Source organism: Oryctolagus cuniculus, unplaced genomic scaffold (genome assembly GCF_964237555.1).
Source record: "Oryctolagus cuniculus unplaced genomic scaffold, mOryCun1.1 SCAFFOLD_116, whole genome shotgun sequence".
NCBI classification, from domain to species: Eukaryota; Metazoa; Chordata; class Mammalia; order Lagomorpha; family Leporidae; genus Oryctolagus; species Oryctolagus cuniculus.
In genome coordinates this window covers 11587-147939 of record NW_027208395.1, presented here as the reverse complement: position 1 = coordinate 147939, position 136353 = coordinate 11587, and the positions used below count along the sequence as shown (strand labels likewise).

General features: G+C 37.8%; 1 protein-coding gene and 2 pseudogenes across 5 annotated transcripts; all 3 read left to right on the top strand.

Moving 5' to 3' along the window:
- Positions 1 to 16649: 16649 nt before the first annotated feature.
- LOC103352162 (disintegrin and metalloproteinase domain-containing protein 32) lies at positions 16650 to 134634 on the top strand. 5 transcript variants are annotated; one of them, XM_070067894.1, is made up of 14 exons: positions 16830 to 17036; positions 29242 to 29312; positions 45156 to 45217; positions 60711 to 60786; positions 62695 to 62771; positions 63947 to 64124; positions 81170 to 81238; positions 84811 to 84882; positions 85406 to 85572; positions 97795 to 97876; positions 109675 to 109811; positions 115240 to 115417; positions 128597 to 128689; positions 134374 to 134634. In XM_070067894.1, the coding sequence occupies exons 1-14, from the start codon at positions 16979 to 16981 to the stop codon at positions 134617 to 134619; spliced, it is 1566 nt and encodes a 521-aa protein (XP_069923995.1). In that variant the 5' UTR covers positions 16830 to 16978; the 3' UTR covers positions 134620 to 134634. The 5 variants fall into 5 exon arrangements, with proteins under 5 accessions (XP_069923992.1, XP_069923993.1, XP_069923995.1 ...); XM_070067893.1 differs by having other exon boundaries at positions 29242 to 29321; XM_070067891.1 differs by lacking the exon at positions 29242 to 29312 and having other exon boundaries at positions 16650 to 17036.
- Positions 27511 to 28506, top strand: LOC138848417 (nucleophosmin pseudogene; annotated as a pseudogene).
- LOC100359246 (exocyst complex component 5 pseudogene) lies at positions 129981 to 133563 on the top strand (annotated as a pseudogene).
- Positions 134635 to 136353: the final 1719 nt, after the last annotated feature.

The window sequence follows — 136353 nt, the reverse complement described above, 5'->3', positions numbered from 1 at the left end:
AGAGTGTGTGCCGCGGGACACCGAAGACAGGCACGTATCAACGCCAAAAAATAAAAAGAAAGGGGGATCTGTGGGGAGCAACTCGGACTAGACTAAGTTACTGGAATTAAGACTTATTCTATGCATCTGCTCTCCCACAATATGGCGCTGGGAGAGAAGAAAACAGCTTCTACACAGCTGCCTCCAGTTCAGCCAATAAACTGTAGAACTTGCTCCTGATTGGAGGAGAGCAGCGTACTCGGCGTGTGGGCAGCCGAGTTGGGATTGGCGGAGGAGGGCTATAAAGGAGGAGAGAGACGGCATGCACCAGGAACATCTAAGGGGAACATCTAAGGGGAACACCTGTGCAGCCCCCGAGAGAGCCGGCCGGCGGTGTGCCGCTCCCCCGCGGAAGTGGGGAATGTGGCAGGGGGAACCGCCCTTCCACGGAGGTGGAAGGGTCGGTAGCCAACCCGGGAAGAACCCGCAGCAAACCCAGGGAGGGCCGAGCAGACGAAAGAACAGCACAGGGTCCTGTGTCGTTCCTCCACGAAGAGGGGGAGCGACACAATAGTGTCGATTAAATCTGCTGTTTCCTTGTTGATCTTCTGTCCAGATGATCTGTCTATTTCTGAGAGTGGAGTATTGAAGTCCCCCAGTACTATTGTATTGGAATCTAAATCTCCCTTTAAGTCCCTTAACATATCTTTTAAATAGACCGGTGCCCTGTAATTAGGTGCATATACATTTATAATAGTTACATCTTCCTGTTGAATTGAACCCTTAATCAATTTATGGTGTCCCTCTTTGTCTCTCTTAACAGTTTTTGTATTAAAGCTTATTTTGTCTGATATTAATATGGCTACACCTGCTTTTTTTTTTTGGTTTTTGTTGGCATGGAATATCTTTTTCCAACCTTTCACTTTCAGTCTGCATGCCTCTTTGTTAGAGAGATGTGTTTCTTGTAGGCAACAAATAGTTGGGTTGTGTTCTTTGAGCCAGTCAGCCAAACGGTGTCTTTTAACTGAAGAATTCAGACCATTAATGTTCAATGTGACTATTGATACGTAGTGATTTTGCCTTGCCATTTTCCCGGAAATATTTTCTAGTATATGCTTAGAGCTTCCCATGCTCTTTTACTGGTAGGTGTTCTTCCTTTCCCTTCTTTCATATTGATGGCCGTGTTTCTGTGTTTCTGAGTGTAGCACATCTTTAAGTATCTTTTGCAGGGCCGGATGAGTGGCCACAAAGTCTTTCAATTTCTGTTTGCTATGAAAGGTCTTTATTTCACCTTCATTCACAAATGAGAGCTTGGCAGGATATAATATTCTGGGCTGGCAATTTTTCTCTCTTAGCACCTGTGCTATGTCTCGCCATTCCCTCCTAGCTTGTAGGGTTTCTGATGAGAAGTCAGCTGTGAGTCTGATTGGAGATCCTCTGAGAGTAATCTGACGTTTCTCTCTTGCACATTTTAGGATCTTTTCTTTATGTTTCACTGTGGTAAGTTTAATTACCACGTGTCGTGGTGAGGATCTCTTTTGGTCATGTTTATTGGGGGTTCTATGAGCTTCCTGTACTAGGATATCTCTGTCCTTCTCCAAACCTGGAAAGTTCTCTGCTAGTATCTCACTAAAAAGGCCTTCCAATCCTTTCTCTCTCTCCATGCCTTCAGGAACTCCTAGAACTCGAATGTTGGTTTTTTTAATAGTATCCTGTAGATTCCCAACAATATTTTTAAGGTTTCTAATTTCCTCTTCTTTTCTTTGGTTTGACTGTATGTTTTCCTGTGCTCTATCTTCTAAGTCCGATATTCTCTCTTCTGCTTCACCCATTCTGTTTTTAAGGCTTTCTAATGTGTTTGTCATTTGATCTATTGAGCTCTTCATTTCATTTTGATTTCTCTTCACTATTACACTTTCCTGTTCTACTAGTTTCTGAGTTTCATTTTGACTCTTCCTTAAAATTTCATTTTCACGAGAGAGATTTTCAATCTTGTCCATTAAGGATTTCTGTAGTTCAAGGATTTGCTTTTGAGAACTTCTAAATGTTCTTATCATAAATTTTTTGAAATCCGTATCTTGCATTTCTTCTGTCTCATCATCTTCATAATCTTGGTTTGGGGTGTTTTGTTTATTTGGAGGCATCATAGTGTCATCGTTGATCTTGTTCCCTCGATTTCTGTGTTTGTTACTTGGCATAGTTAATTCTTCTTGTGTCACTGTGCGTTTTTTTTTTTTAATTTTATACTATGTCCATGTTAAGTGGACTGCCTGCTGTTGGAGGAGCCTTGGAGGCTTGAGATGTGTGCGGCCTGAGAGCTCTGCTTGGTTCTTCCTGGTTAAGGGTGTGCAAAGGTGACACCCTCAGGTTATGCGTGGTAAATCTCTCTCTTTTTATTTATTTATTTAGTTTATTTATTCAGGGGGTAAGTAACACCGCACGGCATGGCTGTGCAGAATTGATGGTATTTAGCTTCCAGTCTCTGGCTTCTCTACCCACAGAGTCCGTTTAGGCTCCTCTGGACTCCCACTGGGTTGCCTAGGCTACTGAATTGTAGTGACTCAGTTCCTTAGCTCTCCCCCATTGATATGTAAATCCAGAGAGGGGGCCTGCTCTTTGTCTCTTGGGAATTCTTCAAGCCTTGCAGCCTTGCAACCTTTGCAAGGTTAGGGGGAAGAGAAACCCCGAAGCTTTTTTTTCCCTTCTTTCCAGTAGTGAGTTTGCTGCACTTTCCGGCCCCCCTCTAGATTCTGACCCCCGTTTCCCCACCAATGTCTCGGGTTATTGAGCTCACCTCCCCTTCCAGCACCGATGTGTGGACTCGGAGCCCTGGACGTCCCAAGTCTCCCCGCTGTTGTCTGTGTGGCATGCACTCCCCTTCGAGCACTGGCACGCAGACCCTGCGGCTTCCGCGGCTCGGTCCTGCAGCTCGGCTTCCGCGCGGTGGGCGACCTTGTTCTCCCAGCAGGTCCTCCGATTCACAGCCACTCGATCCAGAAGAGTTTCCTCTGCAATATTTTCCTGGTTCTTTTTTCTGAGGCTACTGTAACTCCCCTTTTATTAAACTAAATTTTCCCGGACTATCGGTGCACGCCCTCACTATTCCGCCATCTTGGCTCCGCCCCGTACAATGGCATAATTTCAATTTACTTCATAATCACCAGTTAGCCCTCCACTAAATGAAGAATTCCCCAAGTAGTAAATAGAAAAACCACTGTTCCTCAAGAGTATAGACAAGGGGTGTGAACAATAATTACATCTCAAAATGTCAATTTTTCTCCTAAGCATTACATTTTTTGTACTCCATATATTAGTTATCACAAATAAGGGAAAATATTTATTTGCATTTTGGGGACTGGCTTATGTGAAAACAGTATCTCTAAGTTGTGCATGACTTATAATATTGTTCATGCAATCTTTAATTTTTTTTTTATTTCTGAATGACTTTTCCCAGTGAAAGTCATATTTGTCCAGATGTTTTTCAAGGGCCTCAGGATAGGTCTCAAGGTATAACTGGCCAGCCTGGTATATTCTTTCTAGGGATTCTGGTGGATCTTTTTGAGATTTTTAAAAAATTCCTGTGTTTTTTTTAAGCTTTTTTCTTATATGTTCCCTTTCTTAAACCTGAATATAACTCCTATAATGTAACAACTGGGCCATTCCTTAATAGGAATGTTGGAATTTGCTTCTGGTACAGTGTGCATGTCCATTTAGTGAAGATAGTAAGCCTAATCCTTAGCTGTATCAATAACCATTTTTCTTCATCTCCAGTGAGCATCATATTCATGAGAGTATGTATACTGGTCCAGGAATGAAGACAGTTTGAAAAATAAAAAGTAAAGAACTCCATCATACAAAGGGGAGTCCTCTTGACATAGAGGACATAGCAAATCGGATTTAAAATTGATATATGCACCCAGAGAAATCCAGTTGGCTGGCTGACTTTGGGCATCTAGGTATCTTACTGGAAATATTGGCACAACCGATAGTGACTGGAAGAGGCCCCTGCCCTGTATTGAGTGGCATGTTGTGTCTTTCATGGAGAGGCCACACTTGGCTTCTGATTCCACAGTATTATGTTAGGTGGAAGATCGGTACTTTTACCCAGAATGGGGACAGTTTGGATCCTGCTATGTAAAAACAGGGCAGCCAGTGGGGACCACAAACGAGGTTGTCTGTGAGCTGTAAGTGAGGTTGCTGCAGAATGGCAACTGGTGAATTAGGCAAAGGACTTAGCATGGAAATTCCAGAGTGAGTAATACAGGGCCAAGTGGCAGGCTTATTGCCTGGGTTCTTGGGTCTGATACAAGAAAAGAATTTGAGGATGAGATGCAAATGAAGGTTGGTGGAGGAATAAAATTTATTTTTAGCAAAGCACAAGTGCACACTTGGGAAGGGAGTGTGAGTACACTAGAGTGAGCTATACCCATTGAGATTTTGGAGCTAACTTTTTTATATAATCTTGAGGTAATATGGGATATTCAGTAGTGTTGGTAACTTGGGTGGAGTTTTCCAGGAAAGGGTGGTGGTTACTAGGGATCTGGTGACTGCCTACTTTCTGGTGATTCTGAGAGTTTTAGGCATGTTAGGTCATCTAGTGCATGATGGGAGAGGGAGTGACAATTTTATTATAATGGGCTGTAGGTCATTGTGAGGTCATGACTAGCAACCACGTTGTCCATTTCCATGTGCTCTGGACCTGGAGTTGTGGTTTCTTTTGAAACACCAATTTTGGGTTACCTTGGCCACAGCACAGAGGTGGATGTGGTGTTGAATAGAGTTGGTAGAGATGTCAGTAGGTGCTTTTCCTTTTAGCTGTCTCTGACTAACTCAGTATCATATCATCCTTTCTTTCTTATGGCTTTTCCTTCTGGATAGCTAGCTACTTTTCTGTACCCCTATGATCATTGTACCATGTGTTGATACACGTCCTGCTTTTTATTTATGCTAATTCAAAAAAATGAATGCCTAGACATAGGAAATTTCATCAGTTTTCTTTCACAAAATAACTGTAATTGTAGGACGCTGTAATAGTTTAAGTAACTATTTATGGGCCATAATATTCTTGATTTCAAAATATGTGGAGGCAGTCTGTGGTACAATAAAATAATATTTCAGTTTTGGTCATGTTCTTGTAGCCATACTATAAGCATTTACCTGAGATGTACTTAAACAGGCTCTACTTAGGGTATAGGGCTTATTTCACATCCTGTTTTCTATTTGAGACAGAAAATGAATGAGCAGGAGAGACTGAGGTATAGACAAGCCAGAAACCAGACAAAAGTTACCATACAAAGAGTTTAGTTGCAAAAATCACAAAAGATTCACCTATGAAATGGAAACAACTATAAAAAAATTTCAGTATAAGTCTTTTTTTAAAGATTTATTTTATTTGAGAGTTAGAGTTATAGACAGTGAGAGGGAGAGGCAGAGAGAGAGAGAGAGGTCTTCCTTCTGCTGGTTCACTCCCCAAATGGCTGCAACAGCCGGAGCTGCACTGATCTGAAGCCAGGAGCCAGGAGCTTCTTCTGAGTCTCCCACGTGGGTGCAGGGGTCCAAGGACTTGGGCCATCTTCCACTGCTTTCCTAGGCCATAGCAGCGAGCTGTATGGGAAGAGGAGCAGCTGGGACTAGTACCAGCGTCCACATGGGATGCTGGTGCTTCAGGCAGAGGATTAACCTACTGCACCATGGCACAGGCCCCCAGTATAAGTCTTATAAACTATTTTCCTCTCTCCAACAGGAATCCAAGATCAAATCAAATACACATTAGTCTTCCTAAAGGAGTTGCCCAAAAAAGAGGGGAAGGTGGTACTCAGTTGTACATACCAAGTCAACTTGCCCTGCTCCAAGGCAGAACAGAGGACCCACAGAATCAGACATTCCTTTGCTTCCACAGTATAGTGCTTGGGGCACTGGACACCTCTGTGGAGAGCCCAGGGGGAAAGTCTCAGAACAAAGAGTTTCAGCAGCTGATAGACATTTCCCAGTGAGAGTCCACTGAACAGATGTTGGATCCCCTTACACAGCTTGTTCTTGTTTGGTGGAACAAAAATTGTCACCAAGCTCACAGTCATCTGCCCACCACATGAAAACCCTGATAACTCAAGGGTGAGGTATTGTTACAATGAAAGTGAGTTAATTGGAGTACTAGTAAGCTGAGACATTTACAGAACTGGTGTCTTAAAAGACCCATCTTGCCTGTTCCTTTGTAACTAGTCAATTTTAAGTATGAGTGGTAGAAAATGTGGAGGGGGACAAGGTCAGGAGGTGGGGAATCACTGTAAACACCTGAACACTGGCAATTGCATAAGAAGCACTGTGAAACTCTCTTGATTGGTTCTTCGACTACGGAGGGGTGGATCTGTGCAAACTGCTCCCATATATGTTTAAGAAGGCAACCATTTCTTTGCATTACTCCCTTATCTCCCCAAAGTGTGTTGGGGGTGGGGAACTCTGAGTTAGAGCTGATTTGCAAATACTCCCAGATACAAGCAGATTTCTACGGGTGGCTGACATGTCCATGAGCAGAGCTGGGCAGAAATCTTCTGATCAAAGCTGAAGGTAGCGAAGGAGACAGTGGCAATGCGGAGATGCACTGACCAAGCCTTTTCCCCCGTTTCAGTTACAGCTTCCAAACAAATGCGCCACATGCCCTCCACTCCTTCCAAGTTGGGGTTATTAGAACCTCATCTCTTAGGACAGTCAGCTTTCTCTCCTGCTTTGCCTAGGAGCTCCCAGTTTCTTCATTTAAAAAATAAAATTTTTATGGCTGGCAATCACGTGTTAAATTATGTGCTATTTTCTTCAGCATTTTGTATTGTTTGTAATTGAAGGGGGAGAGATATTCTGTCAGTTCAGTCTTACATATTTCTCTGATGTAAACCAAATTTGAATTTGTACAATACAGTGATTTCTAAAAATTCAAATGAAAAGCTGATTTGTACCCTGAAAACCAGATTTAGGAATTTAGATTCAAATTTATATTTTCTGTTTGGCAGTGATAAGGTTAAGAAAGTTGTATCTTGATTTTCTCCACTGGAGAACTTTAGTTTTGTATTATATATTAGTTGATTTTTGAGTAATCAATATTAGTATTTGCATGCCCAAAATGTTTAAGGAATTAGTTTTGGCACAAGATGACCCATTCTTTCTCAAAGTACTCCAGTTAAACTAACTTTTGTTTTAACAATATCTCACCCTTGAGTTATTAGGTTTTTGAAGTGGTAGGCAGATGAGCTTGAACTTGGTGACAATTTTTGTTGTTCCAAATAAGTTTCTTTATAGTAATGTGGCAGAGGCCTTTGTCTTTTAATTAAACTTGTTTCTAACTCACATAGTTAAAATTGTGGTAGAGGCCTTCCTAAGGTCAAAAGAAGAAAAATGGAGGCATCTGTACTGGGGATGAAATATATTTGTGATCTGCTTGCCTATGAGTGCTTCCACTGTAGTCTGTATCTGCATATCTGTAACCATTTCAGGTTCTGCTTGTTAGTACAGAGCAATGATGTTAACCCTGGCCAGCAGCTTACAGCTCAGTTAAATTTGCATGTGCATTATTGTATCAATCCTGTGGCTGCCATGTAGCATTAGAATATCTGATCTAATATATGCAGGTAACCGTATAAGGGAGACAAATAGGTTAAAACCATATATAAGGGAAAACACTTCTTTGTTTGGGGCTAAGGATTTTGGATAAGAAATTCCATCTGGGCCTTATGCTGGCATAATTAAAGACTACTTCATGTTTTTTTTAAAAGATTTATTTATTTATTTATTTGAAAGTCAGAGTTATACATAGAAGAAGAAGCAGAGAGAGAGAGGGAGAGGGAGAGAGACAGAGACAGAGACAAAGGTCTTCCATCCACTGGTTCACTCCCCAATTGGCAGCAACGGCCAAAGCTGCGCTGATCCGAAACCAAGAGCCAGGAGCTTCTTCCGGGTCTCCCACTTGGGTGTAGGGAACCAAGGATTTGGGCCATCTACCACTGCTTTCCCAGGCCATAGCAGAGAGCTGGATCGGAAGTGAAGCAGCCAGGACTCGAACTGGCGTCTACATGGGATGCCGGCACTGCAGGCAGCGGCTTTACCTGCTATGCCACAGCACCAGCCCGAAGACTACTTCATGTTAAGAGGCCTTGGTGTGTTTGGTCTCGGTACATGAATCCTGCTATAGTAACTTGTTGACATTATTGTAATTTGGGTCCATGTCAGAAGATAGTACATGAGCAGATACCAGCAGTTAAATTACTTGGGAATTGTTGATTATAAATAAATATGTTGATAACTAGGAAAGAAAAAGTTGTTAATTCATAAATACATGCTCAGTAGATTTTGAGTAGTCACAATTGTAAATGTCATGTAACAAAATCCACTTTTTAGTATATCCTGTTCCATGAAAAAATATCAATTAGCACAATTGATATATTTTCTTCAGTTGACTAAATTTTTATCAGTTGACTACACTTATGACCCACATAGGGAAATATAATAAAAGATAAGGCATTTATAATTAGTTTGTGAAACTAATTCATAAGCTGAACATTTTCTCATCCTTTACATTAATATCTGTAAGTGAACATATTGCTTCTTTGAGTAGATTGCATTTAGATATATAAACTAAATATGAACAACTGAGTGAATGCGTTTGGAGAAGTTTATATAAGAGATAGTACCGTAAGCACACTGAAAGGCTGCATTCGCCACACACCCTCAACAGTCCACAGTGGTATTAATAGAGGTGTTATGATTTTTCTTTTAATTTCCCTTTCTCCACAGTTTATACCTTTGTGATCCTTCTGTAGGGATCAAATATTTACAAGTCTGCTAATTCCCCTTGGAAAGATTTCATTTTCTTGCTTTGTCTGGTATTGTTTTTTCTTGAGGTGACTTCAATATACTGCTGATCCAGAATATCTTTGATAGCCACAGTCTGTTTTCTAGGCTACACTGCAATGTTTTATAGTGTTTCTCCTTCCTGATGGAAGTCACTCCATCCACTGTAAAAGCTACATTATTTCTACATTAATTCTCTTTGATATTCCAGAATGTTTCATGACATAGCCACCCTTTAATGGGCATTGCTTACTTTCTACAAATGAAGTATAAGAAAAAAGCTGTTTTTCCCTTTTGCCTCTGGTCTCTGTCACTATCACCATGGCAGTTGTGGTGCACGGTTTCAGTACTTCAGTTCTCCCAGCATTTCACTCACTTAGGAGCATTTACACTCTGAAATAGATATAGGGTAATGGCCATGTTTTCTTTGTTTCTCAGTTTATAGATGGCATTCTGCAGAGTAAATGTTCAACAAATATGTTTCGAGAATGAATTATCACTCTTGAATTCATATAAGCATATTAATTATTGCTGTAAGTACTCCAATTGTCACTTACATTATCTCTAATCATACAATATGCCACTCTCACATCAGCTTCTGATAGTAGCTTGTGTTCATATAGACCAAAGACAGATAAAGAAATCACCTGTACCAATGTAATATATATGTAATATACATAATATATTTGTATGTGCGTGTGTGTGTGATTTGGAATGTTAAACCATCAGCCTAGCTTGTTTTTTAGCATAAAGAAAAGCATCCTTTGATTATTATTTCATTTAAAGGTAATAGACTAAGCAGATACTGTGTTTTACTTTTATAGCACCTGTATCTTTTCCTGTATTTTTGATCTTTTTACATGTATGTATGTGTGAGAATTTATTTCATAGGTATAACTCTAATAAGATAAACATATTTCCCTTCCTCCCTGTCCCCACTTGCTCAGTCCTCCTCCTCCTTCCTTCCTTTTTTTTTTGCAAAAAATTCAATCTACTCTATAGTATTCTCTGTATTATCCAGTCTACTCTATAATATTGATTAAAAAAATAGATGAAAGTTCCACTGGAGTAGAAACAAGAGCCAGAGTCAACAATTGAATCAGAAAATGAGCATTTCATTCCTATACATTTTTTGCATTTACATTAACTAAAACATATTAGAGAAAACATATGATGTTTGTCTTTTTCAGACTGACTTATTTAACTAAATATATACATAATGTTTTTAATATTTCTCTTTGCTGGAAGTCAGTGGGAGATAATGGGTAGCCAGTCCAATGGCCGACACAACTAAACAAGATTTTTTCAAAAAACAAAAATATACATCAGACTCTCATATTTGTACATATACAAATCTCCTTATTACTTTTGGAGAGAACTAGGTATATTTCTTAACATAGTGGAAAAAGCAACTCCAACTTTTGAAGATACAACCAAAAAACTGTTTATAATATGAAAATCAAAACTATTGGCCCAAGGTGTGGAAAAAGTAAAATTAGCATATATTTAAATTTAAAAAAACAAATATGTTCATAGTCATAGACATTTCCCTGAAAAATGTTAGTTACCTAATTTAATTTTTTTATTTTTCTTTTTAAACTTTTATTTAATAAATATAAATTTCCAAAGTACAGTTTATGGATTACAATGGTTTTTCCCCCCATAACTTCCCTCCCACCCACAACCCTCCTATCTCCCACTCGCACTTCCATTCCATTGACATCAAGATTCATTTTCAATTATCTTTATATACAGAAGATCAATTTAGCATATATTAAGTAAAGATTTCAACAGTTTGCACCCACACAGAAACATAAAGTGTAAAATACTGTTTGAGTACTAGTTATGGCATTAAATCACAATGTACAGCACATTAAGGACAGAGATCCTATATGAGGTGTAAGTGCACAGTGACTACTGTTGTTGACTTATCAAATTGACACTCTTGTTTATGGCATCAGTAATCACCCTAGGCTCTAGTCATGAGTTGCCAAGCCTATGGAAGCCTTTTGAGTTCGCCGACTCCGATCTTATTTAGGCAAGGTCGTAGTCAGAGTGGAAGTTCTCTCCTCCCTTCAGAGAAAGGTACCTCCTTTGATGGCCCGTTCTTTCTACTGGGATCTCACAGAGATCTTTCACTTAGTTGTTGTTGTTGTTGTTGTTTTGCCAGAGTGTCTTGGCTTTCCATGCCTGAAATACTCTCATGTGCTCTTCAGCCAGATCCGAATGACTTAAGGACTAATTCTGAGCCAGAGTACTGTTTAGGACATCTGCCATTCTATGAATATGCTGTGTATCCTGCTTCCTGTGTTGGATCATTCTCTCCTTTTTTATTCTATCAGTTAGTGTTAGCAGACACTAGTCTTGTTTATGTGATCCCTCTGACTCTTAGACCTATCAGTATGATCAGTTGTGAACTGAAACTGATCACTTGGACTAGTGAGATGGCATTGGTATATGCAACCTTGATGGGATTGAATTGGAATCCCATGGCACGTTTCTAACGCTACCATTTGGGGCAAGTCAGCTTGAGCATGTCCCAAACTCTACATTTCCTCCCTCTCTTATTCCCACTCTTATATTTAACAGAGATCACTTTTCAGTTATATTTAAACTCCTAAGAATAATTGTGTGTTAATTAAAGAGTTCAACCAATAGTATTAAGTAGAACAAAAACATACTAAAAGGGATAAATATTAAATTGTACATCAACAGTCAGGGCAAGGGCTGATCAAGTCACTGTTTCTCATAGTGTCCATTTCACTTCAACAAGTTTCCCCTTTGGTGCTCTATTAGTTGTCACTGATCACGGAGAACATATGATATTTGTCCCTTTGGGACTGGCTTATTTCACTCAACATGATGTGTTCCAGGTTCCTCCATTTCAGATCTTTTTTTGACTGCTGTATAGTATTCTATAGAGTACATGTCCCATAATTTCTTTATCCAGTCTACTGTTGATGGGCATTTGGGTTGGTTCCAGGTCTTAGCTATTGTGAATTGAGCTGCAATAAACATTAAGGTGCAGAGAGCTTTTGTGTTTGCCAATTTATTTCCCTTTGGGTAAATTCCAAGGAGTGGGATGGATGGGTTGTATGATAGGGTTATATTCAGGTTTCTGAGGAATCTCCAGACTGACTTCCATAGTGGCTTTACCAGTTTGCCTTCCCACCAACAGTGGGTTAGTGTCCCTTTTTCCCCACATCCTCGCCAGCATCTATTGTTGGTAGATTTCTGTATGTCAGCCATTCTAACCAGAGTGGGGTGAAACTTAATTGTGGATTTGATTTGCATTTTCCCTGATTGCTAATGATTCTGAACATTTTCTCATGCGTCTCTTGGCCATTTGGATTTCCTCTTTTGAAAAATATCTATTGAGGTCCTTGGCCCATCTCTTAAGTGGGTTGGTTGTTTGTTGTTGTGGAGTTTCTTGATCTCTTTGAAGATTCTGGTTATTAACCCTTTATCTGTTGCATAGTTTGCAATTTCTTCCCATTCTGTCGGTTGCCTCTTCACTTTCCTGACTGTCTCTTTTGCCATATAGAAACTTCTCAGTTTGATGCAATCCCAATAGTTTATTTTGGTTTTGACTGCCTGTGCTTCCAGGGTCTTTTCCAGGAAGTCTTTGCCTGTGCCTATATCTTGAAGGGATTTTCCTATGTTCTCTACTAATTCGATGGTGTCGGGTTATAGATTTAGATCTTTAATCCATGTTGAGTGGATTTTTGTGTAAGGTGCAAGGTAGGGGTCTTGTTTCATGTTTCTGCACGTGGAAATCCACTTTTCCCAGCACCATTTATTGAATAGACTGTCCTTACTCCAGGGATTGGTTTTGGATCCTTGATCAAACATAAGTTGGCTGTAGAATTTTGGATTGATTTCTGGTGTTTCAATTCTGTTCCATTGGTCTATCCATCTGTTTCTGTACCAGTACCATGCTGTTTTGATAACAACTGCCCTTTGGTATGTCCTGAAATCTAGTCTTATGATGCCTCCGGCATTGTTTTTGTTGTACAAGATTGCTTTAGCTATTCGAGGTCTCCTTTGTCTCTATATGAATTTCAGCATATTTTTTTCCCGATTTGAGAAGAATGTCTTTGGTATTTTTATTGGTATCACATTGACTCTATAAATTGCTTTTGAGAGAATGGACATTTTGATGATATTGTTTCTTTCAATCCATGAGCATGGAAGATTTTTCCATTTTTTGGTATCTTCTTCTATTTCTTTAAGTTTTTGTAATTCTCATCATAGAGATCTTTTTCATCTTTGGTTGAGTTTATTCCAAGGTATTTGATTGTTTTTGTGGCTATTGTGAATGGGATAGATCTTAGAAGTACTTTCTCAGCCATGGCATTTCCCTTGTATACAAAGGCTGTTGATTTTTGTGCATTGATTTTATGTCCTGCTACTTTCCAAATTCTTCTATGAGTTCCAATAGTCTCTTAGTAGAGTTCTTTGGATGCCCTAAATAAAGAGTCATATCATCTGCCAAGAGGGATAGTTTGAGTTCTTCCTTCCCAATTTTTATCCCATTAATTTCTTTTTCTTGCCTAATAGCTCTGGCTAAAACTTCCAGAACTATGTTAAATAGCAGTGGTGAGAGTGGGCATCCCTGCCTGGTGCCATATCTCAGTGGAAATGCTTCCAACTTTTCCCCATTCAATAGGATGCTGGCCGTGGGTTTTTCATAAATTGCTTTGATTATATTGAGGAATGTTCCTTCTATACCCAGTTTGCTTAGAGTTTTCATCATGAAAGGGTATTGTATTTTATCAAATGCTTTCTCTGCATCTATTGAGATAATCATATGGTTTTTCTTCTGCAGTGTGTTAATGTGGTGTATCACATTGATTGTTTTGCACACATTGAGCCATCCCTGCATACCAGGGATAAATCCCACTTGGTCTGGGTGGATGATCTTTCTGATGTGTTGTTGCATTCTATTGGCCAGAATTTTATTGAGAATTTTTGCATCTATGTTAATCAGGGATATAGGTCTGTAATTTTCTTTCAATGCTGCATCTTTCTCTGGCTTAGGAATTAAGGTGATGCTAGCTTCATAGAAAGAATTGGGGGCCGGCGCCGTGGCTCACTAGGCTAATCCTCTGCCTTGCGGCGCCAGCACACCGGGTTCTAGTCCAGGTCGGGGCGCCGGATTCTGTCCCGGTTGCCCCTCTTCCAGGCCAGCTCTCTGCTGTGGCCCGGGAGTGCAGTGGAGGATGACCCAAGTGCTTTTGCCCTGCACCCCATGGGAGACCAGGAGAAGCACCTGGCTCCTGCCTTCGGATTAGCGAGGTGCGTGGGCCATAGCACGCCAGCCACGGTGGCCGTTGGTTGGTGAACCAACAGCAAAGGAATACCTTTCTCTCTCTCTCTTTTACTGTCCACTCTGCTTTTCAAAAAAAAAAAAGAAAGAAAGAAAGAAAGAAAGAAAGAAAGAAAGAAAGAAAGAAAGAAACATTGGGGAGGATTCCCTCTTTTTCAGTTGTTCTGAATAGTTTGAGGAAAATTTGAGTTAGTTTTTCTTTAAATGTCTGATAGAATTCAGCAGCGCATCCATCTGGTCCTGTGCTTTTTTTTATTGGGAGCCCCTTTATTACTGTTTCAATTCTGTCTCAGTTATGTGTCTGTTTAGGTTTTCTATGCCTTCCTGGATCAATTTGGGTATGTTGAATGTGTCCATGAATCTATCCATTTCTCACAGAGAAATCTGCTGTGAGTCTAATTGGAGATCCTCTGAGAGTAATCTGATGTTTCTGTCTTGCACATTTTAGAATCTTTTCTCTATGTTTCACTGTGTTGAGTTTGATTACAATGTGTCATGGTGAGGATCTCTTTTGGTCATGTTTACTAGGGGTTCTGTGAGCTTCCTGTACTAGGATGTCTCTGTCCTTCTCCAAACCCGGGAAGTTCTCTGCTAGTATCTCACTAAAAAGGCCTTCTATTCCTTTCTCTCTCTCCATGCCTTCAGGAACTCCTGGAACCCAAATGTTGTTTTTTTTAATAGTATCCTGTAGATTTTCAACAATATTTTTAGATTTCTAATTTCCTCTTCTTTTCTTTGGTTTGAATGTATACTTTCCTATGCTCTGTCTTCTAAGTCTGATACTTCTCTTCTGCTTCACTGACTCTGTTTTTAATGCTCTCTAATGTTTTTGTCATTTGATATACTTAGTTCTTCATTTAATTTTGTTTTTCTTCACTATCACACTTTCCTGTTCTACTAGATTCTGCTTTTCATTTTGATTCCTCCTTAAGATTTCATTTTCACCAGAGAGATTTTCTATCCTGTCCAGTAAGGACTTCTGTAGTTCAAGAATTTGTTTCTGAAAGCTTCTAAATGTTCTTATCATAAATTTTTTGCAATCCATATCTTGCATTTCTTCTATCTCATCATCTTCATAATCTTGGCTTCGGGTGTCTTGTTCATTTGGGGGCATTATACTGTCTTCCTTGTTCTTGTTTCCTCGGTTTCTGCGTTTGTTGCTTGGCATTGTGGAGATATTCTTTGGATTCTTCTTCCCTTGCTGTGGTGTTTTTTTCTTGTTATATTATGAATGCATTAAGTGGACTATGTGCTTTTGTTGGAGCCTTAGAGGCTTGAGATGGGTTGGCCAGAGAGCTCTGTTTGGTGCTTCAGGGTTAAGGGTATGCCAAAAGTGACACTCCCAGTTTAGGCATGGTAAATCTCTCTGTCTCTCTCTCTCTCTCTTTTTTTTTTTTTTTTTTTTTTTTTTTTTTTTGTTCCAGAAGGGTAATTCCGCACAGCTGAGCGGAAGTGAAGGTAGTCAGCTTCTGATCTCTGGCTCCTGTGGGTGTAATATTTGTTTGCTCTTTCCCAAGGAACACAGAAATAATCTTTAGTTTGACTTTTAAAGTTTACAGGTTTAATTGAAAAACAATAATTATGGAGCATATGGTGATATTTTTTGCTTTTTAAAAATTTTTATTTAAAGTATGCTTTGATTTCTGTATATACTGTGGTTAAGATTTAGTCAAGCAGTGAACATGTCATTCTCTTTATCGTAATTCTCATTCTGAGAAGCAGAATTTGACTGCATCTTTAAAGTGCTGTTCCTGTAGGTGTGTAGAAAGTGATGGAGAAATTTTATTGCATCTCTTCTCCATTTTCATAGTACATGCAAATCATTATGAGGTGGGTGTTGGTGGGTAGGAGGTAATAGATACACAGGAGCCAGAGAGTTCTCAAGGTCTTCTCCAACACTGCATTATTTGCCCTCATAGTGTTGTGGGCTATGTTGGACCTAAATTAATATTCCAGACTCTTTGACCTACAGAATTGTAAATACAGCCACAAAAGTGGCATGCAGTGTGGTAAACTTTATTTACAAAGTGAGAAAAGTACACTGGCTCATTAGGACTTTATTTTGGGAAAGCTGGCCAAAGAAAGGGAATTACCATAACCTGCTCTGCTCCTCCTGAGTCCGCAAGGAGAGAGCAAACTTGCATTCTACCTAGCATTTTATGAATTTAGAAAACCAAAAGCGTTTACATGATACTACCCCCACTATGCTGTGTAAAAGTACTTTCAGGGGAGGGGTCCCATGATTGACAGGTTGGTGAACATTGCAACGGAATGAAGGAGGTTGGGCTCCCAGCTCATGATCTTAAAATTGTCAAAATTTTCCCTCATTAATAGAGCTGTAGGAATTAACAGATGATAAGAAACCTTTTCGGTCAGTTACTTCACCAATGATTTAGTAGGTCCATATAATCTTCTCTAACTTATTCTAATGTTATTAATGTGTTTCATTTGTATAATGTACAAATAAAACATTTACAATAAGTAAAATTTCAAATTCTCGTGTCTCCCAGTATCTTCCTAAATGCACATTAAGATCACAGCAATCAAAGTTCTATTTTTAGATAAAACCCTGGTGAAACCTTCACAGGTATGTCTAACCACACCACCTTTGCTAGCGTTTGTTACTAGAGGAGAACGAACGCCTCGGTTCTCTGGGCCATCACACTGGAGGGGCAGGTGTGCGGGGACCCAGCCCGGGCCGGGGCGGCGCGCAGCGGGCAGCCTCCGGGCGCCGCGGGAATCCCGCTCCAGGGTCTCGCGAGAACAGCGCCCGCGGACGGCTTCCCGCCCAACGGCCGCGCCGTCAGTTCCCGCTCGGCGCCCGGCCCCGACGCCATGCTCCGCCTGCTGCTGCTGCTGGCCGGGCTCCGTGGCTGCCCAGCGCCGAGGCCCGGTAAGCCCCGGGCCCCGCCGTCCCTCGGGGCGGGGCGGCCTCTCTCCCGCGCTCCGGAGCGGGCTCGGCTGCCTCCGACGGCCGCGGCCTCGCTCCCTGTTGGCCGGCCCCCCGTGGAGGGCGCCGCGTCGGGATGCAGAGCCACCGTGAGGGGAAGTCACTTTCGCAAGCCGGGACAGACCTGTGCGCTCTTTACCTAGATCTTTCTAAGCAGTGTGCATGTCTAGTTGTTTTAGCAGCATTTATTGAAAAAAAATGTCTTTAACCTGTACTAGTGCCTTTGGTTCTTTTTCAAAGATCAGTTGAGTGCATTTAGATGAATCTCATTCTGGGCTTTCATTCTGTCCTGTTGATCTACTTTTCTGTTCTTTGTCCAACATCACATTGTCTTGATTACTGTAGCTTTAGATTAAATTTTGGACTTTGATAATGTAAGCACCCTGGCTTTATTCTCCTTCAATACTGAATAGAATTTTCTGGGCATTCATGGCCTGTCCATGTAAACTTAAAAATTAATAGTTGATGTTCACAAAATAATTTCCTACAATTTGGTTGAGATTGTTTGAATCTAAAGATCAAGTTGGGAAGATATGACATCTTGACATTAATGAATCTTCTTATCCACAAACAACCTGTCAATCAACTTATTTAGTTGTTCTTTGATGTCTTTTATAAGTTTTGTAGTTTTCTTCATAGAGAGAAGGCATAGACATGATAATATTTTGGAAGGTGCTAATGTAAATGACAATATACTTTTTTTTTTTTTTTGACAGAGTGGACAGTGAGAGAGAGAGAGAGAGAAAGGTCTTCCTTTTGCCGTTGGTTCACCCTCCAATGGCTGCTGCGGCCGGCGTGCTGCGCGCTGATCCAATGGCAGGAGCCAGGTACTTATCCTGGTCTCCCATGTGGGTGCAGGACCCAAGCTCTTGGGCCATCCTCCACTGCACTCCCTGACCACAGCAGAGAGCTGGCCTGGAAGAGGGGCAACCGGGACAGAATCCGGCGCCCCGACTGGGACTAGAACCCAGTGTGCCGGCGTTGCAAGGCAGAGGATTAGCCTAGTGAGCCTCGGCGCTGGCCGAGATAATGTCCAGTTTTCTTGGATAACCTTTGCAATGTCAGGATTATTGGCCAGCCTTAGTACTTTGCATGCCTTTGCTAATGCAGTCCCAGGCAGTGATGAGAGATAGTCAAAGCCAGAAAGAATATACATGTAACAGAATTTCTCTTCTGAGAGTACATCCCCAAGTTGTCTACATATTCCCAGCCCAGCATGATCAATTTCTAGTCCATTTCCAAATTGGTTTGTTTTTAAAATCACCTTCTTACAGCCAAAAGCTAGGAGATCAGAATCCTCTGATTATTGCTTATACAATTCCAATTTTTTTAAGACAGGCCAGTTGTGCATCAACTTCATAAGGAGATATAAGGCAGTCCACTCCCTGAGATCTAGCAGCTTTAATCACTTTTGTGGGCCATAGCATGTGTGATATTGATAGGACAGGTAAAACATTCTTGGATTTCCAAGACTTTACCCTCACGAAGAAGCTGGTTTCCCTTAAGGAGGCTGGCTTGTCGTTCTTTTCTAGACCTTTCTACTTTTTTCGAAGGTAAAGTGCATCCATCAAAAACAAGAACAGGTTTAATTCTATGATATACTAACATGTTAACAAATTTCATACAAAATCCCACATACCTCTAATAATAAACACTGACTTTATTTATTTTGAACAACTCCCAAATAGCCAAAAATCAGAATCTAGTATTACAAAACACTGATGTTCTCCCATGAAGAAATGTTCAAAGAACTGTGACAGTAGCAATGAAAATCTTGCAAATTTCAACTATCAGTAGGTTCACTGTTGGCTAATTTATCAGCTCAAGCAGTGGCTCCTTTGTGAAGCCAGCAATATGTATCCACAGCTATTGCCTGTCCTTTATATTTCCTCACAGGGATGGGTTCAGAAGCTTTTTTGATAAACTGTAGTAGTCCTTGGATCCCCATAGTACCATGTTAACCTGTTCACAGAGCTCTGATGCTCTATTTGGTAGTTCTTCGAACTTCAGGCTTTTCTCTGCTCCACTCTGAGTAACTGCGATTCACGAACCTCTCTGATAACGTGTCTAAATAGAAGATTCTTTCACTCTGAGGAAAGCGCACATAAATCCTCATTTTGTGATACATGTGTAAGCATCTTCTAGGCCAGGTCAATATCCTTCAAAAAGCATTTCCTCCTTTTCACAGTGGGAGGCACTGAGCACCACATGACGCACATCATCTCGCAGTGATCCCCATGGCACTTGTTAGCTTCCACACAGATCACTCTTTTCACTTTTCAGAAAGGCATCTCCTCACAGCTCAAGGGCAGAGGGACTGGGTCCCCAAAGCCCACCTCAAACGTACCTCACCCAAGCCACAGCAACCAAAGCTGGCAGTGCATGACTCTGGCAACCCAGCTACAGTGGAGCACCCAAAGTCAGCTGTGCTTAGTCTTATCTGTTGCAGCCCAATTATATCTATTGCAGAACTCAGCATCTTATTATTCTCTAAAATGTCCCTATGTTATTACATAAGAAAAATCATGGAGTTACAGTTACAGTAGCACCACGACTTTTGAACAGCCAAATGAATTAAGGAATTTGTTTAAGGCTACCAAAGGCTTTTTTTGATGAACTGTGTATAAAGTTGGAAATTTAAAGTCTTAAACTATTTTATTTTGTTGTAGTTTCTTCAGGCAGTCTTACTTACCACCTACTTGTATATTATTGCTAATGTTGTTATAGAGATAATGTAGTCCTCCTCCTACCTTATACCTCATCCACACTTAATATCCTGCCATCTAAGGAAATAGACAATATATACCTTTGTAATGCCACAGATTACCAACATCCCAAATCCCTTTATAAAAGTAGCTATCCAGGCCGGCGCCGCGGCTCACTAGGCTAATCCTCCGCCTAGCGGCGCCGGCACACAGGGTTCTAGTCCCGGTCGGGGCGCCGGATTCTGTCCCGGTTGCCCCTCTTCCAGGCCAGCCCTCTGCTGTGGCCAGGGAGTGCAGTGGAGGATGGCCCAGGTGCTTGGGCCCTGCACCCCATGGGAGACCAGGAAAAGCACCTGGCTCCTGGCTCCTGCCATCGGATCAGCGCGGTGCGCCGGCCGCAGCGCGCCGGCCGTGGCGGCCATTGGAGGGTGAACCAACGGCAAAGGAAGACCTTTCTCTCTGTCTCTCTCTCTCACTGTCCACTCTGCCTGTCAAAAAAAAAAAAGTAGCTATCCATGTGCTTGTCAAATATATAAAATTCTGTTTTGAATATGTCATCCAGTATGAGAAAACCATCACACTCAAGGATGTAATGAGTTCAGTGAAAGTACTATTCACAGAATTATGGACATGATTAAGGAAATCAATTAAGGCTATTAAACCAACTGTGGAAATAATTTTTTATCACCCTTAGGGATAAAGAGGCAAGGGAACACAACGATGTTGGTGGAACCTAGAGAGAGATAAATTTATTGAAGGCAGTCTCAACAGAAGCTGTGGCTTTTGAGAGATGCAGCTATATAAAAAAATAGTCAATTATGGTGACAGGTGTTTAGCCAACTGGATAATCTGCCCATTGAGATATTTGCATCCTGTATCAGAATCCCTGGGTTCTAGTCCTGGTTCTACCCCCAATTTTAGCTTCCTGCCAGTGCATACACTGGAAGGTGACAGTTATGGCTCAAGTGGTTGGGTTTCTGTTACCCACATAGGATTGAATTCCTGACTCACAAACAGCTCCTGGCTTAAGCCCCCCAGCTATTGAGAGCATTTGGGCAGTGAATGAGGGCTTAGAAACTCTCTGCACCACTCAAATAACAAAATTTAAAAATACCCAGTTTTGAAAAGGACGGTACAAATAAAACGCCTTGGCCTCTTTATACTTCATCCCTTTGCCAGTGCTTCTCTTAGGTGGACCTCATTCATGATCAAAGAGCAAAGGAGCTTTTGCGATGCAATCAGTAAAATAACAGCCTCCTGGCAGAGCAGTGCAGAGAAAGAACAGATAGCAAAACAGCCAGCCTGCAATGTACCTGATTCTGGACTTTTTGTTCCATTATCTGTTCCTGTGCATAACTAAATTTTTGTATTTACTATAACTTTGAGGCATATTTTGATATCAGGTAGATTTTAAAAATTTTCATAACTATCCCTTCATGAAGTTGAATTGTAGACCGAGTTTACCATGTTTAATCAAAGTGCATTTCTTGTCCCACAGGCCACCTCTAGGCAAGGTACATAACATCCATATTCACCCTTCTTATTATTCTTTTTTTAAAAAAATTATTTTTTTTATCTGAAAGAGTTACACAGAGAGAAAGAGAGAGGCAGAGAGAGAGTGAGAGGTCTTCTTATCCACTGGTTCACTCCCCAGTTGGCCACAACGGCTGGAGCTGCATGGATACGAAACTGGGAGCTTCTTTCAGGTCTTCCATGTGGGTGCAGGGGCCCAAGCACTTGAGCCATCTTGTACTGCTTTCCCAGGTAATAGCAGAGAGCTATATTGGAAGAGGAGGAGCTGGGATTCCAATCTGTGCCCCCATGGGATGCTGGCACATTAAGTGGTGGCCTTACCTACTATGCCACAGCGCTGGCTCTATTATCATTCTTAAACTTTTAGGAAGGGAAGTAGAGAAAGAGGGAGGAAAAAAAGGAAAGAAAAAAGGAAAAGGAAAAAGAAAGGGAGATAGGGTGGGAAGGAAATGAGGAAGGGAAGTATGATTATATTCTTAGAATTGTTTGTATGAACTAAATTGAATCTTTATGTTAATATCACATCCAACAAAGGGAAAAAAGGCAACACAAAAGAAGTTTTCTTCTGCCTCATATAACTAATCCTTATATAGGAAATATATGCACAAGGTATGTAATGCTTGAAATTTCACTTGCTGGAAGGATTTCCTTTTTCTAATCGCTTTTAGGGACACCTAAATGGGTTTGTAAGGATTTTTCAGTTGACATTTGAATACTATTATCATATCATACACATAATTTTCTTCTTTCACTTAACTTGTCATAGGAAACAATAAATGATGGTTGAGAGATTGATGTGTAAGGTTAGTGGACTGTGGATCATCCATTTATGCCACCTGAAGCTTGCAATAACTTCGTTTTTTTTAAAGATTTTATTTATTTAGTATTTGATTGGTAAAGACAGAGAGTGGGAAAGACAGAGAGAAAGGTCTTCCATACATTAGTTCTCTCCCTATGTGGCCGCGATGGCTGGAGCTAAGCCGATCCAAAGCCAGGAGCCAGGAGCCAGGAGCCAGGAGCTTCTTTTGGGTCTCCCATGTGAGTGCAGAGGCCTAAGCAATTGGGCCATCTTCCGCTGCTTTCCTGGGCCATAGCAGAGAGCTGAATTGGAAGGGACACAAATCTGGGACACAACCTGTGCCCATATAGGATGCTGGTACCACAGGCAGATGCTTAGCTTATGCACCACAGCACTGGCCCCTCAAGAACTTTTAAAATGTTGCCCTACATATAACTGTTCCATTTGATGAATACTCCTGGGAGTGCCTGAAAATGTCAGTTTGTGAAGTGTGGCCTGGGTTGCAAATTATATAGTATCATATTGTATGAGTTTTAGTTGCTATCACAGTCCAATATTGGGCCAGAAGCATTATTAAAAGAAAAAAAAATACTTGAAGAGATATATGCTGTATTTTTCCCTTTTTCCTGTTATAATGAACCACCAAATGAGTGGTTTAAAATAACAGAAATGTACTCTCTCACAGTTCTTGAGACTGGATGTATACAATCAAAGGATTCGTAGTGTTGGTTCCTTTTGGAAACTTGGTTGGATCATGCATTGCATGCCTGACCCCTAGTTTCTGATAGTTTTATCAATCCTTGGATTGTAGACATGTTATTCTTACTCGGTGTGTCTTCTCCTCTTCTCTTACTTATAAAGATGCTTGTCATTGGATTTAAGGTCCACCCTAATCCATGATCCTCTCATTTCATGACCTGTATTTAATTATAGCTTGCAAAGACTTATTTTCCAAATAAGTATACATGAACCGATTCTTGTTAGACACTTATTTTGAGAGGGCAGTATCCAACCCACTATATGTACAATTGAGGATATTTCCTTGGTTCAAAACTGTTGGGAGCTTTTCTGGGATTCCACTAAAGAGGCCTAACAGGCATTCTTCAACATTTCAGTCAGTCTTTTCATGAGCTCTTTTTTCTCCTAGCTGTAAAGGAAAACCAGTAGAGCTCCTTGCACAGTGGCCTATATCAACTGAAGAGCCTTCTCTTACTTAGGCTACCTATAAATCGAGAAGCCTCTGGTTTGTCATTATAGGGTCAAAGCAACAAAGCTGTATGTGATACAGGTTGCTTTGAAATTCCAAAGTGATCTACAAAGTGTTGCGCCTCATCATTTAGTATGGAGAAGGATACTTTCCAGTGCAGTCTAGACCACCTGATCATTATAAACTGATTTTCTCTGTGTGGTATATGTATATCTTTAATTAAGACTCTGATATACTTCTTCTTATAAAGACAAATGAGACATCTGTTACTTTATTCAGGTCTCAGAGGCGTGATATTATGAATGTACTCCAGTTTCTTCTGAATGGGCATATTAGTTTCTTGTTGATGATGTAAAAAATTACCATAAACTTGTGCTTTAAACAGTTCTGTAGGTCATAAGTCTAAAGTTAAAGTATAGTGGGTCCAAATCAAGGAATTGGGGGTGCTGTGTTCTTCTGAATGCTCTAATAAAAAATTTGTTTTCATGCCTTTTCCAACTTCTAGGGGCTGGCCATATTCCTTAGCTTGAAACTGCTTTCCTTCACCTTCAAATGCAGTACTATTGGGCTGAATCATTATAACACTGCCTTTTTTCTGTTTCTCTCTTCTGCTTTAATGACACTTTTCACCCCTAAGATACTCCAAGATAATCATCTTATTTTAAGATCAGGTGATTTACTATCTTAATGGTATTTGCCATGTAACAACATATCCAAAAGATTTGGGGATTTGTATGTAGATCTTTAAAAGGCCAGCATTCTGTCAGCCACAGATAGTGAGATGTTTAGTGTCCAGTTAGAATCAAAATCAGAGATTTAACAAGGTCATGAGGCAAGAGAGTGCAGGTATACTGCCATCACTGTGAAGCAAAAATGCAAACTAAAAGCCTCTGCTTATTATGATAGAGAAAACAGCAACTTTTTCTGTCAGTGGTCCATATAGGTGCTAGTGTGTGGGTTCATTTGTTTCAGTCCATATTTGGAATAATATCTGTTATTGCAGTTAATACCTGATTAAACTCAAGGAAATTCATTGCCATTTGTTTGTTGCATGTATGTTGTTTTTGTAGAGCAAGCAAATAATGTTTGGGACTATAATGAGAATCACTGCTCTTGCATATATTTTTCCATCATAATGGGACTAATTTCTGTATATAGAAGGACTTTTTGTGTAATGTTTTGTTAATGGTAGAGATGATATTCAGGGGTTCCCATTTGTCCATCCATTTCATAATAACCCTTTCTCTTTTCGTCAGGTAAAGTGTGCATTCTGAAAGTCACTGCTCTGTTTACACAAACTGTTTCATTAAATTATGATCGGATGGATTTGTGACCCCTGGGTGCTCTCATAGCTATAAGAACCTAAATTCCATTCATCACCCAAGTGTTCATAAGCAAGTGTTCATAAGCAAGTATTAAGACCTTAAGTATTTTAGGCCTCAAAAATTAGTATTAACTTAGAGTCAACGTTTGATATTACACAGGTGTGAGTAATTGGATTTCAATTTTTGTGTATCTAGTCTGAGTCTTTCTTTTAGTCACTTTAATGTATTAAAATAATGGAGCTCTTTGACTTTTACTGCCTCTTATTTGTGTGATAATTACCTAATTTAATGCTTTTGTCATGTTTAAAAATTAGCATATAAATCTGCAATGTTTTGGGTTTATTTTCTAGGTACCTTGTAGATGCTTTTAATTTGGAATGATTAGAGTGTTTTATATAATAAATGTAATCCTTTATTTAGGCAATAACTAATAATTCTTCACCATGAATAATTAGGAAATTTGATATCTTATGACTTCTTTGTACCTCCTTGTCCCTTTTACTACATGATTATGATTATTTTTCTTTTAGTTGTTCTGTAACTTTATGCCATGAAACAGTATGCTGCTTCGTAGCTTCATATGCTTATTTTCTCCCCCCCCCCCAGAAACCTAAGGGAATAGAAACTTCATACATTTCATAAATAAAACTTGAGGAACATGGTGATTCTTCCCACCATATCTGCCCTCCCACTTCTCCTCTTCCCTCTCCTATTCCCATTCTTATTTTTCACTAAGATCTATTTTCAATTAACTTTATATACATGTGATTAATTCTATGTTAAGTAAGAAGTTCAACAACTAGTATGGGGAAAAAAAACCAAAACTGTTCCTCAATAGTCCTGACAAGGGCTGTTCAAAGGCATTGCTTCTCAAAGTGTCAATTTCACTTCTATAGATTGCCTTTTAGGTAATTTTAAGTCACTTTTGACCACTTGTACATGTAAGAAAACTAGTATGCTTGTATGTGCTGCTTCTTCTGTTGCTATGTTGTTGGATATGTACAAAATTGTTGTACTTACTATGTCATATTATGTCTGCATAATTTTCTGACATTGCATCTATTATATAAATATGGTTTGTACAATTGCTTTAGCTTTCAGTTTTATTCTGTATTTAAGTATACTTAGTGCCTATCACTAGGCCTTTTACTCCAACTCTACTGATAGATTTTCTGTGAGACAGTTATCTGCCTTCTGTAACAGGCATATATGTAGTATTTTACTTGAGTTGTTGCTTGTACCTATCTGTCTTTGGCCTTTATAGTTGAATAGCAATTTGGCTGAAAATAAACTTTTTGGGTTCTCACTTTCTTTTACCAACTTTACTTTTTATTTATATAAAGGGAACAAATTTCATGTATTTCATATGTACAGTATTTTTTTAAAAGATTTATTTTATTTATTTGAAAGAAAAAAAAAGTCATAGAAAAGTAAAGCCAAAGAGAGATCTTCTATCTGCTGATTCACTCTCCAAATGACTGCAATGGCCAGAGCTGTGATGATCTGAAGCCAGGAGCCAGGAGCTTCTTCCGGGTCTCCCACAGGGGTGCAGGGGCCCAAGCAGTTGGGCCATCTTCTACTGCTTTCCCAGGCCATACCAGAGAGCTGAATGAAGCAGCTAGGACTCCAATTTGCACCCCTATGGGATGCCAGTGCTGCAGGCTGAGGTTTTTACCCACTGTGCCATAGCACTGGCCCCTCATATATACAGTTTTAAGAGCATAATATTTTCTACCCTAATACCCCACTGTCAACCTGCCTCTTCCTTCTGTTCTTATTTTAAGTTTTACAATGACATTCTTTCAATTTACTTTATAATCAAAGCTTAACTCTTTTGTAAATAAGACATTATTCTTTGGCATTTTAACATTGATTACTGCATTTACGAATTCTCAAGCTAGCCTGCTTTTTTCTCCTCACACCAAATTTTATTTTTGCTTATGTTTCTCTAGGATTGTTTATCTTAGAATGCCAATCACTTTGGTGTAATTCTACATGGTTTTAATTGTTATCAGAGTTTCCTAAAACGAAGTGTCTATTTCAAATCCTTTATTTCAGGAAAGTACTCTTTATTGGTTTTTAATACCATCTGAGAGGCAGAGAGACAGAAAGAGCAAGCTCCTGTCCATTCTCCAAGTGTCTAAAATGACTAGGGCTAGGCAGAGACTAAAACTGGGAGCCAGGAAATCAAATTGTGTCTTCCATGTAAGTAGCAGGGACCTGACAACTTGACATATCACTTGCTACCTCTCTGGGTCTGAAGTGGTGGGAAGCTGGAATTGAAGCCAGAGCCAGGACTTGCACTTGCTAGCTTAACTTCTTCCCCCATGAAATTTTTTGATGTATGTCATTGATTTTTTTGTCTACTTGTTCTGTTTTTCTTCAAGAATAGCAAATTTTATATAGGTTGAATACTTGCTCTTTGCACTTTAAAAAAATCTTTCATAATTATTTCATGTGTTTTCAAATTAGATATTTTAAGTTTTTCCCCTTAGTTTTTATTTTTAAGGGAATTTATTAATGTATTAGGTCCTCAGAGAAAATGCATGATTATTACTACAGAATAATTCTCACCAGTTCTCATGTTGATTTCATAGTAGTGAACAGAGAACAGATTTGATGTCATTTATAGATGTAATTCTAAGAGTATTATATTTCCCTTCCTTCCTTCCATCTTCATTCCATCCTTTTCTACCTCTCCCACTTTCTAATTTTTGAGATAACATATTATTAATTTACATTATAGTCAAAGGCTTAATGCTACACTGAATAAAGAATTCAATGAGTAAAAAGTAAAATGAATACATAATGATGAGCCACCAATACTTTCATAGGCAAATCTTATGAAAGAAACTGAATAGACCTCTGGCGTGATTCCGTCCTGTGTGGCTGTTCTTTGCAGCAGTGGGCATCTAATCTCTGTCTGCTTTCTCTCCCACCCAAGTTGGTTCCTCCGCCTCATGGAAGATTTGATGGACATGGTCATGAGCCCCCTGAGGCCCCAGAACTGTCTTTTCGATTGTGAACTAAAGGCTGACAAAGATTATCACTTTAAAGTGGACAATGATGAAAATGAGCACCAGTTATCTTTAAGAACGGTCAGTTTAGGCGCTGGTGCCAAGGATGAACTGCACATTGTTGAAGCAGACGCAATGAATTACGCAGGCAGCCCTATTAAAGTCACACTGGCAACATTGAACATGTCTGTACAGCCAACAGTTCCCTTGGGGGCTTTGAAATAATACCACCTGTGGTCTTAAGGTGGAAGTGTGGTTCAGGGCCTGTGCATATTAGCGGACAGCACTTAGTAGCTGTGGAGGAAGATGCAGAGTCAGAAGAGGAAGAGGATGTGAGGCTATTAAGTATATCTGGAAAACGATCTGTCCCTGGAGGTGGCAGCAAGGTACCACAGAAAAAAGTAAACCTTGCTGCTGAAGATGATGATGAAGATGATGACGATAATGATGATGATGATGATTTTGATGATGAGGAAACTGAAGAAAAAGCTCCAGTGAAGAAATCTATACGAGATACCCCAGCCAAAAATGCACAGAAATCAAACCAGAATGGGAAAGACTCAAAACCATCAACACCAAGATCAAAAGGTCAAGAATCCTTCAAAAAACAGGAAAAAACTCCTAAAACACCAAAAGTACCTACTTTCATAGAAGACATTAAAAGCAAAAATGCAAGCAAGTATAGAAAAAGGTGGTTCTCTTCCCAAAGTGGAAGCCAAATTCATCAATTATGTGAAGAATTGCTTCCAGATGACTGACCAGGAGGCTATTCAAGAGCTTTGGCAGTGGAGGAAGTCTCTTTAAGAAAATAGTTTCAACAGTTTGTTAAAATTTTCCATCATCCTCTGTAAAAAAAAAAAAAAAAAAAAAAGAAACTATCAACTCCCAACTTGACTCTCACTGGGATTAAACATGACAATAGGTCTGATCTGATTTCATCATCATTAAAAAAAAATCATCTATTATTTTTCACTTTATGTTTCTGTGTGGGAGCAAACTGTTGAAATCCTTACTTAATGTATACTAAGCTGATCTTCTGTATATTAAGATAATCGAAAATGAATCTTGATGTGAATGGAAGGGGAGAGGGAGTGGGAAAAGGGAGGGTTGTGGGTGGGAGGGACGGTATGGGGGGGAAGCCATAGTAATCCATTATTCGTACTTTGGAAACGTATATTCATTAAATAAAAGTTAAAAAAAAATTTTCCATCTTATTTCATTTCTGTAACAGTTGATATCTGGCTGTCCTTTTTATAATGCAGAGTGAGAACTTTCCCTACTGTGTTTGATAAATGTTGTCCAGGTTCCGTTGCCAAGAATGTGTTGTCCAAAATACCTGTTTAGTTTTTCAAGAAGGAACTCCATCCTTTGCTTGGTTTCAAGTATGTATGGAATGTTATCATAGGACACAGTAGTAGCAGTGGTCAGATGTGAAAATGGTGGAGAGACAAATATACATATGAAATAAACTCAGTATTTTAATAAAATAAAAAAAGAAACTAAATAGATATTTAGTCAAATTTAAGACAGGTTCTTATTATTTAAAAAATTTTTTTTTACAGATTCGCTAAATTCATTTCTACAAATCATATTACCAGAGAAAATCCAAGCAAATGCCAGTGGTAAATTCAAAGTAAGATACGTAAGGAATATTTTTTTCTCCCTAAATTATGTGGAATTTCAATTTTTTACATAGTTATAAAATATATCAGCCATATTATTGTATGTATGTGTTTAAAATTACTATTAGTAAGGAATTTAAAGTTTTGATAGCAAAGCAAATGTATAAGTCAAAATTATCTGTTTTGTATACTATCTGTCATTTTGGTATTATAGAAAAATTAAGTGTGTTATTGGAATGATAGCTAGGAGAGTCTGATGAAGAGAGTGATGCAAGAAGAGTAACATTTAGCTCAAACCTTGTTCCTCAGTCTTCTCCTTTGCATCTGACTTTACTTGAGACCCTTTCATTATTATTTTTAGTGGAAAAGGAAATACTTTATTCATTTATTTGTTGAACAGATATTTCTGTGGATATTCCATGTGAATTTTGATGGGAGATAAAAGGTACAATTAAGTGAGGCTGTCTTATAAGTGGCCATTTTAATAATACTTTAATGTTAACATTTATTGAGCTATAATTTACATACCACAGAACCCATTCATTGTAGGTGCACAGCTAAATGATCACTAATTCTAAGTACAGTGTAAGAACATGATCGCAATCCAGTTGTGGAACATTTCTATTGCCCCAAATAGTTCCTTCATGCCCATTTAAGTTCATCTCTGTCCTTTGTTCCTAGCCCTTGGAAACTACTGATGTGTTTTCTGTCCATACAAATTAGTTCTTTCTTTTGTATATATTCTTCAGAGTGAAATTAATGTGACACGTGGTCAGAGTGTGTTTCATATTTTTAGAAATCATTACACTGTTTTCTATAGTGAATCTGCCAATATGCATTTCACATCAGCAACATCTGAATTTTTTGTAGCATACTTTTAAACATTTGATGTTGTCTTTTGGGTTAAAAGATTATTTTAGTGGAGTATAGTGGTAAACATTTTTCTGATGTATAATTAAGTTGAGCCTTTTTTAATGGGCCCATTTAGCTATTCTATCTTTTTGGTGAACTTTCTGTTGTATTCATCCACTGTAAAGTTGGGTTGTTTAATTCTGTATTTTTGAATTCTAGAAATCATATGTTCTAGATACATGTTCTTTATGAAGCACACAATTTGTAATTATTTTTCTTCAGTTTGAGACTTTTCATCTTCATAATGCTTGCTGTAATTGGCCTGGGTGTGCCAGCTTATCAGACACCCTTACAAGACTACTAGTAATGTCTTGGGTTCATCATCTGAGATGACTGAATAGGGAAGAGATGTGCTGATTTCAATCTAAGAAAGATATCAGAAACACAGGAAAGATATGTGTTCCTGGGAGACTCTTTGATTTAGAGAGAAGTTTCATTGAAAAATTTGCAGAAATAAGAGGATCTGGGGTCCGGTGCTGTGGTGTAGCAGATAAAGCCGCCACCTGACAGAGAAGCTCTCAGGTCACCAGCAGTGACTTCTGTGGTCTATTGGAGAGGTCATCTTTCCATGTGATGTGGGAGGAGCTTGCAGAGGACTGTGCTCCACTGGTGATCTTGTCTGAAGGAGAGCTTCATAGTCCCCACTATCCTTGAGTCTAGACAGATGAGTTGGCAGGGGCAGATTGCCCATTTAACTCTGTGAAGGAAGGGCACATTGTATCACCCCCTCCCCATAACAGGGCACTGTGCAAACTGGGGGCTGTGCCATCTTCCCAGATTAGGGTGACTGGAGGCTTTAGGATGCCATGCGACCTGGTGGATTTTTTAGAGGGAGAACTCTGCAGTCTCTAGTGACTGAGTCTAGGTGGAGGTGGAGTAGGTGCCTACTTGGCATGTTACTCCCCTCAACTCTTCCCACCCAAGCATGAGATTCAGGGACAGGGTGGCTTTCTCTCTGGGTGTGCAGGTTCACAGGCCAGAGAAAGATTCCTTGCAGCCTGTGTGGGGAGCCCTGCAACCTGTGACTCTGTGAATCCTGTGACTGTGATAGGCTGGGAAACTGACATGGGTATGGGGTGTGGCTGAGTCTTTGGACAATTCCTGAACACTACTCCAGAAGCTCAGAAGTCCCTGAGTACTCAAAGTGGACATTGCAAAGTGCTCCATGCTCACTCTGCAGGGTACATAGCTTCATTGTGTGGTTCATGTGACAGGGAGTGGGGAGTACAGGCACAGAGAGGCTCATGTTGGCATGGAGAAGGGCAGAGACAGTGATCACACCAACCAGAGTGTTCATCTCCTCTCCCCTGTGGAGTACAGAGGAGAGCTGCCATGCATAACTTGGGTGTTATCCTGAAGTTTTGCCCCACCCAAAAATGGTGGCCAGAGATCCCTGGCTCCATCCAGCATATACCTTTGGATATCCCCTGAAGGCACTGGCATGCCACAACAACTAGAGGCACATGCTGAAAAAAACACTTCAGAGGAGATATCAACAAGTGTTTCTGCAGTGTGTAAAAGGAAGCATAGAAATGTAAGAAAAATGAACAGGGAAGAAAATAGGACTCCCCAAAAGGAGCATGGTAGTACTTTAATATTAGACTGCTGAGATGAGGAGATTGATGAAATGCCTAAAAAGTAATTCAAAGGAATGTACATTTACTCAAAAATCAAGAAGCAATTACATGGTTTAATTGAAATTGTGAATGACATGGTTGAGAAATTCAGCTTGGAAATGTTAAATAAAAATGAAACTGAAATATTAGAAATGAAGGAATTAATATGCCTAATGAAAAATACAGTGGAAAGCCTATTGAATGGACTTGTTGAGGCAGAACAAAGAATATCTAATCTGGAAGACAAAACTTTTGAAATATCTCAGACAAAAAAAAGAAGAAAAATAATTTAAAAAAGTAAAAGCAGTGTTCAGGATCTTTGGGATACCATGAGACAACAAAATATTGTGCCTTAAGGCCGGCGCCACGGCTCAATAGGCTAATCCTCCACCTAGCGGCGCCGGCACACAGGGTTCTAGTCCCGGTTGGGGCGCTGGATTCTGTCCCGGTTGCCCCTCTTCCAGGCCAGCTCTCTGCTATGGCCTGCGAGTGCAGTGGAGGATGGCCCAAGTGCTTGGGCCCTGCACCCCATGGGAGACCAGGAGAAGCACCTGGCTACTGGCTTCGGATCAGCGCGGTGCACTGGCCGCAATGTGCTGGCCGTGGCAGCCATTGGAGGGTGAACCAAAGGCAAAGGAAGACCTTTCTCTCTCTCTCTCTCTCTCTTTCTCTAACTGTCCACTCTGCCTGTAAAAAATAAAAATAAAAAAATAAAATAAATAAAAATATATGTGCCTTAGGCATTCCTGAAAGACATTCCTGAAAAGTGAAAAATAATTGATTAGAAGACTATTTCAGGCATGGAAAGCCAAAAGACACTCTGGGGAAAAGAAAAAAAAAAAACCTAAATGAAAGATCTCCGCAAGTGAGATCCCAGTGGAAAGAATGGGTCATCAAAGAAGGAGGTACCTTTCTCTGAAGGGAGGAGAGAACTTCCAATTTGACCATGGCCTTGTCTAAAAATGATCAGAGTCAGTGAACCCAGGGGGCTTCCATAGCCTTGGCAGCTCATGACAACAGCCTAGGGTGATTACTGAGGCCATAAACAAGAGTGTCAATTTGTTAAGTCAACAACAGGAGTCACTGTGCACTTACTCCTCATGTAGGATCTTTGCCCTTAGTGTGCTGTACATTGAGATTTAATGCTATAACTAGTACTCAAACAGTATTTTTCACTTTATGTTTCTGTGTGGGAGCAAACTGTTGAAATCTTTCCTTAATGTATGCTAAACTCATCTTCTGTATATAGAGAGAATCGAAAATGAATCTTGATGTGAATGGAAGGGGAGAGGGAGTGGGAAAGGGGAGGGTTGCGGGTGGGAGGGACGTACGTTATGGGGGGAAGCCATTTTAATCCATAAGCTAAGCTGTACTTTGGAAATTTATATTCATTAAATAAAAGTTAAAAAAAGAAAATATATTCAGTGAAATACTATCAGAAAATTCCCTGATTTGGAAAAAATATGAACATCCAAGTACAGGAAACACATAGAACTCCACATAGAATTGATTAGAGAAGTCTTCACCGTGACTCATTTTATTCAAACTTTCAAAAATAAAACATAAAGAAAATATTCAAAAATGTGCAAGAGAGAAATTCCAGATTACCTTTGAATGATCTTCAATTAAATTGACAGCAGATTTCTTAGCAAATATCCTACATGCTAGGACAGAATGGAGAGATGTAGACCAAGTCCTTAAAGGAAAACTGTCATTCCAGAATAATATACCTGAAAGAATTCTCATTTATAAATGAAGGTGAAATAAAGGCCATCCAGAATAAACAGAAATTGAAAGAATTTTTCATCAGTCGGCAATCCTTACAAATGATTTTAAAGGATGTGCTATATATCAAGAAACAGAGAAGCATAACCAGCATTATGCAAGAATGTGAAAGCAGACAACCTCCTGGTAACGGTACAAAGCAGATCCAAATCAAGCAAAAGGAATATTCACAGAAAAATGACAAGACCACATCTTTACTTATCAATAATAAATTTGAATGTAAATGGACTAAAGTCTTCAATTAAGATGCAAACTGGTTGAATGAATTGAGAGCAAAGCCCATCTATATGCTGCCTATAGGAATCACAACGTACAATAAAGATGCACAGATTGAAAGTGAAAGTATGGAAAGATTCCTTGCAAATGGAAAAGAAAAACAAGCTTGGAGTAGCTTTCTTAATATCAAACAAAATAGACTTGAAGACAAAAACTGTGCAAAGAGACAAGGTTATTATAAAATGATTAAGGGATCAGCTCAAAAGATTATTGGGACTATAGTAAATGTAGATGAATTTATGTATATGCATTTTATGTATATGCTAGAGCACTCAGCTACTTAAAACAAATCTTAATGGACCTAAAGGGAGACATATGCTCCAATACAGGAATAATGAGGAATTTCAGCACCTTACTTTGATCAATGTATAGATCAACTAGGCAAAAAAATAAAATAAAATAAAAAATAAGGAAACAACAAAACTAGTTGACACTATTGACCAAATGAATCTAAATGATATCTATAGAATGCCTCATCCCACAGCTGTAGAATACACATTCATCAGTACATGGAACATTTTCTAAGATTGACCATATGCTAGTCCAAATGCTAGTCTCAACAAATTACAAAAATGAAATCATAACATGTATATTTTCTGAGAACCATGGAATGAAGATGGAAATGAACAAAAATAAGAAACTCTAGAAAGTATACAGATTCATGGTGACAGAACAACACTAAACAACTACTAAATGAACAGTGGGTCAAAGAAGAAATCAAAAGGGAAATAAAGGCCGGCACCATGGCTCAATAGGCTAATTCTCTGCCTGCGGCACCGGCACCCGGGGTTCTATTCCTGGTCGGGTGCCAGATTCTGTCCCAGTCACTCCTCTTCCTGTCCAGCTCTCTGTTGTGGCCCAGGAGTGCAGTGGAGGATGGCCCAAGTCTTTGGGCCCTGCACCTGCATGAGAGACCAGGAGAAGCACCTGGCTCCTGGCTCCTGGCTTCAGATCAACGCAGTGTCTACAGCAGCCATTGGGGGGTCAGCCAACAGAAAAAGAAGACCTTTCTTTCTGTCTCTCTCTCTCTCACTGTCCACTCTGCCTGTCAAAAAACAAAAAAAGGGGGTGGGGGAAATAAAAAAGTTTAAACAAATGAAGAAGACAGCAGAACATAACAGAACTTGTGGAATACAGCAAAATCATTATTATGAGGAAAATTTATAGCAATTAGTGCCTACATCAAGAAATTGGAAAAATATTAAATAACAGATCTAACAGTGCATCTCAATAACCTAGAAAAATAATAACAGAATAAACCCCAAATTAGTAGGAGAAAATAAAAAATAAAAAATAGAGAAGAAATAAAACTGCAAACAAAAAAGAACTGTACATAAGGTCAGTGAAATACAGGGTTTTTTGGAAAAAAAAATAGAACCAAAAATTGACAAACTAAGGCCCAACTAGCCAAAAATGGGGGAAGGCCCAAATTAATAAAATCAGAGATGAGAAAGTAGATGTTACAACTGATGCCTCTGAAATAAAAAAAGGGTTATTAGGAATTATTACAAACAGGTTTAAGGCCAAAAATCAGCAAATCTAGAAAATATGTTTAGATTTCTGGATACTTACAATTTACCAAAATTAAGGCATGAAGACACAGAAAACCTAAATAGACCATTAAATAAGACAGATTGAATTAGTAATAAACACATTCCCAACTGAGAAAAACTCATGGCTTCCCTGATGCATTTTACCAAACTTTTTCTTTAATTTTTATTAAAAAAAATTTTTTTTTGACAGAGTGGACAATGAGAGAGAGAGAGAGAGACGGAGAGAAAGGTCTTCCTTTTGCCGTTGGTTCACCCTCCAATGGCCACCGCGGCAGGCGCACTGCGACTGGTTCATCGCGCTGATCTGAAGCCAGGAGCCAGGTGCTTCTCCTGGTCTCCCATGCGGGTGCAGGGCCCAAGCACTTGGGACATCCTCCACTGTGCTCCTGGGCCATAGCAGAGAGCTGGCCTGGAAGAGGGGCAACCGGGACAGAATCCAGCGCCCCGACCGGGACTAGAACCTGGTGTGCCAGTGCCGCAGGCAGAGGATTAGCCTATTGAGCCATGGCGCGGGCCCATTTTACCAAACTTTTAAAGAATTAATCTCAATTCTACTTAAAGTATTCAAAATAATTGAAAGTGGGGAAATCCTTTCAGACTTCTTCTATGATGCCTGGGTCATCCTAATTCCATAACTCCAAAAAGATGCAACAAATAAAAAATTATAGACCAAAATCCATGATGAACATTGATAGAAAAATCCTCAACAAGATACAGCTAACTGAATCTAACAGCACATTGAAAAGATCATCGAATAGGACCAACTGTGATTTATCCCAAGGGTGCATCGATGGTTCCACATTCAAAAATCAATAAATGTGTTCTATCACATTAACACACTGAAGAATAAAAAGCACATGATTATCTCAATAAATGCAGAGAAAGCATTTGATAAAATACAGCATCCTTTCATGTTAAAAACCTTAAGCAAAATGGGTACAAAAGGAACATACCTTAACACTGTCAAGCCACCATATGCCAAATTCACTGCCAGAAAAGTGTACAGAATTTTGACTACAATAGACAACCAGATGAGAATTCCAACTCTCACTAATGTTAATTAATAAATATAAAACAAGTCTTGGGGTGTGTTGGGGGTATACAAATACCTCCAGTAGTGGGGGATGAGCACACAAAATTTAGTCACAGGGAGAATACCAGAGAATCAAGGAAGTTGCTGTGGGTAGGGGGCTGATAAATACTCTAACATTCCCTTGGACAGTGTATTAGGGAAATGTGGAGGTCTTTTGTGGGGCAGTGCTCCTGGTCTAAAAATAATGGAAAAATCTATGATTACATATTGTTGTTTTACTTGGCCAAAAGTTTTTTCCTCCAAATATTATCCCCAAATGGGATAATAATGATAATAATAATCATTGTCGTCATCATCCTCTTCCCAGTGACTGTACCCAAATGCAAGACCTCAGATACTAAGTAAAAATTTAAAAGAAAAGAAAGAGAAGATACCTGTCAGGTCACAAAATGTCTCAAAGGCATTTGTAGTCCAACAGCAGTGAGAAACATTCTCTGTATTCCTACAAAGACTCAGAAGTCAACTTTGAAAAAGTACTCTGGGTTGGATTCAGAAGAACCAATGGGACAAGGACTATTAAAAGTTAATTTTGTAATCAACAGTTGGCCTGGTATAACAAAGAAATGACGAAAGATTGATGGGTGGGTAAAAATATCAATTTAGAGACTATTAAGAGAGAAACAACAAGTCTTTGTGACAAGGGAGGAGGACTTAAGAGCTATAAGTCAAATTGTCCAGGCCCAACACTCTGTAGCGCCCAGTCCTTACACCCTTCTTAATAAGATGCCATTGGAAGAGAAATGGTTTAATGTGGATTTAAAAGGCACATTGTGGGCTTATCTCTTGGACCTAATAAACAAGGAACCTTTTCTTTGTAGTGGGAAACTCCTTAAGGTGGACTGCTTAACTTTTTGGAAAAAAAGGATTATTAGTCTCCAAAATAGTTTGATAAAGAAAAAAAAGAGGTAAACTATTTGGGACACCTTAATAATTAAAAAATCCAAGAAACAAAACAACAATGAAAAAGAAACAAACAAACAAAAAAAACAAAGACAAAATTGAACCTCCAAAGTATATCTGGTGTGGTGAATCTGCCTCCGCCACAAACAGTGAGGGAGCTAAACAGGCTTTTGGGACTGACCAGTTATTGCAGGATATGAGCTGACATATGCTCAAAAATAAAGGCTATATCATAAATTGTTAAAAAAAAATCCTGAACCCATTCGATTGTCTAAAAAAAAACATTAAACAAAGAGTAAAATAATTAAAACATGCCCTTGTTACGGCTCCACTTTCCAAAAAACCATTTGATCTATTTGGGTCTTGGGGGTACTTACTCAGACATGAGGATAAAAAAAACATGTTGTTTTTGTTTCCAAACTTCTTTGACCCTTTTTAAGAGGATGGTCTAAATGTGTACAAATGGTGGCAGTGACAGCCCTGTTAGTAGAAAAGACCAGAAAGGTGATGTTTCTTCAGGACCTCTAGCCCTGTTAGTGAACACTTCACCTCAGGTCAAAATTTTTTTTTAACTTTTATTTAATGAATATAAATTTCCAAAGTACAGTTATGGATTACAATGGCTTCCCCCCCATAACGTCCCTCCCACCCGCAACCCTCCCCTTTCCCACTCCCTCTCCCCTAAGCTAGAGGGCTGGGAGATGGCTGGCAGACTCCTGAATTTTGAAGTATGAGGCCATATTATTAAAAAGTAATGATTTATTATTAACAATAGATAACCTACTTAATTCCCATTAGTTTTCTGTGAAAAGGGGACAAAAACAGACAAAGTTAAACCACAACTGCATAGACAGCATAAAGTATCATAGGAAGGACAGACCGGATTTATAGAAATCTGCAATACACAATGAGATGAGGTTGTTTATGAGTGTAATAGAGTAATAGAGAAAAAAGGCACAGTGGTTGTTCTTTCATTTATGGTAACACTCAATCATTATGTGAGCCTAGAAGATTGTCTAACAGTAGGTCAACTCAGACCTGTAATTGTATGCTGTCAACTATGCATTAAAACTCCTCGAGGGTCAGAAAGGGACTACGTATACAGAATCTAAATACAGTTAAATGTACATACCTTTAAAAAATCAGGAGAGAGAGAGCCCTTATAACAGTAAGGAAAAAAAATCCTAGTATTTGAGAAAGCAATAAAATCCTAAAAATCCTCTTACTTCTCACAGAATATGGCTGTAGTTCATGTAAATGGTCACCAAAAAGAGAATTCTATAAAAAGTTGTAAAACCCAAAATTGCAAATGAGATCTCTGACAAACCTTTTTAAAAATTTATACAGCCTAATCCCAGATTCCCAAGAGTAACATTAAGGCTCCAGCCTCAGTTTAGCAAAAAAAAAAAAAAATGCTAGAGGATAAATAAAGAAAATAAAGATAGGAAAAAATCAAACTACAGAAAACCTCCTTGGTTAAGGAATTTCAAAGTAGTCACATACACTTTTCAAAAATTCCTGAGGTGGGAAGACAAGATATTTGCTGCTAATTTTGGATCATTTCTATGGCTGGGTGAAAATTCTCCCTTTCATAACTGCCAGTGGTAAAAATGTCAAGATGTTAATAAAGCAAATCATACCTAGATTTGGCCTGTTCAAAAAGATTAATTCAGCTAATGGAAGTCATTTTATGTCATTGGTGCTGAAGGGGGTTATGGGACTATCACACTCTCCGGCATCCTTCTTCTTCAGAAAAGTTCACAAGGAATCTTAAAAACTAAACTACCTTGTACAGAATGTTTCCCAATAGTGACTCCCTGTTTTATTTATTTGAAAGGCATAGTTAAAGAGGGAGAGGGGGATAAGGGGAGAGAAAGAGAGAGAGAGAGAGAGAGAGAGAGAGAGAGAGAGAGAGAGAGATTGAGACAGAAGATATCTTGCATCTGCTGGTTAAATCTCCAAACGTCTGCAATGGGCGAGGTTGAGCCAGGCCAAAGCCAGGATCCAGGATCCAGGAGCTTCCTCTAGGTGTTCCATGTGGGTGCAAGAGCCCAAGGACTTGGACCATTTTCTTTTTGTTTCCCAGGTTCATTAGTATGGAGCTGATCAGAGGTGGAGCAGCCAAGATTTGAACTGACATCCACATGGGATGCTGGCATTGCAAGTGGTAGCTTAACCCACTGTGCCACAATGTTGGCCACCCCAATAGCACACCTTAAAGTGGCTCCAGAAAAGGATGTGGAATTCCCCCCTCCCCAAATTATCATTTGGGCTCCCTTACTTGGATAGGACTCCCTTACTTGGATGTGGACTTTGCGACCACAAAAAGAAAATATCGATTTCTAAAAAAATTTATATACTGGCCATATCCTCCACTCTTATCATCCCTTAGTTTAAAAAGACTAGTTGCCCAGACTCTGCCTCTGAAGATGATAGTTAATCATTTCTAATCAGGTGATGTGGTGCTGATTAGTACCTGGGAAAAAGACAAGCTTCATTTGTGCTGGAATGGCATACAAGGAGTAGAGGGAATGACAGTCATTCTGCAGCGGTCTATGAGTTGGTAATAAACCTTGGCACAGGAGTGATGAGATAAAACTACCTGCTTAAGCTAGTGATTAATGTAACTAAAACTTCAGCTCTACAGGCAATACATTTCAAGACCCCAATTCTTTTGATAAAATGTTCAATTCAGCAAGAAGTTATAGCAATTATGTGTGTGTGTGTGTGTGTTTATGTATGACCTAAAGGGAGAGATAGACTCCAATACAATAATAGTGGGTGGCTTCACACCCCACTGTCATCAATGGAAACATCATTTGGACAGAAAATCTATAGAGATACATTGGATTTTCACCATACTATTGAGCAAATGGACCTAACAGACATTTGGAGGACATTTCAGCCAAATGGTCTCTTTGGAACAAAAACAAACAAACAAACAAAAACCCCACATTTTCTAGGCTAGACCATATATTAGGCCACAGATCCAGCCTCAGTAAATTGAAAAATATTGAAATCAAACTGGATGTCTTCTCAGGTAACAAAGGAATAAAATTAGAAATTAACAACAAGAAGGGGCTGGTGCCGTGGCTCACTTGGTTAATCCTCTGCCTGCGGTGCTAGCATCCCATATGGGTGCTGGGTTCTAGTCCTGGTTGCTCCTCTTCCAGTCCAGCTCTCTGCTGTGGCCCAGGAAGGCAGTGGAGGATGGGCCAAGTGCTTGGGTGCCTGCACTCGCATGGAAGACCAGGAAGAAGCACCTGGCTCCTGGCTTCGGATCAGCATGGCTCTGGCCATGGCAGCCATTTTGGGGATGAACCAACGGAAGGAAGACCTTTCTCTCTGTCTCTCTCTTTCACTGTCTAACTCTGTCAAATAAAAATTTAACAAAAAGAAGAGAAGAACACTCATAAGTACATGGAAGTTAACATGCTACCAAATGATCAATGTGTCATTTAAGAAATTTAAAAGTAAATAAGCCTACTTGAATTAAATGAAAATGAGTGGCTGATGATGTGGCATGGTGGGTTAAGCCTCTACCTATGGCACCAGTGTCCTGTTTGGGCGCCAGTTCCAATTCTGGCTTCTCGACTTCTGATCCAACTCTCTACTGTGGCCTGGAAAAACAGTAGAAAATGTCCCATGTGCTTGCACCCCAGCATCCACATGGGAGACCTGGAAGAAGCTCCAGGCTCCTGATTTCAGATTGGCCCAGCTTTGGCCATTGTGACCATTTGGGGAGTGAACAAGTAGTTGTAAGATCCTCTCCCCCTCTCTCCTTCCCTCCCTCCCCTCCCTTTCCCTCCCCTCCCTTTGCCCTTCCCCCTCCTCCTCTCCCTCTTTCTGCCTCTGTAACTCCACCTTTCAAGTAAATAAATAAATCTTTAAAAAATATATGTCTTACTCTAGAAAAGTTTAAAAAAAGAATAAATGAAAATGAAAACATAGCATATCAAAATTTGTGGGGTACAGCTAAAGTAGTTTTAACAGGGTAGTTTACAGCATAAAGCACTTACATTAAAGAAAGGGAAATATGGCAAATAAATGACCTAATGATGAATAACAAAGGTTTAAAATACCAAGAACAAGAGGAAATAAATGAAATTGAAACTAAACAAATACCAAAGGTCAACAGAACAAAAAGCTGATTATGTGAAAAGATACACAAAATAGACTATTAGCCAGACTAACAAGAGAAAAAATAGAAAAATACAAAAATTAGAATTGCAGGAGATATTACAATGACACCACTGAAATACAAAGGATCATAAGAAACTTCTATGAGAAACTATATGGTAACAAACTGGAAAACCTCAAAGAAATGGATAAATTAATCTACCACGTTTAAATCTGGATGATACAGACAAGCTAAACTTACTCATGGCAAGCAATGTGATTGAAGCAGTAATCAACATTATTTCTCAAGTAAAAGTCCAGAACCTAATGGCTTTACTACTGAATTGTACAAATATTTCAAGAGGAAATAACTTCAATGCTTTTCTCAATCTATTCCAAAACATTGCATAAGATGTAACTTTGTAAGTCTTTCAATGAGGCAAGTATCACTGTGTTATGAAAACTGAATAACGATACAACATGAAAATAAACCACTCTTACTCAATATAGAACTGGAAGAATTAGCAAGAGCAATTAAGAGAAAGGGCCTCAAAATTGGAAAGGAGGAAGTCAAAATATCCATGTTTGCCTATAAGATGATGCTGTACATTGAAAAACATAACACTCCACCAAAAAGCTGTTAGAACTGATAAACCAGTTCAGTATAATGGCAGGTTACAAAATAAACATAGAAGACACAGTAGATTTTTATATGCTAGTGATGAACTCACTGAAAGAGAAATCAAGAAATCTCATAATTGCCACCAGAAAAAACATCAAATATTTAAGAATAAGCTTAATCAAAGCAATGAAAGATCTCTAAAATGACACATTGATCAGTGGAACAGAACAGAGAGCCCAGGAATTATTCCACATACATATAGCCAACTGATATTTGACAAAAGTGCACAGATCATACATGTGAGTAAGAATAAAATATTCATTTTGTGGTGCTGGCATATATATAATATATGTATTACATATTATATATAGTATATATATATAGAAATTAATTCAATACATCTCACCATATACAAAAGTCAACTCAAGATGGATGAAAGATCTAAGTTTATGACATGAGACTATGAAATTACTTGAAGAAAGTTAACAGGAAATACTCTAAGATGTTGGTTTAGGTGGTAACTTCTTGGGTAAGACCCCCAACATACAGGAAATAAAACTAAACATACTGAATCTTATTAGAATCAGAAGCTTAAGTATAGCCAACATTCTACAGAATGGCAAATGTATTTGCATGCTATCTGATTAAGGATTAAGATCCAGAATATGTCAGCGACTCAAGAAATTCAACATCAAAAAAATAGGCCAAATCAAATTAAAAAATGGGCATGGAGGCTGACATGGAGGCATATACATAAAAATTAGAATAGTATTCAACTATTAAAACTGAAATTATACAATTCACAAAATAGATGCAGCTGAAAGACATCATATTGAGTGAAGTAAGCCAGACAGAGAAATACAAATACCAGATTTCTCCCTTGTATGTGGGAGCTAAAATTAAAAGAAAAAAATAAAATGACTGTATCAGTATTGCTGCAAATATATTTTTGTGATGCTTTGTTTTATGTTTTTGTCAAGCCATTGGTTAAGAATATTATACTCTTACAGTTTTGATGATCTGTGATTATTTTGAAATTTACTGTGTATTGGTGAAATGTTCACCTTTCCATTTGATATTTTTGATAGTCATTGCCTAATATTCCTGCTGAAATAGGGTTTTACTTTTTACTTATTGCTGTTCACTTACCAGAGAAATTCATTAAACCATTGAATTTCATATAAATTTAAATGTAACTTACAAGGAAAGATAGACATAGACATAGAAAGAGAAGAAGTAAAAAAGGGGAGAGGGATGGAGGTAGGTTGGGAGGGTGGGGGAGGGTGGGAGGGAGGAATTGATTAACCTTATATTCTTAGAATTGTATCTGAACTACATCAACTCTGTTCTACTTGCATTAATATTACATTAACATGAAAAATAACAGAAAAAAGACATTTCATGCTAACTCCCATAGTAAAAATATAAAGGAAGCACACTAATATCTTAATAATTACAAAGTTTTTGTTTGAGAATTTGTTCATCTATGAAGTACATATTGGAACCACTTGAACATCAGTCTACTTTACCAAAAGGTAAAACTTTTCCAAAATCTGTGTTCAGTTATCACATTTAAATTGCACTTACCAAGGAAGTATTTTTTTACCAATGCAAATTTTGAAACTAGTATACCCTGCTCCTTCATTGTCAAGGTCTTCCCTTTTGCATTTCTTCTCTGTAGTTTTTCCCTTCTTCCAGTTTCCCTGTTAATTCTCTTTGTTTCCCATGAACTTCTAAAATTTTGGCACAATTTTAGACTAGTAGGTAAATTGCAAACATCTACAGATAACTCACATACAGTGTTCACTCAGTTTTCTGTAATGTTAATTGTTATATAACCATGTGGATACATTTTTAAAGATAAATAAATTATTAGTGGCACCTTGCAATTAACTATCTATATTAACTATATATAACTTTATTTGGACTTTATCAGTTTTTACCATAATTTCTTATTTCTGTTCCTGATTCCAATCTAGGAGACAAGAAGTCATGTCTGCCCATCTCCTTTTCACTGTTTCTTGGTCTTCACTTTTTTTTTTTTTTAACAATCTTGAGAGTTTTGAAGAGTATTGGTCAGATATTCTGTAGAATGACTCTAAATTTGGGTTTACCTGATATTTCCTCATGATTAGGCTGAGGTTATTTATATGCTGTAGAGAAGATTACCATAGAGCTGAAATGCTCTTCTTCTTAGTGCTATCAGGAGTTTCATGATGTTCACTTCATGTATCATCCATGATTTTAACTTTCTTGTTTCATTCTTGACCAGCTACTACTGGTTTATATAGAATCTTGGCTGCTCTGTATTTTCACAGACCTAGGATGCTTACATATTTCATGTTTTTCTGTGTTATAGTATTTGTGTTAATTTAGTTTTAATAATCTTTAACTTGTTTTTGTTTTCACTGATGTTCTCTTACTTTCACATGTTTCATTTTACAGGATAGAATCATTACTTAGGTTCACCTCCTTATAGTTATCACAGCCTATTGCCATGCTTGTTCTAACTTGAAAACATTATTTTTAAACTCAAAGACAATACCAAATTTTGGATAAGAATCTTTTCTTCAATAATAAAGGAAGCTTGCAATGAACCTTGGGATAATTTTTAAGAAAGTGTCTAAATAATATTTCTGCCTATTAGAGTAAGTTTCATTTATGTAAATGCCTATTATCCCAGTGATACCACCTAAATTGGTGTCCACACATGGACTTTTCTTTCAGAAGAAGGTTACAGTTTACTTACATGTAGATAAATTCTTCGACTGAATTTATATTATGAAAATAGTAAGAATGGATCCTATAATTTACAAATATCCAACATTTAAAAATATTTTGTTGGCAGATTTTAAAATCAGAAATAGTCTATAACATTTTGATTAAGACTTTTTAAGCATTCTTTGAGGGATTTTATATAAAGCTACTGTTTGCCTCTTACAATAATTTGTTTCACACAATTGTTCTGGATTCTTTAGGATCAGATGTCCTATATCATTCCAATAAATGAAACACTGTATACTGTTCACCTTAAGCAGAGGTAAATTTTATTATTTAGTTTTAAAATTTATTCTTATGAAGCTGTTTATTTATAATAAAATGTATATTGAAAACCAGCAAATATAGTTGTTATTGAGAATTTAGTTATCTTAGATGGCCAGTTTATCCCCGTGAGTTACTTAAATTTTAGGCCTAATGTCCCAAGTAGTATTTTGTGACTAGAGGTTAGAAAAAACAACAACAACCGGAAATCTGGCCTCATCACCTGAAGTCTGAGATGCTTGTTATGAATTTGGCAAGACCAGCATTCCCTCTATAATCAGGCTTTACGTCACATGATTTTGTTATTTAGGATTTTATTAGAGAGGTTGTACCACCATGAGGATGTAGAGTGAGTTCTTTAATATAGCCACTGGATTTTGTGCTGTCATGGGGCTGGTGAACAGTTTATGGAAAATGGTACTAGCTATATGCTACCCTTCAGAGAATTGAGAAATAATTGAAATAATTTTCTGTGAGGTTTAACACTTTGAAGAAACCTTGTTGAGAAAGGCTATCTTAGAAGTAATTTAGGGCATTCAAGAAGAGAGTTTCAATTAAATTTTTGGGGTGGAACTAGGTATCCTTCTATTAGGAGGAGCCAAATTATGAGAACTGAAGCAGGCAAGTATACAAAAAAGCTTATAGAAAATATTGTGCAGAGAAACGAGAAACAGGAAGGTTGCATGAACACATTTATTTTTTAAGATTGACATTTATGACCAGGAAAATATTTTTATATGGAAAAAACCAAGAAATTATTTTGTTGAGGGGTAGTTTTTTAGAGAAAGATGAAAGGTGTAAACCAAGTGATTCCCTGTATTAGATGTCAAAGAATTCTTCCAAAAGAGAGTTAACATACTCTTTTAGACAGAAGGAAAAGAGGACATGGTAGGTGACAAATCTCAAGCTTTTGAAGAGGAAAAGTGGGAGGGCTCACATTGCATTTGAACTTCACATCAGGAATATCAACAGTGTTAAGAAAGAAAATGGAGCCTGGGCTATTGATAAGGCATGTGAGTATTGTTTTGGTAAGTTTCCTGAATGATTGCTAGGATAGCCAAATAACCATAAGGAAGCAGTTGCAACTAACTTAATAAGAGAATTAGTGATAAGCAACTATTACCATGTAGAAGTAGATTTTTTTTTTCTAGCGGATACTAAGGCAGCATAAAAATAAGAGATTTGATGGCCCATTAGATATAGTACTTGCAAGAATTTAGTGGGACAGACAAATGAGAGAGATCTCAACCAAGGGATATAGGGTCTCACTGTTGAAGACAACTATATATGAAGTGCTATGGGATGTGCCGAGGTAATGCTCAGTTGGTAGTCACTTCAATTAATTAATTAATTTTTAAGATTTATTTGTTTGACAGAATTACAGAAAGAAAAAGAGAGTAATTTAATTTAGAACATGGTGGAGAGGTGCAAATTTCAAAATCCTTTCTTTATAAAAGTTCTAAAAATTTGGAATAGGAAGGATGTAGCTCATCCCAATAAAGGCTGGATATGACAAGTCTGGGGCTAACATGGTCGTCAATAGTGAAAAGCTGAAAGTTTTTAAACATGGATTAGAAACACTATAGGAATGTTTATTCTCACCAGTTTTCTTCAACATATTACTGTAAGTCCTAGACAAAGAAACTGAGCAAGAAAAGGTAATGAAAGGTATACAAATGAGAAAGAAAGAAGCTAAGTGTTTCTATTTCCATATGATCTTAAAGGCCCAACTAAAACTCTGTTGGAACCAATAAATAAATCAGTAAAGATACAAACTCAGCTTACAAAAACCAGCAGTTTCTTTACACTAAAAGAACAGTTTAAAAAGAAATCAAGAAAACATTTGATTTATAATATATAAAAATAAAATACTTTGGAATAAAATTTTAAAAATTATTTATTTGAGAGGGAGGGAGGTGGAGAAAGACAGTGAGAGAGCCCTGCCATCTGGTTCATTCCCAAAGGGCCTGCAGTGGCTGGGACTGAGTCAGGTCAGAACCAGGAGCCAAGAATTCAATCGGGTTCTCCCATATGGTGACAGGAATCCAGTAACTTGATCCAGTTACTGATGCCTATATTAACAAAAGTTTAAGAGAGGAGCTACAGCTGGATATCAAACCCAAATATTCCGATACTGAGTGCAGTCATCTTTTTAAAAACATTTTTACTTACATAAGGTGAACAAATAAGTACTTAATATATACAGATTTAGGAACATAGTGGCAATTCCCCCTCTACCCTTTCTCCCACCCTCCCTCCTCCTTTTTCTTATTCTTTCTTTTAAATTTTATAATAACATACTTTCATTTTATTTTATACTCATACAATTAACCCCCACGAGGAGATTTCAGAGCATAATAATAAGAAAAACACTGTTCCATAACAGTTGAGGCAAGGGCTATAAACAAGAATCAGTTCTCAAAATGTCATTTTCACTCACATATTTGTATTCTATCACTTACCAAGTTCAGTGAAAACACACGGTAGTTTTTTTGGGGGGATGAGCTTCTTTTATTTAATATAATGTTTTCCAGTAGCATCCATTTGTTGCACAGACAGGATTTCATATTTTTTATGGCTGAGTAATATTCCATCATGTGTATATATGTTTTTTTATCCAGTCATCACTTGATGGATATCTCATTTGATTCCATGCCTTAGCTTTTGTGAACTGAGCTGCAATTAAGTTGTGGTTACAGATAACTCTTGCATATGCTGATTTATTTTGGAAGGGTAAATTCCCAGGGTTGGGGTTGCTGGGTTATATGGTAGATATATTTTCATGTTTCTGAGGAATCTCTATAATCTCTTCCACACTGGCTGTACTAGTTTGCATTCCCACCAGCAGTGGTTTAGGGAACCTTTTTTCACACATCCTCATCAGCATTTGTTTTATTTTTTTAATTCTCTGATTTCTCTGTGAGAGCCATTCTAACTGGGGGGAGGTAAATCCTCATTGTCATTTTTATTTACATTTCCCTGATGGCTAGTGATCCTGAACATTTTTTCATGTGTCTGTTGGCCATTTGAATTTCCTCTTTTGAAAATTCCTGTTCAAGTCCTTCACTCATTTCTTAACTGGATTGTTTGTTTTCTTGTTGTTGAATTTTTTCACTGCTTTATAGATCCTGGATATTATTCCTTTAACAGTTGCCTAGTTAGCAAATATTTTATGTGTTTACAAAGGCTATTGATTTTTGTCCATTAATTTTATATTCTGTCATTTTACCAAGCTCGTTATGAGTTTCATGAGTTTCAATAGTCTATTAGTGGAGTTTTATCATTCTCCTATATATTCTCTCTCTGTATATATTCTATATATATATATATATATATTCTCTCTATATAGTCTCTATATATATATTCTATCTATATATATTCTCTCTATATATATATTCTATATATTATATATATTCTATAGAATATATATAACCTATATATACAATATAAAATATATATTCTATATATAGAATATATTACCTATATACACAATATATGATATATATATTCTATATATTATATATATATATTCTATTATATATATTATTATATATATTATATATCTATATATATTCTATCTATATATTCTCTCTATATATTCTATACATATATAGAGAGAATATATATATATAGAATATTATATATGGAGATTATACATATATATTTTCTATATATAGAGATTTTCTATATATATTTTCTATATATATTATATAGAGAGATTATATATATATATTCTATATAGAATCATGTCATTTGCAAACAGGAATAATTTCCTTTCCTCCTTACAAATTTGTAGCCTTTGATTACTTTTTTTTTGCATAGTGGCTCTGGTTAAAACCTCCAAGATTATATTCAATAGCAGTGTTGAAAGTTGGCATCCTTGTCTGGTTCTGTTAGTGGAAATGCTTCCAAATTTTCATCATTCAATAAGTTGCTTCTGTGTGTCTTCCATAAGCACCCTTGATTGTATTGAGGAATGTTCTTTGTATTCCCAATTTGCTTTAGATTTTTAATCATGAAATGGTGTTGTATTTTATCAATGCTTCCTCTGCATCTATTGAGATAATCATGCAGCTTTTGTTCTTTAATTTGTTAATGTGATGTATCACATTTATTTGTGATTTTTGAACCATCCCTGCATACCAGGGATTATCTCACTTGTTCTGAGTGAATGATGTTTCTAATGTGCTGTTGGATTCGATTAGCTATTATTTTGTTGAGGATCTTGGCATCTATGCTCATCAGGAATATTGATCTGTAGTTCTCTTTCTCCGTTGTGTGTTTTTCTGATTTAGGAATTAAGATGATGTTAGCCTCATAGAATGATTTTGGGAGGGATTCTCTCCCTTTCAGTTGTTTTGAATAGGTTAAGACTTTCCACTGTATTTTTATAAGACATATTGAATTCTTCATTTTTTAAAAAAATATTTATTTTATTTATTTACAGAGATAAGATATATATATGTATATGTATATACATATATGTGTGTACATATATATATATGAGTGTGTATATATATATATATATATATATATATGGAGAGAGAGAGATCTTTTATCTGCTGGTTCACTCCTTAGATGGCTGCATCTGCTGGGGTTGGGTCAAGCCCAAGCCAGGAGCAAGGAGCTTCTTCCAGGTTTCCCATTTGGTGTCAGAGACCCCAGGATTTGGGCCATCTTCCCCTGCTTTCCCATGTGCATGAGCAGGGACCTAGATTGGATATGGAGCAGCTGTGACACCACCCTTTGCCTATATGAGATGCTGGCACTGCAGATGGCAGCTTAACTCACTGTGCCATGTCAGTGCCTCCCTCAGTGCTTCATTTCTAATATTTCAGTTTTATTTCTCTTCAAAATCTCATGGGCAAATTTTCCATTCATGTCATGTGTGGATTTCTTTAGCTCATTAATTTTCTTCTCATTGTTTGTGAGTAATCCTGTGAACATTCATTTGAAATCCTTTGCAAGAATTTCATTAGTCTCTTCATCTTCACATTCTCATATTGAAGTGTTATTGTGCCCTTTGGGGAAGTCATCTTCTCTTCCTGTTTTTGTTTCTTATATTTATGCGTTTATTTTTAGGTATTTGTAGAAACACTTTTGGTTTTCTCTACTGATTTTTTTTTAATTTGTTCCTCTGTGGGTTAGTGGAGTGTCTCCTCCTTTAGTGAATACCAAGAGGTGTGTGTTGGGTGGGACCAAGGAGCTCTGGTCAGGGCTGAGCTGTGGGGTAAGAATCCAGGGTGACACCTAAGTTGGGTGTGGTATATGCCCTGTATTATCAGCAGGAAGGAAAGTATGATCATGCCTGGTGGCATAATGAAAACCTCATGTCCTGTATCTGAAGGTACTCAATGCCTGGGGATACCCCACCCTGGGTACAGCTCTTACCCATGCTATTGCATGAACCATACAGAGGTTCTGTACAGTCCTCAATGTGAGCACAAAAGCCTCTGCAGTTACCCACCCCAGGCAGTCAGGGAGCTATGAGTCTGATGCCAGACACAGTGATTTCCCAGAGCCCCAGTCATACTCCACACCCAATTATGTAGTCACATGGTTCCCAAAGTCATAGCGCACAAGGCTCCTACAGTCACATGGTACAGAAGATCCTCTCTCTGCCCTGAAAGCTTGGCCCTTCCATGGATAGAGCAGAGTCATTTCCAGTGCCAACTACCTATGGGTTTCCCACCTTGGTAGTTTGAGCCCTGGAGCCTGTGATAGGCTGACAGGATTGGGGCACCTTCTGTCCTAACCAGGTGTGCAGGCCCCTGTAAAACATTGCAGTCAGACTAACAGTAAATCGAACTTGTAGATTTTTTTCCTTCTGATAAAATCCCCTGGTCATGCATGTGAGAGCCACCACAGAATCTTCTGGTGTCAAAACAGTGTCTTCTCCCCTTCGGTTGCTGGGCGCTCTTGTTTTAGGGGATGAAGAGAAAGAAATACACTTTTCCCTCATTGGGTTAGGTAGATACCATGTCCTCTGCTAGGGCTCAAGGCCTGACCTAGTCAGTGTGGTCTGCAAGGTTCTCTCTCATGCAATGTCACCTGTGGTACTTGCTGCCATAGTATGCTCTCACATAGCTTTCAGAAGCTGGCATCTCTTCTGGCCCCTGGCCACAGGAGTTGTGTGTTGTGTGCCTGCTCACTGCTGCACATCTGCTCTTTCTGTGCTGTTCCACACTGTCCCTCTTGCTTCTATAGAATTTCCACTGCAAATATATATCCAACTATTCCCTGTAAATACACTCCTTTGCTTTTCTTCTGCTATTTTCCCCTGGTGAAAATCAGCATATCTTTTCACTTTCCAGCCATCTTGTAATCTCTTAAATTTAGGCTTCTTAAGCACTAGGTTGAACACCAACCCAATAAAGAATAAATTTAATCAATGAGTGAAATACTTGAAAACTATAAAACATTTGTGAAAGGTATTACAGAAGATACAAATAAATTATTTATTGATTTTGTCTATATTCTTGTGGAATATTGGTCTTTCTATTTTTTACCTATTAAAATTTATGATCAGTGGTTCTTTAAGCCTGTGATTATAAAGTAAATTAAAGTTATGTACTTGTAAAAATTAAAGCAGTGAATGTAAGAGTGGGGGAGAGGGAGTGAGGGAAGAGTTATGTTTATCTCTTAGAATTTTATCTATGAAATACTTGAAATTTGTTTTCTTTATATTAATAAAAGTTTAAAAGAAATAAAAAGTGCATCTTGTACATGGATTGGGAAAATTAATATTGATTTTTAACTTTTATTTAATAAATATAAATTTCCAAAGTACATCTTTTGGATTACAGTGGCTTCCTCCCACCCATAACTTCTGTCCCACTCGCAACCCTCTCATCTCCCGCTCCCATCCCATTCACATGAAGGTTCATTTTCAATTATTTTTATATACAGAAGATCAATTTAGCATATATTAAGTAAAGATTTCAACAGTTTGCACCCACACAGAAACACAAAGTGAACAATACTGTTTGAGTACTAGTTATAGCATTAATTTACATTGTACAACACATTAACGACAGAGATCCTACATGGGGAGTAAGTGCACAGTAACTTCTGTTGTTGGTTTAACAATTGACACTCTTGTTTATGGCGTCAGTAATCACCTGAAGCTCTTGTCATGAGTTGGCAAGACTATGGAAGCTTTTTGAGGTTGCCAACACTAATCTTATTTAGAAAAGGTCATAGTCAAATTGGAAGTTCTCTCCTCCCTTCAGAGAAACGTACTTCCTTATTTGATGGTCCGTTCTATCCACTGGGATCTCACATGCAAAGAGCAAGATTTAGGTCTTTTTTTTTTTTTTTGCCAGAGTGTCTTGGCTTTCCATTCTTGAAATGCTCTCATGGGCTCTTCAGCCAGATCCAAATGCCTTAAGGGCTCATTCTGAGGCCAGAGTGCTGTTTAGGACATTTGCCATTCTATGGGTCTGCTGTGTGGTCTGCTTCCCATGTTGGATCGTTCTCTACTTTTTAATTATATCAGAATTAGCATACTCTAGTCTTGTTTATGTGATCCCTTTGACTCTTTTTTTTTTTTTTTGGACAGGCAGAGTAGATATAGAGAGAGACAGAGAAAAAGGTCTTCCTTTTGCGTTGCTTAATCCTCCAGTGGCCGCCACAGCCAGTGCACTGGGGCCAGGGCACTGCAGTGATCTGAGGCCAGGAGCAAGATGTTTCTCCTGGTCTCCCATGCAAGTACAGGGCCCAAGCACCTGGGCCATCCTCCACTGCACTCCCGGGCCACAGCAGAGAGCTGGCCTGGAAGAGGGCCAACCAGGACAGAATCCGGCGCACTGACCGGGACTAGAACCCAGTATGCCAGTGCCCCAGGTGGAGGATTAGTCTATTGAGCCACAGCGCCGGCCCCTTTTGACTCTTAACTCTATCATTATGATCAATTGTGAACTGAAACTTATCACTTTGACTAGTACGATGGCATTTGTACATGCCACCTTCATGGGATTGAATTGGAATCCCCTGGCCCGTTTCTGTCAATCATTTTGCTGACTGTTTCTATTGCGGGACAGAAACTTCTCAAACTGATTCAATCCCAGTTGTTAATTTTGGCTTTGACTGCCTTTGCCTCTGGGGTCTTTTCCAAGAATTCTTTGCCGGTACCTATATCTTGCAGGGTTTCTCCAATGTTCTCTAATAATTTGATGGTGTCAGGTCGTGGATTTTGATCTTTAATCCATGTTGAGTGGATTTTTGTGTAATGTGTAAGGTAGGAGTCTTGCTTCATGCTTCTGCATGTGGAAATCCAGTTTTCCCAGCAACATTTGTTGAATAGACTGTCCTTGCTCCAGGAATTGGTTTTAGATCCTGGATCAAATATCAGTTGGCTGTAGATGTTTGGATTGATTTCTGTTGTTTCTATTCTGTTCCATTGGTCTATCCATCTGTTTCTGTACCAGTACCATGTTGTTTTGATTATAACTGCCCTGTAGCATGTCCTGAAATCTGGTCTTGTGATGCCTCTGGCTTTGCTTTTGTTGTACAAGATTGCTTTAGCTAATTGAGGTCTCCTTTGTCTCCATATGAATTTTAGCATCATTTTTTCCAGATATGAGAAAATAAATTGCTTTGATCGTATAGAGGAAAGTTCCTTTTTTACACAATTTGCTTAGAGTTTTCATCATGAAAGGGTGTTGTATTTTATCAAATACTCTCTCTGCATTTATTGAGATAATCATATGATTTTTCTTCTGCAGTCTGTTAATGTGGTATATCACATTGATTGCTTTGCACACATTGAACCATCCCTGCAACCAGAGAAAAATCCCACTTGATCTGGGTGGATGATCTTTCTGATGTGTTGTTGCATTCTATTGGCCAGAATTTTATTGAGGATTTTTGCATCTATGTTCATCAAGGATATTGGTCTGTAATTTTCAGTCAATGCTGAATCTTTTTCCGGCTTAGGATTAAGGTGATGCTGGCTTCATAGAAAGAATTTGGGAGCATTCCCTCTTTTCAATTGTTCTGAATATGTTGAGGAGAATTGGAGTTAGTTTTTCTTTAAATGTCTGGTAGAGTTCAGCACTGAATCCATACGGTCCTGGGCTTTCTTTGTTGGGAGGGCCTGTATTACTGATTCACTTTATGTCTCAGTTATGGGTCTATTTAGGTTTTCGATGTCTTCCTGGTTCAATTTAGGTAGGTTGCATGTGTCCATGAACCTATCCATTTCTGATAGATTTCGCTGTTTGCTGGCATACAAGTCCTTGCAGTAATTTCTGATGATTCTTTTTATTTCTGCGGTGTCTGTTGTTATGTTTCCTTTTTCATCTCTGATTTTATTGATTTGGGTCTTTTCTTTTTGTAGTTGGGCCAATGAGGTGTCAATTTTGTTTATTTTTTCAGAAAAGCAGCTCTTCGTATGGCTGATTTTTTGTAATTTTTTTTGGATTCAATCCTGTTTATTTCTCTGATTTTTATTATTTCTCTTCTCCTACTAGTTTTTGGTATGGTTTGCTGCAGTTTTTCTAGATCCTTGAGATGCGCTGAAAGCTCATTTATTTGGTACCTTTTCAATTTCTTGATGTAGGCACCTATTGCTATAAACTTTCCTCTTAACACTGCTTTTGCTGTATCCCATAAGTTTTGATATGTTATGTTGTTATCCTCATTTACTTCCAGAAAGTTTTTGATTTCTCTTTTGATTTCTTTGATGACCAAGTGTTCATTCAGGAGCATGTTGTTCAGTCTCCACGTATTTGCATATGCTCTAGGGATTTCTGAGTTGCTAATTTCCAGCTTCATTCCACTGTGGTCTGAGAAGCTGCATGGTATGATTCTAATTCTTTTGAATTTGCTGAGACTTGCTTTATGGCCTACTATGTGATCAAACCTAGAGAAGGTTCCATGTACTGCTGAGAAGAAAGTTGTGTTGGAAAGATGTGTTTCTTGTAAGCAGCAAATAGATGGGTTTTGTTCTTTAATCCATTCAGCCAGTCTGTGTCTTTTATCTGGAGAGTAGAGGCCATTGACATTCAATGTGAGTATTGATAATTAGTGACTTTGCCCTGCCATTTTCCCAACGATATTTCTAATATATGCTTTGAACTTCCTGTGATCTTTTGCTGTGTGGTTTCCTTCCATTACCTTCTTTCATACTGATGACCGTGTTTCTATGTTTCTGTTTGTAACACATCTTTAAGCATCTTTTGCAGGGCTGGACGAGTGGTGATAAATTCCTTCAATTTCCGGTTGCTATGCAAGGTCTTTATTTCACCTTCATTCACAAATGAGAGCTTTGCAGGATATAATATTCTGGGCTGGCAGTTTTTTCTCTTAGTACCTGGGCTATATCTGGCCATTACCTCCTAGCCTGTAGGGTTTCTGATGATAAGTTTGCTGTGAGTCTAATTGGAGATCCTCTTAGAGTAATCTGACGTTTCTCTGTTGCACATTTTAGAATCTTTTCTTTATGTTGCACTGTGGTGAGTTTGATTACAATGTGTCGTGGCTAGGATCTCTTTTGGTCATGTTTATTCGGGGTCCTATGTGCTTCCTGTACTTGGATGTCTCTGTCCTTCTCCAAACCCGGGAAGATTTCTCCTGAATGTTGGGTTTTTTAATAGTATCCTGTAGATTCTCAACAATATTTTTTAGATTTCTAATTTCCTCTTCTTTTCTTTGGATTGACTGTATACTTTCCTGTGCTCTGTCTTCTAAGTCTGATATTCTCTCTTCTATCTCATTGATTCTGTTTTTCTGGCTCTCAAATGCATTTGTCATTTGTTCCATTGAATTCTTCTTTTCATTTTGGTTTCTCTTCAACATCACAATTTCATATTCTACTAGATTCCTCATTTCATTTGGTTCCTCCTTAAGATTCCATTTTCACGAGAGAGATTTTCTATCCTGTCCAGTATAGATTTCTATAGTTCATGAATTTGTTTTTGAGAACTTTTAAATGTTCTTATCATAAATTTTTTGAAATCCGTATCTTGCATTTCTTCTATTTCATCATCTTCATAATCTTGTATTGGGATGTCATGTTCATTTGAGGACATCATAATGTCTTCCTTGTTCTTGTTTCCTTGGTTCTGCGTTTGTTGCTTGGCATTGTAGAGATATTCTTTGGTTTCTTCTATTTTTTTTCCCTCACTGTGGTGGCTTTTCTTGTTATACTGTGACTCTAAATTAAGTGGACTGTCTGCTTTTGATGAATCTCTAAGGGCTTGTGGTGGGTGTGGCCAGAGATCTCTGTTCAGTTCTTCAGGGTTAAGGGTGTGCCAAAGGTGACACACCCAGGTTTGGCATGGTAAATATTTCTCTCTCTCTCTCTCTCTCTCTCTCTTATTTTAATTTATTCAAAAGGGAAGTAATTCCACTTAGCTGAGCTCTTCTCCTTGATGGCAGTCAGTGCCTGAGTGCTAGCCCCTGTGGGTATAATATTCGTCTGTTCTGTCTCAAGGACCACGCAAAGGCTCTGTGCAGTCCTCAGTGTAAGACAGATTCCCCTGCAATGTCTCCCACTGGGTAGCCAAGGTTACTGAGTTTGTGGTGTCTCCCACTGAGAGTACTCACTCATGTCTCAGGCTCACCGTGAGTTCTCCCACACACCCTTATTTTTTCTTTTCACAGTCCCAGTTCATAACCTCCACACATTCACTAGGTCTTAACCTCCTTTTATTTCTCCCCACTAGAGTCAGGTTTTCCTGCTTGGCTGAGGGTGAGCCCAGCCCTGAGCTGGTGTATCTGTTACGTATGTCCAAAATGGCGCCTGCTCTTTGTCTTGCTCACCTTTGTAATGTGTATTTAGAGAGAGAATTTTGTCCGTACCAGTCCCTTTTATTTATTTATTTTCTCTCCTCTAGTTGGGCTGGTGAACTTTCCCCCACGGGGCTTCAAGCCTCATTCCCTCTAGGCTCTTCCGGCCACTTTTCTGCCAGTGTCTTGGGCTACTGCAGTTTCTCCTCGCCTCACTTTCCAGTGCTGGTGCGTAGACTCGGCAGCTGGGGTCCTGAACCGTGGGCACCCGTGCCCTCCACGTAGGTCCACCGTGTCCCCTAGTTCCAGAAGAGTTTCCTCTGCAGTCTTTTCACTAACTCTTCCCTGAAATTACAGTATCTCCATTTTTTTTTTTTTGTACAGGCAGAGTGGACAGTGAGAGAGAGAGACAGAGAGAAAGGTCTTCCTTTGCCGTTGGTTCACCCTCCAATGGCCCCTGCCGCTGGTGCGCTGCAGCCGGCGCACTGTGCCTATCTGAAGGAAGGAGCCAGGTGCTTCTCCTGGTCTCCCATGGAGTGCAGGGCCCAAGCACTTGGGCCATCCTCCACTGCACTCCCTGGCCACAGCAGAGAGCTGTCCTGGAAGAAGGGCAACCGGGACAGAATCCAGCGCCCCGACCGGGACTAGAACCTGTTGTGCCGGCGCCGCAAGGCGGAGGATTAGCCTACTGAGCCGCGGCACTGGCCAGTATCTCCACTTTTAATATAATATCTTTTCCTGGACTATCAGTGCACTCCCTCCCTATTCCGCTATCTTGGAGCCACCCCAAAGTTAATATTGTTAAAATACTCCTACTATTGAAAGAAAGCTATAGAATTGATGTAATCACTATTAACATCCCAATGACATTTTTTTTTAGAGAAAAAAAATCTTAAAATTCCTAAGAACTACCAAAGGCCCTGAATAGCCAAAATAATCTTGAGCCAAAAAGAACATATATGGAGGTATCACATACTTAATTTCAAAATATCCTGCAGTGCCCATCCTCTTTTTTTTTTTTCAGTGAAGCCACAGAATGAGGGAAATAAATCCATAGAAGTAAGGATAAATGTTAAAGGTGAGAAGGAAACATAGCCTTTAATTCCATGCAATTGGGGCCGGCATTGTGGTGCAGTGAGTTAAGCTGACACTTCTGTCACTGGCATCTCATATAAACTCTACTTCTAGTCTCAGCTGCCTCACTGCTGATCCATGCTCAGGTAATATGCCAGGGAAAAGCAATTGAATATGGCCCCTGCCATCCATAGGAGACTTAGCTGGAGATCCAGGATCCTCAGGATCCTGGATTCAGCATGGCCCTGCCCTAGCCTTTGCAGATGTTATTTATTTATTAATTTTTTTAATGAACAAGTGAATGGAAGATCTCTGTCTTTCTCCCTGCTCCCCTGACTCTGTGTCTGTCTTTCTATAATTCTTCGCCTTTCTGAGCAGTAAAATAAGTCTTTAAAAAATTAATTGAATATTATGGAAACCTTTAAGGAGTAGAAAACGAACTTCTTTTTTTTTTACTTTTATTTAATGAATATAAATTTCCAAAGTACAGAATATTGATTACAATGACTTCCCCCCATAACGTCCCTCCAACCCGCAACCCTCCCCTTATTCACTCCCTCTCCCCTTTCATTCATGTCAAGATTCATTTTTGATTCTCTTTATATACAGAAGATCAGTTTAGCATACATTAAGTAAAGATTTCAACAGTTTGCTCCCACACAGAAACATAAAGTGAAAAATACTGTTTGAGTACTAGTTATAGCATTAAATCTCAATGTACAGCACACTAAGGACAAAGATCCTAGATGAGGAGTAAGTGCACAGTGACTCCTGTTGTTGACTTAACAAATTGACACTCTTGTTTATGGCCTCAGTAATCACCCTAGGCTCTTGTCATGAGCTGCCAAGGCTATGGAAGCCCCCTGGGTTCACTGACTCTGATCATTTTTAGACAAGGCCATGGTCAAAGTGGAAGTTCTCTCCTCCCTTCAGAGAAAGGTACCTCCTTCTTTGATGACCTATTCTTTCCACTGGGATCTCACTCGTGGAGATCTTTCATTTAGGTTTTTGTTTTTTGTTTTTTGTTTTTTGTTTTTCCCCAGAGTGTCTTGGCTTTGCATGCCTGAAATACTCTCATGGGCATTTCAGCCGGATCCGCATGCCTTAAGGGCTGATTATGAGGCCAGAGTGCTGTTAGGACATTTGCCATTCTATGGGTCTGCTGTGTATCTCACTTCCCATGTTGGACCATTCTCTCCCTTTTTTATTCTATCAGCTAGTATTTGCAGACACTATTCTTGTTTATGTGATCCCTTTGGTTCTTAGTCCTATCATTACGATTAATTGTGAACAGAAATTGATCACTGGGACTAGTGAGATGGCATTGGTACATGCCACCTCGATGGGATTGAATTGGAATCCCTGGTATGTTTCTAACTCTACTGAGAAAACGAACTTCTAAAAGTAGACGAGAAGACATGTGAGAAACCAGGGGGAAATGTTATTGCTAAAACTGATGAAGTGTTTCAAAAAAGGGAAATGTAGTCAGCAGTATGGAGTGCTTCAATATAGAGTATTTGGCTTTAAAATTCCTTTTGCAATTTGACAATAGGGGGTCATTTGTAACCTTTTTGAGACTCATTTCTGTGGAGGCATCACAACAGAGGCAACTGGGTAGTCTAATCTTTCCATGGGTTGAAGAGTGAGCATGCAGATAGATGAGGAAGTGTAAGTAAAATAGCATAATATGTGTAAGGAATGATACCAGAGAAGGTTGAACATGGAAGTTTTAGTACATATAGTGAGATGGATATGTGTGTTACATAATCTTTCACTTCATTATAAAAGTAATACATTTGTATAGGTGTAGGTTTTCCATTGGAATATCTGGAAATTGTCATACTATTTCAATTAGTTCACAGTGCTAGAAAATTTAAAGTACTTCCCCCGTTGTTGTTGCAGCCTCTTCTTATTTCCCTTAAAGAAAATAAGAGATGGAAGGATTAAGGAAAGAGATGGAAGGAGTGGGGAATGAGTGAGGAAAGAAGAACAGAGAAAAATTAAAAAATTATTTTTAAATTATTTATTTATTTGCATAATATTTAAATATATCTGAAAAGAAGATACCTCGTTTATACAAGGGTTGATAGGAGGCCGGCACTGTGGCGCAGTAGGTTAATCCTCTGCCTGTGGCGCCAGCATCCCATATGGGCGCCGGTTCTAATCCCAGTTGCTCCTCTTCCAATACAGCTCTCTGCTATGGCCTGGGAAAGCAGTAAAAGATGGCTCAAGTCCTTGGGCCCCTGAACCAGTCTTCCTGGCTCCTGGCTTTGGATCTGTGCAGCTCCGGCCATTGCGGCCAGTTGGGGAGTGAACCAGCAGATGGAAGACCTTTCTCTTTGTCTCTCCCTCTCACTGTCTGTAACTCTATCTCTTAGATAAATAAATAAAAATTTTTATAAAACATAAAAAAGTAAAAAAGGGTTGATAAACATTTTTTCCAAAGGTCGAGAGAGTAAATATTTCAGGCTTTCAAGGCCATGTAGGATCTGTCAAAATGACTTAACTTTGCTGTTGTATCTTGAAACCAGTCATAGACAATATGTAAATGAATGGGTGTGGCTTTCTTCCAGTGAAACTCCATTTATACACACAAGAATGGGTTAGCTTTATCTGAAATTATCAGTTCACTGATCAGTGCTTTATGTTTCAGAAAGAATAACAAAGTTCTCTCTTATATTCAGATATTTTTTAGTGGATACTTTTATGGTTTATTTGTATAATCAAGGATCTGAGAGTTCTCATTCTTCACATATTCAGGTAAGATGTAAGTTCTGGATTTTAAAGACATTAAAAACCATTTTGTACATTGAATAAGATTCACAATGGATATATTTAAGTCATTTGTTATTAATTTTTCTTGAATTTTTAAAAAATAAAGAAAATCTAGATTTGCTTAGCATTTTTCATAGTTCCTAGATCCGAGATGTTATTTAATAATTCATTTATATATATTTTGTTAAATAAATGAAAATAAGGAATAAGAAAAATGGATAGAAATGGTTTTTGGACATGAATACATATGTCTTTTTTATAATGCTACCTCCCATACTATCTGTTAATAAATCCTACCAACTCTGTCTTTCCACCTATATATCAGAATTCACCCTCTACCTCTGCCTTCATTCACTGATACGAGGTCTGGGATCAAAATTCCCCTATGAGTTCTCCACTAGCTCCTATTTTATATTGTACTCCTCTCCTTGGTACTCTCTGCATTTCCTTTACCTGTTTTATATTTCTCCATGGTATTTATTAATATGTGCTGTATTAACTATTTTATCTACTTTTTGTCTCCCCAGTAAAATATAAATCTATATGAGGGGGAAGTTTTTGATCTGTTTATTTATATAACTACAGTGCCTAGGACATCGCTCAAAATTCACTTGCTTGAAAATTAAAACCTGCTGAAATATTGAACGGGCTACCATGTTTCTTCACTTTTATTGGCCAGGGTTATCATTTTGCATGCTTGCTTTCCTCCCCTTAATTCCATCATAATGTGTTATTAAGAAATCTTATAGTTGTTTACATCAGAATTTATAATGCCATTTGAATCTTGGAAACTATATAATCTGTCCTTTTTTTCTTTGACAATGTTATTTTTGCTTGAATTATCTTATTTGAAAAGCAAAGGGAGAGAGAAGAGAAGAGACATCACTCTTCCATCCCCTGATTCACCCCCCAAATTGCCTCAATAACCAGGGCTGGGCCAGGAGGAAGCCAGGATCCAGGACCTCCATCTGGGCCCCTCCACGTGGGTGGCAGAGGCCCAAACATTCCCTGTTATATTAGCTGGAAGTTGTATCAGAAGTATAGCAGTTGACAGTGGGATGCAGGTGTTTCAAGTGGTGTTATAACCTGCTTCACATGTACATTACCACAGCCCCTGTGACAATGCTTTCTGCCCTGTGTGTCATTAGCTTAATTTTATTTTGGTCAAAAACCAAACTCTGAGATATTTGCCCTTTTAAATTTGTTGAGTCCTGCCAGCACTTCAGGCCAGGGCGTTAACCAGCTGTGCCACAGCGCTGGCCCCAGATATAGTTTTCTACATTTATTAATTAGGTATACAGTTCAAATCTGTATATTTTGAATGCTTGAATTATCAATTATTAGATACAAATCATGTTTACAATATTTTACTGTCCGTATTTTTCTCTAGTGATACTTCTTGCCTCATGGTCTACATTTCCTGTTTTAATGCAGTTTCATAGTCATCCTTTTTGTCTGTGTTGTCACGGTGTATTTAAATCTTTAAATTTTCTGAATCATTGTTTTATACACACACACACACACATGCACACACACACATATATATATATACACACACACATGTAATAGTTTGTAGGGATTTAAAAAATTAAGATTCACAATGTTTATCTTTTAACTGACAAATTTTATTTGTAAAGTATTTTATGTGAAATATGAGATGACACTTTGGAAGCAGCCCATAAAACTGTAATCCAAATCATGATTTATAAATAGTAGTTAATGTAGTAAAAGTGACAAATATATGAAGTCTCTTTCTTCTCAATGTCACTTTACTCATACTGTAGTAAACCAGATATCGTGTGAAAAATGTTCATAAGTTTCATCAAGTATAGTAATAGAAACTCATTAGAAAGTTTTTTCAATTCCCAAATAGCCATTTTCTTTCTTTCCTAGCCTCAGTGCTACTATCAAGGGTATGTTGAAGGATATCCAAATTCCATTGTCACGCTCAGCACATGCTCTGGACTCAGGTTATTTGTTTTTTGTCTTTGATTATGGAACACAATTGTTACGATGTTTGCAGCAAATTTATTGTTTATATTGAATTTGGATCTGGAGGAGGATTCTTATGTCAAGATTATTTAGTGGCATACTCATCTGCTTAACATATTGCTATTTTTCTTATTTCTTTTTACTTTCCCCACTGAGTAGAGACATTTCTGACATCCTATAGACTTCTTATTTTTCCATGCTCACTTATTTTCTTTTTTAGTACAGAAACAGCATCCAGCGATGCTTGACTAGAATGGGAGAAGGTAAATTTAAGATTGGGTGGTTTTCCAGCAAATAGAGAATTTATAAAGCTATGTATTGTAGTGTTTGGAGATGTAAGAGAAACAAGTCATTTTATTTTCTCAAGGAAATTGTCTTTACAGAGAAGAGGCAAATTATATATAAATAAATAACTATAGTACTCATATTTTTGTAATATTACTATTATGATGTCTCCAAGAATTTTTGGCTTTCATCCTCGGTGCTTTGAGAATTTTCTATTCTGTCAGAAAATTATCCACTTTCATTTTGTGATGTCAGAGCCTTGTTTTCATAGATGTTCTATGGTGCTTCATACTTGGAGCTCTGAATTTTGGACAGGAAATTTGTTTTTTAGGGGGAAATGACTTGAACTGTTACCTGTATTCAGGGAAGGAGAGTTGCACAAATTTTTTACTCATTAGAATCTTGCTTTTTTTCTTATTCTTATGCAGCTAACAAAATTAATGTTACTTAATAATACTGCTAAATTTCATTTTTATAAGTAACATTTCTTATGGTACATAGTTTGTTATTAACTAGCATAATAATTTTTCAAAAGCATTGGAAGGAAATCCATCAAGGTTTCCATTTACTGTAGCTTTAATTAAGTCATTGACTTAGAAAAATGGGAATTAATTGATTGCTGTAATTTTGTGTGTGCAACAATTGACTGGGTATTTTCTTGTATACCTAATAATTGATTTAGTAATTGCTGCTGCTTTTATTAATGTGGAAAAAAAGTTTAAATGGAAAGTGAATTTTGTTGTTTAGGGAAACCTTCATCCTTTGGAGTCCTCTCTAAAACAGAGTTTGGACCAAAATACTGGACTAAAAGTATTACAGTATATAGATTGGATTAAAAGCATCTAAAACTGTTTATTTAATTTTACAGAGGAATACTGCAATTTGAAAATGTTTCCTATGGAATCGAGCCTCTGGAATCTACTGTTCAATTTCAGCATATTCTTTACAAATTAGGGAATGACAACAAAGAATTATCAAGTTTTAACAATGATACCAAGAGCTTAGGAAAATACTCAAATGACTACAACATTTATGTAGGTGAAAAAGTGAGTTGTGTGATTTATTACTACTTTCAAAGCAGTTATTGGCTATATTTATTTATAAAAATACATTTATCATGCTATATATATCTGTGGAAAATATCCTTTCCTTAGGAACAATATATCTTTTTTTAACCCCACTCTTTCCTTGAGACCAGACATTAATTTTTCCTCCTTGTAACAGTTTATCACTTACTGCTTATGACAAGCTTTGTTTTGGTTCTTATGTTGTTTATTAACATAATCACTTTCTAAAAATTCCCTAGTAGATTTTAAAACTTAAATAACCCCTGTTCTTACTCTTGTCTCTGTATTCCTGGAATATAATTCAACAGAGGCAATATTTATAGATTGCTTTATGACTAAGGAGTCAGCATTAGCTAAACTAAAATTGTATTTAAAATACCATAAACAGGATTTCTAGGTATGGTCATGTAGATTTTTCAGTGTGCTCACTGTGTAGTTGCCTGTGATGATCCTCATAAAAGCGAAAAACTTCTTGCCAACTAATAATGGCATAAATTTACTTACATTATATGAGTGTATAGCAATGTTAGCTGTTCTCACTGCATATTCTGACCCATCTTTTATCAGTTAAAAAAAAGCCAAACCTTAGAATTTTTCTGGGAATATAAAAAATGCATTTTTCAACTTTCCTCACATGTATTTGGGATCATGTGATGAAGTTATACCTGATGACATATGAGCAGGAATTGTATGAATCACCTCTGGTCTGAATTCTAAAGGCAAACATCTTGTTCTCCATATGTTTTCCCTTTCCTTCTGGCTGCAATGTAGTATATATATATCATAGGCCTCATGGATGAGGATGGCATAAGATGGAATCAACTTTTCTCTTGAAAAATTTGCATAAATGTAACCACTCTATCTCCTTATAAACTCTAATCTTGTTTAAATTGCCATTATTTTCTGGCTCTGTTATAGCCACTAATTCTCTATGTTAAGTAATACAAAACCGAAATGGACTATTAAATGTTTACATATCACCTAAATGTTCAATACTATCACATATATGTACGTAATTTAAAATAAATTTCTGTTAAATATCAGAGATTTTGTTTTTCTTGTAAGATTTTATGAATATAATTTATAAAAGCTTGGTTGGCCTGGCATACTGAACAGTATTGGTGCTCTGCTCAGATGCTCTCAGGTTTCATTCTATTGTGTTTTTGTGTGGGTAGGGTAGGATAATTCAACACAGTTCCTTTGAACAAACAGATCAGCAAAACAGGCATATGCTCCAGAGTTTCTTTGTGAGCCTTCGCCAGAGATTACCCTCTTGTTTTGCTTCCCTTGCTCCTAATCCTTCTTCTCCCATTCCTTAACTAGAGGAATTTCATCAAGACAGTATTCACACAAGAATTCGTCTAAGATCTGTCTTTGCAGAGTGATACAATCCCTTTTTATAGTTTTTATAATGAATTTTTTTCAAATTTGAGCACATGTCGGCCAAATTGAATTTGTGTTGTTTAGAAAGTAACATGATCTACAAAGCAGATTAGGAAGCTCAGGATACCCAGGCACATCACTGTTTGCACAAGTCTTGGACGAAAGAAAAATGACAGAAAAGTGGAAATCTTGTCTTAGATTTACTTGGTTAATGGTTATCTTTGTAGCTTATGGTAACTGTACCCAAACTGATAGAATACACTGCCATCAGGCCAACCTTACAAGACATTTTGGAGTGAGTCTTATATTAGAAGTAAACATGAAAATTACAATAAAATGGAGACATTTCAACCAATACCATTGAAATTCAAGTGATTATGAGATGCAGGTATGAAAATCTACATGCTTATAAACTGGAAAACTTTGAAGAATTGGATGAATTCCTTGATCCATATGACCTACCAAATTAAGAATACAGGGACAAGATAAATAGATCCACAACAAGCAATGCGATTGAGCAGTAATGAAAACTTTTCATTCAAGGAAAAGTCCAGGATCTGGAAACAATTCTATTGTGTTATATAAAACATTTAAAGAGGAACTAACTTTAATCCTTTTCAAACGATTTCAGAATATTGAACACAATGGAACTCTTCCAAACTCTTTATGAAGAACATATTTTCAACAAAACACTAGAAAACCAAATCCAAAGCCACATTAGAAAGATAGTACATCCTAATGAAGTGCGATTTATCACAGAAATGCAAGTATATGAATTAAGCAAGTCTATAGATGTCATAAATCACAACAGAATGAAGAAGAAAAGCCACATGATCATCTCAGTGTATGCAGAGAAAGTATTTGATAAGATTCTATATTCCATCTTGATTCAACAAAAGCAATACACAAAGTAATAGAAAACTTGTGCCTCAAAGTGATAAGGTTAAATATGACAAACCAACAGCCAATACCATACTGAATGGGAAAATCTGAAAGTATTTGCCCTCAGATCTGGAAAAAGACAAGGATTTCCACTTTCCCCACTCTTATTCAATAAACAAATGGAAGAATTGACAAGAGTAATTAGGGAGGAGAAAGAAAGGGAACCAAATGTGGAACAGTGGAAGTTTGCAGATGACATGATGTTTTTCAAAAACCTAAGCTCTCCACCAGAAATCTGTTAGAACTGATAAACCAATTCAGTAAATTTGCCAGGTTATAAAATAAACATGCAAAACAGTAGGTTTTGTACACTAATGGTGAACTCAGTGAAGCAAAATCAAGAACTCCATTCACAATAACCAGAAAAATAAAATACTTTGCAATAAATTTACCAAAGAAATGAATGATTTTTAAAATGGAAATTGTGAAACATTGATGAAATAAATCATCAAGGATACACAAATTAAAGGAAACATATTTATTGTCTATGGTTCAGAAGAATTAATATTAAGATATCTATACTAACTGCAATCTCCAAATTCAATACAATGCTTATCAAAATACCAATGACACTCTACAGAATTAGAAAGAAAATCCTAAAATTATATGTAATTCCAAAGACTCATAATAACCAATGCAATCCTAAGGAAAAAATAATCAAGCTGGGATATCACAATACTTGACATCCAAGCATCTGCTGTGTATTACTATGCAGAGCTATAGTAATTAAAATAGCATGCTAATGACTTAAAAACCACTCATAGATCAATGGAACTGAATGGAGAGCCCAGAAACCAATCCTTTTACATACAACCAAGTGATTTTTCACAAAAGGTCTCACCACATACTTCGGCGTATGAATTAAATCTTCAACAAGTGGTGCTGGCAAATTTGGATTTGTGTATGTAGCAGGATTAATGTAGGGCTCTTACTTTTCACCATATACAAAGATCAACTTAAGATGGGTCAGATACTTAAATTTAAGACCTGGGGCTATGAGGTTGCTAGAAGAAAGCCTAGAGGAAACAGTCCAATCATTGGTGTAAGGGATAGCTTCTTGGACAATACTCCTAAAGCAAGGATACAAAAGCAAAACTTAACAAATGGGATTATGTAAAACACAGAATCTTCACAGCAAAGGAAATGATCAGTAGAGTGTAGGGGGACATCCAATAGAATGGGAAAAATATTTTTGAGTTACTTAGTGACACATGATTAATATCCAGAGCGTATCTGTTACTTTGAAATCAACAGAGCATCCATTCCTGTTAAGGGGCAAAGGAACTAAATAAACAGTTCTCAAAAGAAGAAATATAAATGGCCAACAAATATAAGAGAAAATGCTCAACATCACTACCCACAAGGGAAATGCAAATCAGATGCACAATGAGATATTATCTCATCTCTGCCATAATGCTGAAATCCAAAAGACTGTAACAAGTGCTGGTGAGGGTGTGGAGAAAGTGAAACACTTGTACATTGACTTAAATTAGTGTGGTCATAGTGGAAAACAGTCTGAGGATTTCTTAAAATAACTAGAAACAGACTTGCCATATGATCCAGCAATCTCACTTCTTGGTATATACCACAGAAACATGAACACCACCATGTTTATAGCACCCATGTCCCAGTATCTGAGATAAGGAATCAGTAAAGGTGTGCATCATCAGTTGAATGTATAAAGAAAATATGTTATCCCATACCATATAGGAGTGCCTGAATGTGAGTTCTGGCATTTCTGTTGATTCAAGCTTCCTGCTAATGCATTTCTGGGAGGTAGATGGTTGTTCTTAAAGTACTTCTATTCCTGCTATCCATGTGGCAAGATTGTGTTCTTGATTCCTGGCTTCTGCCTGACCCAGTCCTGGCTGTTATAGGCATTTGAGGAATAAATCAGTGCATAGGAGATTTCCATTTCTCCTTTGCTCTGCTTCAGCCCATGCACTCACCTTTCTTGGCCTTTCAATTGAAACAAATATATTAAAACATTTTAAGTTACAAACCATAATGTAGACATCAAAAACAAAAATCAAGTATTAACCCATAATATATGTGGTCTCTTAAAGCAAAAATAATTTTGAGATAGTTTCCTTAGCTGTAAAATATCCCAAAGGGTGGTTATTCTTCAGATGTTAGACTCATTTGACCTGCCACTGAGAAGGAAAATGAAGGCTCGGGAAGTGATTCATATGTGACAGCAACAATGAATTGCCAAGATAAAAGTCAAATGTACTTCTCCTAAGCCCATTTCATTTTCACCACTCTGCTCCACCTCTTTCAAGTATAGTGTTATCCTAGGAACGCAATTCAAATATTTGCCGAGATGAGCAGGACAGTAGGCATACTAAGAATCTCAACAATAAGGACTGCTGGAACTCAGAAATGTTCATCAGTCTAACACCTTGCAAAGTTCAAGAAAGTCTATGTAAAGAAATGAAAAGGAGGCCGGTGCCGCAGCTCACTAAGCTAATTCTCCACCTGCGGTGCCGGTACTCCGGGTTCTAGTCCTGGTTGGGGCACTGGATTCTGTCCCAGTTGCTCCTCTTCCAGTCCAGCTCTCTGCTGTGGCCCAGGAAGGCAACGGAGGATGGCCCAAGTGCTTGGGCGCCTGTACCTGCATGGGAGACCAGGAGGAAGCACCTGGCTCCTGGCTTTGAACGGCGCAGCGTGCTGGCTGTAGCAGCCATTTAGGGGGTGAACCAACGGAAGGAAGACCTTTCTCTTTGTCTGTCTCTCTCACTGTCTAGCTCTGCCTGTGGGAAAAAAAAAAAAGAAAAAGAAATTAAAATTGGTCAGGATTGGAACACATGTTGAGACGCTGCTCAGGTTGCCTGTACTCTACATTGAAGACTCTAATTCCAGTCCAGCTACTCCATATTTACAATTCAATTTCTGCTAATGTGCACACTGGGAAGCAGAAAATTATAGCCAAGTGCTTGTGTTCCTGTCACAAATGATGAAGTTGTTGCCTAGCCTGACCCAGGATGGGCTGCTGTGCACATCTGGGGAGTAAATCATCTGATGAAGATCCCTCCATGTGTGTTTCCCTCTCTGTCATTCTGCCTTTCAAATAAATAAATCCTTTATAAACGTTCTGATGCAAAGAAAATGTAATTTTATGTGCAACAATACTATTTAGCTATAAAATGAATGAAATTTACCATTTGCATCAAAATGGATGAAAGTGGAGGTCATCATGTGGAGTGGCATAAGCCAGATACCAAAAGACAAATGCCACTCATTCTCCCTATATTATATGGGAGAGCTAAAATTTAAAAAGAAGTGAAAGATGAAATACTTCTATCAGTATTGCTGTAAATATAGTTCTGTGAATCTTTACTCTTTTCTGAAAACAATGGTTAGGATGTTATACTACTATAGTTTTAATAATCTAAGATAACATTATTTTTTTAAACTTTTATTTAATAAATATAAATTTTGAAAATACAACTTTTGGATTATAGCAGCTTTCCCCCTCATAACCTCCCTCCAACCCGCAACCCTCCCCTCTCCTACTCCCTCTCCCATTCCATTCACATCAAGATTAATTTTCAATTATCTTTATATAAAGAAGATCAATTTAGCATATATTAAGTAAAGATTTCAATAGTTTGCACCCACACAGAAACATAAAGTGAACAATACTGTTTGAGTACGAGTTATAGCATTAATTCACACTGAATGACACTAACGACAGAGATCCTACATGAGGAGTAAGTGCACAGTGACTCCTGTTGTTGACTTAACAAATTGACACTCTAGTTTATGGTGTCAATAATCACCCTAGGCTCGTGTCATGAGTTGCCAAGGCTATGGAAGCCTTTTGAATTCGCCGGCTCTGATCTTATTTAGACAAGGTCATAGTCAAAGTGGAAGTTCTCTCCTCCCTTCAGAGAAAGCTACCTCCTTCTTTGATGGCCCATTCTTTCCACTGGGATCTCACTTGCAGAGATCTTTCATTTAGGGTTTTTTTTGTTTGTTTGTTTGTTTGTTTTTGCTAGAATGTCTTGGCTTTTCATGCCTAAAATACTCTCATGGGCTCTTCAGCCAGATCTGAATGCCTTAAGACTGATTCTGAGGCCAGAGTGCTGTTTAGGACATCTGCCATTCTATGAGTCTGCTGTGTATCCTGCTTCCCATGTTGGATCATTCTCTCCCTTTTAAATTCTATCAGTTAGTATTAGCAGACACTCGTCTTGTTTACATGATCCCTTTGACTCTTAGACCTATCTTTATGATCGATTGTGAACTGAACTTGATTACTTTGACTAGTAAGATGGCATTGGTACATGCCACCTTGATGGGGTTGTATTGGAATCCCCTGGCACATTTCTAACTTTACCATTTGCGCCAAGTCAGCTTGAGCATGCCTCAAATTGTACATCTTCTCCCTCTCTTATTCCCACTTTTATATTTAACAGAGATCACTTTTCAGTTAAATTTAAACACCTAAGAATAACTGTGTGTTAATTAAAGAGTTCAACCAATAGTATTAAGTAGAAGAACAAAAAAAATACTAAAAGGGATAAAGTATTAAGCTGTACATCAACAGTCAGGACAAGGGCTGATCAAGTCTTTTTGGTGCTCGATTAGTTACATTAGATTTTACTGTATATTGATGAAATGGCCATCTTTTCATTTGATTCTATTTATAATCCATGCTTATATTCCTGCTAAACTAGAGTCTTTTTACTTCTTTAAATCGTTATATGGTGGTGCATTAAACCGTTTACTCTAATGTTAATCTACATTATGTTATCTCAAAAACTATGAGAGCAAGGAAGCAGGAGGGAAGGTATGAGGGAGAAGGAAGGGGGAGGAAATTATTATTATGTTTTTACAATTTTAACTATGAATTATATTGAGTAGGCCAAAAAATAAAATCTAAGGGGAAAAAAAAGTAATGTGATGAAACCCTGCAAGATTAATTACACTCCCTGATGTTTCAAAATGAAAATGCAGGAAATGAAGACAAAATTCAGAATACTGAACCCAAAGAAAGTTGAAAAGGTAGCTTGTCTTCAAAAGAGTGACAGAAAGAGACTGACTTCAACAAAAGCAAGAAAGTCAAAAGAACACAACTGTGCCTTAAAAATGTTACAGGAAATAAATGACAACCTGGATTTTAATATGCTAAGTATTATTTGGTAATAAAGGCAATATAAGGTTTTTCAACAAAAACAGAGAGATATTGTCACCAAAAGACTTGCAGTATATTTGTCAAGGCTATTTTTCAATGAGAAGTAAAATAATTCTTGAAGCATAGTCAGAAATGTTGGAAGGAATAAATAGCAAAAATGAATAGAGGACATACGTTAATGTAGATAAACCTGTATTTATGCTTAAAAGATATGCAATTGTGGAAAGCCTAGACACTCTGGCAAAAAAAAAAAAAAACAATTAAATGAAAGATCTCTGCAAGTGAGATCCCAGTGGAAAGAATGGGCCATCAAAGAAGGAGGTACCTTTCTCTGAAGGGAGGAGAGAACTTCCACTTTGACTATGACCTTGTCTAAATAAGATCAGAGCCGGCGAATTCAAAAGGCTTCCATAGCCTTGGCAAATCATGACACGAGCCTAGGGTGATTATTGACACCATAAACTAGAGTGTCAATTTGTTAAGTCAACAACAGGAGTCACTGTGCACTTACTCCTCATGTAGGATCTCTGTCGTTAAAGTGTCATTCAATGTGAATTAATGCTATAACTCGTACTCAAACAGTATTGTTCACTTTATGTTTCTGTGTGGGTGCAAACTATTGAAATCTTTACTTAATATATGCTAAATTGATCTTCTTTATATAAAGATAATTGAAAATGAATCTTGATGTGAATGGAATGGGAGAGGGAGCGGGAGAGGGGGAGGGATATACGTTATGGGGGGGAAGCTATTGTAATCCATAAGTTGTACTTTGGAAATTTATATTTATTACATAAAAGTTAAAAAAAAAGATATGCAATTAAAGCGCCCATCAGGAATTGCATGTAGATTGTAAAGATGAAAGTAGAGAAAGTGACCTGTGTTTCTTGCATTATTTAGGTTAAGGGTAAAGATACTGATTAACCTAAGGTGCATGCTTTTTTAAAAAGATTGATTTTTTTTTTGGACAGGCAGAGTCAGACAGTGAGAGAGAGTGACAGAGAGAAAGGTCTTCCTTCTCTTGGTTCACCCTCCTGTCACGGCTGGCACATCATGCTGATCCAAAGCCAGGAGCCAGGTACTTCCTCCTGGTCTCCCATGTGGGTGCAGGGCCCAAGCAGTTGGGCCATCCTCCTCTGCACTCCCTGGCCACAGCAGAGAGTCGGACTGGAAGAGGAGCAACTGGGACAGAATCTGGTGCCTCAACCGGGGCTAGAACCCGGGGTGCCGGTGCCGCAGGCAGAGTATTAGCCTAGTGAGCTGTGGCGCCGACCTAGAAGATTGATTTCTGTAAATTGATGAGTGTGTTCAATTTCTGAAGAAATAAATAAAACAATAGAGTCTTATTATCCAAATTAGTAGAGAAAAATGAGAGAGGAAGCCAATATGAGATAATGAACAAAGATCAAATTAGGTGGCTTGGTTAAACCCAAAATAATATGCAGGATTTCAACTCAAATATATTTGAGATTATATGTGGGTGGTTTAAATGTTTTACAGAGATTGTCATTCCAAACAAAAGAAATACCGATATTTTGTTTTTTAAAAGAGAGATCTATAGGGTTTGGCGTCGTGGTGAACTAGGTTAATCCTCTGCCTGCAGCACATATGGGCACCAGTACTAGTCCTGGTTGCTCCTTTTCCAGTCCAGCTCTCTGCTGTGGCCTGGGAAAGCAGTGGAGGATGGCCCAGGTGCTTGGGCCCCGACCCCTGCATGGGAGACCAGGAAAAAGCACCTGGCTCCTGGCTTTGGATCGGTGCAGCTCTGTCCGTTGCGGCCTTTTGGGGAGTGAACCAATGGAAGGAAGACCTTTTCTCTGTTTCTTTCTCTCACTGTCTGTTATTCTACCTGTCAAATAAATAAATATTTAAAAAAAGAGATATATAAAACAAAATTTAGCATGAACGATGGTAAAGAATAAAAACACTAGCCCAAAAATCTCGTGCAGTCATGTGATACTGAATGATTTTTTTTTTTGGTAATATAGAAATCAGAGACAAAGGAGATGCTTAAATAATGAAAATTCATTTTACCAAGATAATTAACAACTTTAACCTGTACTGTAAAATGAAAGAACTACAAGAAGAAATGAAGTCGTCCACAACTACATTGGGAAATTTCACAACAAAATCACTCTTGTCTTAGTATTCATTGTCAAAATGAGCAGACAAAACAATCTATAAGGATCTACAATATTTGTAGCACACAATTTATAATCTTAATTTGATGCATACAACATCCAGCAATTACACAAATTACTTTTTTTTAAGCTCTAACTGTCCCCTTTATTGTTGAGAGGGAGAGGGAAAGTGCAAAGAAGTGTTAGGGACCCCGATATTTTAGCTGTCATCCACTACTTTCCAAGGTGTCCATTAGCAGGACGCTGGAACTGAGCTGGAAATTCAACCCAGGCACTCTGATAGAAGATGCAGGCATTGTAAGGGGCAATGTAATGACTATGTCAAATGATTCCCCTGTCCCTTTCTTTTTTTCCTCCTATGTGTACTTACATTCTGTAATATTGCTGTGTTTGATGGTGTCCAAGTGTCTCGTGGGCTCTGTGCATTTTCCAAAAGTGTGCTCCTCACACAACCAGTTAGGAATACTTAATTCCAGTGTTCTACACACAGGATGGTGACTGTAGTTTACAGGAGTTGAATATGTTTTATAAAGTACCAGAAGAGAGAAGTTCCTAGACTCCAAAGACATGCTTAAGGAAATAGAAATGCTAATTATTCTGATTTGAGCATTGCACATGCATACATATGTCAAATTATCACACTGTACCTCCTAGTAATCTATAATTATCTGTTCATTAAAACTGCAGAAACCCTGATTGACTTGTTTTGACATTTGCTGTTTTTCTTCTGTGGTCTCAAGTCTGTTAAACATCTCTAGCAATTTTTAATTTTTATTATTATACTTTTCAGCAGCACAGTTTCCTTTTTAAATTTTGTTGTATTTTTTTTGCTATTCTCTATTTGGTAAGACATCATTATTCTGGCTTCCATTAGCTCTTTGTTCATGTTTTCTAATTTCTAAATTCCATGAGCATATTTAGAACAGTTATTTTACAGTTGTTGTCTGCTAAGTCCAATGTCAGACTTCTTTATCCAGGAAAAAATGAGCCATAGTTATTTCTTTCCATCCTTTAATTTTTTGTTGTTGAAATGACATTTTTAATATTTTGAAGGTGCTAATGCTCGAAGTTGAATGCTGCTCCCTTCCTACCCTTCCCAGTATTGTTCTTGATTGTAGTTGTCTCATTTATGTAGATTTTTATAAATGATTATTTTCTAAAGAATACAAATCTGAAAGATCATTAACCCAGACCTAGTGCAATTTATCCTTGATGTGCAGGGATGGTTCAACGTATGCAAATCAATAAATGTGATACTTCACACACATGAAAAAATTGAAGAATAAAAACCATATGAGGGGCCAACGCTGTGGCTCACCTGGTTAATCCTCCGCCTGTGGCGCTGGCATCCCATATGGGTGCTGGGTTCTGTCCTGGTTTCTCCTCTTCCAGTCCAGCTCTCTGCTGTGGCCCAGGAAGGCAGTGGAGGATGGCCCAAGTGCTTGGGCCCTGCACCCACATGGGAGACCAAAAGGAAGCACCTGGCTCCTGGCTTGGGATCAGCGCAGCGCTGGCTGAAGCGGCCATTTGGGGAGTGAACCAAGGGAAGGAAGACCTTTCTCTCTGTCTCTCTGTCTCACTGTCTAACTCGTTCTGTCAAATAAATAAATAAAAAATAAACCGTATGATAATTTCAATAGATGCATAGAAGATATTTGATAAAGCATCCTTTAATTATAAAAGTCTTAAGTAAATTGAGTATAGAAGTAACATTCCTCAAAACAATCAAGGCAATATGTGACAAACCCGCAGCCAGCATCATGTTGAGTGGGAAAAGGTGGAAGCATTTCCATTAACATCTGGAACCAGACAAGGATGCCCACTTTGACCAGTGCTATTCAATATAATCCTGAAAGTTTTTGCCAGAGCCATTAGACAAGAAAAATAAATAGAAATTGGAAATGAGGAATCAAATTATCCTTGTTTGCTTCTCACCTGATTCTATAGATATTGGGTGAACAAAAGGCTCCACTAAGCAATCTTGATGTGAATGGAAGTGGAGAGGGAGTGGGAAAGGGGAGGGTTGCCGGTGGGAGGGATGGTATGGGGGGGAAGCCATTGTAATCCATAAGCTGTACTTTGGAAATTTATATTCATTAAATAAAAGTTTAAAAAAAAGAATTTGATAAAGTTACAGGATAGAAAATCAACACTCAGAAATCAATAGCTTTTCTATACACAGACAATGACATAGTTGGGAAAGAACTTGTAAGTTCAATCCCATTCAAGATAGCTAGAAAAAAGTCTTGGAATAAATGTAACCAAGGGAGTGAAAGATGTCTACTAGGAAAATTACAAAACGTTAAAGATTTAAAGGAAAACACAAAATAATGGAAAATTCTTTATGTTGTGGATTGGAAGAATATCATCAAAATATCCATACTAGAAAAGCAATTTACAGATGCAATGTTACCTCAATTAGAATACCAAAATTCTTCTGTGATCTAGAAAAAATAATGGTAAAACTCACGTGGAAACCCTATACCCTGAATAGCTAAAGCAATGTTCAACAAAAGCAAAGCCAGAGACATGATACCAAATTTCAGGACATACTATTACATGGAAGTTATTGTGGGGAGCAACTCGGACTAGACTAAGTTACTGGAATTAAGACTTAATCTATGCATCTGCTCTCCCACAATATGGCGCTGGGAGAGGAGTAAACAACTTCTACACAGCTGCCTCCAGTTCGACCAATAACCTGCGGGAGCTGATCCTGCTCCTGATTGGAGGAGAGCAGCGTACTCGGCGTGTGGGTAGCAGAGTTGGAATTGGTGGAAGAGGACTATAAAGGAGGAGAGAGACAACATGCACCAGGAACATCTAAGGGGAACATCCAGATAACATCTGAGCAGCCCCCGAGAGAGCCAGCCGGCAGTGTGCCGCTCCCCCGCAGAAGTGGGGAAAGTGGCAGGGGGAGCCGCCCTTCCACGGAGGTGGAAGGGTCAGCAGCCAACCCGGGAAGGACCAGCAGCAAACCCGGGAAGGGCCGAGCAGACAAAAAAACAGCGCAGGGTCCTGTGTCGTTCCTCCACGAAGAGGGGGAGCGACAAGTTATATTGAATAAAGCCTAGTACTGGCATAAATATAGACATGTACACAAATGGAACAGAATAGAATCCCCAGAAACCAGTCCCTGCATCTACACCCAACTAATTTTTGACAAAGGTGCTATAATCAATCACTGGAGAAGTGACATTCTCTTCAACAAATGGTGCTGGGTAAACTGGATCTGTGTGAGCAGAAATATGAAAGAAGACCCCTACTTTACATGTTATATAAAAATCAACTCAAAATGGACTGAGGTTCTAAATCTGTGACCTGATACCATCAAATTTCTAGAGGAAAATAATGGGGAAACTGTATAAGATATTAACATAGGCAAAGACTTCTTGGAAAAAAAAAAAAAAACAGAAGCACAGACAATAAAAGCAAAAATAGACAAATGAGATTACATCAAGCTAAGAGGCTCTGCACTGCATAGAAAGCTTTTATTTAATAAATATAAATTTCATAAGTACAACTTCTAGATTATAGTGGCTCTTCCCCCCCTATCTACCCTCCTGCCCCTAAACTGTCCCACCTCTCTCATCTCATTCTTCATTAAGATTCATTTTAATCATCTTTATATGCAGAAGATCAACTCTAAGTAAAGATTTCAACAGTTTGCACCCACACAGACAAAGTACTGTTTGAAGACTAGTTTTACTGTTAATTCTCACACTACAACACATGGGGAGCAAGTGCGCAGTAACTCCTGTTGTTGATTTAAGAATTGACACTCAGCCGGCATCGCAGCTCACTAGGCTAATCCTCCACCTTGCGGCGCCGGCACACCGGGTTCTAATCCCGGTCGGGGCGCGGATTCTGTCCCGGTTGCCCCTCTTCCAGGCCAGCTCCCTGCTGTGGCCAGGGAGTGCAGTGGAGGATGGCCCAAGTGCTTGGGCCCTGCACCCACATGGGAGACCAGGAGAAGCACCTGGCTCCTGCCATCGGATCAGTGTCGTGCACCAGCCGCAGCTCGGCGGCCGCAGCAGCCATTGGAGGGTGAACCAACGGCAAAGGAAGACATTTCTCTCTGTCTCTCTCTCTCACTGTCCACTCTGCCTGTCAAAAAAAAAAATTGACACTCTTATTTATGATGTCAGTGATCACCCGAGGCTCTTGTCATGAGCTGCCAAGCCTATGGAAGCCTCTTGAGTCCACGAACTCTGACATTATTTAGACAGGGCCATAATCAAAGTGAAAGTTTTCTCCTCCCTTCAGAGAAAGGTACCTCCTTCTTTGATGGCCCATTCTTTCCACTGGGATCTCATAGAGATCTTTCATGGTGGTCATTTTTTGCCACAGTGTCTTGGCTTTTCATGCCTTAAATGCATTTAGGGGCTTTTTAGCCAGAGTGCTGTTTAGGGCATTTGTCATTCTATGAGTCTGCTGTGTGGTCTGCTGCCCATGTTGGATCATTCTCTTCCTTTTAATTCTATTTACTAGCAGATTCTTGCTTTTATTTATGTGATCCCTTTGACACTTAATCCTATCTTTATTATCAGTTATGAACTTAAACTGATCACTTTAACTAGTAAGATGGCATTGGTACCTCCAAATAGGAATTTGGAGCCTATGGCAAGTTTTTAGCTTTACCCTTAGGGATAAGTCCAAGGGAATGCGTGTCAAACTGTACCTCTCCTCCCTCTCTTATTCCCACATTATTTTTAACAGATCAATTTTCAATTGGATTTAACCACCTAAGAATAATTCTGAGTTAAGTAAAGCGTTCAACCAATGGTATTAAGTAGAAAAAGAAAATACTAAAAAGAATAAAATAGTAAGTTGTTCCTTGACAGTCAGGACAAGGGCTGATCAAGTCATTTCTTCTCAAAGTGTCAGTTTCACTTTTACAGATTTCCTTTTAGGTACTCGGTTAGTTGTCACAGATCAGGGAGAAAAATATTTGTCCCTTTGGGGCGTGATGTTTTCAAGAATCTTCCATTTGTTTCAAATGGATGGATTTCATTATTTTTTTTTACCGCTATGTAGTGTTCCATAGAGTACATATCCCATAATTTCTTTATCCAGTCCTCCACTGACAGGCATTTAGGTTGATTCCATGTCTTAGCTATTGTGAACTGAATTGCAGTAAACATCGAGGTGCAGATAGCTCTTTTATTTGTATCCCTTTGATTTCTTTCTTTCTTTTTTTCCTAATGGCTCTGGCTAAAACTTTCAGGGCTATATTGAATAGCAATGATGAGAGCAGACATCCCTGTCTAGTACCAGATCTCAGCAGAAATGCTTCCCACTTTTCCCCATTCAATATGATGCTGGCTGCAGGTTTGTCAAAAATTATTTTGATTGTGTTGAGAATTGTTCCTTGTATACACAATTTTCTTTGAGTTTTCATAATGAAAGGGTGTTGTATTTTATCAAATGCTTTCTCTGCATCTTTTGAAATAACCACATGGTATTTGTTCAGCACTTGGTTAATCTGGTGTATCACATTGATTCATTTGTGAATGTTGAACCATCACTGCATACCAGGGATAAATCCCACTGTGTCTTCATGGCTCAATTTAGGTATGTTGTATGTGCCCAGGAATCTATCCATTTTTGCCTGATTTCCCAGTTTGTTGGCATGGAACTCTTTGTAGTAATTTCTGATGACTCTTTTTATTTCTGTGGTATCTATTGTTATATTTCCTTTTTCATCTCAAATTTTATTGAATTGGGTCTTCTCTCTCCCTTTTTTGGTGAATTAGGCCAATGATGTGTCAGTGCTATTAATGTTTTCAAAAAGCCAGCTCTTCATTTTACTGATCTTTTGTATTTTTGGGGGGGGGCATTCAATTTTATTGATTTCTTCTGTAACTTTAATTATTTCTCTTCTACTAATTTTGGGTTTGTTCTGCTGTTGTTTTTCTAGATCCTTGTGATGCATTTATTTGGTTCCTTTCCAATTTCTCGATGTAAGAACCTATTGCTATAAAGTTTCTTCTTAATACTGCTTTTGCTGTATCCCATAAGTTTTGATGTGTTGTGTTGTCATCTTCATTTGCTTCCAGAAAGTTTTTGATTTCTCTTTTTATTTCTTCTATGACCCACTGTTCATTCAGGAGCATGTTTTTCAATCTCCATGTGTTTTCATATGCTCTAGGGATTCCTGAGTTGCTGATTTCCAGTTTCATTCCATTGTGGTATGAGAAAATTCATTGTATGATTTCATTTTTTTTTTTTTTGAATTTGCTGGGACTTGCTTTATGGCCTAGTATATGGTCTATCCTGGAGAAAGTTCCATGCACTGCTGGGAAGAATGTGTGTTCTGCAACGGTAGGATGAAAAGTTCTCTAGATATCTGTTATCTCCATTTGGTCTATAGTGTCAATTAAATCTGCTGTTTCCTTGTTGACTTTCTGTCTGGTTTATCTCTCCATTGCTGACAATGGAGTATTGAAGTACCCAAATACTGTTGTATCAGAGTGTATATGTGCTGCTTGTCCCTCTTGCTCCATGTAACTGAAGCTAGTGTTGTTGCCTTTAAATACATTTTACAAACACCATCTCTAGTCCACTCCATCCCTGTGAAAATTCCAAGGGGGAGCAAACAAAGGGAAGCCCTTGGGCCATCCTTTAAGGAGTCAGTGGACAACTCAAAACACACATCTGTAATTCTTTGAGAACAAATTTGGTTTCACCATCTCTGGCACCAACAAGCACCACTGAGATGACTATGGGAGGTTGGAGGGTACATGGATGAGTTCAAGCACCGCAATATTCTAAGAGAATTCACCAACTTCATTTTCCCTAAAGCATTGTACTATTTGCTTGTTCTTAACCCCTGGGGGAATAGAGATGAATGGGTAATTTATTTCTTATATTGTGGATTGGCCAAATGTGTACAAGCAGGGTTGTTGGCAGCAGGGAATGTGATTAAGACTACAAATTAGCACAACAGCACTTTCTCTGCCTTTATTGACTCAATTTACAAATTCAAGTCTAGTCCAGACTAAGAGCAAGGAGAAACAGACAGCTCTCAACGTGATGCACTGTAAAGTTGTACTGCAAATGACGTCCTGGATACTGGAAGGAGTAAAAAAAAAAGTAACCATTTTTTAAAAAATTTTTGCCACTTAATTTATAAAGTAGTTTAATCAATTTCTGTGTACAAATGAAAAGAATGCTTATAGATACTTGGGTTTTGTGTTCACAAATTGTAAGCTGCAGATCTATTGAGTAATATATTATGACTTCATAACCAATATTCTTATTATAACCCATTGCTCCAAAGTTTAAAGCATATATAGGTATTAATTATAAAAAACAAATACCAGTCTTGTAAATGCTATGTTAACAGCTTGATAGAGAGTTCAGAATTCACAAATTATCAAATATTTCAAGTTTTATTTGATGCTATTTTTTTCTAGCCAGAACCACCTGTTCCAGATATATTTCCTCTTTACCTAGAAATGTACATTGTGGTGGACAAAGCTTTGGTATGTGTTTGCTTTTGTTTTACTTTTAAGTACTCAGTGCAAATGTATGATTCTATACTGCTTTAGAGCAACTAAAAGATTCTGATATTTTGGCCAGTGCTGCAGCTCACTAGGCTAATCCTCTGCCTGCGGTGCCGGCACCCCGGGGTTCTAGTCCTGGTCAGGGCACCAGATTCTGTCCCGGTTGCTCCTCTTTCAGTCCAGCTCTCTGCTGTGGCCCGGGAGTGCAGAGGAGGATGGCCGAAGTGCTTGGGCCCTGCATCCGCATGGGAGGCCAGGAGAAGCACCTGGCTCCTGGCTTCGGATTGGCGTGGTGCGCCGGCATTAGCGTGCCACCGGAGCGGCCACTGGGGGTGAACCAATGGAAAAGGAAGATCTCTCTCTCTCTCTCTCTCTCTCTCTCTCTCTCTCTCTCTCCTCTCCCCCTCTCCCCACTCTGCCTGTCAAAAAAAAAAAAAGATTCTGATATTTTTACTTGCTGATTATAGAAAGAATAGTGTGAAACAGGACTAGCTGAAAAGCCTGATGGTCAGAATTACACTAGGGCAATAAAATGTTTCATTTCAAATCTCTGTAACAACCCTGCAGGACAAAATGATTTTTTTTTTCTGACTCATCTCATTTGTTTTAAAGATTTATTGATTCATTTGAAAGACAGTTACAAAGAGAGAGAGGGAGAGGCAGAGATCTCTCATCTGATGGTTCTTTCCCCAAATGGCTGCAATGGCCAAGGCTGGACCAGCGCAAATTCAGGAGCCAGGCACCTCTTCTGGGTCTTCTACATGGGTGGCCAGAGCCCAGGAACTTGGGCAATCTTCCACTGCTTTCCCCAGGTGCATCAGCACGGAGTTGGATCAGAGTTGAGGCAGAGGGGACTTGAACAGGTGCCCGTATAGGATGCCAGCACTACAGACCATGGCTTAATCCACTGTGCACTGCGCCGGCCCCAACCCTTCACATATTTAAGACTTCTTCTGATCTCATTCATATTCTTTTTAAATAATGCTGTTTGGTTACAATGAAATTCTTTAAGCTGTTAAGTTGTAATGTGGGGAAGTCATGAAGAGCAAGTAGTCGGTATTTTAAGGAATGTTTCCCCACATGAAATATTTATTAGGAAAAAATATAACTATATATGAGAACTGATTGTAATAATATGTGCAGAATTTTGTAGCATTTTTTGTATTACACCTGTTTCAGAGTATTGTTTTCCTGATTTAGAAACCACTAGATCTTTGATACCCATAAACAGTTTGAGGGCCTCTAAATGATTGAGGATATTTGGGTTGAAAACTTAGCTTGTAATCAACCAGATGTCGCTTTCTCTTCTATAATATTTCATATTATATGGATAAAATATATTTTCACCGTTTGTTCTGATGATGAACGTTTGATTGTGATACCTCCTCTGGAAGATCATAGAGATTATCAATAGGACTCATTATCAATTCCTTCCTAAAGGTTGTAGATCTTGTCAGGAATCCAGAGTTAAAATCAGTGGAGGAATTTGGAGATAGATACTGATATACTTGAAGATTTAGAAAAAAATGATAAAAGGACAATTTAAGAAAAAATGGAGACATTGAAATATTTAAGAAAAAATTGAGATACTTCAGTAAATATGACTAGGTTTGTAGGGACTATTTTGGATTAGGAGGTTTTTTATTTCAGGATTATGTTTTAAAAATTTGAGATTTCTTTTAAAAGCTTCTTAATTTCCTGGGTTGCAAGCTATATAATGATGTTTAAACATTATTTCTCTATTCTTATACTTATCTACATGTTATTTAATAACGCAAACATAGATCCAGCTATAAAATCTCGGTTACTAGGTATTGGTATTTAAGGAAGAAGCACACTGATATTTTCTTCAGTTCCTTAACAAAAATAAATCCACAATTTTGGCCTAGTCAATTCAGCATATTGTGCTATAAATATAGAATTTAGCATTGGAAACATGCATAGAGACACACAAGTGTAACTTGAGCTACTCTAAAAGAATGCAAGTAAATGTTTTAGAATGTAGTTTGTCTTCTTCACATATGGTGAGGCTATCAGAGCAATAAAGAGAGACAGCAAGGTGGTAATGTGGTCAAGAGCCTTCATTGGGATTTCCCTTTAAGCAACGGGCAGGACAGCATAGGAGGGTTAGGATGATGGGCTAGTTTGAATAATTTCATTGGGCTCTGGAGTATAGGAGCTGTTCCTTGTCGTCTGATACCTGGCTCTGGGGTGATTAATGCAGGGTAAAAGTTGCCCTGAGTGTGAGAACGTGAAAAGAGGAAGTGATTGGATGAAGGCTTTGCATTAATTGGCTTGCGTATGAAAGGTGCACTTGAAGGTAAGTCATTTTCTATCTCTTAGAATTTGCTGTCCCTGAGAAGTGTGGTCAGCAAAACCCAAGATGTCAAAGCAAATATATACAGAAAAGAGAGGGATGGTCAGTACTGTGGCTCACATGATGAATACAGGAAATGAATAATGGGTGGAGAATGAGGCCAGGGATGACTGTGCAGAACTTTGCTTTTAAGTGTGAGAGAACGTTCTTTTCAGGAAACTGAAACATGGTTTAGTTTGTTTATTAACAGAGGGACATACAAATGGGTGAATTGAAGAATTAATATGCTATTTCGATTTTATCCTAAAGGCTATGGAGAATCATTGAAATTTTTAAAATAGGGGTGTGACTTATTTAGGTTTTAATTTTAGAATCATGATTTTGGTAATAGTATAGTGGCTGGATTGCTGGTGGGAAAATGGGAGAAGTAAGCATGTAAGATATTCCAGTAATCAAGGTAAAAACTTAAATGAGTGTTTTAAGACTCATAAATAAATAAAGGAACAATTTTAAAAGTTACTGATGAGATTCAAGCATCACATGTAGTGTTGTGTAGCTACCACCAAGATCATGATATTCAATAATGCCTTCACCACTTGTCTCTCTTATTTTATTCCTGTAAGGCACACCCAAAAGTGTCCCCCTACCTTGGCCTCATAGCCTTGGCAATCTGTAAGCTGTTTTCCTTTGTGATTTCATTGATATCTCATAAATAAATATTGCATATGCAGAGTATCTTTTGAATATTTGTTTTCCACTCAGTATAATTTTCTTGACATTTTTCCTAGTTGTTCATGTATCAACATTTCAGTTCTGTTTTAGTGTTTAGCAGTATTCTATGGTATGAATGCACTAGATTATTTAGTCATTTAATCACTAGAGGACGTTTAAGTTGTTTCCAGGTTTGGGTTATTATGACGAAAGCTATTATAGATGTTCGTATCCAGGTTTTGCATGTGTACAAATTTTCATTTCTGTGGGATAAATGCCCAAGAGTACAATGACTGGGTTACAGGGTAAGTTTGTTACTTGTTTTGAAAGTGTTTGCCAAGCTATTTTTCAGCGTAGTCATGCTAGTTAACACTCCCACAAGCAATATATGAGTGAACCAGTTTAATGTCTTATTATGAACTGTTGGAACCAAAAGCAAACTTCTGAGAATAGATATAGAATAAATCTCAAAAGCACAATGTAACAAATTGTTTTGAAATATGAAATTAATTCTGTTTTTCAGTATGAATACCTTGGCTCTGATAGCATGATAGTAACAAGTAAATTCATTGAGATTATTGGCCTTATAAATTCAGTAAGTATTTCCCTGTTTATATTAGACAAAATTTTTAGTTTGAAACGATAAATTGTATTAACTTGATGGAGTGTTTCTGAATAATTAAAACATCTATATGTAATGAGTATGGACTTCTAAAAATCCAATGAATTTTGGCATAAACAATATACATACTGCAAAAACTGTAATGTGAATGAGCAAAGTTGACATTTTCAGATTTGATTATGTTTGTAGCCCTTTCTATACTTTAGAAGAACAGTGGTTGTTTCTGCTTACTTTTTTTTGAATTGTTTTTTTAGTGGAGGGTTATTCTTGTGATTATGAAGTAAACTGAAAGTATATCATTGCACAAATTAAAAGGGAAATAAGAATGGATGAGGAGAGAGGGTGGAAGTGAGGCACCAAGGAAGCAAGGTCAGGTGGGAAAGAAATATCATTATGTTTTTAAACTGTAATAAATGAAACACAAGATGTGTTTCTTTTATAAGAATAAAAACTTAAAAAGATTAATTTTATATTTATTTGTCTCTCCTGTTATTAGATGTTCACCCAATTTAAAATTACTGTTATGCTGTCATCGTTGGAGTTATGGTCAGATGAAAATAAGATTTCTACAGTTGGTGAAGCAGAGGAATTATTGCAAATATTTTTAAAGTGGAAACAGTCTTATCTTAACTTAAGGCCTCATGATACTGCATATCTATTCATGTAAGCATAATATTTCAGTACTCTTAGATTAGGGAAAAAACAGATCAGTGATAATGAGATAATTATGTGGTTTTGTATATCAGCTTTTATATGTTTATTTATGCCTTGATTATAGTCTGTATATTACTCTTGCCACCTGCTGATTTTCTACTTATCAGGAAATATAAAAAATACTCACACTTATTTCTTTGCTTATCAACTTTGTACAAGGTGATTGAGATATCCAAAAGTTAAGCCTTCTTGGAACTCTTGTACATAGTATGTATCTGTGGTTTGAACTTGCAGGTTGTTAAGCCCAGAGCCTATACGCTTAACTCTACACAGAGATGGGACTTATTTTGCAACATTTGTGTTTCTATTATGAATTTTGATCAAGAATTTATAATGCAAGTTATAAGTATTTTGTTCTAATGGATTTTCTTCATTATTTTAAAATATTTTATAATTTCCAATTATAACTGTACATTTAAGCTTTTATTCATATTGAGTTTTTAGCAATAATAAGTAAATTCCTTTCAATAAATCTCTCACTTATGTATTTATCTTAGGTAAATATTGATGCTTATATAGAAAGCCATATGTTAATGGTTTTTTTCAGCTGGCATGTCAATTTTTCCTTTTCCATGTGTAAATTTGTTTCCATCACATCTCTTTGCTACTAGTAAATGCTATTGCACTTTTCAGCTTTTTTTAATGATTTATTTATTTCTTTGAAATGTAGAGTTACAGAGAAGCAGAGGCAGAGGCAGAGAGAGAGAGAGAGAGAGAGAGAGAGAGAGAGAGGTGTCTTCTATCTGCTTGTTCACTTCTGAGATGTCCGCAATGCCCAGAATTACACAGACTGAAGCCAGGAGCCAGGAGCTTCCTCTGGGTCTCCCACTTGGGTGCAGAGGCCCAAGGACTTGGGCCATCTTTTACTGCTACCCCAGGCCATAGCAGAGAGTTGGATTGGAAGTGGAGCAGCTGGGACTAGAATCAGTGCCCATATGGGATGCTGGCACTGCAGGTGGTGGCTTTACCAGCTGTGCCACAGTGCTGGCCCCACTCTTTTCATTTTTTTGCTAGTTTGATGGATATAAATCATTGTCATTGTCATTTAATTTGCTTTTTTTCTGATGACTAGTGGATCTGAGCACACTTCTGCTTGACTCTGCCTTTTGTAATTGACTCTGTCCATCTGTAATTGCTTTTTAATGTCTGTATTATTAATTTTTATGTATTTGGATAGGAGAGAGGGAAGGAGGGAGGAAAAAGTGAGAGAGAAAGAAATAGAAATATGAATCGTGCACTGATTCATTCCTGAATTGCCTGCAGTAGCTGGAACTGGCCCAGGTAAAGTCATTTCCACTGAGATCTGGTACCAGACAGGGATGCCCACTCTCACCACTGCTATTCAATATAGTTCTGGAAGTTTTAGCCAGATCCATTAGGCGAGAAAAAGAAATCAAAGGATACAAATTGAGAAAGAAGAAGTCAAACTATCCCTCTTTGCAGATGATATGATTCTTTATTTAGGGGATCCAAAGAACTCTACTAAGAGACTATTGGAACTCATAGAAGAGTTTGGCAAAGTGGCAGGACATAAAATCAGTGCACAAAAATCAACAGCCTTTGTATACGCAGGCAGTGCCATGGCTGAGAAAGAACTTCTAAGACCAATCCATTCACAATAGCTACAAAAACAAACAAATACCTTGGAATAAAATTAATCAAGTATGACAAAGAACTCTACAATGAGAATTATAAAATTTTAAAGAAAGAAATAGAAGAGGATACCAAAAACTGGAAAAATCTTCCATGCTCATGGATTGGAAGAATCAATATCATCAAAATGTCCATTCTCCCAAAAGAAATTTAGAGAGTCAATGCGATACCAATCAAAATACCAAAGACATTCTTCTCAGATCTGGAAAAAATGATGCTGAAATTTGTATGGAGGCACATGAGACCTCGAATAGCCAAAGCAATCTTGTACAACAAAAACAAAGCCGGAGGCATCACAAGACCAGCTTTCATGACATACTACAGGGCAGTTATAATCAAAACAACATGGTACTGGTACAGAAACAGATGGATAGACCAATGGAACAGAATAGAAACACCAGAAATCAATCCAAAATTCTACAGCCAACTTATATTTGATTAAGGATCCAAAACCAATCTGTGGAGCAAGGACAGTCTATTCAACAAATGGTGCTGGGAAAATTGGATTTCCACATGTAGAAGCATGATCCAAGACCCCTACCTTATACAAAAATCCACTCAACATGGATTAAAGATCTAAATCTACAACCCGACACCATTAAATTTTTAGAGAACATTGGAGAAATTCAATGTTCTTTGCACAGGCAAAGACTTCTTGGAAAAGACTGTAGAGGCACAGGTAATCAAAGCCAAAATTAGCAATTGGGATTCCATCAAATTGAGAAGTTTCTGTACTGCAAAAGATGCAGCCAGGAAGGTGCCAAGGCAACCAACAGAATGGGAAAAATATTTCCAAACTATGTGACAGATAAAGGATGAATAACCAGAATCTAGAGAGATCAAGAAACTCAACAACTAAACAAACAACCCACTTAAGAGATGGGCCAAGGACCTCAATGGACATTTTTCAAAAGAGGAAATCCAAATGGCCAACAGACACATGAAAAAATGTTCGGGATCACTAGCAATCAGGGAAATGCAAATCGAAACCACAATGAGGTTTCACCTCATCCCTGTTAGAATGGCTCACATACAGATATCTGCCAACAACAGATGCTGTCGAGATTTGGGAAAAAAGGGATAGTAACCCACTGTTGATGGGGATGCAAACTGGTAAAGCCGCTATGGAAGTCAGTCTGGAGATTCCTCAGAAACCTGAATATAACCCCATCATAAAACCCAGCCATCCCACTCCTTGGAATTTACCCAAAGGAAATTTAATTGGCAAACAAAAAAGCTGTCTACTCCTCTATGTTTCTTGCAGCTCAGTTCACAATAGCTAAGACCTGGAATCAACCTAAATGCCCATAACAGTAGACTGGATAAAGAAATTATGAGATATATACTCTATAGAATACTATACAGCAGTAAAAAAATTGAAATCCGTTCATTTGCAACAAAATGGAGGAATCTGGAAAACATCATGGTGAGTGAAATAAGCCAGTCCCAAAGGACAAATACCATATGTTCTCCCTGATCGGTGATAACTAACCAAGCACCAAAAGGAAACCTGTTGAGTGAAATGGACACTATGAGAAACAATGACTTGATCAGCCCTTGTCCTAGCTGTCGAGTAACAACTTAATACTTTATTCCTTTTAGTATTTTTTTAATTAATATAATTGGTTGAACTCTTTAATTAACACATGATTATTCTTAGGTGTTTAAATTTAACTGAAAAGTGATCCTTGTGGGAATAAGAGAGGGAGGAGATGTATATTTGCGACATGCTCAATCGGACTTGCCCCAAACGGTAGAGTTAAAAACGTGCCAAGGGATTCCAATTCAATCCCATCAGGGTGGCATGTACCAATGCCATCTCACTAGTCCAAGTGATCAGTTACAGTTCACAACTGATCATAATGATAGGATTAAGAGTCAGAGAGATCACATAAACAAGACTAGTGTCTGCTAACACTAACTGATAGAATTAAAAAGGAGAGAGAATGATCCAACATGGGTTGGGATACACAGCTGACTCATAGAATGGCAGATGTCCTAAACAGCACTCTGGCCTCAGAATCAGCCCTTAAAGCATTTGGATCTGGCTGAAGAACCCATGAGAGTATTTTAGGCATGGAAAGCCAAGACACTCTGGCAAAAAAAAAAAAAAAAAAAAAAAAAAAAAAAAAAAAAGCCACCCTAAATGAAAGATCTCTGTGGGTGAGATCCCAGTGGGTAGAATAGAACGGGCCATCAAAGAAGGAGGTACCTTTCTCTGAAGAGAGGAGAGAACTTCCACTTTGACTATGACTTTGTCTAAGTTCGGAGTTGGAAAACTCAAAAGGCTTCCATAGGCTTGGCAACTCATGACAAGAGCCTAGGGTGATTACTGATGTCATTTACAAGAGTTTCAATTGTTGAATGAAAAACAGGGTCACTGTGCACTTACTCCCCATGTAGGATCTGTCCTTAATGTGTTTTTCAATGTGAATTAATGCTATAAATAGTACTTAAACAGTATTGTTCACTTTGTTTTTCTGTGTGGGTGCAAGCTGTTGAAATCTTTACTTCATATATACTAAATTTATCTTCTGTATATAAACTTATTGAAAATGAATTTTGATGTGAATGGAATGGGAGAGGGTGTGGGAGATGGGAGGGTTGAGGGTGTGAGTAAGGTTATGTGGTGGTGGATGCCACTGTAATCCAAAAACTGTACTTTGGAAATTTATATTTATTAAATAAAAATTAAAAATGTTTTTTTAAAGAATACAAATTGGAAAAGATGAAGTCAAATAATTTCGATTTCAGACAACATGTTTTATATATAATGGAACCAAAAGACTCCATTGAGAGTCATTGAAGCGTTTAATTAAGTTGCAGGATATAAAGTTAACACTATAAATAAGTATCCTCTATATACCCTGACAATTCCATGGCTGAAGAAGAACTTCTAAAACCAATCCCATTGACAATAGCTAAAGAAATAACTAGATCCCCTGGAATACTTTTAAGGAGGTGGAAGATCTCTACAATGAAAGTTAAGAACGTTAAAGAAATAAATAGAAGACACCAAAAATAGAAAAATCTTCTATGTTTTGGATGAGGAGAATTAATATAATCAAAATGTCCATATTACCAAAGGTAATTTACAGATCCAATTCTATTGCAATGACATTCTTCCCAAATCTAAAAAAAAAAAAAAGCTAAAATTCATATGGAAACATAGGAGACTCTGAATACCTAAAGCAATCTTATACAACAATTACAAAGCTATAGGCAGCACAATAACATATTTCAGGACACACTATAGGGCAGTTATATTCAAAACAGCCTGGTGCTAGCACAAAAAATAGATACATAGAGCAATGGAAAAGAAGAGAAATTCCAGAAATCAATGCATGCATCTGCAGCCAACAAATCTTTGACAAAGGAGCTAAAATCAATCATTGGAGAAAGGGCAGTCTCTCCAACAAATGGTGCTAGGAAAATTGGATCTCCATGTGCGGAAGTGTGAAACAAGCCCTAACCTTACACTTTATACAAAAATCATCTCAAAATGGATCCAGGATCTAAACCTACAACCTAATACATCAAGCTACTTGAGGAAAACATTGGGGAACCTTTGTAACAGACTGGCGTAGGCAAAGAGTTCCTTGAAATGACCCCAGAACCATAGGCAATCAAAGACAATTAGAAAAGTGGAATTTAATTCAAGCGGAGAATCTTCTGCATTGAAAAAAATTTGAGCAAAGTGAATGTGGAACCGACAAAATGAGAGAAAATATTTGCAAAATATGAAATATATATAATTGATATTCAGGAACTATAAGTAGCTCAAGTAATTCAACAACTGTCCAGTTAAGCAATTGGTAAATTATTTGAACAGGCATAATTTTTTCAAAAGAGGAAATTCAAGTGATCAACAAACACATGAATGAATGTTCCTGGGCACTAGCCATTAGAGAAATTCAAATGAAAACCACAATGAGGATTCAACTCACCTCAGAATGGCTCACATACAGAAATCAACAAACAGTAAATGCTGATGAGGATGCAAGGAAAAAGGTACCTTTAGCCACTGTTGGTGGGAAGGTGAAGTAGTACAGCCATTGTCAAATACAGTATGAAGACACCCCAGAAACCTGAAAATTGCACATGACCCAGCAATCCCACTCCTGGGAATTTACCCAAGTGGATCAAAATCAACATATGAAAGAGTTGTCTGTATCTCCCATTTTATTTCAACTTAATTCACAATACTAACATATGGAATCAACCCAGATGTCCATTAACTTAGTGCTGGATAAAGAAATTATGATATATATACACTGTGGAATACTACTCAGGCATATAAAAAGAATTAAATCTGTCTTTTGGAACAGAATGGATGCAACTGGAAACCATTATACCTAGTGAAATAAGGCAGTCCCCAAAAGAGAAATACCGTGTTTCACCAGTTTAGTTAACCTGAACTGTGGTAACCAATAGAGTTATGTAATGTATAGGAGTGTAATGTATAGGAATGTAATGTATAGGAGTAAAATTGACATTTTGAGCTTTATAATTGTTTACAGCCCTGACCAGAGTTTTTTTTTTTTTTTCTTACTATTTGTTGAATTCTAAACTTAGTGTAGGGCTAATGTTATGAATATAAAGTAAACAAAGTAGATTATTATAAAACTTGAGAGGGATTAGGAAAGGAAGGAGGACAAAGCTTGGGATTGTGAGCAGAAGGGAGGATATGGTGTGAAATATCACTGTGTTCTTAAATCTGTACACATGAAATACATAAAATTTGTATATCTTAAATAAAATTTTCAAAGTAAAGGGGCTGGCACTGTGGTATAGTGGGTCAGGCTGCCGCTTAGAGTGCTGGCATCCCATATGGGCACCTGTTCGGGTCCCGGTTGTCCTGGCTGCTCCACTTTTGATCTAGCTTTTTGCTATGGCCTGGGAAAGCATTAGATGATGGCCCAAGTCCTTGGGCCCCTGTACCCGTGTGGGAGACAAGAGGAGGCTCCTGGCTTCATATCAGTGCAACTCTGGCTTTTGTGGCCATCTTGGGGAGTGAACCAGTGAATGGAAGACCTCTCTCGCTCTCTCTCTGCCTCTCGTTCTTTCTCTGTGTAAACTCTGACTTTCAAATAAAAATCTTTAAAAGAAAAAAGTAAGAGTATTCAGCTGACAAATAAGTATTTCACGTCTTTGCCATGTCTAAGATTTCAAAATGAAATAAATATATAGGGTAATTACTAAATAGAACTAAGTAATATGCTTTATTCTACATATTATTTTGTTCGGAGAATCCTTAAAATATATTCTCTTAGGAAATTTTAAGGAATATATTCTCTTAGGAAATTTTAAGGATATAGTATATTCTTATTAACTTTTGTAAATATGTGGTACAATAGACTCCTTAACTATTTTTATAAAATAATACATTTTTACTTTCTTAAAAAATAAAATAAGCCACATGACAAAATGAAACACACTAGATTATAAGTGTTTATATTTCTGTGGGTGGTACTGCTTTCAGAATACCTGTCATTTCTAACAATTGATGTGAAAATCTTTATGAAAAAAGTAATGTGTTTCGCATATTGTTTTTATTTTATTTATAAAAACATCGTCAAGAGCCATTGTCTAACTACCTACTATACCTGCATTTAGGAACACTAACTCCAAAACATAATCAGAAAATGGACAACTTCAATTCTCAACCCACAATTATTTTCCATGTCTTCTGAAACAAGAACACACCTTTGAAAGGGTTTTCAGGATGCCCTTCACTTACCATTTTTTGTATTTGCATCACATCAACAATATATTTTAATTTAATCCTCTTGGATTCTACTTTAAAGTTTCTTCCCCTGAGATGCAGTTTATTTATTTGAGATTCAAAGAGAAAGAGACATGCAGACAGGCATACTTTCCTTCCATTGTTTCATTCATTGCCTACAATAGTCAAGAGACCAAAGGTAATAGCTGAGAATACAATTCAGATTTCCCCCATGGGTAGCAAGAATCCACCAACTTGATCCGTTGATACTGCCTTCCAGGGTCCTCCTTAGCAGGAGCTGGAACTGGATGTCAAACCCAGTCACTTCAATTTGGGATGTGGATGTCCTGATGAGCATGATTAATGGCTAGGCCAAATGTCCACACCTTCATTATTCTTTTAATATTGCATTGCTTAACTGAGAAACCATGACCCTCAGATTCTTGGAACATGGAAATGATGCTTAGGTACGAAATGGCAGTGTGTGCCATTTCATTTCTGTCCTTTCTTTTTCAGATAACAGTTTTTAAAATTATTTCTTTATTTGAAAGGCATAATTACACACAGAGAGGTCTTCTATCTTGTGATTTACTCTCCAATTCACTGCAATGGTCAGAGCTGATTCAGGGCAAAGCCAAGAGCCTGGAGCTTCATCCGGGTCTCTTATGTGGATGGCAGGTGCTCAGATACCTGGGTCATCTTCTGTTGATTTGTGGAAGCCATTAGCGGGGATCTGGATTGGAAGTGGAGCAGCTACCACTCGAACCAGTGGCCATATGGGATGCCAGCGTCATAGATCTCAGGTTTACCCACTACTCCACAATACATGTCCCGAGATAACATTTTTAATTACCATAATAGTCAAGGGCTTAATACTCCACTAAATAAAGAGATAAACAAGAAAAAAAAATCCCTAGTTAAGTGTACACAGGGCTACAAACAATAATCAAATGGTTATATGAACTAACAGATCATTAAAATGTGATAGCATAACATTTTTAACCATTGGCTTGACAAAGATAAAACAAAGTTTGACAAAATTATATGTAAAGCAGTATTGGTACACAGGCATTACTTTTTTGTTTTTGAGGGTTTTTGTCTTTTTAAATTTTAGCTCCCAAATATAAAGGAAAACACGTGGTATTTGTCTTTCTGTGTCCAGCTTATTTCACTCAACATAATGTCTTCCAGTTGCATCCATTTTGAAGCAAATGGTAGAATTTCATTGTTTTTGTAGCCGAGTAATATCCCATCATATATGTATATATAATTATTTTTATTATGTTCTTTATTAACCAGATCACAGACCCTTGGTTGATTCCATATTTTCACTATTCCATAGTTTGGTTGATATAAACATTGTGGTGCAGGTATCTGTTTGAGTCAATGTGTTCATGTTTTTGGGTATAGACACAGGAGTGGGATAGCTGGATTATATTTCTATTCTTTTTGTGAAATCTCCATATAGTTTTCCACAGGGAATGCACTGCTTTACATTCCCAACAACAATATATAAGTTGTTCCCTTTCTCTACATCCTTGCCTGCATTTGTTACTCTCTTTTGGATTTTTCGATTTGGTAGGAGTGTTGTGTTATTTTATTGTGATTTTCATTTGCATTATCCCTGGTGGCTGGTGATGTTGAGCATTTGTTCATATATTTGTTGTACTTCTTTTCCCTTCTTTTGAAAACTGTCTGCTGAAGTCCTTTTCCCATTTCTTAAGTCCTTTTTTCCCATTTCTTGGGGGTTGTTTTGTTGTTGAGTTTTTTTGAGTCTCTGATATATTCTAGGTATTAATCCTTTGTCTCCAGTGCCTTGGACAGGTTCCCTCAATTTGCTTCCAGCAGCCATAGTCTTCAGGTCCTAAATTTAGGTCTTTGTTCTATATCAAGTTGATTTTTATATATGATGAATGGTAGTGGTCTACTTTCATTCTTCTAAATGTATATCCAGTTTTTCCAGAACAATTTATTGAAGTTTGTCCTTACTTTAATGTATTTCCTGGATACTATTGTCAAAAGTCAGTTGGGTATATGTTCATGGATTAATTTCTGGACCTTCTAATCTGTCCATTGATTCATATGTTGGTTATTATGTGTGTACAAGGCTGTTTTATCACTAGAGCTTTGTAGAATACTTTGAAGGCAGGAATTGTAATGCCTCCAGCTTGATTGCTTTTTGTTCAGGACTGATTTGGCTATTCTGATCTTTGGTGGTTGCATATAAAATTTAGGATTTCTTTTCTCATTGTATAAAGCATATCAATGTTATTTTGATAGCGATTGCATTGAACCTATAGATTACTTTGGAAAGGAGGAAGTCAAATTATGCCTGTTTGTAGATAACATGATCTTATACATAGGGGAACCAAAAGACTCCACTAGGAGACAATTGGAAATCATAAGACAGTTTGACAGTATTGCAGATTATAAAATCAGTGCAGAAAAAAACAATAGCATTTGTATACAAAATACTGCCATAGCTGAGAAAGAAATTGTAAGATCAGTATCCTTCACTATAGCTACAAAAAATTAAATAGCTTGGGATAAATTTAACCAATGATGTGAAAGATCTGTACAATGAAAATTACAAAACATTAAGGAAAGAAATAGAAAAAGACACACAAAAATGAAAAAAAACACTTTGGTTTGTGAATTAGAAGAATTAATATCATCAAAATATTCTTAAGTAATATAGAAATTTTGATGATATTATTTCTTTCAATTCATGAGAAATGTCCCTCCATTTTTTTTGTATCTTTGTCAGTTTGTTTCTTCAAAGCTTTTTTTTTTTTTTTTTTTTTTTTTTTGACAGGCAGAGTGGACAGTGAGAGAGAGAGACAGAGAGAAAGGTCTTCCTTTTGCCGTTGGTTCACCCTCCAATGGCCGCCGCGGCTGGTGCGCTACGGCCGGTGCACTGCGCTGATCTGAAGGCAGGAGCCAGGTGCTTCTCCTGGTCTCCCATGGGGTGCAGGGCCCAGGCACTTGGGCCATCCTCCACTGCACTCCCGGGCCACAGCAGAGAGCTGGCCTACAAGAGGGGCAACTGGGACAGAATCCGGTGCCCCGACCGGGACTGGTGCCGTAAGGTGGAGGATTAGCCTATTGAGCCGCGGCACCGGCCTTCTTCAAAGCTTTGTAATTTTCACGGTAGAGATCTTTCACTTCTTTTGTTAAAGTTATTCTTAAATATTTTATTTCTGTTGTTGGCTACTTTGAATGGGATTTCTTATTTTCTCTTTCAGTGAGTTAACAGCATACACAATGCTGCAATTTTGTATATTTGTTTTGTAACCTGCAACTGTATTGAATTTGCTTACAATTTTTAACAGGTTTTTGTGGTGTGTATATATATATATATACACACATATATATGTATATATATATAGGTTTTTCAATATACAACATCATGTTATTTGCAAACATGAATATTTTGATTTACTAATTTCTGACTTTATGCTGTTTATTTATTTATTTTCCCTAATTCCTTTTCTAATACTTCTGTCTCATATTGAGTAAGTGGCAAAAGTGCTTATCTTGTTTTGTTCCATATCTCACGGGAAATGTTTACAACTTCACCCCATTCAATTATTTGGATTTTGTCTTGTTATATATAGCCTTTATAATTTTGAGGTATGTTTCTTCTATACCTAACTCGTTGCAGGTTTTTATCATCAAGGGATGTTAAATCTTAGGAAACTCTTTCTCTGTATATATTGCAGTGATCTATGGTTTTTGCTTTTCATTCTGTTAATGTGATTTGTGTTTTTTATTGAATTCTGAGTGTTGAACAGGACAAATTCCACTTGTTCATTAAAAATGATCTTTTTGATGTGGTTTTAGAGTTGGTTTGTTAATATTTTGTCGAGAATCTTTGTATCTGCCTATCAAGTTTATAAATCTGTAGTTTTGTTTTTGCTTTGTGTCTCTGTTCCATTTTGGTATCAGAGTGATGTGAGCCTTATAAAGATTTTGGGAGAGTTCCATCCTGTTCAGTGTTTTAGAATGGTTTGAAAAATATTGGAGTTAATTATTCTGTAACCTTTTTGGAGAATTCATGAGCAAATTCTTTACATATTTTCTGGAATGTTTGGGTGGAGGGTTCCAAAGATGTCTGTGTGTGTGTTTGTGTGTGTGTGTGCACATGTGTATATCATTTATGCTTTGTACAAGCTTGAGAGTATGGATCTGTATTCAGAATGCTCAAGTGCAAGTCCTTCAGTACCTCTCCTTAATTGTTCTGCCTTGAGAGATTTACATATCCTGCCCATCTGATGTTTTATTTCTTTAATGGAAATAAAAATATCTATATCACTGGTTGCTATGACAATTAAATGGACTAATTCATGTAAAGTTTTGGGAACAGTATCATATGAGAGGGAGCTTAGATTCATACTCAGACATGAAATGATACTATTTAGTTGTGATACATTAAATTACTCCTATGAAAAACTGTTTAGTTGTTCTGTGTGGGAGTCACAATTTTTGGTTCATAAATAAAAATATTTTGTTGTTATTCAATAAAATTTTTTGGATCAAAGGCTTTGGTAACCATAACCAAATGTGATGAATGCAGTAAAGACATCAAAATCTTGTATTTCTTGCATGTCTTAGAAAATCAAATATATTTAAAGCAATTTTTAAATAATATCATCATACTTTGGAAGGGCATATGGAATGATTGTACTTCAAATTACATCCGATTAGGATTTAATGAACTACATATTTAGTTCATCAGAAATTTTCAAATTTAAATTTTTCATTACAGTGATTAATTTTATTTATTTATTTAGTTACAGGGATTATCCAGATTATGTGGGTGCAGTGTTTTCTGGAAAGATATGTGCTCCTCATTATTCTGCAGGCGTGGCAGTGGTATGTAATCACTTAATTTTTTATTAATAACTGTAATTGGAATTTAAAGTGGGAATAAAAATACACTAATAAAATAAATACACATATATTCTTGACTATGTGGAATAGCACATGGAAATTTCTGTAGCTCCAGATTTTTGCTTACAGACAAAAAATTGGGGAAATACTCTTACAGATACAATAGCTTCAAAATGAATCTAAGTAAACAAAAAACTGCAATAAACATCTTTTAAGGAGTTTCCAACATCTGAAATATAGTATATAAAAACTTTTATGTGTATATCAAATGTTTATATTTCTTATAAATGTCTTAAAATAAAATAATTGAAAGGTAATGTAACTGTATGAGCCATTCTTCCATCCTGCAAATGCTAATAAAACAAATTTAACTAGCACATGTTTTAAATTACAAAGTAATTTACAGTAGTTATATGAAATGTGTTAAGTGCATATTGAAGCAGATAAGAAAGTTCATGTAATCTAGCATACTACCACCGCAGTGGGGATAATCACTACTAAAATTTTGAATGATATATGTGTGCACATCAAAATTTTATGGGAAGGTGGAATTAAGAGAGGAATTTTTGGTGAAAAACATTTCAGATCTTTGCCAAGGTTTTTTGTTTGTTTGTTTTTTAAAGATTTATTCATTTATTTGAAACACAGAATTACAGAGAGGCAGAGAGAGAGAGAGAGAGAGAGAAAGAGAGAGGTCTTCCATCTGCTGGTTCACTCCCCAGGTGGCTGCAACTGCCACAGCTGGGCTGATCCAAAGCCAAGAGCTGGGAGCATTTTCCGAGTCTCCCATATGGGTGCAGGGGCCAAGGACCTGAGCCAACTTCCACTGCTTTCCCAGGGCACAGCAGAGAGCTGGATTGGAAGTAGAGCAGCCAGGAATTGAATCAGTGCCCACATGGGATGCCGGCACTGCAGGCAATGGCCTCAACTGCTATGACACAGCGCTGGCCCCATAAGGTTTTTTTGTTGTATGTTTTCCATGAAATTTTTACAGAAATCTTTTGCATGGCTTTTTAATTTTCTTCCAATAAAATAAACTTATCTTTAATTCCATTTCCACTAACTTTTTGAAGTACTTCATATCTTCCACTTTGTGTCTTTTTAAAAATCTATTACTGTGATGCTGTCTTTAAATAAATTCATGTTTCTGCAAAATGAGATTTTGCAACACATTTCTTATTTCTAATACTTAACTTTTTATTACAAAATTAATGCATGGGCACGCTATAATTTTATGTGATAGACATACAAAGCAAGAACTGATTGTAAAGCTCTTCCTTTATCCCTTTCAGGTAGTCCTATTTAAGATTTAAGTATACACATTTAAAGTTCTTTGTATTTAATTTATTTATGTAAAATACATATGCACTTATTTCAACCCCTATTTTGATTTATAAATTTTCAACCATACCGGTAATATTACCTATGTGTAATTGTTACATTATTGCATGTGTATTATTTTCTTTTTCTCTTTATTATTTTTAAAGATTTATTTATTATTTTAAAGGTAAAGTTACAGAGAGGCAGAGACTGAGAGAGAGAGAGAGAGAGAGAGAGAGAGAAAGAGAGAGAAAGAGAGGTCTTCTATCTACTGGTTTACTCCCTAAATGACTGCAATGGATCGAGCTAGGTAGATCTGAAACCAGGAGCCAGGAAATACCTCTGGGTCCCCCATGTGGATGCAGGGTCCCAAGGACTTGGAGCATCTTCTGCTTTTTCCAGGCCATAGCAGAGAGCTGGATCAGAAGTGGAGCAGCCAGGACTTAAATTGGTGCCCGTATGGGATGCAGCTTTACTTGCTATGCCACAGCGCCTGCCCTGTATATGTATTATTTTCTATTTTGAAATCCATGCATATGTTTTTTTTTCTTTTTTAAAATAACATATTTTATTTTTTATTTTTTTTAAACTTTTATTTAATGCATATAAATTTCCAAAGTACGACTTATGGATTACAATGGCTTTCCCCCCATACCGTCCCTCCCACCCACAACCCTCCCCTTTCCCACTCCCTCTCCCCTTCCATTCACATCAAGATTCATTTTCGATTATCTTAATATACAGAAGATCAGCTTAGTATACATTAAGTATGGATTTCAACAGTTTGCTCCCACACAGAAACATAAAGTGAAAAATAATAGATGATTTTTTTAAATGATGATGAAATCAGAGCAGACCTATTGTCATGTTTAATCCCAGTGAGAGTCAAGTTGGGAATTGATAATTTCTTTTTTTTTTTTTTTTTTACAGAGGATCAGTTTAGTATGCATTAAGTAAGGATTTCAACAGTTTGCACCCCCATAGAAACACAAAGTGAAATATATTGTTTGAGTACTCGTTATAGCATTAAATCTCAATGTACAGCACATTAAGGACAGAGATCCTACATGAGGAGTAAGTGCACAGTGACTCCTGTTGTTGACTTTACCAATTGACACTCCTGTCTATGGCATCAGTAATCTCCCTATGCTCCAGTCATGAGTTTCCAAGGCTATGGAAGCCCTCTGAGTTCTCCAACTCTTATCTTGTTTAGACAAGGTCATAGTCAAAGTGGAGGTTCTCTCCTCCCTTCAGAGAAAGGTACCTCCTTCTTTGATGGCCTGTTCTTTCCACTGGGATCTCACTCGCAGAGATCTTTTGCCAGAGTGTCTTGGCTTTCCATGCCTGAAATACTCTCATGAGCTTTTCAGCCAGCTCCGAATGCCTTTAGGGCTGATTCTGAGGCCAGAGTGCTATTTAGGACATCTGCCATTCTATGAGTCTGCTGAGTATCTCACTTCCCATGTTGGATCACTCTCCCCTTTATTTACTCCATCAGTTAGCGTTAGCAGGTACTAGACTTGTCTATGTGTTCCCTTTGACTCCCAGTCCCTTCACCATGACCAACTGTGAACTGAAACTGATCACCTGGAACAGTGAGATGGCATTGGTACATGCCACCTCGATGGGATTGAATTGGAATCCCCTGGTATGCTTCCAACTCCACCACTTGGGGCAAGTCAGCCTGAGCATGTCCCAAATTATACATCTCTTTCCTCTCCCATTCCCACCACCATGTTCAACAGGGATCACATTTCAGTTAATTTTCAACACTTAAGAATAACTGTACATCAATTACAGATCTAAACCAGTCATATTAAGTAGAACAGATAAAAAAAACTACTAAGAGGGATAATGTATTTAGTTGTTCATTAACAGTCAGGGCTATGCTGATCAAGCCACCATTTCCCATAGTGTCCACCTCACTCCAACAGGTTTCCCTCTTGGTGTTCAGTCAGTCGTCACCGATCAGGGAGAACATATGGTATTTGTCCCTTTGGGACTGGCTTATTTCACTCAGCATGATGTGTTCCAGATTCCTCCATTTTGTTGCAAATGACTGGATTTCGTTGTTTCTTACTGCGGTATAGTATTCTAAAGAGTACATATCCCATAATTTCTTTATCCAGTCTATCGTTGATGGGCATTTAGGTTGGTTCCAGGTCTTAGCTATTGTGAATTGAGCTGCAATAAACATTAGGGTGCAGACCTCTTTTTTGTTTGCCAATTTAAATTCCTTTGGGTAAATTCCAAGGAGTGGGATGGCTGGGTCAAACGGTAGGGTTATCTTCAGGTTTCTGAGGAATCTCCAGACTGACTTCCATAGTGGCTTGACCAGTTTGCATTTTATTTTTTATGGTGGGAAGTGTTCTATGGACAAATCAGTAAAACTTGCTTCCCTCCAGTTTGATTCAATGTTTGCAGATGGAATAAAAAAAAACTGTAGTGTGCACTCCTATCTAATGTTATGACTTCTTTGTCATGTTTAAATTTGGGTTTTGGGCTGGCCCTGTGGCACAGTGGATAAAGCTGCCACCTGCAGTGCCGTCATCTTATATGGGTGCCGGTTTGAGCCCCAGCTGTTCCACTCCCAGCCCAGCTCTCTGCTATGCCTGGGAAAGCAGTAGAAGATGGCCCGAGTCCCTGGGCCCAAGCACCCGTGTGGAAAGACGCAGAGGAGGCTCCTGGCTCCTGGCTTTGGATCGGCCCAGCTGTGGCCGTTGCAACCACCTGGGGAGTGAACCAGCATATGGAAACCCTCTCTCTCTCTCTCTGCCTCTCCTTTCTTTGTGTAACTCTGACTTTCAAATAAATAAACAAATCTTTAAATATAATTGGGTTCAAGAGCTTCCATGTCTGCCAATGACAATATCCACGTTAAACAGTGACTGGGACTTGTAAAATGTTTCACCGCTTTTTGTCTGGAGTCTGCAAAGCAGTGTTTTGGGGGATGGAATAAGTTTAGGATACAGGATATGTTCTATGTGCACAGGATGAAACATTTAAATGTAGTCTTTGGGAAAAGGCACAGTGCAGATGCCTTCACTGTATTACTTTTTTCCCCTTTTGGTGTGTACAGTATTTCAGAAAACTTGGGAAATTATAATTAAATTATAAATTCATTTTTTTCTTTTGATTATTGTATAGAGCTTATTCCTATTTTCCTGCTGGACTATGGTTTTTTCCCTTAATATTTGTTCAGATTTTTATTTTCTTGCACTGTACTTCCTTTTGTCTTTTTTTTTTTTTTGCTTTTTTATTTATAAGAAGGGAACAACTTTCATGTATCAATATATACAGTTTTAAGTTCATAATGTTACATGTGGGGAGCAACTTGGACTAGACTAAGTTACTGGAATTAAGACTTATTCTATGCATCTGCTCTCCCACAATATGGCGCTGAGAGAGAGACCAAACAACCTCTACGCAGCTGCCTCATCAGTTTGACAAGCTGCAGGAGCTGATCCTGCTCCTGATTGGAGGAGAGCAGCGTACTCGGCGTGTGGGTAGCAGAGTTGGGATTGGTGGAAGAGGACTATAAAGGAGGAGAGAGACAACATGAACCAGGAACATCTATCTGAAGGAATATCTAAAGGGAACATCCGGATAACATCTGAGCAGCCCCCGAGAGAGCCAGCCGGCGGTGTGCCGCTCCCCCGCGCAAGTGGGGAAAGTGGCAGGGGGAGCCGCCCTTCCACGGAGGTGGAAGGGTCAGCAGCCAACCCGGGAAGGACCAGCAGCAAACCCGGGGAGGGCCGAGCAGACAAAAGAACAGCGCAGGGTCCTGTGTCGTTCCTCCACGAAGAGGTGAAGCGACATTACATATTTTTCATGAAACTTCTTCATAACTTTAAATAAATTCTTTTTAAAAAAGCTTTATTTAGGCTGGCGCCGTGGCTCAATAGGCTAATCCTCCACCTTGCGGTGCCGGCACACCGGGTTCTAGTCCTCGTCGGGGCGCCGGATTCTGTCCCGGTTGCCCCTCTTCCAGGCCAGCTCTCTGCTGTGGCCAGGGAGTGCAGTGGAGGATGGCCCAAATGCTTGGGCCCTGCACCCCATGGGAGACCAGGAGAAGCACCTGGCTCCTGCCTTTGGATCAGCGCAGTGCACCGGCTGCAGCATGCCGGCCCCGGCGGCCACTGAAGGGTGAACCAACGGCAAAAGGAAGACCTTTCTCTCTGTCTCTCTCTGTCACTGTCCACTCTGCCTGTCAAAAAAAAAAAAAAAGCTTTATTTACTTATTTATTTTAAAATCAATGTTACAGAGAGAGGGAGAGACAGAAAAGATATCCTCCATTTGCTGATTCACTCTCCAAATGGTTGCCACTCCCAGGCCTCTTCCAGGCCCAAGCCAGGATCCTGGACTTTGATCTGAGCCTTCTATATGGGTGGCATGGTTCCAAGTACTTGGGCTATTTTCTGTGGTCTTTGCCGGTAAAGTAGCTTCAGTGCTGGCCACTTTTCATGAACTTTTATATATGGATTTCAAAAGTTTTGCACCAAAATAAAATTATATTTTAATTATATTTTATTTGAACTTTGGTTGTATCTTTGAAATATCTGTAGGTGTATCATAGTTGTACATGTCTTATATTCGTCATCAAATTTGATTAAATTTATTAGTCTATAGGACTTTTGTACTTTGTCTATGGGTTAATATAAATACACAGTATTATTTTATAAGATACTAGGGGATGAAAGGAAAAGGAAGTAATATAAAATATAACTGGTATAATCCCTGCATTCATCTGTGGTTGTGAACAACTTAACTGCCTCTTTTGAGCACCCATATTGTATACTCCTCATTCTATGCACCTAAGCTTGGTGAAGTTATTTGCTTGGTGTTCTTTACCTCATTCATGCAGGATATGACTCTTTGGTAGTCTTGTCTTTGTTGGGTTGCCATGAGTTTGTATTGGCCAGCATTTTTTCTTTGAACCTACTCCGTAGCAACAGATTTCCTAGCAACTCAATATGTTATCCCATGCAGTGACCCTCATCCATCCCAGCTTGTCTGTTCATTAAGAGCGTAACAATGGCTGTGGGAAACTGTGACATGTAATGGGACTATAATGATGTTCCTTGTGAAAGCATTATTTACATAGATACAACTACTCAGTTGCTCTGAACTCAAGGTCAACGAAACAGAAAATGAAATTTCTTTCAGTTGGTTATTGAGTCACTACCTGTTGTATTCTCAGACTTAAAGCCTAATATCTGTTGGGGAGATGGTTCCAAGTTTTGGTTGCTGCTTCAGGATATATTAAAAATAATTAATGTCGGCCAGCACCACGGCTCACTAGGCTTATCCTCCACCTGTGGCGCCGGTACTCCAGGTTCTCATCCTGGTTGGGGCACCGGTTCTGTCCCAGTTGCTCCTCTTCCAGTCCAGCTCTCTGCTGTGGCCCAGGAAGGCAGTAGAGGATGGCCCAAGTGCCTGGGCCCTGCACCTGCATGGGAGACCAGGAGGAAGCACCTGGCTCCTGGCTTCGGATTGGCACAGCATGCCGGTACCGGCCATTTTGGGGGTGAACCAATGGAAGGAAGACCTTTCTCTCTGTCTCTCTCTCTCACAGTCTAACTCTGCCTATCAAAAAAAAAAAAAAAAGAAAAGAAAAGAAAAAAAGAAAAAAATAATTAATGTCATCTTTTCCACTCTTCAAGTTGTTGTCTCATAGGTGGTGCCACAATTCTTTTTAGGCAGCTGTTATACCATTCTGTGTGCCAGAAGCATCTGGGTTATGCACCATATGATAAGTAAATCTTAGAATATTCTGTAAGTACTGTGCCATAGAATATCATCCTGATCATAAGTGATACACTATGGTGATATAGAATATATTCTGTAAGTACAGGAATGTGTTGAAAGGATAAATAGCATGAACAAGCAAACAATTTCATATCTGGTGTATATGAGGACAAATCATTGCTCCTTTGATGGGTGTGTTGTTCAGTGCAATACACCTATTTTCTATTGGTTGACTAATCCAATCAATATAGCATAGTGCTAAAATGAGGGCTCATCATTAGCCTCTACTGATGGAGAGTAGGGTGTACAGTAAGTCAAATAAGCTTTCATCAGTTGAAGATATTGAGTTCATGCAAATCCTCATATCTGTGCAGCTATGGCTTACTTGTACAATGGACTTCTGAGAAATCTCTGAAGTGGCTGGAAAAGACAAGTGTAGCTGACATCCAGTGAACAAATTCTGTCAGCCTGATTTTCAAGCATCTTCTCTATAGTTGAAATGTTTTTGGAATTTGAGGGTTTTTTTTTTTTTCAGTCTGTCTTCATTCACAGAACTCCATTTTCATGTTTCCCTTAGGTTTCCTTCTCATCAACAAATCTTGTTTTCAGTTTTATGATTCATTTCAAAATTCTGATTCAACCCATTATTAGGAACCCATGAATCAGTCATACTTTAGGCCATCTCTTTTTTTGAGCACCATGAATTACAAGAAGTACTATAGGAATATGCCTACTTTGTTTTTGAATTAGGTTTTGATGCCCACTTCTACTGCTGCTAACATATCTTGCTTAATCAACCAAACCAGGCTCAATTTTACCCTACTCTTCAAACAATTAAAGTTTATTCACTGTCATTATGAGTAACTGAGTTGGACAACTAAGGAAACATTAATACCATGGGAATCTAAGACACCTGCTTGCATAGATTTTTGGTTCTTTCCAGACCTGTTTCTATGAATCTGTAAATTTATGATGTTTGGATTAGAAAATAGACTTTATAGTGAGTCACCCATTGTTTTGTATTGAATGTGGACATTATTTTGAGTAACATGGACATCTTAATAATATTAATTCTTCTAATCCATGATCATAGGAGTTCATTTAATTTTTTATCTTCATTTTGTGTGTTCTTTAATTTTCATGGTAAACACCTTTTACATTCTTGGATAGAGTTATTCTAAGGTATTTTTTAGCAACTCTGAATCAGATTGCTTTACTATTTCTCAGTGACTACATTTTGGTGTGTAGCAGTGTTATTTATTGCGTGTTGATTTTTATATTCTGTGACTTTACTGAGTTCACTTGTAAGTACCGATAGTCTCTTGGTGTATTCTTTAAGTTTCTCTCTTTATATATAGAATTATATCTTCTATAATACAGGGATAATTTCACTCTGTTCTTTCTAATCTATATACATTTCACTTGATTCACTTATCAAGGGACACTAGCTAAAACTTTCCAAAATATATTGACTAAGAGCGGTGAGAGTGTGTCATGAACATAGTAAGTGCATTAATAAGGCTTTTATTATGCAGTAAGGAAGTCACATATTTTGATTTGCATAGTACAACACACTGGGTAAACCAACCACCCAGAGTTCCCAGAGTACCTCTGGTGCTCCTCACAATATTTCTTAGTCATTGAAGGCAGATTTGCACAGAGCACACAGGGATGGGGCCTCTGACCTGGGAAGGGCAGGTCTCCAAGGGCAAATAGGCTCTCAGCCTGTGGAAAATGGAGTCTGTTTCAAACAGACAGAGTCTGAACTCCCTATGTGAGCAGAGCCTCAGGGCCCAGCTAGTTCAGGGCTGGCTGGGAGAACTCTCTTACAGCAGAGAGTTCTCAGGTAGTGGGTCATGCCAGAGCTTCTACTCTGCCACTCTCAGAGAGTCACCAGGCCTCTTCAATCTATGGTCTGTATACACTCTTGGCAGTTAGGGTAGAGCCGATGAAGTCCCAAGGAGGGGCAGTGCAGGCCATGCATCATTCTTGTGAAGTCCATGCAGAGCTCTTGCGATCAGTGTAGCTCTTGCTTATTTCTTGTTAATTTTATGGTAAGGCTATTTAATCTCTGCTCCTAACAGAGTAGAATATTGGTCTGGTGCCAGATCTTCCAGGAAATGTTTTCATTTTTCTGCATTCCTTAAAATGTTGATTTTTTCCCCATGTGTAGACTTTATTATATTGAGCTGTATACCTCTTATATATAGTTTTCTTTTTTAATCATAAATGAATCTTAAATGTTATTGAATGTTTTCCTCCATCTATTGAAACGATCATATGATTTTATCCTTTCTGTTGATGGGAGATAGTAAGCATATTGATTTGCATATGTTGAGCCAACTTTGCATCACCGTGATCATGATATATGATCTTTTTGATATGTGGTTAGATTCAATTTTCTAGTATTTTATTTTATTGAGAGTTTTTCTACTTAATTCACCATGGATACTGATCTATAGTAGGTTTTCTTGTCATGTCTTTGATTTGATATCAGAGTAATGTTGGCCTCAAAGAATCAATTTGGAGGAATTTTCTCTTTTCAATTTTTAATGGCATAGTTTGAGAATAATTGATGCTAGTTATTTCTTAAAAACGAAGTAGAATTCAGTCATTAATCTATCTAATCCTAACCTCTTTGTGAGAGATTTCTTAGCACAATTTCAGTCTGCTTACTTGTTATTCATCTATTCAGGTTTCTTAAATGTCCTCTTGATTCAATTTTGATAATTTGGTTTTATGCATTTTTTCTAGTTTTGTGTCATAGAGTTACTTATAATATCCAACAAAGCTCCTTCATATTTCTATAGTATCAGTTGTAAAAAAAATCCTTTTTTAAATCTCTGCTTTTACTCATTTGAAGCCTCTCTTTTTTTCTTATTTTGGTAAAGCTTTATCTTATGGAACATTCTCTGGGACAGAGCACACATTAAGCCACAAAACAAGTCTTTACATGTTAAGAAATGGAAATTGTATCATGTATTAATCTTGACCTCAATGGAATTAAGCTGCAAGTGAACAACAGAAGAAGAGTTGGTATTGTGACACAAGGGGTTATACTGCTACTTGGTAGTGCCAGAATACTGTATGATCACTGGTTCCAAATCCAGCTGCTCTAGTCTGATCTAGCCCGCAGCCAATTTGGCTGAGAAGGCAGCAGAAGACACCCAAGCACTTGGACCTCTGCCACCCACGTGACCAGAATAGAGTTACTAACTTCTGGCTTCAGCATGGCTGAACTTTAGCTCTTGTTGCCATTTGTAGGATTTATCAGTGGATGGAAGATCCCTCTCTCCCGCTGTCTCTCCCTCTATCTGTAACTCTGCTTTCAAATAAATGGATAAATAAATCTTTTAAAACTAACAGAAAACAGTGAAAGAAAATTTGGAAGTTATATAAATACATGAAAACTGTACAATATCATCATGAATAGAAAAGGGATCTTTTGAAGAAACTAAAAGGAAAGATCTAAAAATCCTTGAAGCTAATGAAAATGCAAACACAAAATACCAAACCTTACCGAGTACAGTAAAAGCAGCACTAAGTATGTAGTAAATAAATAACCTAACAATGCATCTGAACGAGTAGAGAAACAAAAACAAATCAAACTCAAAGTTAATAAAAGGAAAGAAATAATAAATATAGAGTAGAAACAGACAAAATAGAATCTAATGCAATAAAACAAAGAATCCATGAAGTAAAGAATTGGATCTTTGAACAGAAAAACAAAATTAGTTACTTTTAACACAGAAATTCTTACATTACTCAGAGCTTCCTCCCCTGCCAAGGACAATTACACATAGGTTTGTTCATGTTCCTTCAATTGTTCCCATCCCAAGTTTTAGATTCTGTTGCTTTTCCTACTAAATTTTTTTGATCAGGCAAGGTCTTCAGCTAAGTCAATCCACAACAACAGAAGATGAGTTACTTCAGTGCTGCTGTAGAGACATTCTGATTACCTGTTTGCATTTTCACTTGCTCACTAACAGCTTTCTCACCCTGTTTTTCGTTGTGTATGTGTGTTTGTGTATATGTGTGTGTTAGGGCTGTCATAAGAAGACAATTGACCCTCAAATCTTTGTTACTGATTACTTGTAACATGGCAAATATGTTCCTGAGAATTTGGCCTCCACCTTAATCTGTGTTGGCTGATTTTCTCCTTGAAAAGGAAGTTACTTGTGCACCCATGAGAAATGTAATCCGTGAAGGATGCCTATGGTCTGTTCTCCCTGGCTTCTCCTAATACAAGGCATTGCAAAAATGAGGGTCCCAGTAGGAAGCAACAATGCACTTAAACTTGATTATTCTATTATGTAGCTGCTTAATCAGCTGGGAGGAGAGTACATGAATTATTCTAAATGAATTTCAGAGTTATTGTAATAAATTTGGTAAATTGAAAACTATAGTCCATATAACCAAAAGGCTATTGAAATTTTTCTTAATCAAATAATGCTCTTTTGTAGTTATGGCAGCTTCCTTAAATTTGCTAGATGTTCTTTTTTGAAATTATGACAAAACATGGTTTAATCTCAATATGCTTATATCTTAGTGAAATTTTGTAAGGGGAGCATCAGCATCTTAAGCATCCAAGGAGCATTTATCTCCATCTTAAATGTTTGTTAAAAAGCAAAAATGTTCAGAATTAGAAAAAATATTTTTACTACAACTTAATGAATTGCCTTCATCCGAATCTTCTTTGCTGTTGTTATAGTATCCCAAGGAGATGACTTTGGAGGCGTTTTCAGTTGTTGTCTCCCAGATGCTGGCACTCAGTCTGGGGATATCATATGATGATCCAAAGAAATGTCACTGCTCAGAAGCCATCTGTATAATGAATCCAAGAGCTACGTAAGTTTTTTAGTACATACTTTTAGTAAGTTTTTAAAGTATTTATTTATTTGTCATGTTTATTTTGTTTTAGATATTTGCAGTGAAAAAAACTCAGTATTCACTTGTAGCATAAGCTAACTGTAAATGGAACAATTAATGAGAAAACCTAGACACGTAAGTTACAATGTTAAGTGTATGGAGCAAAGTGTACCACTAAAGACACTCAAGGAGATCAAATCAAATGTTCAGTATATGTTTCATGGGCATTTTCCTTACGATGTATAGTTGGTGAAAGCACTAAATAAAGATATTTAAAAATATGTCAGGAGGGCATAATAAGTTATCTTTTGTAAAGATTTATTTATTTATTTGAAAGTCAGAGTTATACAGAGAGGGAAGGAGAGACAGAGAGAGAGAGTTCTTTCATCCACTAGTTCGCTCCCCAGATGGCTGCAATGGCTAGAACTGTGCTGATTCAAAGCCAGGAGCCAGGAGCCTCTTCCGGGTCTCCCATGTGGGTGCAGAAGCCTAATAACTTGGGCCATCCTCTACTGCTTTCCCAGGCCATAGCAGAGAGCTGGATTGGAAGTGGAGCAGCTGGGACTTGAACCGGCACCCATATGGGATGCTGGCACTGCAGGTGGCAGCTTTACCGGCTATACCACAGTGCCAGCACCACAAGTTATCTTTAATTCAGACAATTTTTTTCTGTTGCTTTAGAGTAGTTTAATGTTGTGGAAAAACCTGAAAACCCTCAAAGAAGAGAAACTCTAGTTGCAGACCAGTGTCAGATATATAGTATTTGTGTGGCTTTGGACAAATTACTTACTTTGCTTAGATTACTTATTTTTCATTGGAAATAATAGTTTCTATACTCTTCTGAAGGTTATGTAAGAATAAAAAGAAAAAATAAGAAACTGTATAGTTCTATATGTGTGTGATTTGTAAACTTACCAATGTCCTCACTCAATGTAAGTTATCACACAAGAGCTACCACAGGTTCCGTTAGTATTCTTTGTTTTTTTCTCTTATTAAATATGTCCTTTGATAGTTATTACCTATTCATTACTGAAGAACTGTTAAAAGCTGAAAGTGAGAATAATGCATTAATTCTTAAAGCAGGATCTTTTCATAGTAACATGTAAACACCACTGAATGTGTTCACGCTCATGTTCTAAAAATAAAACAAATTCAAACATACGTATGAATATGTACACATATAATTACATCAAAATTTGCATTAATAAGAATGATCAGACACACATACCCATAGATGGTTATATAATGAATATATACTTTCCATATAGATACATAAATGGAAAAGTACACACTCATATACACACTTGTACACACAAACACAAGTGTATGTAAAAATTTTGTGGAACATGAAATTACAAGGTAAATTTACTTTTTGTGCAAAATTTAAATTCATGCATATGAGAATTCTTCAGAAAGTTCATGAGAAGTGTACATAAAGAAAAAGACATGCATATATTTCAAACAAAATAAACTTTTTGGTAAACCCATTTTAATGAACTTTTTGAAAAAACCCTCAAATAGTTATGAAAATTATGACTCTTTATAATAATCTCAAAAATATAAAAAATTACTATTGTGATTGGGATTGCACTGAGTCTATAAGTTGCTTTTGATTGGGTAGTATGGGCTAAATTTAATGATGTTAATTCTTCCAATCCATGAACACGGAAGATTTTTTCAATTTTGTGTCTTCTTTTTTTTTCTTCTTTTTTTTAAACTTTTATTTAATGAATATAAATTTCCAAAGTACAGCTTATGGATTACAATGGCTTCCCCCCCATAACGTCCCTCCAACCCGCAACCCTCCCCTTTCCCACTCCCTCTCCCCTTCCATTCACATCAAGATTCATTTTCGATTCTCTTTATATACAGATCAGTTTAGCATATATTAAGTAAAGATTTCAACAGTTTGCTCCCACATAGAAACATAAAGTGAAAAATAGTGTTTGAGTACTAGTTATAGCATTAAATCTCAATGTACAGCACACTAAGGACAAAGAACCTACATGAGGAGTAAGTGCACAGTGACTCCTGTTGTTGACTTAACAAATTGACACTCTAGTTTATGGCATCAGTAATCACCCTAGGCTCTTGGTCATGAGCTGCCAAGGCCATGGAAGCCCCCTGAGTTCACTGACTCTGATCATATTTAGACAAGGCCATGGTCAAAGTGGAAGTTCTCTCCTCCCTTCAGAGAAAGGTACCTCCTTCTTTGATGACCCATTCTTTCCACTGGGATCTCACTCGTGGAGATCTTTCATTTAGTTTTTTTGTTTTGTTTTGTTTTCCCCAGAGTGTCTTGGCTTTCCATGCCTGAAATACTCTCATGGGCTTTTTAGCCGGATCCGCATGCCTTAAGGGCTGATTATGAGGCCAGAGTGCTGTTAGGACATTTGCCATTCTATGGGTCTGCTGTGTATCTCACTTCCCATGTTGGATCATTCTCTCCCTTTTTGATTCTATCAGCTAGTATTTGCAGACACTAGTATTGTTTATGTGATCCCTTTGGTTCTTAGTCCTATCATTATGATCAATTGTGAACAGAAATTGATCACTGGGACTAGTGAGATGGCATTGGTACATGCCACCTCGATGGGATTGAATTGGAATCCCTGGTATGTTTCTAACTCTACCGTTTGAGGTAAGTCAGCTTGAGCATGTCCCGAATTGCACATCTCTTCCCTCTCTTATTCCCACTCTTATATTTAACAGCGATCACTTTTCAGTTAAGTTTCAGCACTTAAGAAGAATTGTGTATTGATTACAGTATTCAACCAAAAGTATTAAGTAGAACAAACAAAAAAAATACTAAGAGGGATTACATTATTAAGCTGTTCATCAACAGTCAGGGTGAGGGCTGATCAAGTCACCGTTTCTCATAGTGTTCACATCACTTTAACAGGTTTCCTTTTTGGTGCTCAGTTAGTTGTCACCTATCAAGGAGAACAAGTGGTATTTGTCCCTTTGGGATTGGCTTATTTCACTCAGCATAATGTTTTCCCAATTCCTAACAGGGATCACTTTTCAGTTAAAATTTAAACACCTAAGAATAGTTGTGTGTTAATTACAGAGTTCAACCAATGGTACTAGAACAAAAAAACTAAAATGGATGAAGGATTACATTGTACATCAACTGTCAGGACAAGATATGATCAAGTTACTGTTTCTCATAGTGTCCATTTTACTTCAACAAGTTTCCCCTTTGGTGCTCAGTTAGTTGTCGCCAATCAGGAAGAACATATATTTGTCCCTTTGGGACTGGCTTAATTCACTCAGCATGATGTTTTCCAAATTCCTCCATCTTGTTGCAAATGACTGGGTTTCGTTGTTTTTGACTGCTGTATAGTATTCTATAGAGTACATGTCCCAAAATTTCTTTATCCAGTCTACTGTTGATGGGCATTTGGGTTGGTTCCAGGTCTTACTATTGTGACTTAAATCTATGACCTGACACCATCAAATTATTAGAGAGCATTGGAAAAACCCTGCAAGATATAGGTACCAGCAATGACTTCTTGGAAAACACCCCAGAAGCACAGGCAGTCAAAGCCAAAATTAACATTTGGGATTGCATCAAATTGAGAAGTTTCTGTACTGCAAAAGAAACAGTCAGGAAAGTGAAGAGACAACTAACAGAATGGGAAAAAATATTTGCAAACTATGCGACTGATAAAGGGTTGATAACCAGAATCTACAAAGAGATCAAGAAACTCCACAAAAACAAAACAAACAACCCACTTAAGAGATGGGCCAAGGACCTCAATAGACATTTTAAAAAGAGGAAATCCAAATGGCCAACCGACACATGAAAAAATGTTCAAGATCACTAGCAATCAGGGAAATGCAAATCAAAACCACAATGAGGTTTCACCTCACCCCAGTTAGAATGGCTCACATTCAGAAATCTACCAACAATAGATGCTGGAGAGGATGTGGGGAAAAAGGGACACTAACCCACTGTTGGTGGGAACGCAAACTGGTTAAGCCACTATGGAAGTCAGTCTGGAGATTCCTCAGAAACCTGAAGATAACCCTACCATTCAACCCAGCCATCCCACTCCTTGGAATTTACCCAAAGGAAATTAAATTGGCAAACAAAAAAGCAGTCTGCACATTAATGTTTATTGCAGCTCAATTCACAATAGCTAAGACCATTTTTCTCTACTTCTATCTCTTTCTTTAATGTTTTCTAGTTTTCACAGTAGAGATTTTTTCTTGGATACATTTTTCCCAGGATAGTTACATATTTTGTAGCTATTGTGAATAAGAAAAATCTTGAAACTTTTCTTCCGAGACATGCTATTGTTTATGTATTTGAATGCTGTAGATTTTTGAGTGTTGATATTGCATCTTGCCACTTTGCCAAACTCTCTCATGAGTTCCAATAACGTCTTAGTAGAATTTTCGGGTTCCCCTGGATGTTAGATCATCTCACCTGCAAATAGGGATAATTTGACTTCCTCCTTTGCCATATGTATCCTTTGATTACTTTTTCTTGTCTAATGGCCCTGACTAAAACTTGCAGAACTATATTGCATAGTAATCAATTTACAGATTCAATATGATCCCAATTGAAATTCCAAAGATGTTGTTCTCAGTTCTGGAAAAAAAGACCATACAATTCATATAAAATCATAAGAGATTAGTATTGTTAAAGCAATTCCAAACAATAAAACTAAAGCTGGGTGCATCACAATCCCCAGATATTAAGCTACAAGGCAGCCGGCTCCACAGCTCACTGGGTTGTTCCTCCGCCTGCGGCGCCGGTGCTCCGGGTTCTCCCTGCACCCACATGGAAGACCAGGAGGAAGCACCTGGTTCCTGGCTTCGGATCGGCGCAGTTCCAGTCACTGTGGCCATTTGGGGAGTGAACCTGTGGATGGATGATTTCTCTCTCTCTCTCTGCCTCTGCCCCTGCCTCTCTAACTCCGCTTTTCAAATAAATAAATAAATAAAAATTAAAAAAAAAACCTGACTCAGCCAGTGAAAATGTTCTCTGAAGTTATCTAAAATAGTTTACAGGTACGATTATATAAAATATACAGATTTTCTGAGATCTTTGAGTAAGTTCAAGGATAAGCACAGAATGATTTGTTTAAAAAAATTATCATCAGTTGAGTGTTAATTATTCAGAGCTATGTCTATTGAGGTCCTTTGCCTATTTTTAAATTAGTTTATTTGGGTTTGTCCTATTGAGTTGTATTTAATTTTTTTTGGAGAAGGCAAGATATACATTCCAGTGATTGAAATCATATGATCTCCTCAGGACTGAATTTGGTGCCTAAGCACCTAGTATTAACATTTCTTATTGCTTATTAAATTTTAACATTTTGAAATTAATGTATGTAATCTGGAATTATCTTTTCAGAAGTATAATGACAGTGTCATTTTATGGATTAATCTTTAGGACATCCAGTGGTGCAAAGACTTTTAGCAGTTGCAGTTTGAGTGACTTTGAAAGTTTCATTTCAAATCAGGATGCCAGCTGTCTTCAGAATAAACCACAAACGCAAAGACAGAAGAGAGCAGTGTGTGGAAATCGCATAGTAGAGACCGGTGAAGACTGTGATTGTGGTACACAGGAAGTAAGTCTTATAATTACTAAATTAATAAAACTCATTAATATATTATTTTAGTTCATCTCTTTCATAAATGTTTTGCATACATTTAAAAAATACTACCCCTAAAACTGTATATGTGAAATATAGGACATTTATTCAGCTTAAAATTGTTTTAAATTTTTAATTTGAAAGAGTTTACAAATAAATTGTATCTATTATTATCTTTAAATATTAAACATATTACCAAAATTATTGATGATGGGACAATAAGGGTATCTGGAAACAGCTTTTGCATCCCAGATTAAATGTGTAAGGATAAGATCTTTCCAATCTCTGCTTAATGTTTGGACTTTATATGTGTTTATTAAAATTGGTGTTTCAGCAGCCTGTCACATGCCTTTTAGGGCATTATTTCCTAGTGGATTCAGTAGTACGATAAGGGTGTCTGTATTAGTATTGTAATATAAACATACAGTGATTTTATCATTAGCTTGCTGGGGAAGCCCTGATAATACAACAAAATGCAAAGTGTCCAGGGTGCAATTCTTACAGGTATTTAAGTATTTACAGCCGTACTGTCAGTGTGCCTGATTTACTTGATTAAAATGGATAGAAATCACATTAAGTTTTATCACCTGTATAGAGCTACATGAATGATTCACATCACATTGTTTTAATTATGTTTAACCACTTGGTAGAACATGTCCTCCCTATTTTTTAAAGCAATTTGAAATGTAACTTTATTTTTAAGCTTTTGATTTCTCAATAGTTTTAAATTAATGAAACAAAATTTGGGAAGGAGTCTTACCTGCTCCACACCCAAATTCCCCTTAACATATAAGCGTGATGTATTTGTCACAGTTAATGAGCTACACCATGATTCCCCTATTTTTAAAAACTCCAAACTCCCTCTTTGCTTCCTACCCTTCTCTGCCTCAATTCATTATCATTCTGTGTTTAGATTGATTTTTTTCTGTTCAGCCCTCATGTATGAAAGAGAACATATGGTATTTGCTTTTCTGCATCTGACTTATTTCACTTAAAATGATGTCCTCCCATCCATTTTGCTGCAAAACACAGGATGTTATTAGTTTTAATGTCTGACCAGTATTTCATTGTATAAATGTGTATGTGTGATATTGCATTTCTTTATCCACTCATCTGAGGATTGACACATTGGTTTATTCGTATCTTAGCTAATGTAAGCAGTGCTATCAAACACAGTGCAGCAGATGGTATCTTTAATACAATGATTTTATGTATTTTGGATATATACCTAGTAGTTGGGTTGCTAGTCACATAGCAGTTCCATTTCCAGTTTTTAAAGAAATAGCTGCACTGTTTTCCACAATGTCCATGTTATGGTCAGTGGGACCCCTGGCTGTGGAACTTCCAGGCTCTTCTCTCTGTGCATGAATGAATTCAAGGTTGAGGCATAAAAGTATACAGTAAAGCAGGATTTATTCAAAGGTAAAGAGGTAGTGCATGCTCAAGTAATAAGAGAAAAGAAGGTTAACAGACAGAGAAAATGAACAAAAAGACAACAAAAAATGGACTCATCAATAAGGTTCAGATCATATTTTATATTATTGGCAGATGGTAGGGGTGGTGTCTGGGGTGAAACTTAGTTGAATATTTAAATGTGGGTGGAATTTTGGGGAGGACTTGAAGACCACCAGTTTCCATACCCTTTTATAGAAACACTAGAAATGTCATGGCATCAGGTGTTTAATGGGACTCGGAGATTTCCTCAAGGTAATTTTCTTATAATAATTAATTATTAGGACCTAAAGGTCATCATATGGACACATCCTGCAGTTGTATTTGATATTTTCAGCTGACACTGCTTCTCGTTTGCAACACTGTAGAATGTGAAATTTCTACTGCATAGAAAAGGTGTGTGTATGTGGGGGGGGGGGTGGTTGGTGGAACACAGAGGTGGGTTTGGGCTGTACACATAAAGGAAGTTTGGTACCTACCAGAACAAGGAATTGGATGATATGGATAGGGCTATCTGGTAGGCTGGGCAGGGTTGTTGCACGTGGGTCAGCTGTGGCTGCTGCATGGGTTTTATAGTGCTGTCCTGTGGTAGGTCAGCTATGCTTGTTATATGGCAGATCGTAGTCCTTTTGCTAAAGCTACCTATCTGCCCATATCATTTTTCCCATCAGGAGTTGTAATCCTTTATTATTAGTAGGAATTTCAGGGACGAAGGTTTGTCTTCTGTAACATCTTAATGCAGTATCAGGGCATTCTTCCAGGGACAGAATATCCCTGGCTGACTGATCTAAAAATGTTTGAGAAGGTAGAAGTCTGCAGTCAGTTGTTGGCAATGCCTGGAATCCCTGTGTGACCATTGTTTTGGCATGTAATTGTTGAATTATGGAAGAGACAAACTTGACAATGAAGAAGATGGCAGTTGGGTAAAAAAAAAAAACAAAGAATGTAACAATCATGTAACAATCATGTCAGAGAAGGGGATATGGGTAAAGCTGATTCCCATATTTTGTGAGTTGGTGGACTTCTTTTGCCAAAATCATAGAACCTACTGGCTTGTTTAGAAGTCCTTTTGATATCTCTTTCCATGAGCCCACTGTTATTAATGTAAATGTAGCAGGTTTGGTTATTCACTGGACCTATCCTGCCTTGTCCTACCAGTAGGTATTCTAGGGGTAGTTGTTTGTCCGTAACACTTCAGTTAGGGAATTCTAAAAATAATATAGTTCCTCTTGGGCCCTACCAGTGGTTTCTGCTGAGTTTTCCAAGGGAACAGACAGATTCCTTAAAGCAACTTCATGAGATATATACCAAGATTCCCATGTTTTAGGGTAGAAAAATCTTACCAGCGACTTTTTTCTGTCAATAGCAGTTTCCCTGGATGAATAAGAAAAGTAGGAACAGCGTGTCAGCTGAGAGTTGCCATGATGGGAGTCTTAATATGTGTCTCTTTAAGAAATGCACAATAAGAGAAATTTTACTTACATTTTTAATTTTTGAAGATAAACTTAAGGTTCTCAGTTGCTTCAAAAGAATAGGAAGAAATACACTATAGATATGCCTGTTAAGATTCAAGTGGTCGAGTTAGGGGTTTTATTTTCTAAATTTTAAGTGCAATAGGAGTGGTAAGCAGAAGGTAGGGTCCCTTCCAATTAGGCTATCATTGATAAGAAGGTCCCCTCTTATTAAGATTTTATTAGGACTGGATCTTCTGGGAGAGTGATTGCTCATGAATTTTGGAATCTGGCATGATAGGAATCCTTTTTGCCATATTGTGTCATAGCCTTCTATACCTGCACTTGGCCAAAGTTGATAACATACTTTGTATGATCTTGAGTATCTGAATAAAAAAAGGATGTCATTGTTGAGGAAGGGCCTCTGATTTAACATTGCAAAAGGTCTAAGGTAGCCTTGGTGCCATCCTCGTCCTAAGGAAGGCAATAGGCAATAACTAGTGTAAGATTATCGCTGGCCATTTTAACATTGCCTAAATATTGGAGTCCACAGAGGCAAGGTGGTGGGAATTGATTCCTGAATCTTCTGTGTTACTTTAGAGACAAAGGAGAGGCTGTTATCAGTTTGGAACAAGACCAAATATAGGGTTATTTCCTTTAGTAGGATTTTGAACACTGTGTGCTGTTCCTATTTAGGTTGGAAAAGCCTCTTTCCATCAGATGCAAGTATCAATGAAGACTAGTCAATGTCTGTGACAAGTTTCTAGTTTCATGCTAGTAAAGTCTATCTGCCAGTCTTAACCAGGGTAGGTTCCTCTCCTCTGCACAGACATGAGTAGGAGAGGTGGTTTGGTGTGGCCAGCAGGGTTATTTTGTAGACAGAGGTCTAGGATGAAGTAACCCTCCCCCCCTTATAACAGTACATAGTCTTTTCCCTCCAAAGCCATAAGAGACTATATGCATTAGGGGCATTTTCCTGATACTTAGTCATGCATTTCTTTGAAATTTCCCATTAAGAGGCTATTGGTAGCATGACCTTATGATTTAAAGTTCACCACCTATTGCTAAATCTTTAGTTTAACCTCAGTGCTGGGCCCCTTCTATTTCTGTCATGGTACAGTAGGGATTTCAAGCTGCCTCTAAAGGTAGAGGTTTTACAGTCATTTCTATGGCTTTCTGAGTGGCAGCCTCCATTACTATCTAATCTTCCAGTTTATTTCCTTTTATGATATGGCTGATCCATTTTCGGTGTCCTTTGCAATGGAAAACAGCCACTTTCAGAGCTTCCACAACTACCTAACAGTAACTATAATCTCTTGCCATGTTAATGGGAGAATTTCTTTCTTTTTTTGCATTCAGTATACCCCTTATTGTTCAAATTGCTATGTATTTGAAACAGAGCAGGCGCCATTTTGGACATATGTAAAGCAGCACCCACCATAAGCCAAGCAGAAAAACCTGATTCTGGGGGGTGAAATAACAGGAGGTTAGTACCTAGTGAATGTGTGGAGCTAATGAACTGAGACTGTGAAAAAAGAGACGGTGGGTAAGAGAACTCACGGAGTTCACTTGAGTACTCTCCTGAGACACTACAATTTGGTAACCTTGGCAACCCAGTGGGAAACTGCAGGGGAATTTGAGCCCACACTGTGGGCAGAACAGATTCCTTGTGTGGTCCTTGGGAAAGAGTAGACAAATGTTACAGCCATGGAGCCAGAGATCGGAAATGGACTACGTTCAATTCCACTCAGCTGTGTGAAATTACTTCCCTTCTGAATCAAAGAGAGAGAGAGAGAGAGAGAGAGAGAGAGAGAAATATTTACCACGCCTAACCTGGGGGTGTCACTTTTGGCACACTCTTAACCCTGAAGAACCAAACAGAGTTCTCTGGCCACACCATTCTCAAGCTTCTAAGGCTCCATAAAAAGCAGACAGTCCACTTAATACAGTCATAGTATAACAAGAAAAACCACCACAGAGAGGGAAGAAGAATCCAAAGAATATCTCCATAATGCCAAACAACAACAGGAAACAAGAACAAGGAAGACATTATGACATCCCCAAATGAACAAGACACCCCAAGCCAAGATTATGAAGATGATGAGATAGAAGAAATGCAAGATACTGATTTCAAAAAATTTATGATAAGAACATTTAGAAGTTTTCAGAAGCAAATTCTTGAACTACAGAAATCTTTACTGGACAGGATAGAAAATCTCTCTCATGAAAAGGAAATCTTAAGGAGGAATAAAAATGAAATGCAGAAACTAGCAGAACAGGAAAGTGTGATAGTGAAGAGAAATCAAAATGAAAAGAAGAACTCAATAGATCAAATGACAAACACATTAGAAAGCCTTAAAATCAGAGTCAGTGAAGCAGAAGAGAGAATATTGGACTTAGAAGACAGAGCACAGGAAAGTATACAGTCAAACCAAAGAAAAGAAGAGGAAATTAGAAATCTAAAAAATATTGTTGGGAATCTACAGCATACTATTAAAAAACCAACATTCGGGTTCTAGGAGTTCCTGAAGGCATGGAGAGAGAGAAAGGAATAAAATGCCTTTTTAGTGAGATACTAGCAGAAAACTTCCTGGGTTTGGAGAAGGACAGAGACAACCTAGTACAGGGAGCTCATAGAACCCCTAGTAAACATGACCAAAAGAGATCCTTACCATGACACATTGTAATCAAACTCACCACAGTGAAACAAAAAGAAAAAGATTCTAAAATGTGCCAGAGAGAAACGTCAGATTACTCACAGAGGATCTCCAATCAGACTCACAGCAGATTTCTCATAAGAAACCCCACAGGCTTGGAGGGAATGGTGAGACATAGCCCAGATATTAAGAGAGAAAAACTGCCAGCCCAGAATATTATATCCTGCAAAGCTCTCATTTGTAAATGAAGGCTAAATAAAGACCTTGCATAGCAAACAAAAATTTAAAGAATTTGTCACCACTCGCCCAGCCCTGCAAAAGATGCTTAAAGATGTGTTACACACAGAAACACAGAAACACAGTCATCAATATGAAAGAAGGTAAATGAAGGAAACCTCTCAGCAAAAGATCACAGGAAGTTCAAAACATATATTAGAAAATATCTTTGGGAAATTGGCCGGGCAAAGTTACTACATATCAATAGTCACATTGAACGTTAATAGCCACAACTCTCCAATTAAAAGACAGAGATTGGCTGGATGGGATAAGGAACAAAACCCATCTATTTACTGCTTACAAGAAACACATTTTCCAAAAAAGATGCATGCAAACTGAAAGTGAAAGGCTGGAAAAAGATACACCATGCCAACAGAAATGAAAAAGAGCTGGCGTAGCCATCTTAACATCAGACAAAATAAATTTTAACACAAAAACTCTTAAGAGAGACAAATCGGGGCACTATAAAATGATTAAGGGATGAATTCAACAGGAAGATAGAACGAATATCAATGTATATGCACCTAAATAGAGGGCACCGATTTATTTAAAATATATGTTAAGGGACTTGAAGGGAGACTTAGACTCCAATACAATAGTACTGGGGGACTTCAATACTCCACTCTCAGAAATAGACAGATAAACCAGACAGAAGATCAACAAGGACACAGTAGATTGATTTTTATAGCACAAATGGATCTAACAGATACATACAGAACTTTTCATACTACACTTAAAGAATTTATATTCTTCTCAGCAGTACCTGGAACTTATTCTAGGATTGACCACATACTAGGCAATAAAGCAAATCTCAGCAAATTCAAAAGAATTAGAATCATACCATGCAGCTTCTCAGACACAGTGGAATGAAGCTGGAAATTAGCAACTCGGGAATCCCTAGAGCAAATGCAAACACATGGAGACTGAACAACATGCTCCTGAATGAACACTGGGTCATCAAAGAAATCAAAAGAGAAATCAAAAAATTTCTGGAAGTAAATGAGGATAACAACATAACATATCAAAACTTATGCGATACAGCAAAAGCAGTGTTAAGAGGAAAGTTTATAGCAATATGTGCCTACTTCAAGAAATTGGAAAGGCACCAAATAAATGAGCTTTCACTGCATCTCAAAGATCTAGAAAATCTGCAGCAAACCAGACCCAAATCTAATAGGAAAGAAAAATAATTAAAATCAGAGAAGAAATCAATAGGATTGAATCCAAAAAAATTACAAAAAATCAGCCAAACGAGGAGCTGGTTTTTTTAAAAAATAAATAAAATTGACACCCATTGGCCCAACTAACTAAAAAGAGAAGAGAAAAGACCCAAATCAATAAACTGAGAGATGAAAAAGGAAACATAACAACAGACACCACAGAAATAAAAAGAATCATCAGAAATTACTACAAAACTTGTATGGCAGCAAACAGGGAAATCTATCAGAAATGGATAGATTCCTGGACACATGCAACCTACCTAAATTGAACCAGGAAGACATAGAAAAACTAAACAGACCCATAACTGAGAAAGAAATTCAAACTGTAATAAAGGCCCTCCCAACAAAGAAAAGCCCAGGACCATATGGATTCACTGCTGAATTCTACCAGACATTTAAAGTACTAACTCCAATTCTCCTCAACCTATTCAGAACAATCGAAAAAGAGGGAATCCTCCCAAATTCTTTCTATAAAGCCAGCATCACCTTAATTCCTAAGCCAGAAAAAGATGCGGCATTGAAAGAGTATTGCTAGCCGGCGCCGTGGCTCACTAGGTTAATCCTCCGCCTTGCGGCACCGGCACACCGGGCTCTAGTCCTGGTCGGGGCGCCGGATTCTGTCCTGGTTGCCCCTCTTCGAGGCCAGCTCTATGCTGTGGCCTGGAAGTGCAGTGGAGGATGGCCCAAGTGCTTGGGCCCTGCACCCCATGGGAGACCAGGAGAAGCACCTGGCTCCTGCCATCGGATCGTCGCCATGCGCAGGCTGCAGCATGCCGGCTGCGGCGGCCATTGGAGGGTGAACCAACGGCAAAGGAAGACCTTTTCTCTGTCTCTCTTTCTCACTGTGCACTCTGCCTGTCAAAAAAAAAAAGAGAGAGAGAATTGCTGACCAGAATCCCTGATGAACATAGATGCAAAAGTCCTCAAAAAATCCTCGCTAATAGTATGCAACAACACATCAGAAAGATCATCAACCCAGACCTAATGGGATTTATCCCTGCTATGCAGGGGTGGTTCAGTGTTCAGGAATCAATCAATGTGATACACCACATTAACAGACTGCAGAAGAAAAACCATATGATTATCTCAACAGATGTAGAGAATGCATTTGGTAAAATACAAACCTTTTCATGATGAAAACTCTAAGCAAATTAGGTATAGAAGGAACATTCCTGAATACAATTAAAGCAATTTATGAAAAACCCATGGCCAGCATCCTATTGAATGGGGAAAAGTTGGAAGCATTTCCACTGAGATCTGGTACCAAACAGGGATGCCCACTGCTATTCAATATACTTCCGGAAGTTTTAGAGCAATTAGGCAAGAAAAAGAAATTAAAGGGATACAAATTGGGAAGGAAGAAGTCAAACTATCCCTCTTTGCAGATGATATGTTTCTCCATTTAGGGGACCCAAAGAACTCTACTAAGAGACTATTGGAACTCATAGAAGAGTTTGGCAAAATAGCAGGATGTAAAATCAGTGCACAAATATCCACAGCCTTTGTATACACTGGTAATGCCATGGCTGAGAAAGAACATCCAAGACCAATCCCATTCACAATAGCCACAAAAACAATCAAATACCTTGGAATAAACTTAACCAAGGATGTTAAAGATCTCTCTGATGAGAATTACAGAATCTTAAAGAAAGAAATAGAAGAGGATGCCAAAAAAATGGAAAAATCTTCAATGCTCATGGATTGGAAGATTTAATATCATCAAAATCTCCATTCTTCCAAAAGCAATTCATAGATTCAATGCGATACCAATCAAAATACCAAAGACATTCTTCTCAGATCGGGAAAAAATGATGCTGAAATTCATATGGAGACAAAGAAGACCTCGAATAACTAAAGCAATCTTGTACAACAAAAACAAAGCCGGAGGCATCACAATACCAGATTTCAGGACATACAACAGGGCAGTTGTAATCAAAACAGCATGGTACTGGTACAGAAACAGATGGATAGACCAATGTAATAGAATAGAAATACCAGAAATCAATCCAAAATCCTACAGCCAAAACCAATCCCTGGAGTAAGGACAGTCTATTCAATAAATAGTGCTGGGAAAACTGGATTTCCATGTGCAGAAGCATGAAGCAAGACCCCAACCTTTCACCTTACACAAAAATCCACTCAACATGGATTAAAGATCTAAATCTATAACCCGAAACCATCAACTTAGTAGAGAACATCGGAAAAACCCTGCAAGATATCGGCACCAGCAAAGACTTCTTGGAAAAGACCCTGGAAGCACTGGCAGTCAAATCCGAAATTAACATTTGGGATCGCATCAAATTGAGAAGTTTCTGTACTGTGACAGAAACAGACAAGGAAATGAAGAGGCAACTGACAGAATGGGAAAAGATATTTGCAAACTATGCAACAGATAAAGGGTTAATAACCAGAATCTACAAAGAGATCAAGAAACTCCAAAACAACAAATCAAACAACCCACTTAAGGATGTGCCAAGGACCTCAGTGGACATTATTTAAAAGAGGAAATACAAGTGGCCAACAGACACATGAAAAAAGGTTCAGGATCACTAGCATCAGGGGAAATGCAAATACAAACCACAATGAGATTTCACCTCACCCCGGTGAGAATGGCTCACATACAGAAATCTACCAACAACAGATGCTGGAGAGGATGTGGGGAAAAGGAACACTAACCCACTGTTGGTGGGTAGGCAAACTGGTAAAGCCACTGTGGAAGTCAGTCTTGAGATTCCTCAGAAACCTGAATATAACCGCATCATAAAACCCAGCCATCCCACTCCTTGGAATTTACCCAAAGGAAATTAAATATGCAAACAAAAAAGCTGTCTGCACCTTAATGTTTATTGCAGCTCAATTCACAATTGCTAAGACCTAGAACCAACCCAAATGCCCGTCAACAGTAGACTGGATAAAGAATTTATGGGACATGTACTCTATAGAATACTATACAGCAGTCAAAAACAATGAAATCCAGTCATTTGCAACAAATGGAGGAATCTGGAAAACATTATGCTGAGTGAATTAAGCCAGTCCCAAAGGGACAAATAGCATATGTTCTCCCCGATCAGTGACAACTAACTGAGCACCAAAAAGAAACCTGTTGAAGTGAAATGGATAACACGAGAAACATTGACTTGATTAGCCCTTGTCCCGACTGTTGATGTACAATGTAATGCTTTATCCCTTTTAGTATTCTTTGTCCTACTTAATACTATTGGTTGAACTCTTTAATTAACACACAATTATTCTTAGGTGTTTAAATTTAACTGAAAAGTGATCTCTGTTAAATATAAGAATGGGAATAAGAGGGAGGAAATGTACAATTTGAGACATGCTCAAGCTGACTTACCACAAATGGTGGAGTTAGAAATATGCCAGGCGATTCCAATACAATCCCATCAAACTGGCATGTACCAATGCCATTTCACTAGTACAAGTGAACGATTTCAGTTCATACTGATAAGTCTAAGAGTCAAAGGGATTACACAAACAAGACTAGTGTCTGCTAATACTAACTGATAGAATAAAAAAGGGAGAGAACAATCCAACATGGGAAGTGGGATACACAGCAGACGCATAGAATGGCAGATGTCCTAAACAGCACTCTGGCCTCAGAATCAGCCCTTAAGGCATTTGAATCTGGCTGAAGAGCCCATGAGAGTATTTTAGGCATGAAAAGCCAAGACACTCTGGCAAAAAAAAAAAAAAAAAAAAAAAAAAAAAAACCTAAATGGAAGATCTCTGCCTGTGAGATCCCAGTAGAAAGAACGGGCCATCAAAGAAGGAGGTACCTTTTTCTGAAGGGAAGAGAGAATTTCCACTTTCACTATGACCTTTTCTAAATATGATCGATGTCAGTGAACTCAAAAGGCTTCCATAGGCTTGGCAGCTCGTGACAAGAGCCAAGGGTGATTACTGACGCCATATACAAGGTGTCAATTTGTTAAGTCAACAACAGGAGTCACTGTGCACTTACTCCTCATGTAGGATCTCTGTCCATACTGTGTTTTTCAATGTGAATTAATGTTATAACTAGTACAACTACTACTCAAACAGTATTTTACACTTTATGTTTCTGTGTAGGTGCAAACTGATGAAATCTTTACCTTATATATACTAAATTGATCTTTTGTATATAAAGATAATTGAAAATGAATTTTTTATGTGAATGGAATGGGAGAGGGAGTGGGAGATGGTAGGGTTGTGGGTGGAATGGAATTTATGGGGGGGAAGCCATTGTAATCCATAAACTGTACTTTGGAAATTTATGTTTACTAAATAATAGTTAAAAAATAATAGATTATGGAGGTAAACATATTAGTGGAGGTTACCAAAGCAGTTTTCAAAGTGATTATGTAATTTTACACTTTATAGTTAACATATTGAACTTTTTTTAAAAAAGAGATTTATTTATTATTTGCAAGTCAGAGTTACACAGCGAGCAGAGGCAGAGAGAGAAAGAGTTCTTCCATCTGCTGGTTCACTCCCCAATTGGCCAAAACCACCAGAGCTGTGCTGATCCAAAACTAGGAGCCAGGAGCTTCTTCCGGGTCTCCCATGTGGCCCAAGGACTTGGGCCATCCTACACTGCTTTCCCAGGCCATAGCAGAGAGCTGGATAGGAAGTGGAGCAGCCGGATCTTGAACCAGAGCCCATATGGTATGCCGGCACTTCAAGCCAGTGCATTAACCTGCTGCACCACATCACCGGCCCCAGCATAATGAACTTTTAGTCCCTTTGTATCCTCACCAAAATTTGATGCTGTCACCCTGTGATGTTTTGTGTTTGTACATTATGGAGTTACTAAACAAGCTAACTAATTCATCACCTCACACACATCATTTCTGTGGTTAAAGCATTGGTAAAATCTATTGTGTAATCAATTTGAAGTATATGAAGTTATTTCAAAGGTGCATGCAAGACTAGGGAATTATCCCCCTCATCTAACTCTCATGTTTGTTTTTTTTTTTTTTTTTTTGATAGGCAGAGTTAGTGACAGAGAGAGAGAGAGAAAGCTCTTCCTTGTTCCATTGGTTCACCCCCCAAGTGGCCACTACAGCCAGCGTGTTGCAGCTGGTGCGCTGCACCGATCTGAAGCCAGAAGCCAGGTGCTTCCTGGTCTCCCATGTGGGTGAAGGACCCAACGACCTGGGCCATCTTCCACTGCCTTCCCAGGCCACAGCAGAGAGCTGGACTGGAAGAGGAGCAACCGGGACAGAATCCAGTGCCCCTCCCGGGACTAGAACATGGGGTGCTGGTGCCGCACGTGGAGGATTAGCCTAGTGAGCCACGGGCCAGCCAACTGTCTCCCTTTTTACTACATCCTCACCAATATTTGTTATCTTTTAAAAAATATTCAATCTTTACTATTTCCAAATTTAGAAAAGTTTTAGCAACAATTACTTCTGATACTTTTTTGCCTCCAACCCTCTACAATACTCAGCTTTTGCCCCAGTTTTTGAAACTCTAATTACACACAAATTAGACTGCTTTATACTGTCCCACAGTTCATGGAACCTCTTTTTTGGCATATTATCTGCCTTTACTTCTGTTGAAATAGACTTTAGTCACTGTTTCTTCAGGTTTACCTAAGTTTCTCTTCAAGGTCTAGGATATCGTCAAACCCATGAAGTGATGACCAGTATGCAGAATTCTGAACTTCTTTCTTTTAGTAGCTCACTGTTCAACAGTAATCCATCAAAGAGCCATTTTTGTCTTTTTAAGTCAATGAAATTATCACATTCTCCTCCAGAAAATTCCTGCGGGTGGTAGGCTGGTAACTTAGAGTTTATTACATTTGTTTTTGTTCTCTAAAGACAATTGCCTATTGTCTACCTTCTGGAAAATGATTATTTCATATATCTTCCTCAGTTCTCTAGTAGGATAAGAAGGTAAGTAGGGTATCAGTTACTTCATATGACTTGATATAAATGACTTACATTAATATTTTAAATATAGAGAGATGCTAAATATATCAATGATAGCAATATTCATCTTTTCCCAAATTCAAAAGTTATGCCCAACAAATATAGTCCATATTAAAGTTTGTGTTATTGTAATGATGTATTTTCACTTGTACATTGTACTACTTAACAGCAATGTGGGCCTCAAAATTGTTGTGATCATCGAACTTGTAAGCTGAAGAAAGGACTAGATTGCTTTGAAGGACCCTGTTGCTCAGGATGCCGTGTAAGATTTATAGATATGAACATTTTCTGTGCGTGTATTAATTATTTGTGGGATACTTTAGAAAACTTATAATTAAGCTATCAGTCAAAATAAGTGATTTTTAAATAAATTATACTTAATAAGTATAGGACCAGATTTCTGATTTTGTGAACTTTTGTTGGTTTTTAGGGCCTCTTTCTTTCTTTCTTTTGACAGGCAGAGTTAGACAGTGATAGAAAGACAGAGAAAAAGGTCTTTCTTCTGTTAGTTCACCCCCCAAATGGCCACTATGGCTGGTGCACTGTGCCAGTCTGAAGCCAGGAGCCAGGTGCTTCTCCTGGTCTCCCATGCAGGTGCAGGGCCCAAGCACTTGGGCCATCCTCCACTGTCTTCCCGGGCCACAGCAGAGAGCTGGACTGGAAGAGAAGCAACCAGGACAGAACCGGCGCCCCATCCGGGACTAGAACCCTTTGTGCTGGCGCCGCAGTGGAGGATGAGCCTAGTGAGCTGTGTCGCCAGCCAGGGCCTCTTTCTAATATCAGTATTTTCAGTAGCTTTTTTTAAAGTCTTGATTTATTAATATTATAGAACTCCTTATTACTGAAGGTCTTCACTTAAAGGGAGAGTTGTTCATTCCTCCATGTATTACACTTTTATAAATAAAAATATTTTATAAGTAAAACAGTTATTGATTATGATAAATATCTATAAATATGATTTTGAGAGATGTAGAAAATTTCTAAAAATATACGGAGTGAAAATTACTAGGTACAGTATTTTAGAAATAGTATCTGTAGCAAAAATTTAAGCTATGGACTTTTTATTTAAAGATTGTTTTAACTGAAGGATTTCAGTGGCATTTCTATGGTGAACAGCTTGACTTCTGTTCCCTGTTTGCCTTTTCAGCCCCCTCATTGTATTCATAACAGATGCATCTTATGAGAAAACCTCTTTTGAACTACCTGTCTTGGGTTCTATATGACTGACTGTCCTTGACTAACACAACTTTTTTTTTTTTTCTTATTATACGATTGCATTCTTACTTCTGTAATGTTTCATATAAATTAGAAATGATTTAATAGACAATGGGAGCGGCACGGGCGGCGCCGGGAGGCAGTTGACAGGCGTCTGCGGCTTCGCTTCATGGCCGCCCTGCCGCCCCGCCTGGGCTCTCCGGGGACTGGGGAAGCCCGCGGGGGCCCCGAGCCCGAGCTGGCAAGCCGAGCGGGGAACCTGTGCGCGGCGCCGCGGAGGCGCAGCCTGTGAAGCCAAGACGGCAGCCAGCGCGGGGCGATCCTCCCAGCCGGCCGGGATGGCCACGACGGCCGAGCTCTTCGAGGAGCCTTTTGTGGCAGATGAGTACATTGAACTTCTTGTGTGGAGAACCCCAGGAGGAGGCTCTAGAGGTGGACCTGAAGCTTTTGATCCCAAAAGATTATTAGAAGAATTTATAAATCACATTCAAGAACTCCAGATAATGGATGAAAGGATTCAGAGGAAAGTAGAGAAATTAGAACAACAATGTCAGAAAGAAGCCAAGGAATTTGCCAGGAAGGTGCAAGAGCTCCAGAAAAGCAATCAGGTTGCCTTTCAGCATTTCCAAGAACTGGATGAACACATTAGCTATGTGGCAACCAAAGTCTGTCACCTTGGAGACCAACTGGAGGGGGTAAACACACCCAGACAGCGGGCAGTGGAGGCTCAGAAGTTGATGAAATATTTTAATGAGTTTCTAGATGGAGAATTGAAATCGGATGTTTTTACAAATTCTGAAAAGATAAAGGAGGCAGCAGACATCATCCAGAAGTTGCACCTAATTGCCCAGGAGTTACCTTTTGATAGATTTTCAGAAGTAAAATCCAAAATTGCAAGGTTTTGTGAAAGACCAGTTAGAAGAATGTAGGAAATCTGATGCAGAGCAGTATCTCAAAAACCTCTATGATCTATATACAAGAACCACCAATCTTTCCAGCAAGTTGATGGAGTTTAATTTGGGTACTGATAAACAGACTTTCTTGTCCAAGCTTATCAAATCCATTTTCATTTCCTATTTGGAAGACTATATTGAAGTGGAGACTGGATATCTGAAAAGCAGAAGTGGTATGATCCTACAGCGTTATTATGATTCAAAAAATCATCAAAAGAGATCCATTGGCACAGGAGGTATTCAGGATTTGAAAGAGAGAATTAGACAACGTACCAACTTACCACTGGGGCCAAGTATTGATACCCATGGGGAAACTTTCCTATCCCAAGAAGTGGTGGTTAATCTTTTACAAGAAACCAAACAAGCCTTTGAAAGATGTCATAGGCTCTCTGATCCCTCTGATTTACCAAGGAATGCCTTTAGAATTTTTACCATTCTTGTGGAATTTTTATGTATTGAGCATATTGATTATGCTTTGGAAACAGGACTTGCCGGAATTCCTTCTTCAGATTCTAGGAATGCAAATCTGTATTTTTTGGATGTTGTGCAACAAGCCAATACTATTTTTCATCTTTTTGACAAGCAGTTTAATGATCACCTTATGCCACTAATAAGCTCTTCTCCTAAGTTATCTGAATGCCTTCAGAAGAGAAAAGAAATAATTGAACAAATGGAGATGAAATTGGATACTGGTATTGATAGGACATTAAATTGTATGATTGGACAGATGAAGCTTATATCTTGGCTGCAGAACAAAAGAAAACAGATTTTAAGCCAGAGGATGAAAACAATGTTTTGATTCAATATACTAATGCCTGTGTAAAAGTCTGTGCTTATGTAAGAAAACAAGTAGAAAAGATAAAAAATTCCATGGATGGAAAGAATGTAGACACAGTTTTGATGGAACTTGGAGTACGTTTTCATCGACTTATTTATGAACATCTTCAACAATATTCCTACAGTTGTATGGGTGGCATGTTAGCAATTTGTGATGTAGCTGAATATAGAAAGTGTGCCAAAGACTTCAAGATTCCAATGGTATTACATCTTTTTGATACTCTGCATGCACTTTGCAATCTTCTGGTAGTTGCCCCAGATAATTTAAAGCAAGTCTGCTCAGGAGAACAGCTTGCTAACCTGGACAAGAACATACTTCACTCCTTTGTACAACTTTGCGCTGACTATAGATCTGCCCGCCTAGCTCGACACTTCAGCTGAAGTTCAGTTGACCAAGGGAATGTGTTGTACTTCGGCAGACCTCGGTTGACAGAAAGCACAGGCGATTGCTTATGACACAGCCAACATTTTATGGAAAAATGACTGTTTGGAAGTAAACATCAGCCATACTTACTGTTGAGGTTTTATTTGAAATTTGGATACCACTAGATATATTTGGCTTTTTTTCTCCTAAGTTGAATTTTTAATACCATTTTTGAATTTATAAATTTCAAAATCTGCAAAAGTTCATGTCACTGTTTTTGTCCTGGAAAGTGGTGTCAGAAGGCAAGTGAAATGTTACCAGTGTTCCAGTTCTTGTTCTTTGACATGTTCCATTGGGAAATTTTACCATCCCATTTTTGCTTTGGTAACAGGTGAAATACAGCAAAACTGCATTAATTATTCATAAGTTTTTAATGACCAACACTGGTAATTGTTTAACAGATTATTCTAGATTTTTCAGAAGAATTTTTTGCCTTTGTCAAAAGGTTAACATTTAGATAATAATTTATGTAGTTGGATTTTTTCTGATGTACAACAATAATATATTCCCAGAAAAATGTTATAAACTAAAGTGATGAAATGTTTTATGTAGACATTACGAGTGGATCAGAATTCATCTCCTTTCTGAGTAAAACTTAAAAGTTTACTATTTCTTATTTCGTAAATAGATTTTAAGCCAATTCTAGCAAGGAGTTAATAAAATTACCTTATTTTACATTTCCACTTAAGACTTTAACTAAAAGTCCATATTTATTCACTATTTTAATATTATAAGGGAGGTAAAAAAAACTGAGGTATAGCATAAACGGTGCATTTGGGAAGTATTGACAATATTTCACAACAATGTAGTTCTATTAAGATTTCAATTTTACTGCTAACCTTGAATAAGATGGGATGTCTAAACATGCAGTAGTCTTCTGTTTTAAGAATTGGCATTTGGTAGGTAAGATTATATACTCTAAATGTGGAGACAGCTTTTTCATATTTGCAGGTTCTGTCATTGTCCTTTTTCAAGGCATTTCTGAAGTTGTTCCTAGTTGGATATAGTTAATTGAATTGGCTTCCTATGGTGACATAATAAATCTCTTACAAAATCTTAAACATCAGTTAAAAATTTAGAAAGGCCATTCTATCAACTCTATAAACTTCTGCAAAAATGTATTTTAAATTATATGTAGTTTTTCAGTTTCCTTTGTGTTGTTCATAGTCCTAGGCCTAGGAACAGATAAACTTTAATACTTAATTCATTCTTGGCATTTTTTTCTTTAATGGAGACTTTTTTGGCCTAATTTTGGAAAACTTTTTCTTTTGAGAGCCTGATTCTGAATGGTCATCTTTTACCGAACCTTCCATGTCCAGAGCTAACTAACTGCTGTTCAAGTTACCATCGACTTCATTTTCTTCACTTTCTATTTAGCCCGGTGTTATCAAAGTCAGCATAGAAAATGAAGTATGCCAACTTTTGTCAAAACATGTTAGGGCATTGTGGCAGCATTAGGAAGCTGTCTGGATTTGTATTCCTCAGCCAAGGGAGAGCCAGAACACGTTTTGGATACTGGAGAAAATCATATGCCTGTACTGTTGCCATTTTAGAAAGCTCTGATGTGAATTCAAATTATACTTCTGTTACATAAAGCCAACAGTTTTAAGGCAGTAGTTTTAGAGGCCATTTGAACTCTTTGTACAGACAATTTGTAAAAAAAAAAAAAAAAAAAAAAAAAAAAAAAAAAAAAAAAAAAAAAAACAACAGAAACAAAGACAAAAAAAAAACCTCAAATAAAATACAAGAGAACAAAAAAAAGAAATGATTTAATAAATATGAGATATGTTCTCTTTAAAATTCTTTATATAAATTTTATTAATTCTATTTAAAAGGAGTTATTTAACTGGAAGACATCTAGGAGGATTACCAGTAGGTTCTTTCTTCTTCAAAAATGTCTATAATTGAACTTATTTTTCCCTTTGCTCTTTCTATTATTTGTCTCTCACATTTGTCACAAAATTTGGAGGTATTCTATCCTTTCCTAGTTAGTTAGGGTTATTTTATTTGTAAATTGACTAGATTACACTATTTTTACCCAAAAGGAATAATTTTCAAAGCTATATTTGATCTTTATTCCCTTGTACTGAAAAAACAAATAAAATTTTGACTTTGATGTCTCATTTGTGATATACTGTTTCTGGTTCTTTTATCTTCTGATTTTAGTTGATAACATTCATAAGCTTTTGATTATAAAGTAAATTGAAAGCATGCCATTGCAAAAATCAAAGTAGGGAAGGAAATAGAGAGCATGGGAGTTAGGGAGGGAGGTTGGGAAGTATCATGCTCTTAAAACTGCATATATGATGTACACAAATCTGTCCCTTTTATAAAACTAAATAAAAACTGCAAAACTTTTCATTTTTAAATTATTAAAATATTGATATACAAAAAGATATTGCTAGGTGTTACTGAATAAAAGGTGCAGGGTGCAAATTACTGACATAACTTTAAAATAAATATTGACAAACACAACAATATATGAATAATTTCTTTTTATATTTTATTTGTCATTAGTTTAAGCCCCATGATACTGTGTGCAGGGAGACTAAACATGATGAATGTGATTTCTTTGACCATTGTTCTGGAAGATCAGCACAATGTGCTGCGGACAAGACCATAATGGATGGAAATCCATGCAGAAAAGGCACATCTATGTGTTTTGAAGGAGACTGCCCAGATCTTAATGCACGTTGTCGTTCCTTGTTTGGCCCAGGTAATACATTTTTTAAATCTAAAAAGTTGGCTCTCTCTGAAAAATAAAAATTTTATGTTTTTAGATGTATAACTTGATGTTTTGGTATACGTATATGTTGCAAAATAGTCACCACAATTAAGCTAATTAAAATACTCATCATCTCACATAGTTACCATTTTTGTTTTAAAATTTTGTTTTAATATTTTAGATTTCTTAGGAAATTTCATATATTCAATACAGTATATATCATGTACTGTAGTCACACTGATGTATTTTAATGTCAATTTATTCATTTTTTGAACTGACAGATTGTACAGATTGACCAACATCCCAATTTGCACATTGCTCTAGACTCTGGAAAGCACCTTTCAATTTTCTGTTTCTATGAGTTGGCAATTTTAGATTCTACATCGAAGAATTTTAATTTCCTTCTATATCCAGCTGGATCGTTTTCCTTAAGATAATGTCCTCCAACTTCACCCATGACCCATGTTGTCACAAACAGCAACATGTTCTTTTTTTGACACTGAGAACTTTATTTGACATTATTCCTTGTATCATATATATAGCAACTTGTTGAGTATTCACATCTCTATGGGTTAGGTACTATTATTCTTCCCATTAAATATATGTGTATTAAAGAAACTGAGTAACCAACTCAGGGTAATGCAACTATTTATAGTCAGAGATGAGATTCAATCCAAGGCAGTCTAACTGCAGTCTTTGCACTTCCCCAGTACACAGTCTTCCTATTTTAACTAAAAAAAAAAAGCACAATAATCACTAGTATCTGTACTTCCTTCTCTTTTTTCCACAAAAATCTTTTATTTAATAAAGAAAAACAATACATTTCATAAATAAAACTATTCTTCCCACCATGCCTACCCTACTACCCACACTCTCACTTCTCTTTCTACTCACTCTCCTATTTCCATTATTTTTTACTAAGATATATTTTCAAATAACTTTATGTAGATGTGATTAACTGTATACTACATAAAGAGTTCAAGAAATAGTATGAAAAAAGAAACTGTTCCTCAATAGTTGAGACAAGGGCTGTTCAAAGGCATTGCATTTCAAAGTGTCAATGTCACTTCTATAGATTACCTTTGGGTGCTCTATTAGTTATCACAGTCCAGGCAGAACTTAAGGTATTTGTCCTTTTGGATGGCTTATTTCACTAAGGATGATGTTTTCCAGTTTCATTCAGTTTGTTGCAAATGACAGGATTTCACTTTTTTAAAAAAACTATAGTATTCCATGGTGTATATATCCAGTAATTTCTTTATCCAGTCTTTTTTTTTTTTTTTGGACAGGCAGAGTGGATAGTGAGAGAGAGAGAGACAGAGAGAAAGGTCTTCCTTTTGCCATTGGTTCACCCTCCAACGGCCGCCACGGCTGGTGCACTGCGGCTGGTGCACCACGCTGATCCGAAGGCAGGAGCCAGGTGCTTCTCCTGGTCTCCCATGGGGTGCAGGGCCCAAGCACTTGGACCATCCTCCACTGCCTTCTTCCCGGGCCACAGCAGAGAGCAGGCCTGGAAGAGGGGCAACCAGGACAGAATCCGGTGCCCTGACCGGGACTAGAACCCAGTGTGCCGCTAGGTGGAGGATTAGCCTATTGAGCCATGGCACCAGCCTTTATCCAGTCTTAAGTTGACAGACATTTGGGTTGATTCCTTATATTATCTATTGTGAATTGAGCTGCAATAAACATGGAGGTCAGATAACACTGTCATATGTTGTTTTCATTTCCCTTGGGAGTGGGATGCCTGGGTCATATGGTATGTATATATTCAG

Coding starts and splice junctions, on each gene's coding strand:
- LOC103352162 (XM_070067891.1), top strand. CDS start 16,665: ATGCACATTAAGATCACAGCAATCAAAGTTCTATTTTTAGATAAAACC. Junction 81,239..84,810: donor TTGTGGTGGACAAAGCTTTG/GTATGTGTTTGC, acceptor TCTGTTTTTCAG/TATGAATACCTTGGCTCTGA. Junction 115,418..128,596: donor GTGATTGTGGTACACAGGAA/GTAAGTCTTATA, acceptor ACTACTTAACAG/CAATGTGGGCCTCAAAATTG.